Raw genomic sequence first — 126,477 nt, forward strand, 5'->3', positions numbered from 1 at the left:
GCCTCTATATGTGTCACACACACAGTGTAAGAGAATAGTGATGCTTGTTTGATGTAAAATTATGAAAAGCTTTAGAGCATGTTATGAATGAAGTTATATAATAATATGCATGTTTATAAATTTTAAGGTACTAAACACCAGAGTTTTTTTATTGTGAAAAATAAACTTCCAGTTGCTATGGGGATCAGCTTTACTAGTATTGCTGTCTTCACACTGCTCACGTAGGGCTCAACGTAGCCATAGGTCAGCGCTCAGCTCACTATGTTATGAATAATTCAGATGAAACGTAGGTACTACGTTCACAAAGGATTTTTTTTCGTGTCAGCTACAGTATGTGATGTAAATGCTATCATGAATATGTAAATACGCCCGGATTTGAGGCCTCCCATTGGCGAAAACCTTAAGAAGCGCGTAAACGTGTCAATTTTGGTCACGCTATCACGACAAAATTTTACGTGTTAACACGCAAATTTTAATAACGTGTTAACGTGCATTTGTTCACACGTTTAGAGCCCAAAGGCGTTCTATAGATTTAAGTTTCGTGTCAGCTACAGTGTGTGACGTAAAAAAAAAGTCTTTGAAATCTTTGAAAATAGAGACTGACTCTTTAATGACTATTATGTTATGTTTTGTTTATTTTTCTTTATAAAATGAATAAAACTGCAACCACACCACAGCTGTGTATAACCCAGTAAAATTACTGTTATCTTAACAGCAGACATGACCCTTTAGATTCTGATCTGTTGAGTTTTTCCTGGGCGTGGAGGTAGATGTGTTGCTTCTTAACCCCTGTATTGCCTTCTCTGTCTTTGCTGCATTCTAGAACCTTGCTGATGGAGAGCCCTCCAACATCCACATGTTCAACAAATCCAGTCCTGTGATGCAGTCATCTTGGATAGGCGTCAACTAGGGTTGGTTTGCAGCGTGCACGTGCAGTCACTATATCCATTTTTTATGGTCATACTCCCTCTAGTGGCTGATTTAAACTGGATGCTAGTCGAACCCCACCATTTTGGTGTGCCCGTTTAACCTTCCTCCTGTGTTAGCTTTCTGTTACCATCTGTCATGTTAATGGTCGGTTTTGACCCGTGTCTTAAATCAGCCATAAGACCCCTTAAAAACAATTATCTACCAATTTGTTTCTTCCCTCTTGTTGACCCTGTTAGGCTTCTTTATCCATGAAAGGATTGGTTTAAATTTGTCATTGTTGTATACTGTAAACTGGAGATACTGTACACTCTACAGAACACAACACACTCTACAACTCTAAACTGTCTGTCTGGACATTTCTGTCGTTCCTTGTTTTGTGAAACAGACAAAGGTAGAAACCCCTAACTGAAGCTTGAGTGGTTATAGGAGGAGCCAGCTGTAGACTGTTGGTGTACAGTGTGTTTATGAGTCCAGATTTAGCACTTGTTTGTGTTTTTTGATTTAAAATTATAGCTGGGTTGAAACTGACCCTAACAACAGAATTTCTATTTGTTGAAATAGAAGTTCCTGAAAAAGTCAAAAAGTCTTGATGCAATAAACTAATTTATGGAGAACTTGTCTGCATTTAAAACCTAAAAACAAGTCGGTCAAGACCCTAACACAAGAAGAAGGTTAAATGACAGGGGTAACACTTTACAATAAGGGTCCTTAAGAACCTAATCACTGTACAAGGGCAACTCATTCATTCATTCATTATCTGTAAGCGCTTATCCAGTTCAGGGTCGCGGTCGGTCCAGAGCAGTGGCGATTGCTCTAAGACTTCAAGGGAAGCTCAGCTTCCTCTAAAATGTAAAAAAATAAGTGATCAAATATATACTGTTGTGTGTACATGTCATTGAATAAATATGCACTACAACGCGCTCAACTTTTGTTCAGAATCAGCTTCTTATCACTGGTAAAGACGCGGCTTTCCTCTCAATCATTCCCGCAGCTTCACAGTGCTTTAAACAGTGAGGATGCTGAGCGTCCACAGAGTTCAATAGCGAAGCAACGAAGTGCAGCGAAACGAGACGAGTCATTGGATAAATGCTGGGCTTTGTCCTGCCCATCGGACGCTCAGCGTCTCTGGGGGTCTATGGGGCAGTGGGCTGGCCTCGGCTGGCCCGGACGCTCAGCTTCTGCATGATGATTGGATGATCTGTCTGAGGCTGAATCCCTTTTTGATTGACAGCGAAATGAGCGAATCAGCGATCCTTTGGTGTAAAGATCCATGGGAGCATTACATTTTCATTCTGTTCTGAGTTGAACCAGACTTTCTAAGTTCTCTTAGCGGCATTTTCTTTGTTAAAAACGACTAGCGACAAATCAAGCTTCTATTTCTGGTGGGTTTTTTGTAGCTGCTTGTGTTTGGAGACTGACTTCTATCACTCTTTCTGACTTCTATCGCAGTTTCTGTCCAGCGGGTGCTGCTGAGCCCCTCCACCGTCACAAAGCACTCACAGGCGGACACACTTCACATGGGCCAAGGCCGTTTAAGCAGCCTAGCTCTGCTGGCCATTGAGAGGACACTAGTCAAGTCCCTGGAAAAGACGCCTTGTTGGTACGACAGGGTCACAGACCATTTTCTTAAAAAGGAACGGAGGGTAGAATTTACGTATAAATAAACCGACACATTTTATGATGTAGGCCGAAATTGACCTTCCCCTCCTTGAAAGACCGCCACTGGTCCAGAGCCTACCTGGAATCATTGGGCCCAAGGCGGGAATACACCCTGGAGGGGGCACCAGTCCTTCACAGGGTGACACACACACATTCACACTTGTGAGTCGCCAATCCACCTACCAACGTGTGTTTTTGGACTGTGGGAGGAAACCGGAGCAGACACAGGGAGAACACACCACACTCTTCACAGACAGTCACCCGGAGGAAACCCACGCAGACACAGGGAGAACACACCACACTCCTCACAGACAGTCACCCGGAGGAAACCCACGCAGACACAGGGAGAACACACCAACTCCTCACCGACAGTCACCCGGAGGATACCCACGCAGACACAGGGAAAACACACCACGCTCCTCACAGACAGTCACCCGGAGGATACCCACGCAGACACAGGGAAAACACACCACGCTCCTCACAGACAGTCACCCGGAGGATACACACGCAGACACAGGGAAAACACACCACGCTCCTCACAGACAGTCACCTGGAGCGGGAATCGAACCCACAACCTCCAGGTCCCTGGAGCTGTGTGACTGTGACACCTACCACCTACCATGCCGCCCTCACAAGGGCAACTCATGAACAAATATAGTCACCACAGGTAACAGATCGGTTGTTGTGTCTATGATATTTTGATATTTCTCCCAATCTAAGTTAGTAGCTTTGTTTCATTTTACTTACAACCATTGTCAAAATTAGGGCCATATAAGATATCAATGGTGCTTTTACACTGCATGGTACTTATAGGCTCTGCTCACTTCAGAACGGATTTATTTGTTATTTCAACAGGCAAATTTGATACCTGGTCCCTGGTACCAGTACTTTTTTCAGTCCCAGCTCGCGTGCAGTTCCTGTTCCCAGAGCTGAGTAGGGACTAAATGTGATTTGTAAACCTTGCAGACCTTTTAAATCAACCTTGCAGACCTCCAGCAAAATAGCCATCTGTAATTTCTCCAGTTCACAGCAGGGGTCACATTTGTTTAATCTTTTTTGATTAGGTTCAAATGCTCTTTGGATTAGGGGTCAACAGAAAAACTCCAGTGGCAGACGGACATGCAACAAGGAAAAAAAAACCCTGTGAGAGCTGGGGCACAGGGCTGTGGTGAGTCCTCTTGTAAACAGTGCTTAATGACACTGCCACCGTCGTTGTGGTTCCCAAAGCTTGTGGTTCCTGTTCCAGACTCCAGACAGGGTTTTGTGACATCACCAGCTACATTTTGCAGGGGAGCTATTGTAATTGAAAATTTAACTTTTCATTTCCATGCACTTCTCTTAATTTTATTTAATTTTGTTTACCAGGTTAATAAACAATAACATTTCTGAACAAATGGGATGGTCTGACCTGATTTCCTTTCTTTATTTGCTACAGTTTAGTTTAAAGAGCACCTGTTTGCCTATTAACCCTGCTTCCCACAACACCATCCAACAAGGTGAGGTGTCACCTGTTCGTCAAGAAACCAAATGAAACACATGTACATACTACAGTACCATCAAAACTACAATAACCATGACCACCCTCAAAAGGGGTTGGGTGCAGCGCACCAGCCAGATATACACCGTCAAAATTAAACCCATGGTTTGAATGCCCTGAGTTTCCTAACAATACGTCACAGCCCAAAGTATCAAAGTATCACACTGCCTCAACCAACTGGCTCATCCCATAGTGTAGTGATTCCCATATCTTTTCTGCAGCGCCCCCTTTTGCAGATAAGAATATTTTAAAGTCCTGACTCCAACGCAGGGCCGCACGGTGGTGCAAGCAGGTAGGTGTCGCAGTCACACAGCTCCAGGGGCCTGGAGGTTGTGGGTTTGATTCCCGCTCCGGGTGACTGTCTGTGAGGAGTGTGGTGTGTTCTCCCTGTGTCTGCGTGGGTTTCCTCCGGGTGACTGTCTGTGAGGAGTGTGGTGTGTTCTCACTGTGTCTGTGTGGGTTTCCTCCCACAGTCCAAAAACACACGTTGGTAGGTGGATTGGTGACTCAAAAGTGTCCGAAGGTGTGAATGTGTGAGTGTGTGTTGCCCTGTGAAGGACTGGCGCCCCCTCCAGGGTGTGTTCCCGCCTTGCGCCCAATGATTCCAGGTAGACTCTGGACCCACCGCGACCCTGAACTGGATAAGGGTTACAGATAATGGATGGATGGACTCCAACGCACAGTTAATGTATCTCTTTTGCTCCCAAACTCCAATGATTCTTTTTTAGACGTTGTAATTCATATAAACAAAATAAAATGACAAATCACATTTACAGTGGAATAATTACACGGGATAGGCTTTATTTATTTTTTAATTTGCCATGCTGTGTCCCACCATCACACCCACCCGCCTGCATCCTTCTCTTTTCCATGTAACTCACACACACACACACACACACACACACACACACACACAGCAATCCAGAGAGAGAGACAGAGAGCGAGAGCGCGAGAGAGAGACAGAGAGAGAGTTCTGATTGGTGCTTCTGCTCACGCCCATCGATTTAAGCCACGTGGTCTAGTCCCGCCTCCTATACGTCACTAAGTTTCTCCTCTCCGTTTTTGACAGAAGGCAGAATCAGGAGCGCCATGTCTGTGCGGACCCTAGTCGCTCGGCTCGGTGTTCCTCTAAAAATAACGGCGCAGTCCCGCGCGGTTGTTTCTAGCCGGTCGCACAGCGGTTTGGCGGAAGCGCGGAACGTGCTGCAGCACGAGCTCGACAGCATCCGCGCCGCGGGGACCTGGAAATCCGAGCGGGTGATCACCTCCAAACAAGGCGCGCTGATCAGCGTGGAGGGCAGCTCCGGAGGTGAGAGCCGCTCAGCGGCGGCGGAGACAACCGTCCTGGGATCCCGCAGACCCCTTAAACACAGGCTAAACGGAACTAATGATACGTCTCTCGCGTTTGACGGAAGTGTTATGGGAAGGCGCTTTTCCGTATAGGATTGTGTGCAAAAGTTTGGGCACATGCCACGTTTTAAGACAAGAACACAATACTAACGCTGTGCTTTAAAACATACAGAGTTGTGTTGTCTGTACGCGCATGCGTCGTTATGTTACTTAGGTCTGTACCTTTACCAAGGGTCTGCAAACTGTTGCATGCCCCATGTTCAGTGTGTTTAAAGCTTAACTCAAGGGAATGGGGGACGCCACCTACCCACACTTTTTGAATTCTGTTCGCACCTGCTTCCAAATTTAATGTGTTTTTTTTTTATATATATTAGTTACATTGTGACATTACATTACAGTTTATTGCCAAGAGCAGGGGTGTGTAAGAGTAGCACAAATTACTATAATGACTCGAGCACATGTATCTTACCTAAAATAACTAAATTAGCTGCTAAAAACACACTTCAGAGTGGATTAAATATGAGGCTTGCAGTTGAACTTACTGATCCCAGTAAACATTTAGCCGTTGATTCAACGTTGAAATAACGTAATGACTGCCGTCTAATCAACGTTCTTGAAAATGAAAGTTGAAAAGACGTCCAAACACAGACATTGAAAAGACGACTATTAGACGTATTTTGGACGTCCACTGACGTTATCGATTGGTCACCATTTAACTAACTCATTAAGATGGATTTTGGACGTCCATTGACGTTCCTTGTTTACTGGGATAGTAGTATATCACTAATCTTTCACCAGTGGAAATCGCGTTTGTACGTCTGTTTATTTCTTTTTGTTTTATTTATTAACTTCAGCATTTATAAAATGCTAAGTCTCTAGACACAAAGGAGCACTTTAAAAAGCAATGAGCAAAGAAACCTGTAAATAAAAGTCCTGCTCTCATATCGTGTAAATGAGAGGTAAATAGAATATTAAAATACTAATAAAATGTTACAAATGTACTCAAATTATTAAAGTGAATGTACCTGAGGAACTGTTACTAGTCACTGTCCACTTTTGAGGTTTTGTTACATTGTTTAATATGGAAATAATATTAAAAAAAAAAAGTATCTGTGAATGCTTTCAACATTTTGCCCATTAGCTCCATGCTCTTTGTTAGCGTGTCTTGTTGTTTTTTCCCCTTCCTGCTCTTATGTCAACAATGTCACAATGGCACAAGTGAAACTGTGGGGGTTTGCAGATTCGTTGCTACCAATTTCTAAAGGTCACTGATATTTTCCTGTGTGTTCAATTTGTTAAGGATTTGTATCAATGTTTTTTTGTGTGTTTTTATTATATATCTACAATTTAGGTATACTGAACTTCTGTGCCAACAACTACCTGGGTCTGTCCAGTCATCCAGAGGTTATTCAGGCTGGAATAGATGCCCTCCAGAAGTATGGAGCCGGGCTGAGTTCTGTCAGGTTCATTTGTGGAACGCAGGTAAAGGGAAAATCGCTATGTATTACAGTTCACAAAATTCCATGTAATGACAACTCAAGCTGTGAATCCAGTGGGCGATTAAATGACATACTTTCTTTCTTAATATATTTCTGTATTGTATTTTTAAGATTATATTTTTTTATATTTTCTCTCAGGACCTCCACAAGAACCTAGAGCAGAAGCTCGCTCAATTCCATGAAAGAGAGGACTGCATCCTGTACGCAAGTTGCTTTGATGCTAACGCTGGTCTCTTTGAGGTATTCAAACCATTTGAAGACACAATATGAAGTGAACTATGCTGCTTGGGTTATGATACATCACTTGTCTTCTCAGTAACCAGTTCCTTTTGTCATACCTCCAGTGTCAGTAAATGCTTTGTTGCAGATCTACATTTTATTTTCTTATATACAGGGGTTAGACAATGAAAGTGAAACACCTGTCATTGTAGTGTGGGAGGTTTCATGGCTAAATTGGAGCAGCCTGGTGGACAATCTTCATTAACTCCACATTGCACCAGTGAGACCATGTGCATCCAATGGTTCAAACTTTGTGTCCTGAAGGCGGTGCCGTGTATCAGGACGACAATGCACCAATACACACAGCGAGACTGGTGAAAGATTGGTTTGATGAACATGAAAGTGAAGTTGAACATCTCCCATGGCCTGCACAGTCACCAGATCTAAATATTATTGAGCCACTTTGGGGTGTTTTGGAGGAGCGAGTCAGGAAACGTTTTTCTCCACCAGCATCACGTAGAGACCTGGCCACTATCCTGCAAGAAGAATGGCTTCAAATCCCTCTGACCACTGTGCAGGACTTGTGTATGTCATTCCCAAGACGAACTGACGCTGTATCGGCCGCAAAAGGAGGCCCTACACCACACTAATAAACTATTGTGGTCTAAAACCAGGGGTTTCACTTTCGTTGTCCAACCCCTGTACATTACTATATATTTCACTGCGTCATTTGATGTGATTTGCTGTTATTGATATATGTTGTTGCTGTAGGTTCTGCTGGGCCCTGATGATGCTGTGTTATCTGATGAATTGAACCATGCCTCAATCATTGATGGAATAAGACTGTGTCGTGCCAAGAGGTTCCGTTACAAGCACATGGACCTGAATGATTTGGAGGAGAAGCTGAAAGATTCCCAGGTTGATATGTGATTGTGTCTGTACTTGTTAGTAATATACAAGTTTAGCTTAAGCCCTGCTGACTGTCTTAAGGTAAGAGGATTTTCTTGCTGTCAGACTTGTAAAGCTGTTGCAGAGAATATTCTGTCTTTTGTTACACTTATATAGCACCTTTCTAGACACCCAAGGACGCTTTACAATCCACACACTGATCAGAACACTCAGAACACTGGTGAGAAGTGGCAGTCAAACACACACAGCGTACTCTCGACCGACCACCTGGAGGACTGCAACGGGCACTAGGATTTCACCCAGGACAGAGTGCCAATCCATATCTGGGCACACACATACAGACATTCATTCACATACACACTCATTCACTCACACACCAGGACATTTATTAGAAAAGCCAATTCACATACCCTCCATGTTTTTGGATTGTGGGAGGAAACCAGAGCCCCGGAGGAAACCCACCCAGACACAGGGAGAACATGGAAACTCCACCCAGATGGGACTTGAACCCAAGATCCCAGCGCTGAGAAGCCACTATGCCGCCAAATGAGAATATTGGTCTAACACACACTGTGTTGCAAAAGTTGGAAACCTACTATGGCCAGCAGTGAAGGGTTTGATAAATGTTTTTGTGGCCATTGTTTTATGTCTGGGTGCCCATCAAACAGTGGCTGCTCCAAAAAAATATATATAGTATTCCTAAAAACTAATAAAGTCATTTTTCTCTGAGGTGCAATTGTAAGATTTTAGATTTTTTTATTATTATTATTGATCTATTGATATTTAGCTGGAACACAAACCTGCTTTCATCCTTTGAGGGGCACTCATTCAGAGGAACCTGTAGCTATTTCCGTGGTGTCTGGGATATCAGAACCTAACTCCTTTTTACCTCCAACTACAGTCATCTCGTCTGAGGCTGGTAGTGACTGATGGAGTGTTCTCTATGGATGGAGATGTGGCTCCTCTGGTGGGTATCTGTGACCTTGCTGAGCAGTACGGAGCCTTGGTCTTTATTGACGAATGCCACGCCACAGGCTTCCTGGGCCCTCGTGGACGGTGAGTAGACGTTGCTACATATGTTAAAAGACAAGTTCACATTTGTTTAATGATGTATGTCGTATAACATACAGAGAGTAAGAAATTATAATTTGTTTTACTCAGGGGTACTGATGAGCTTTTGGGGGTGATGGACAGAGTGCACATAGTTAACTCCACTCTGGGAAAAGCCCTTGGAGGAGCAGCAGGCAAGTCTCACTATATTTTTACGTGAATTAAAAGTGAAGATCTGAATTAATTGGTTTTCCGTGCTCTTCATTTTTGATGCATTAATATGCTTTCTTTTTAAATAATATTTGAAGTTTAAAAAATTTGCATATACATGTGTTTAAACTGCACAACCTGTTACAGAATTGATAACATTAATAATGATCTTGAATTTACTAATTCATTTTGTATTATTTATAAATATCCATGTTGCAGTATGAAGCTAAAATGGACTGACATAGGATATTTTACATTTTATCCTGTGAATAATACCAATTAGTGTTGCACGGTAAAACAATACTAGAAAAGTGTCTTGATACTTTGTCATTAAAAACGGTACAATAACACGTATAATGAGTACCGGTACTTTAAGGGAGGCAGAGTTCACCCATGGCGATCTCCCTCCCTTAATGATTTTGCTGATGGACTTTTCAGACCTTCTAGCAAGTTATTTAAAAAACAAAAACCCGACTATCACCAGCGACTTTCTGTACAAACAGTAGCTACTTTTAATAGAAGAGAAACGCCAGTAGCACGACTCGTTAGAACACTGGGATTGACTGTGAGCGGGAGAGACAGCTCTCTCCACGACTTCCCTCAAAGCAGCTCACACAGATCAGAATGAGCTGTAAATGTACAAAAAGTGCTGCCAAAGACATGTTGAATTTATATATTTTTCCAAACTGAGATCACACAATTGATTGAGGCATTCAGCTTTATGCAAACAGTAAACAAGTGTTATGAATGTATGACATGCGGTCGAAGGTGCGTTTGGACCCAGAAATGGTGAAACGTCACATGTGGCTTCACACTTTTATCAAGCAGATATCAGAGTCTTTGCCGACCGCCCTCAGCTTTAGAGAATGTACATTACTTCTGGTGTTTTAGGTTTTTGCCATGGTATCGTTTCAGTGCCGGTATCGAGATATTTAGGCAGTTATCGTATTGAATGTCATAATTTTGTTATCGTGACAACACTAATACCAATTGAAAACTTTACTTCTAAATCCTTACAAAATCCTTATTCTTTCAGGTGGTTACACCGTTGGACCAAAACCTTTGATTGACCTTCTCAGGCAACGCTCTCGTCCTTATCTCTTCTCCAACTCTCTACCCCCTCCGGTAGTAGGCTCTGCCACTCGCGCGGTGGAGCTGCTCCTGGCGTCCAATGAAATTGCACAGAGCATGGCTGCCAAAACCATGAGGTAGGAATAAGTTGAAAGGGTTAATTCACACTGCAGTGTGTTGGTTTTAGTTACACCCTTATACTGGCTACACTCACAGATAAGCATGTTGTGCTTGTATGTGACTGCGGCCGAGTTTATGTCACACTATCTATGAGTAAATGAACACTTATACTACGACTCTGGACTTATTTGTACAGTAGTTGTGATTTCACAAACTAAATCTGAATATTCAGCTTCATCACATTCAGTTTGGCTTTTTCAATCCTTGCCACTTTGTAACGTGACAATTTCATGACGCTGTCCACACAGCAATTTATCTTCTGTGTTACTGGCAACGTTATGTTCAGGGCCTTTCATTTTGCAGAACTAATGTATAGAAGTGATAAAATACTTGAAGTTCTTTGTCACACATAATATGGCATAATAACAGAGAAAATTTAATGCTTAAATATAAAATTCATTTAGTTCTACGGACACTTTTTTGAGTTGCCAATCCACCTATCAACGTGTGTTTTTTGGACTGTGGGGGGAAACCGGAGCACCCGGAGGAAACCCACGCAGACACAGGGAGAACACCCCACACTCCTCACAGACAGTCACCCGGAGGAAACCCACTCAGACACAGGAAGAACACACCACACTCCTCACAGACAGTGACCTGGAGGAAACCCACGCAGACACAGGGAGAACACCCCACACTCCTCACAGACAGTCACCCAGAGGAAACCCACGCAGACACAGGGAGAACACCCCACACTCCTCACAGACAGTCACCCAGAGGAAACCCACGCAGACACAGGGAGAACACCCCACACTCCTCACAGACAGTCACCCGGAGGAAACCCACGCAGACACTGGGAGAACACACCACACTCCTCGCAGACAGTCACCCGGAGGAAACCCACTTAGACACAGGGAGAACACACCACACTCCTCACAGACAGTCACCCGGAGGAAACCCACGCAGACACTGGGAGAACACACCACACTCCTCGCAGACAGTCACCCGGAGGAAACCCACGCAGACACAGGGAGAACACACCACACTCCTCACAGACAGTCACCTGGAGCGGGAATCGAACCCACAACCTCCAGGTCCCTGGAGCTGTGTGACTGTGACACCTACCTGCTGCGCCACTGTGCCGCCCCGGTTGCAGACCATGAATGAATATTAGCAATACAGTGGTATTATCAGAACTCTCATGCCTGTCAAAATTATTGTTTCTTATTTCATCCATAAGGTTTAGAAACAGCATGACCAAGGCAGGGTTCACAATTGGCGGTGCAGCTCATCCCATATGCCCTGTGATGCTGGGAGACGCTCGTTTGGCTTCCCTCATAGCTGACGACATGCTTAAACTGGGTGAGATTTCTTTTTGTTATATCAGAAATCCATAGTGAATTTACTGTAGTATATTTTTGTTCCCTGTGGAAAATACCTCACTAGTTTCTTATCTGTAGTGAGAGCTAATTGAAAGAAATAGCATTTTACCGTTAAAAAATTTAAATGGAGGTGGGGCAGGTGTATCATTGTATAAATTACATTTGTAACAGAGTTTTCCTTGTTTCTTCCTCAGGTATATATGTGATCGGGTTCTCCTACCCCGTGGTTCCCAAAGGAAAAGCCCGTATCCGGGTCCAGATCTCTGCAGCTCACACTGATTCAGATATCGACCATGCAGTGGATGCCTTTATAAAGACTGGCCGAAAGCATGGCGTCGTGTCATAAACTCCACACTCAAAGAAAATTAGTGCCTTTCAATGATAAAGACTATTGTCCTGGAAATGTACTGTTACAGTGAGGCTTACAGTAGAGTGACTAGAAAAAAATAACTGTTCAGAATAATGCTGAAATTAAGAACAAAATGCTCTTGTCCTAGCACTAATAAATGTTTATTTACAAGTTTTTTTTCCATCTTTTCTTTTTTTTCACCTTTGCATCTTATTATCTTCCAGAGAATGTTATTGGTATAGGTTTGTACAGTTTGATAAAATTAGATGCAGTTACAATTTAAAAACCATGTACTTAGATTCAAAACTATAGCAACTAGTAATTTGAGTGTATTAAGTTAACTTGGTTCAGTAAATCTCTGGGGGAATTAAGGAAGTGAGCTAATTAGGAGATTCCTTTGCTTTTAAGCATCATTTTAATTGGACCTTGGTTATCTACGGAGCCCCTAAATGGACTGGGTAAAAAAAAAACCTTTAGCGTTCCTTCGCAAATATTTGCGTTCCCTCACAAACATTTTGGCATTCCTTCACAAACAGTTCCCTCGCAAACACAGTTCCCTCGCAAATAGTTTTGCGTTCCCTCGCAAACACAGTTCCCTCGCAAATAGCTTTGCGTTCCCTCACAAACAGTTCCTTCGCAAATAGTTTTGCGTTCCCTCGCAAATACTTTGTGGGCTCCGTATGGTACAGTACTGTGCTTGCTGTCTGTCAGGTAAACTATGGAGCAGCTTGTTGAATTTCACTTTGATCTTGGACTGAAATATAAAGACATAGCCTCTCTTCTCAGCAGAAAACATGGATATGTTACTGGGGTGCGCCAACTGAAACGTTTGTTGCTGTGTTGTTATTTGCTCTGCAAAGAGGAAGAGAGAATTTAAAGTGCAAGCGCATGGACAAAGGTCACGTGAACAGTACAGAGACAGACAATGAACACAGTTTCCAAACAGTGGGAGAGAATGGAGAGTGAACACCTGAATAAATGTGTAGCTATTGGTAGTGTATTGGAGTAATGTGTGTAAAAGTCAGTTCTGACAGACAATGATATCCTGTTTTTACTGCAGTTTAAAAAAAAACAGAATTCCCGGATGAAACAAAATACATGGTGTAGCGACAGGCTCCCCCTACGTCTCATGCACCTGTTGCTATGGAGATACGTGGAACTACGGCGTCCTGACTAGCACTTTTAGGATGCTACCGAAGGCATATAAGCTTGTTGTTCACAACTTCCTCTGATGTTAGGCAGTGCTTTACAGATGTATGAACGATTCGCACTGGCAACGAAACTGTGTGTTAGTAGAGATAAATAAATACATATATCATATCTGTTTCAAGAAAAAACAGTGGCTGGATTTCCCTGGAAACTGCAGTGTCCTGATGTGTTGACTGAGCCACAAAGACAATTGTATCATAAAACATTTCCAAAGGAGCGCAATGTATTTGCGAGGGAAGGCATTATCTTTGCGAAGGAACGCTAAAGTCTTTTTTTTCCCCAGTCCCTTTAGGGGCTCCGTAGTTGTCTGACTGTATTACCAGCAAGATTACTCATGTTCTAGTCAAACTTGTAAGGGAGCAAAAATTGGAAAAGGCCAGTCTTTCCTCTGAAATTCTATGTTTTCTCAAACAAAGACTCTTATTTCAATGTTGAAAAAATAAATGATAAAGTGAATTTGATTTAAATGTAATGTGTTGTAAGGCTGGGGATTAGCAAAAACTCAATTTGATACAGTATTGATTTATATAAAATGTCAAAAATGTATAAATGTAAGAATACATTAAAGGACCTGCAGGATTTAACACAACGTGAGTAATGATCATGGAGAAGGTCTGTATGTGTGAGGCATTATAGTTTATCAGCCAGCAACGCGCCATTTTACCCACCGCTTTACCCCCCTTTGTTATTACAAACTTTTCCCGCCACGACTGCCTTTTAGCCCCTCCTTTTAATGACGTAAGTCCACGTAGAGCCAATGAGTGCTGGAGAATGAGTTTTGCCGCGAAACCGGGAGCGTGGTAGTCATTTTGTGCACACAGGAGACTAGTGTGTATCGCGGAAGAAAGAAGAACCTTCCATATATAAACATTTACAGCCAATACAGCTTAGGTACCTGTCTTTATTTGTAGTTTTACGGCTCTCTCGTTTGGAAGCGGTTAAAATGTCAGGTTTCGATGACCCTGGAGTTTATTATAGTGACAGTTTCGGAGGAGAAGGAGTCGCGGACGAAGGGACTGTGAAGCGCAGTCACATTAAAAAACGCTTTCGGGAGTTCCTGAGGCAGTTCAGGGTCGGCACCGACCGCACTGGGTTCACCTACAAATACAGGTACGTCGTAGAGTGGCGTGAGAATGTTACGTTAGAGGTTCATTGTCAACGGTTTCTTAGCGGCCGTGGCTGGCCCTTTTAACGTCCTGGTTTACCTCAGCTGTAGCTAACGTTCACAGAGTAAGCACTACTCTAAACAGAACCTACCACATAAGGACTGTTCGTATATAACGGATTATGCCTCGTTTCTAAACGGAAATCTCAATTCAACAGTGACTTTAACACCCTTTTAAAAATGTACTTTTCTTTTTGGGCGCTGCCATCTTCTGCAGAGATGAGCTGAAGAGGCACTACACCCTCGGAGAGTACTGGGTGGAGGTGGAGATTGAAGACCTGGCCAGTTTTGACGAAGATCTGTCGGACTGCCTTTATAAGCTGCCCACGGAGAACCTTCCTCTGGTGAGTACAGGCTCTCAGAGCTCATTACCTACTGATTCAGTGAACCGACTCCCTAGTGCACAAACAACTCACCCTGTGTTGTGCCTATGTTTCTGTGGTGTCAGCAGATCCACTGTCTGTATGTAATATTATACACACGTTTCAGCCCACTCAGATTCAATTTTTTGTTTACTGCTTATTGGACGAGGCTAATACAGGGTAACCAATTAGAGCTCATCTCATTTACATATTACCTTTTATGACCTGGCACAGCAGGTTTAATGTCTAAGGCTGCAGGAATGGTTAGGGAAAAATGTGTGTGTGTGTGTGTAAAACTTGCTAAACATAGAGCTGATGTACTAGGAATTAAGTTATCGTTTTTATGCATCCACTTGCCGTTACACATCTTCTCATCCGATTCATAACATTGCTGAGAGCTGCCGCAAGCACATGATGCATTAAAGGTGGTGTTGGGTCAGGATCAGCCTCATTGTGCACCAAAAATTCACCAGATATTACCTATAAACTATAGTTGGGCTAGAGTAAGTTGGTACGTCATATGAGGGTCCCCCAGAGCACAGACCCCTTTCAGATGTAGAGGAGAAGATACTGTATTTGTATAATTTGAGACGTTAAATGTAAAATTGCTTACGTCCTGAAAACAAGTTTCTGTATTTACATGTAGATATATCACAGTGGACATTACAAAATGTGGTGTATGGCATGCCAATGGCACTTATTTTGAAGTAATATTGCAGCATAACTATATACACTGCTCTATGTATGTTACAGTCCTGTCAGTTTAATTAAATTGTTGCTCTGTGATTGGTAGCTGGAAGAGGCAGCACAGGAAGTAGCCGATGAGGTTACACGCCCGCGGCCTGTGGGAGAAGAGACCGTGCAGGACATCCAGGTGATGCTGAAGAGCGATGCTCACCCGGCCTCTATTAGAAGTCTGAAGGTAAGCGTGCTGATTTACAGTGTGTACTTCGGTAAACGTTTTAAATGCCCCGGTCCTGTTGGATTTTAAAGAGAAGATCAGTTAATACTTGTTCTATACCTTACAAACTGCAAATCTTTGCACATTTTATTTTTGTCTGTTTACTTTTGACTTTAACTTGAAGGGAAGGGGTGAAATTAAACATTAAATGTAATAAATGTTATGTTTTGTTTGTGTTGATTTATAAAACAGATTATTTTCTAAATGGATTAATGTAGGTGAATATTACAATCAACATTATTAATAAATCACGTCTGATTGCCTTTTTCTTTTTCCCACACAGTCGGAACAGGTGTCTCGTCTGGTGAAGATTCCTGGCATTATCATCTCCTCCACCGCAGTTCGAGCCAAAGCTACCAGAGTGTGTCTGCAGTGTAGGGGCTGTAGAGCGGTCATCAGTAACATCCCACTGCCTCCTGGGCTACAGGGATATGCTCTGCCACGCAAGTGCAACACGTAAGTCTTGTGTGATCGTTGGAAAGTGTTTGTAAACAGAGACTCTAAGTGTATCGGTGAAGAAACAGGGCGTCCAAGGTTTCTGTGCTCTTTGTAATGACTACACAATGTATGAAAACAATGGCATCTACACCCACTATTTAGTGCAATGTGTAAGAGCTGTTTGTACTAGAGACTACCATTAGGCAGTTGTCATATAGATTACAAATGAAAGGTAAATCTGAGTGTTGTACACAACTAAAATTACTTGTAGAGCCAACAGTCCTCATTGTGTTTTCTGTTTACGTTGATGGTGTGTGATGTAAATATACAGGGTTTTGGGACACTGTTTATTGTAATCTTTAGAAATGAGAAAAAATATAATCAACAATTATTCAAAACCTGTAAAATGGCATTTTGGCCAGTCCTAGTTTTAAAAATTCTTATTTCTTCTTCTTCCTTCTTTCTTACTACTTTTTTCTTTCTTCTTTTTCTCCTTTCTAATTCTTCTTACTACTTTTTCTTCTTTCTTCTTCTCCTTTCTTCTTTTTCTTCTTCTTATGTTCTTTGTGATATGACTCGATACTGAATGTGTATTCTTCTCTCGGGGCCCCAGTGAGCAGGCAGGCCGTTTGAAGTGTCCTGTGGATCCTTATTTCATCATCCCGGACCGCTGCGTTTGTGTGGACTTCCAGACCCTGCGTCTTCAGGAGGCACCCGATGCAGTGCCTCATGGGGAAATGCCCCGCCACATGCAGCTCTACTGTGACAGGTCTGTACACACCTGACTGTGTTTGTGCAGATCAGGCGTCCCGCATTAATCTTGTGTTCAGAGTACGACGCTCTGCTGCATTCTTGCGGACACCGCTGGACATGGCAGGAAATTAAATTTCACCAAAATTATTGATGAATAAATGAGTAAATACATGATTGTGATTACATTTTGAAATGTAACCCATTTGTCGTTCTCTCCCCTCCCTTGATTCTCAGGTATCTGTGTGACCGTGTAGTCCCAGGGAACAGAGTGACCATTATGGGTATCTACTCCATAAAGAAGGTGGCCCAGACCAAGTCCAAAGGTCGTGACAAAGGAGCTGGCGTGGGCATCCGGTCTGCTTACCTTCGTGTAGTTGGTATTCAGGTGGACACAGAAGGAGCAGGTATGGGCTAGAAATATATTAGCAGGAAGTGTGTGTGTCTTCATACTACTGCTTCAATCCCGTTATTATTAGTTTCAGAGTGCGTAAAATCTAAATGCCATCTGAATGTTTTTGGCTTTCTAAAGACAATGTTGGATTTACACTTTATTTGACATACAGGGGTTGGACAATGAAAGTGAAACACCTGGTTTTAGACCACAATAATTTATTAGTTTGGTGTAGGGCCTCCTTTTGCGGACGATACAGCGTCAGTTCGTCTTGGGAATGACATACACAAGTCCTGCACAGTAGTCAGAGGGATTTGAAGCCATTCTTCTTGCAGGATAGTGGCCAGGTCTCTACGTGATGCTGGTGGAGGAAAACGTTTCCTGACTCGCTCCTCCAAAACACCCCAAAGTGGCTCAATAATATTTAGATCTGGTGACTGTGCAGGCCATGGGAGATGTTCAACTTCACTTTCATGTTCATCAAACCCATCTTTCACCAGTCTTGCTGTGTGTATTGGTGCATTGTCGTCCTGATACACGGCACCGCCTTCAGGACACAGTGTTTGAACCATTGGATGCACATGGTCTTACTGGTGCAATGTGGAGTTAATGAAGATTGTCCACCAGGCTGCTCCAGTTTAGCCATGAAACCTCCCACACTACAATGACAGGTGTTTCACTGTCCAACCCCTGTAGTCTGACATCACAAATGAACCTGTTTGAAAGCTGCTTTCTTTTCATTCTGTGTTTGATACCTTCTGTTTTTCCACTGTTGCTTCCTTTTAATTCAGGTCGGGGAGCGACCAGCTCAGTGTCTCCTCAGGAAGAGGAAGAGTTGAGGTCTCTGGCCGCTTCTCCCTCCATCTATGACTCAATCGCTCGCTCTCTGGCTCCCTCCATCTATGGCAGTGATGATCTGAAGAAGGCCATCGCTTGCCTCCTGTTTGGTGGCTCCAGGAAGAGGTGAGATGCTCAGTAGCTAGTGTTTTTCATTTGCCATTTGCAATCTTTTAATGGATAAGTGTATTAAACCAGTGTATGTGTTCATTAGGTTACCAGACGGCCTGACCCGCAGAGGTGATATTAATTTGCTGATGCTGGGAGATCCTGGAACAGCCAAGTCTCAGCTGTTGAAGTTTGTGGAGAGATGTTCTCCTATTGGGGTGAGAGCGTGGCACAACAATAACTTAACTCATTTTCGAGAGGCTAATAAACTGCGTGATATTATTGTTCCTCGTGTCAAATTATTAGCTCCATTGAACTCTACGCTGCTGGGTAAACTTCTCATTGCTTTTTATTCTTTTAGGTTTATACCTCAGGAAAGGGTAGCAGTGCTGCTGGACTCACAGCCTCAGTGCTCAGAGACCCCAACACACGTGGCTTCATTATGGAGGGAGGGGCCATGGTGCTGGCTGATGGTGGTGTTGTCTGCATTGACGAGTTTGACAAGGTAAAGGGCTAAAGACTAGAGGAGCAGCTGTTTTTAAACAATAGCCTCAGTATGCCGTCTCTCTCCAAACTCTTCTTCAAACGTCTACTAGGTGTTGTTTGCTGTGTGAAGCTGATTTAAAGCTGATTTCAGTCTCTCAAACCAGTAATGCATTTGACTACTGAGTGTAATTAACCAAATATGCAGTTAACTTTAGCGTATGGAGTTGTACAGTTGCCAACGTTTCTCCAACGTCTTTGCCTCTTTCTAGATGAGAGAGGACGACAGAGTAGCCATCCATGAAGCTATGGAGCAACAAACCATTTCTATTGCCAAGGTACAGACAGCCAGCGCTGTTTATTTGATTATTGTCTTTTATTTCTGCTATAAAGCTGTACTAGAAACAGCCGAGACTTGCGCTCTCACTCACCTACTGTTCTGCTTCGTTTGCAGGCGGGCATCACCACCACTCTGAACTCTCGCTGTTCCGTTCTGGCCGCCGCCAACTCCGTGTTTGGCCGCTGGGACGACACAAAGGGAGAGGACAACATTGACTTCATGCCCACCATCTTGTCCCGTTTTGACATGATCTTCATCATCAAGGACCAGCACGACCAGCAGAGAGACATGGTACGTGGAGATGACGTGCGGAGTGACCCACTTCAACAAGCTATAAACTTAATGACTTATGGATGCACCGTTATTTCATCAGCCAAAAGTTTGTTGCTAAAAATTTAGTTGTAAACAATTGAAAGACGAGAAAACAAGTTTTAAATTAAGCTTAAGTCACCCTTGTCCGATGGTCTGTGTCGGAACAGGCAGCAGCTGCAGGGTGATGTAGCGATATGAAACTTTTTAAATCACTGTTTTCTGATGATACGGTGCAATACCTCTTTTCATACCTCCTCATAATAAGGTCTAGCTCAATTCTACCTTAAAAAGCAGTGTCTTTGATACACAGATTTGTATATTTTTATTAGGGGTGGGACTTTGATTTAAAAAATTAATCGAATTAATTAGAAGATTTGTAATTAATCAATCGAAATAAATCACATTTTAATATTTCAATATTTAGCATGAGAAATATTGATTGAAGTTTGGTTGATGAATGAATCAATGAAAATAAGCTTAAACTCAAAATCTTGTTTATTTTCCCACCAGTGAATGATTTTTTTTTTTTTTTTTGGACATTTTTTTCTAAATGTGAACCCCGACATGTGGTCAAGTGTTGAGTGGCGACACTGTTTGCGTTAGTAATCCCTCGCTACTCCGCGGTTCATCTTTCGCGGATTCGCTACTTCGTGGGTTTTTTCAAGGGTTTTTTATTATTTACATGTATTAGACTAGGCCTGAAGATGACAAAATATATCATTTACAAGTATCTCTTACGTACAGTACATGTGTTGTTCGTGTCCACATCCAAGTGAAATTTACTGACGCTAAATCACAGCTTAGGAATGACTCTATTAAAGAAACTGGTGGGACATCACGTATCATGTAGTTCCAGCTGAAAAACATTAGAGAACGACTGTTTAATGCAAAGAGAGGGTTGTTAACAGTAACAGGGAGGGGTTTAAAAGTCCAAATACTCGTTAAATACATAAAATATATCTGTCCTCTACTTCTCGGAAGTTCGTTTTTCGTGGGTGGTCTTGGAACGCATCCCCCACGAAAAATGAGGGATCACTGTACTGTTAACGTTACTGACCCATGCACTAGCCCCAACATGTTTTGCGTAGAGGTGGTAACGAACGGTGGAAGTGCGCCTGCGATAATCAAACTCCTTCCTGCAGAAAGTGCAAATAACATATTTTTGTTTGTGCTTCCATCTGGAAGTTTCTTGTATTTAAATTTCCCATCCACCAGCGTAGTCTCTTCCGTCATCTCCATCATGTTCATCACACTGTGTGTTTCATTATTTTCCCCGTAATTAATTAATTGAAATTACCGCATTAAAGTCCCACCCCTAATTTTTGTGTGTCTGAATATTGTCTGAATTTTGGTCAAGAATGTTTTTGTTGCATCACTGTTTCAAAACAATGACACCCTATGTGCATTTGTCTGTGTGTAGACCCTGGCTCGCCATGTGATGAACGTGCACCTTAGCGCCCAGACACAGACCGAGGGAGTCGAGGGGGAGATTCCTCTGGCCATGCTGAAGAAATATATTGCCTATAGCAGAGCGTAAGTCTACATCCCTCACTGCTGAGACAGTCTCCTGGTTTCAGAATTTAAACAGACTTCCCTACCATGCCTGTGCTATGTTTGTTTGCAGAAGCAAGTACGTTTGTTAATGGTTAAGTATGTTCTCCTTACAGCAAATGTGGCCCACGTCTCTCTGCGGCTGCAGCAGAGAAGCTGAAGAACCGCTATGTGGTGATGAGGAGTGGGGCGAGGGAGCACGAGAGGGAGAGCGACCGCAGAGCTTCCATCCCCATCACAGTCAGGTAATGTTTTCATTCCTTAGGTCAGCGTTTCTTGAACTGGAAGATCGATCTCTTCTTACTGGACTGAAATATGTGTGGTGTTAGAATAAAAGTAATAACCAAGAGGTTAAGGTGTACAAATGAGACATTTACTCTCCCAATGTGGGGCCCGTCTGTGTTTTGGATGAAGCTCATTCACACCAATGAAGCACGGATTCAAGATCCAGTTTCAATCTGTGTGCTCTGTCTCCCCCTGCAGGCAGTTGGAGGCTGTTGTGCGAATCTCTGAATCCCTGGCCAAGATGAAGCTCCAGGCTATCGCTGGAGAGGAGGAGGTCGATGAGGCACTTAGACTCTTCCAGGTGTCGACGCTGGATGCTGCATTGTCTGGTAGCCTCTCAGGTGTGTGTTAGTATTTGTATGATTGATGTTTGAGTGGTATTCTCCTTTTTGAAAATATCCTGGAAATGACAAAGCCTTTGTGACACGTTTAACATTAATATTAAATGTAATATGCACTGTTTTTAGGTGTGGAGGGTTTTACCACTCAGGAGGACCAGGAGATGCTCTCCCGCATTGAGAAGCAGCTGAAGAGGCGCTTTGCTATTGGATCTCAAGTGTCCGAACACAGCATCATTCAAGATTTCACCAAACAGGTAAAAAACACTTTTGTTAGCTTTATTAAAGAATGTCCTATCTTCTCTTGTACACTGCCTGGTGAAAATGTGAGCCCCTCGTATTCAATAATTGTCCATGTTATCTCTTCACAAGCTCTTTGTACATCTACACTTATAGGCTCTAGTCCACCTGTTGCTCTGCATACTTAGTTAGGTGTTTTTAAATCACCGAAAACAAAGTTTTTAAAAAATACTCTTCAAGATGGAGTTTAACTGTTGTCAGTGGTGTCGTGTTTACATTACATTACGTTACATTAGCGCTTTTTAAAATCCCTGGTGAATATACGAACACGCCACACTCCTCACGGACAGTCACCAGGAGGAAACCCACGCAGACACAGGGAGAACGCACCACACTCCTCACAGACAGTTACCAGGAAGAAACCCATGCAGACACAGGGAGAACGCACCACACTCCTCAGACAGTCACCCGGAGGAAACCCACGCAGACACAGGGAGAACGCACCACACTCCTCACAGACAGTCACCAGGAGGAAACCCACGCAGACACAGGGAGAACGCACTACACTCCTCACAGACAGTCACCCGGAGGAAACCCACGCAGACACAGGGAGAAGGCACCACACTCCTCAGACAGTTACCAGGAAGAAACCCATGCAGACACAGGGAGAACGCACCACACTCCTCACAGACAGTTACCAGGAGGAAACCCACGCAGACACAGGGAGAACACACCACACTCCTCACAGACAGTCACCCGGAGGAAACCCACGCAGACACAGGGAGAACGCACCACACTCCTCACAGACAGTCACCCGGAGGAAACCCACGCGAACACAGAGAACACACCACACTTCTCACAGACAGTCACCAGGAGGAAACCCACGCAGACGCAGGGAGAACGCACCACGCTCCTCACAGACAGTCACCCGGAGCGGGAATCAAACCCAAACCCTCCCGGTCCCTGGAGCGATGTGACTGCGACACCTACCTGCTGTGCCACCATGCCGCCCTGTTTCTATATAACGACGCCATGCATCTTAATTAACTTAGTTGCACGTCATCAATTTTATTTTTATTTTTTATTGCAAATAGCACAACACTAACTGCAAATATGTAAATGTTTTTGTTCTCTCTCTGAACAGAAATACCCTGAGCACGCTATCCACAAGGTCCTGTATCTGATGATGAGGAGAGGAGAGCTGCAGCACCGCATGCAGAGGAAGGTACTCTACAGAGTCAAGTAGAGTGGGAGTCATCAGTTAATGGACTGCTCAAAAAAACTGCTTAAGGATAAATGGAGTGCGTATTGTTTTTTTTTTTTTTTGTTTTTTTTTATCAACAACAAAAAAGACTAATTCTCAAAATATGTTGTAAATATCAGTCCCGTGCACTTTCTTTTTAGTAATAAATATATGTGCAGAACAGTATGAAATCTGACTCAGATTAATTTTACTTATAGTTTGAGTACAGAATGTTTTCTAGTCTAAGGATTTGGCCTTCTTTGAATTAAGATTAAAATAATGGCATCTTCCATGGTTGCTCTACTTAAATTGTTCAAGTTATTCGTCATTTGTATTGTCCTGGGTTGTTTGTGTACGAAACATGAAAGATAATAAAGCATTGTGGAAATGTAATGTTGTGCAGCTTTTTATGTACAGGGAGCGCCATTTATATGGATACACCTTGATAAAATGGGAATCGTTGTGATATTAACTTCCTGTTTGTGGCACATTAGTATAGTGTGGCACTTTTCAAGATGGGTGGTGACCATGGTGGCCATTTTGGATCCAACTTTTGTTTTTTCAGTGGGAAGAGGGTCATGTGACACATCAAACTTATTGGGAATTTCACAAGAAAAACAATGGTGTGCTTGGTTTTAATGTAACTTTATTCTCTCATGAGTTATTTACAAGTTTCTGACCACTTATAAAATGTGTTCAAAGTGCTGCCCGTTGTGTTGGATTGTCAATGCAACCCTCTTCTCCCACTCTTCACACACTGATAGCAACACCGCAGGAGAAATGCTAGCACAGGCTTCCAGTGTCCTTAGTTTCAGGTGCTGCACATCTTGATGGTATGGTGTGGTATATGGGGTACAAAGATAGTGGGGGCATTCTTCATCAGTGGAAACCAGAAGGCCACTGGATATGTGAAATTGCTACATGATGATGTGTTTCCCTCTTTATTCACTGAAGCTGGCACGTTCCCTGAGTTTTTCCAGCAAGATGGTTCACCACCGCATTATGGGTGTCAGGTCTGAGCATTCCTAGATGAACAGTTTCCTGGAAAGTGGATTGGTCGTCATGGGCCAGTTGAATGGCCCCCAATGTCTCCCGATCTGACCCCCTTAGACTTTTATCTTTGGGGTCGTCTGAAGGCAATTGTCTATGCTGTGAAGATACGAGACGTGCAGCACCTGAAACTACGGATACTGGAAGCCTGTGCTAGCATTTCTCCTGCGGTGTTGCTATCAGTGTGTGAAGAGTGGGAGAAGAGGGTTGCATTGACAATCCAACACAACGGGCAGCACATTGAACACATTTTATAAGTGGTCAGAAACTTGTAAATAACTCATGAAAGAATAAAGGTACGTTAAAACCAAGCACACCATTGTTTTTCTTGTGAAATTCCCAATAAGTTTGATGTGTCACATGACCCTCTTCCCATTGAGGAAAAAAAACAAAAGTTGGATCCAAAATGGCCGCCATGGTCACCACCCATCTTGAAAAGTTTCCCCCCTCCCATATACTAATGTGCCACAAACAGGAAGTTAATATCACCAACCATTCCCATTTTATTAAGGTGTATCCATATAAATGGCCCACTCTACAATGGTGTGTTTTCCCCTAAAGTCATGAGACATGAAGGTGTTTTAAGATTTTATTAAATATATTTACAATTCATTGCAATTCACAAACCGGAGTGCAGGAATAATTAAGAGTATCAACCAAATTACAGATTAAGAGTTACAGTACAAGATATTCCATTCATTACTTGGAAAATAATCATTGCGCAGAGAAGTGTAGATTGTTTCATATTTGTGATTACAGTGCTTTAAATGGTCCTTGTTTGGATGTTTTACCATCATCAGTATCCTAAATATTCTGGATCTAAAAGCTGTTCCATGATGCATCTTAAAGTGCATACGCTCCCATTCCAACCGTCACCAGTGCAGCACACACTCCTAAAGTAAACTGAGCTACTGCAGATCTAGAGAAGGCTGTTAATGATGTGGTAGACGTTCCTTTTCCAGTGCCACCTGAATGAACAAAAGCAAGATGGTTAGATTGATTTTGCATGAAAACACGCCTACCTACAACACGCATTTAAACTTCTGGTGAAGGACGGGAGAAGACACTCACCAGACTCTTCTTCTGCGATGCTCAACATGTTCTGGAGGTCTTCAAACACCTGTTAAAGAGAAAATGATATTCTCATCACAAAAGATAGCCTTTTAAAGTGTGCCCTCAGGTCATTCATAAGCTACATTATGTTCCTGGACCAGGAGATGAGGTCAAGCTCTATGTCGGTTTGTAGAGTAGATGGAAGAAACTCTTGTTGAGTGCTGTTTTACATCCGTAATTGTAGCAAATCATCATGAACAGACTATTCTCTCATGCAGATGGTCACATAATATTTTCTACTAAGTACAATGCTGTAATATAATCACTGAATCTAATACTTACTTTAATATTGAACTCAAAAGCCCTGACGGCTTCGTCCAGAACCTTCCGGCGCTGCTCCTCGCTCAGCTCAATGCTGTTCATCCTGCTCCTGTACATCTGCTTAAAACGATGAGGACTGTTCACTTCAGGGAAGGAGAAGAAGGACACGCCCTCATCGCTGCTGAGCCCCAGAGTCTTCTGGGTGATTTTCCCCAGAACCTGACCTCCTGACAGGTCACCGAGGTAGCGGGTGTAAGCGTGAGCCACCAGGAGGCTGGGGCTGCTCTGGCCAATCTGAGTAAAACACACAAGAATGGAGTAGAGAGGCCTTATTGTACAGGAAATCACTGCATGGCATCACATCCTCTTTTACTGTAATTGGGGGGACTACAATCCAAAAGAACCACGTTACCACACAGCAATCATGAAACAGATATAAGTGCACAAAGCCATTGCCCATTTTACATTAGCAAAACCTGCTCGCCATAAACTGTAGTATACATTTGATATTTAAAAATATACCATGTGTTGTTGTTTACTGCTGTAACATAATGCAGAATGTCAAAATGTGATCATATTTTAATGATTTGAGTACAGTATTGTTTTAGTTTATTAAAGTGTATGAGGGTTTATCTTTTTCATTTATGAATGTGTAGCGTAACTCAGTATTCTATGCTAGTACTTCAGAATCGCTAATAAAATACATTTTTTATAAATAAACAAGGGCGGCACGGTGGCGCAGCAGGTAGTGTCGCAGTCACACTGGAGGACCTGGAGGTTGTGTGTTCGATTCCCGCTCCGGGTGACTGTCTGTCAGGAGTGTGCTGTGTTCTCCCTGTGTCTGCGTGGGTTTCCTCCGGGTGACTGTCTGTGAGGAGTGTGGTGTGTTCTCTCTGTGTCTGCGTGGGTTTCCTCCGGGTGACTGTCTGTGAGGAGTGTGGTGTGTTCTCTCTGTGTCTGCGTGGGTTTCCTCCGGGTGACTGTCTGTGAGAAGTGTGGTGTGTTCTCTCTGTGTTCGCGTGGGTTAACTCCCACGGTCCAAAAACACATGCTGGTAGGTGGATTGGCGGCTCAGAAATGTCCGTAGGTGTGAGTGTGTGAGTGATATATATATATATATATATATATATATAGTTTATATAAAAAAATGGTGTAATGCTCATTTTTCAGCAAACATTGCTTGGCCTAGATATCTTCACTAGAACTATTGTTTGCCTTGTAACTGTTTGCTTGTTCAGACACCTTCTGCATGTAAAACTCAATACACATATTACTCAAAATAATCTCACACTCGATTGCTTGTGACAATGTTTCATCTCTGATATAAACCTGTAAAGTCTTTGGTGCAAAGTGGTGGAGGGACTATGCGAATGAGAGTGAGTTTAAAAAAAAAACATCTAAAATGAGGTGAAAGTACATTGCTCAGCTAAAAACAAAGATATACCTCTCTGATCCTCTCTGTGTATCTGAGTGTTGCTGCAGGTACTGTAACTCTCTTTCTCCACTGAGGACCAAAGAAATACTCCAGATCTCTCTCCAGGTGCTCTAGTCGGGCCAGCTCCTGCGGGAAATAAATGGGTTCCACTGCTGGGTGACCCGAGTTCTTGTCCAGTTCACCTTCCAGAGCCCGGTAAATCTCATACAGAGAACAGAGTAAAAGCTGCAAATGGAAAAAAGTAAGAAACACTGAATATGCAGAATTACAGAACTGTGTTTATTCCCCAGAAGGGAACAGAAAGACGCAGGGTTAATCAAGGTTGTCCTAAAGGCATGAATCACTTTTCCTGAAGGCAGTGCCTTTAGGAGTTGAAATCAGTTCAGCTTCGAATTCTAATGCTGCAATGGTATGTACAACATTTAAAGACTTGTCTGTAGTTTAAAAAGCTGACGTGAGAGAATTGAGTATTAGTACCTTGTACTGTGACGGAGTGATCTGGCCCTTCTGGTAGTTGAGCATTAACTGGGTGTTTTCAGCACGTACATGGGTGTCTTTTGTTGCCTCTTTTATCTGTTCTGACAGATCTCTGTGGAGGAAATCACATGATTAAAACTCTCATAACCCGTGTTCTATTACAGATGGAGAGTTATTAATCAACAGTTTTCACTGTCACTCATGATGATTTAAATATGCAAATACCTCAGAGCATTATAACACTATCTATCTATCTATCTATCTATCTATCTATCTATCTATCTGTCTGTCTGTCTGTCTGTCTGTCTGTCTGTCTGTCTATCTATCTATCTATCTAACTGTTTAGAACTGTATATTGTATTAAATCCTTGTAAAGGTACAGTAATATATATAACTATAACATATGTAAGGTAATGCAAAATACTAATTTGTTTAGTGTATTCTAAAATACCAGTTAAAAACTACAATAAAAGCTAAATTAAAGTAGCTGAAGTAATTGTTTGTATTTACTGTAAAAGTCTTATTATAATCATTAACACGTTAAAAATCCTGTACAATTTGCAGTGAAGCATTGTCACTAGGACTAGTGTATAACTGTAGTGTATAACTGTAGTGTATAACTGTAGTGTATAACACTTTTCATAGTTTCATAGTTAATATGTAACCATGCAAGACTAAGCAGGGACCAATGAATAGTGCTGCATTGACACTTAATTCACTAAAATATGTTACTAATGAGTACTGATTAATTACTAGGTGTGGTGTAACTAGGTATTACATATTTCCTGAAGAACTACTTACAAATTACTAGAGCTAATATCTCCTTCATAAGAACTGCTCATTAATTACTATATTTTTTCAATCGTTCATTCATTCATTATCTGTAACCCTTATCCAGTTCAGGGTCGCAGTGGGTCCAGAGCCTACCTGGAATCATTGGGCGCAAGGCGGGAATGCACCCTGGAGGGGGCGCTAGTCCTTCACAGGGCAACACACACTCACACATTCACTCACACCTACGGACACTTTTGAGTCGCCAATCCACCTACCAAGGTGTGTTTTTGGACTGTGGGAGGAAACCGGAGCACCCGGAGGAAACCCACGCGGACACAGGGAGAACACACCACACTCCTCACAGACAGTCACCCGGAGGAAACCCACACAGACACAGAGAGAACACACCACACTCCTCACAGACAGTCACCCGGAGGAAACCCACGCAGACACAGGGAGAACACACCACACTCCTCACAGACAGTCACCCGGAGGAAACCCACGCAGACACAGGGAGAACACACCACACTCCTCACAGACAGTCACCCGGAGGAAACCCACGCAGACACAGGGAGAACACACCACACTCCTCACAGACAGTCACCCGGAGGAAACCCACGCCGACACAGGGAGAACACATAAACACACAATAAACATTTCACCAACCAGAGAACCCGGAGTAAACCTGTTGTGCCACTAAGACGCCCCCTGCCCCCCCATATATTTCTGTGGGCAATCTCTTTGGAAGCATGTTTGGATAAATATTTAAGCACTGATACAAGAGATTTCAGCCGAGCAGCTGATATTGATGTGACCATTAAGTAATGAGCAGTTATTACGAAAAAGACATAATTAGTAAGTAGTTCTCCAGGAAATATCTATAACTCAGTGTTTTTTGTTTAATAAATTATGAACTACCACAACCATGGGTTCACTAACACACACTGAGTAATTAACCAGTAGTGATTTACGTGTTAATACCACACTTTTCATTAATTCCCACTTATTCCCTGCATGATTATCAATTTAATATGAAACAATATTGTAAATTGTTACCTGTTTTACTCAAATTATATAGCATTAAAACATAGTAAAAATTGTTAATTCAATATTTGTCAGTGTCTGTCCCTGTATCTAGCTCTTGGACTTGAGTTATTGCTAAAAGGGATCCAGTGTGTAATAAATTAGCTCCTGGTCATATTTACATACATACATATGCCAGTCAAGTTGAAGATGAATAGGATCTTACCTTCCTCCACTGGGTGTCGTGTTCCCCTTGGTGCTGTCCATCTCTGAAACAGTTGAACTTTGATGGATGTAACCTCTACAGAAAGTTTCAATGGTTTCTAAAGGATTCCGCTGTGCTGTGGAAAGTCCTCAGACTGAGCTGAATGCTGCTCTGGTTGCTCCTGTGGTTCCCTGCTTCATTTATACCCACCTCTTTCTGTTCTTGTTTGCAGTAAAGTCAGATAGGAAGTGAGAATGTTGAGTAAGGCCTCACATGCTGAGGCTAACCATGACTGGGCTTTTTTTTCACAGCTGAGTAAGAAAAGAACTGGCGCTGAAGTCATGAGTCTTCAAAACAAAGTCAGAGGAGCACAGTATCACTGACATATTCAAATATTCAATACATATTTATTACATTGTTTATTGTCTTCCTTTTCTCTACATTTTTCATGTCCTTTCATCCTCATAACTTGGTCATTTATTCTTATTTATTTCTTAAATATGGGAATCCACACACACCACACACACTGTATATATAGAACATTAATGAGGCCATGTACTGATGGCTACAATATCCAAGAGAACACAAGCAGAACCTGTACAGCTTTAAACCCACGTAGCTGTAACTTGACATTGAACATGACGGCTGTAAGGTCATGTGCAGCTGCTCCAGACGGTCCCATTTCTTTTCTTTCACTTCACTCTTTTCTACATCAGCTCAATTCACAATTTATAAAATGTATTCCATGTGTTAGACACACAGTAGACATATACATTTATACATATGAACACGTATCATTCTTGTGCTAGAACTTATTTAAATTGTGTCCAAAAATAAACATGAGTACCATCCATCAATGCCTGGACACAGGTGTAATGTGTGTATTGTGTGAAGCGTGGGAAGCAGAGCAGTTCAGTCAAGAACACCCAGCTTTTGCTTGGTCATGATTTTAGCACTTGGTCAACACCCATTGTTCTCTATCATGACTCAGCTAACTCTGCTCCAGGACCCAGAACCATGACACAGAGAAAAAGATCAGATTTCAATGAGCAATGAGCCTGATGATGGCTACTTATTAACTACTTATTTATTTTTATAAAGAGGTCCAGCTGAAATTAAACAGCAGGTACATTACATTCACAATAAACATGTGTTTGTAACCACATAAAGATATTAAATAATAAACTAATCAAAACACATAGAAAATTATATTCATTTTTTAATTCATTCATTTCTGTAGAAGCTCCTCAAGTCCAGGATTGCAGTGGGTCTGAAGCCTACCCTGAATGAGGCACCAGTCAGGGCGGCACACACTCAAACATTCACTCACACGCTAACACTGTTGAACATTGATTAGCCAATCCCTCATACTACCATGTTTTTGGACTATGGAGGGTGGAGGTGAGGTTTTAAATGTTAAAATATTACATTAAAACATAAAAACAGGTCAAACACTCTCTTACAATCCTGAATTACACTTCAGTTTTTAACTGTGGCCCTCTGATGTTAGGTTCTGAAAACAGAGACCGCATTTAATTCCAGGATTTCTGATTCCTCAGGTCAATTATTCTCTTAAGTCTGACATTATCGTGTGGAAAATAGTTCTATCACACTACCAACATCCTGAATTATGAGCCAATTTAATTTATAGAACAGTTAATTCTGGCTCTCTGAACTTGTTTCATGAGAAAACAGAAGTGTTATTATTCCTTATTTCCAGGATTCCTGTTTGTTTGTCACCAAATAGTCTCTTAAATTTAACAGTAACATATGAAATTCAATGTAAAAGACTTAAAATGGATGTGCATGTTTCTGACATAGTGTGTGAGTGAATGTGAGTGTGTGTGTGTCGCCCTGTGAAGGACTGGCGCCCCCTCCAGGGTGTATTCCCACCTTGTGCCCAATGATTCCAGGAAGGCTCTGGACCCACCGTGACCCTGAACTGGATAAGGGTTACAGATAATGAATGGATGTTTCAGCCATTGTCTCTGTTATATATATCATTTCTGTCCAAAGAGAAACATATGTCTCCATTTTTTGTTGATCTTTGTTTACTACATAATATAAAACCAGCAGAGGTCCTTCACACTGTGTAAAATATTAATGATGAATGCACAAGAAATCCTCCAATGACTAGGAATTAAATCATTTTGCAATGAATTCCAAAGAAAATAAAGAATGTTCTTTCTTTCACCTGTAAAGGCACTATTTTGGAGATGCATGTTTTTCTTTGGATAGCGACATTATCTGTTAGTGTGAGTGACAGGTAATCTTTTTTTACAAATCATTAAATATATATATTTATAAATATATTCCTATTTTACTCCTTCACAAAACATGTATAAAAACCAACACAATTGTTGTCACCATAATCACCAGTACAGGCAATAGTTCATTCTACAGTATAGTTCCATTTCTATCACAACGTAAATAGGCCACGCCCTCCCCTCCTCTCATTGGCGGCGGGTCGTGACGCGGTCAGTGACGTGTCCTGAGTGGCTATACCTCTTGTGCTGATATGAAGATGTTATGGGAAAGAAGGAGATGGAGGCTGGGGGACTACTTCTGATTAGACTCTTAAACTCTCCTGCGCCGACCCCCGAGCGATGGAAGGATTCGCTTCGTTGAGAAGTGTGGACTTTTAATCAGAAGAAAGGGATATTCACTTTCCGTTTCCCCGCTCCGTGTATCGCAGAGATAGGGGCTGTATTAGTCCGGGACTTGAGCTCTTGGAAGCGGATAGCGGTGAGATAGAAGCGCGGGGATGAACCGCCAGGCCTCGTGTTTATATGTTGTTGCTCTGTTTAATGCATATTTTAACACAGTCTTTATGTTTTTAGATTGCTGAATGTTTCACAGTGTACAGTTAAACAGGATTAGCATCTTTTTGACTTCTGAATAACATGTTCAATTCAGGGGCATCTTAAAGTCGCAATACGTTATTTATATAACTAATTAGTAGGACAAAATGTTTATTAAGTTAATTCTTTATTATATTTACGTGTTTTCTATTAAATTACAAAGCACAGGTGATGAAGTATCAGACTTTTTATGCCCAGAATGAACTATTTTATACTCCATAGAATGGGTCTCCCGGACCATCATGTTTATAATACATTAATACATAACTGTCTGCTGTGAGGAATGTGTTGTGTTCTTCCTGTGTCTGCGTGGGTTTCCTCCGGGTGACTGTCTGTGAGGAGTGTGGTGTGTTCTCCCTGTGTCTGTGTGGGTTTCCTCCGGGTGCTCCGGTTTCCTCCCACAGTCCAAAAACACACGTTGGTAGGTGGATTGGCGACTCAAATGTGTCCATAGGTGTATGTGTGTGTCACCCTGTGAAGGACTGGTGCCCCCTCCAGGGTGTATTCCCGCCTTGCGCCCAATGATTCCAGGTAGGCTCTGGACCCACCTGAACCACCTATCCCTGAACGGGATAAGTGGTTATAGATAAAGAATGAATGAATAACTGTCTGAATAATGGCTGTTTCTTGGGTGCAGTCTGGGTTCAAGGCTTAGTTCCAGAGTTAGTTTAAGGGAGAGACCAAACCCAAAAACCAGAATCACTTAACAATATACCTACATTCTTATATTCATTATAGTTAGCCTCTGTTGTGAGATTTCTCTAAACACTTTCGCAAATAAATACAATTCCTAATTCTCTCTGTTGTAAACAATTATGCAGCTACTATTTGTGAGCTAACATTATATCTGTGTATATTTTCTATGGACAGATAAAGAGCTATGTCATATTTCTGTAATGTTTTATTGCTCACACACACATATATATGAGAAATAATGCTTAATTAATCATTATATTTGTTCTATCCTTTTTTCATCCAGTGCACATGGAGTCTGTCCTGGCCGTCCTTTGTCTCCTGTTTTTTGTTCCACTTGTCCTCAGTATCCCTGATGGTTACCACAGTGGTAACAGCACCCATCACCATGACTACTGTGTGCTTGGGGCTGGACCCTCAGGTCTGCAGATGGGTTACTTCCTCTCTCGGAGTCAAAGAGACTACATAATACTAGAGCGAAACTCGGGACCTGGAAGCTTCTTCCAAAAGTGAGTAAATACAATGAGTATTCTATTTACCACACCCTGGCCTTATGGGAAATACAGAAATGTGCAACATATGCTGGATATTTATTTGAAGTAGTATATGTAGTATTTCTACCTTAAAATTACAGCTTCTAAAGGATTGGGATGTTCCATGGAGCTGTAATAGGGACAATAGAGCCTCTGAGGCTGCTACAGTGGGTCCTCTGCTGGTTTACTGCACTAGGCAACTTCTGAATCATGGGCTCATCAAGCTTCATTGAGGACAGTGTTATAATCCGGTTTTGAGAGTTACAGATAAATCAGGGCGAGTGCTAGCACCCGCTAACTTTAGCCGGATTAGCAACATTTTTAGTGTGGGATGTAGATTCTGTTAATAAGTGTTTTTTTTTCTTTTGCCTTATGGTTGTAATAAAATGGCCCGGTGTATATTATGAGTGATATACAGGGGTCCTCGACTTACAACGTTGATCCGTTCCTACGTCGCGTCATAAACCGATTTTCGGTGTAAGTCGGAATATACGTACATACTGAACGTAAATAACATACTGTAAGCACTTATCCTCCTCCTAACACAGTAGTTATCAAAAAACACATACAATTCATAGGAGCAGATCCTGTCACATGTTCAAGGATGTGATCTTTATCCTTGATAATCGTAGCGAGGGAGGGGGGGGAGAGGGGGGAGGGAGGGAGAAGGGGGGAGGGAGGGAGGGAGTGAGTGAGAGGGAGGGAGTGAGAGAGAGAGAGTGAGAGTGGTAAAGGGGAGTGTGTGTGTGTGTGTGTGTGTGTGTGTTAGTAGAAGCCCAGAGAGCCGGTTGTGTTTAAGTGAGTGAGAGAGAGGGAGAGAGAGATGTGTGTGAGACTTGATTTCAGACAGTACTCTAAATATGAATTACACTCAGAAGCAGGTAGGGGGTGCTCAGGAGACAAAAAAAAAGCCAATTCTTACATTGTATTCAGTTAAAGAGCCTTGGAAGCTGGGTAGGTTATCATCCTTATTGTTTTAATTTTCAGTTATGGCAGATAATGAAGACCAATGGTTTTGTGGTGTCTGTTAGGAAAGCATACTGTACATATTAATGGGCAATTAAATTGCCTGTGAAGTCACATGGTTTTATTGGCTGTCTTCTCCTTAGGTATCCTCGGCATAGAAAACTCATCAGCATCAACAAAATCTACACAGGTAGACGGAACAGAGAATTCAACCTGCGCCATGATTGGAATTCTCTGCTGAGTGACAGATCAGACCTTCTTTTTCAACGAATCAGTCAGGACCTGTACCCAGAAGCTGACACCTACCCTCTGTACCTCTCTATGTTTGAGAAAGAGCTGGGTCTGCAGGTTAAATATGGGACTGATATAGGAAGGATTCAAGCTTCAGATTTGACTGGAAACAAAGGCTACATACTGACTGACCAGCACGGGGCAGATTATAAATGCAGGTACTGTGGCACCAGTTTTGTTCCATATAATTTAATGTATTTATAATATCTTCTAACTCAGGGTTGCATATTTTGGTGAGAAAAATTAGTAGGAACGAGCGGCACAGTGGTGCAGCAGGTAGGTGTCGCAGTCACACAGCTGCAGGGACCTATAGGTTGTGGGTTCGCTCTGGGTGACTATCTGTGATGTGTTCTCCCTGTGTCTGCGTGGGTTTCCTCCGGGTGACTGTCTGTGAGGAGTGTGGTGTGTTCTCCCTGTGTCTGCGTGGGTTTCCTCCGGGTGACTGTCTGTGAGGAGTGTGGTGTGTTCTCCCTGTGTCTGCATGGGTTTCCTCCGGGTGACTGTCTGTGAGGAGTGTGGTGTGTTCTCCCTGTGTCTGCGTGGGTTTCCTCCGGGTGACTGTCTGTGAGGAGTGTGGTGTGTTCTCCCTGTGTCTGTGTGGGTTTCCTCCGGGTGACTCTCTGTGAGGAGTTGGTGTGTTCTCCCCGTTTCTGCATGGGTTTCTTCTGGGTGACTGTCTGTGAGGAGCGTGGTGTGTTCTCCCTGTGTCCGCGTGGGTTTCCTCTGGGTGCTCTGTTTTCCTCCCACAGGAAAACAACACACGTTTGTAGGTGGATTGGCGACTCAAAAAGTGACCGTAGGTGTGAATGAGTGTGTGTCTTGCCCTGTGAAGGACTGGCGCCCCCTCCAGGGTGTATTCCCGCCTTGCGCCCAATGATTCCAGGTAGGCTCTGGACCCACCGCGACCCTGAACTGGATAAGCGGTTACAGATAATGGATGGATGGATGGATGGAATTAGTAGGAATCTCACATCACCATCATTAAATTCACTAATGATTCATTAGGACATTTTTCAGGGATATTTGAAAAGTAATTTCTCTATAATTCAATTCAAAGATGTTGGTGTGATTTAGATTTTTTTTTTTTAGGTTTTCCTGAATGCCTACAATTAACTGGAGGAAGAATTTATATATTGCAGTGGTGGACTATGGAAACAAGTTTTACCATTTTCATTTTTAGAAATAGTTTTTGAAGTTTTATTTATATGGACTTTTGTTAATATTTTCTGCCACTCTTTTTCCTAACACAGTATTTTTCTTGTTCTGTCTAGAGTTTTGCTAGTGTCTACAGGCCTGTGGGTTCCTCAGCAGGTAGATTTTGTGGGCTCTGATTTGGTGGAAGGCTATGAGTCCATCCCTGTTGATCCCGAGGAGTATAAAGATCAGGCTGTGTTGATCCTGGGCAAAGGGAACTCAGCATTTGAGACAGCACAAAGCATTTTGGGAAGAGCCAGTCGGATTCATTTGTATAGCCCAAGCCCTGTACGCCTAGCCTGGCAAACGCACTATGTTGGAGACCTCAGGTAAATCCTTTTAAAGTATCGGTTACAGCTCACGTTTACCAGTTAGAAACTTCCTGGAACTTAATGGAAATTAAAACTTGTTTAGTTGACTGTACATCATCATGCTGGATGTTCTTACCTTACAGGGCGGTAAATAATGAGCTCTTAGACACATATCAGCTGAAGTCTCTGGATGGTTTAGTGGAGGGAGGACTGGAGGACATTGCAATCGTCCGTGGGAGAAGAGATGGAGGAAGGAGGAGGGCTGGAAAACAGAGAACTAGAAAGACTTCAGAGAGTAAAGAACTCTACTACCTTACTCTCTCTGAACTTTTGGGCAGCCACAATGGCAACAAGAGCACTAACATCACTGCTGAAAATCTGCCTGGGTACCATGACGACAACTTCTCACTACGACAGCCGTACGACCGAGTGATACGCTGCCTTGGATTCCACTTCAACTTCTCCATTTTTGATGGGTATGAACATCTCACATCAATCTGCTTGACTTAACTTTATAGTTTTCCCATTAATTAATATAACGATCTGTCCATTTTCCTACCTTTTCAAAAACAAATATTTAATATAATTACAAAGTTCATATCAACAATATCCGGGCGGCACGGTGGCGCAGAAGGTAGTGTCGCAGTCACACAGCTCCAGGGGCCTGGAGGTTGTGGGTTCGATTCCTGCTCCGGGTGACTGTCTGTGAGGAGTGTGGTGTGTTCTCCCTGTGTCCACGTGGGTTCCCTCGGGGTGACTGTCTGTGAGGAGTGTGGTGTGTTCTCCCTGTGTCTGCGTGGGTTTCCTCTACGTGCTCCGGTTTCCTCCCACAGTCCAAAAACACACGTTGGTAGGTGGATTGGCGACTCAAAAGTGTCCGTAGGTGTGAGTGAATGTGTGAGTGTGTGTTGCCCTGTGAAGGACTGGCGCCCCCTTCAGGGTGTATTCCCGCCTTGCGCCCAATGATTCCAGGTAGGCTCTGGACCCCACCGTGACCCTGAACTGGATAAGGGTTACAGATAATGAATGAATGAATATCAACAATATCTTCTCAATTGGTTTGTAATGAACTAAAGCTAAACAGAAAAATGGTACAATTTCAATGTTTGTAGATATGTCAATATGCTTTTGGCAGTACTACCTTGACAATAATGTTGTTATTATTATGTTATTATCACTGTGATTTGTCAAAATTGATCAGTCAAAACCTCCATGTATTTAATGTGCCTATCAAGATGTGCGTTTTAAGGTATTTTGGATAATAAAACTGTACGTTTACTATGTAATCAAAACATAAATTTAAACTAAGGAAAACACTTTATTGGACATTAAGCTGCACCATTTGGCCTAAAGTCCAGCTCTTAATTTCTGTGTATTCAACTGATATAGGATGTGGCTCTGTCACGTCAGAGAATGCATTTCCACTACTCCACAGACCAAACCTGGCATGCTTTATTCCTAGCTGACACTTTAGGCATGGTAATATAGCTGCTCCAGAGCACCTGCTTTCATTTCAGGACCTGTGGATAATACACAGGATGTCAGTGCACAACTGAACATCTGTGTTAAAAATGTCTACACGTGTATGTTTTAAAAAAATCATTTGAAAATACTTTTACTTAACTGACAAATCTCTTAACCCTCTAGCTCAGCCCGTCTGCCACACAGCACTTGTGCCCGTGGCCGTCTTCCAGCGGTAACAGCGTGGTATGAGGGCAGAACAACACCCAACCTTTTCATTTTGGGAACAGCAGCCCATTCCAGAGACTACCGTACGTCAGCTGGAGGTTTCATTCATGGATTCCGCTACACAGGTGAGCTTTGCATGTTGTGACTGTTGCTTGCAGCTTTTCTAAAGTAAATGACACCAAAATGAAAAATTAAAAAAATTAAAGAAGCCAGTCACATCAATCCACTCCCAATTTTATATTTTATTTTACCACAGAGTACTCTGTTGAGGCTTTTTTTGTGTTTGATATTGTAGTGCGCGCTGTGCATAAGATCTTGGAGCAGCGATACCATAACAAAGCTTGGCAAGCTACCAGACTGGCCTCCAGTCAACTACTGTCTTGGATTTTGAAGCGAGTGAATGAAGCCTCTGGACCATACCAAATGTTTGGAGTTTTGGGAGACATTGTTCTACTACAAGGGTAAGCGCTAATTGTTTAATTGTGATCGAATGAACAATGACACACTGTGTCATAAACCCAAAATAGCTTATTATAATCCAAGGAGATGTTTAACATTTAAAATTGTTCTCTCTCTCTCTCTCTCTCTCTCTCTCTCTCTCTCTCTCTCTCTCTCTCTCTCTCTCTCTCAGCTCTCTCAGCTCTCACTGTGAGTATCTGGAGGAGTTTCCTGTGCAGGCTCTGCCGGAGTTCTCTTCTCTGTCTGGTCGGAATGTCTCTGAGCATGGTCTCCTGGTAGTGATTATGCAGTACGGACTAAACCGCACAGACACACTGGGACCAGGTCGCGCAGAGTCAGAGTGGACCAAAGCTTGGAAGTCCAACTTCCTCCACCCTGTCATCTACTACTACCGTACACTGCCAACAGGTGAGAGAGCATAAAGTAAACAGAAATCATGCCAAAAGGAGATCCACAATTGCAGTTACATTAAAATGACCTAGATATGGAGCAGCACAGATGCAAAGAACTGTTGTAATTCACACAATACAGTATTGGCATCATTTGTACTACCGTAGAGTGGCAGACAACATCTGTGAGCTGTTCTTAGGTAATTCTTGATTTTTGGTGCTCTGCTTTTGATTAGTGAGTAGTTCTCTAAAACCCTTTGTAAAACCCTTAATCCATCTTTCCACAGAGAGAGATATGAGGCTGCGTCCTGTAGACTGGCCCCTGCCGCGCCCTGATGCAGTGCATCACGTGGTTGAAGACTTCTTAACTGAGTGGGACCAGCCAATCTCTCACAGCCAGCCCCTTAGACGCTTCCTTGAGAAATGTCTTCAAACTGATCTCAGAGCTTTCTATGCTGGTATGTACATCATAGGTTGACTTTATAAGTGATGGCTAAATGCAAATCGATTTCATTTAGTAGACCCTACCTAGCTAAATTGATAATATTTTGAGTTATTTTGTGGTCTGGATATTGTTAAAGGTTTGAAAGAAGGAGGATATAAATAATGGTATGGTCCTTTACTCAATTATAGTCATTCTACTATTACAAATACTATGACTCTTTATTGTTTTTATTACTAGTACTAATATGTTTTATTTATAATATTTTCAATTAATTGCACAAAATGTGAGATAAAATTCTAATGTGTTGTTTCATTGTTGATTACTGTAGCGTATGTACCCCTAGTTCCGGCCACTTGTAATTACAATATTAAAAATCTTAGCTAACTGCAAATAAATAGAAGTACTTTACTCACTCAAATCAACATTTTTCAGGAGTCATATGTGTGTAGATTAATGTCCAAGACTTGTTTGACTTTGAAAGAAAATATGTTTTTAGATAAAAACGCTTTTGTTTAAGTAGGTGCCAATACTGCTAAGATTATTAGCGCTCCCTAACTTCGGCCACCTCCCCTGCTTGTGACAGTCAAACGAGACCGTTGCTACCACATTCAGTGGTTTTGAGAGGTTCACAATGAGATTACGTTTGTCCTGTGTTGGTATCCGTACTCTACATGTAAGGATTACAGTGGCGGTAGATTTTCCCCTCAGAGAAAAGGAAGCTAACCGCTAAGCTAACTTTTACACTGAGGGAAATATCTGTTGTGAAATGGAAATGTTTTGGGTTCCACATGCAGTTTTGCACACAGAGAATTACAACACTGTTAGAGATACTTAAGTATTGTTTAGATTTGTGATTTCTTGCAAGACTGATGTTTAAATGCCCTACTAAGGCATGAACTTACATTATATTGTTTTACCCACTGCGATTGGCGAAGAGAGAGAGCGGAATTGCACCATAAACGGCAGTGGCCGGAGTTAGGGGAAAGGCTGATGCATTATAAACTTGTTCTGTGTTTCTCTTTCATCTGTAATTATTATTATTTTTTTTCCCCCCAGAATCATGTTTCCGTCTTTCCCTCACCAATCGTAACCTGCCCCTCTTCTGTCGTCAAGGCTACTTGAACAAACAGGGCTTTGTTGGTAATAGCCATCTGTGGAAGCATGCCCGGGAGGCTGGACTCATGCCAACACACCAGAGTTCTACTACTTCTGCTGATGACAGGACATTTTCTGAATACCTGACACATGCTGGTGCTGCAGTAACTTCAACAATCAACTTTGACCTCTAAATGGACTTAAACACATCAAAGTTCAAATCCTATGTGATCATGAAACCCTAGTTCATCCATTTATACCTCTTTGTGGTACCCACTACATGCCTCATTTTTACATTAGTTTTACAGACGGCTGCTCTAAATATTGTGTATATTTTATGTTGGATTCTCCAAAGGGATAATTTTATGTATTTATTTTATTTTTTTTATAAATGCTGGTATTGTTACAAGTTTACAAATATTTATGATTCAAATACACAAGCCAATGTTAAATATGATTTATTATAGAGATGCTCTACCAGTATCTATTTCAAGTGAGTCACAGCACTCCAGGTTATAAGACAGTGGGTTTATTTAAAGCAAATGTATTCTGATTTTGTCTGTTATGTTATTTTGTCTATTCTACATAGTTCCATAGAAAAAGAATTTTGTCATGTCCAGACTCGATTTAAAAATTAATAAATGTTTAACAATTTAGTATATTTTTATTCAATTACTGTGTGACATATTTCAAAAGATGTTAGTACAGATTTTTAAGAAATATGCTCAGTCATATTCATTCATTGTCTATAACTGCCCATCCAGTTCAGGGTTGTGGTGGGTCCAGAGCCTACCTGGAATCATTGGGCACAAGTCCTTCACAAGGCAAGACAGACACACACATTAACTCACACCTACGGACACTTTTGAGTCGCCAATCCACCTACCAACGTGTGTTTTTGGACTGTTTGAGGAAACTGGAGCACCCGGAGGAAACCCACACAGATACAGGGAGAACACACCACACTCCTCACAGACAGTCGCCCGGAGGAAACCCACGCAGACACAGAGAGAACACACCACACTCCTCACAGACAGTCACCCGGAGGAAACCCACGCAGACACAGAGAGAACACACCACACTCCTCACAGACAGTCACCCGGAGCGGGAATCGAACCCACAACCTCCAGGTCCCTGGAGCTGTGTGACTGTGACACCTACCTGCTGCTCCACCGTGCCGCCCTGCTCAATCATATAGTAAACTTTAATGTTGCATGCATCATTGCCATGTCCCAAATTGTAAACTTGGGGTCTGAATGTCACTAAAATGTGCGTGAATATGGGCCATAGAGCTCTATGGTGTCATATGCCATTTTTCTGATCAAAAGGTGTTTCCACAAGACCTTTCTATGCGCCCTTACTGCAGCCTTCAGAGAGATCTGCAAAGACCCTGATCAGCAGAGACCCATTGCCCAAAATTCCTTTAGATACAAGAGAGGGACATTTATGTTGTTGTTTCTGATCAACATTAACATGTGAAAGTGACTGTATTTGTTTATTAATTTAACTTATAGCTGCAAATCGTCCTAAACTCTTACGTTTGAAACAAGCACCCTTGTGGTCTTTTGGCTACGTATTGTAGACGTCAACAAAGTTGAAACTTTTTGATTGGCTGAAAAATCACTAAGGCTTCATCTGATTGGTTGCGTGAAATCGACATGGGCGCAATGACTGTTTGTTATTGGACCGGAGCACTAACATGAAAGGGGCGACATTTTGGCTCTGAGGCACTTTTCTAATCGGCGGAGCGATAGACCAATATTGAGCCACAGTGGAAAAGATGGCGCTATTCATGTCAGCTGGCGAGTAACGACTTGATAATGTTGCTAGCTCACTGAAGGCGGGATTTCGATAGAATCCACAGGTACCTAAGCGCTTGTGTAACATATTTCAAGCTGTGTATAGAGGGTACTCTGAGTAATGGACTGTACTGTAACGTTAATATAACGCGGGGGATTGTTTGATAAATGAGTCTGTGAGGATGGATGGCTGGTGCCCCGCAGTCGTAGCGGCCGCCTCTGAGGACGAGCACTCCAGGTTCGAGGGCGAATACACGCTAAGGAGCTCCTCGCTGACGGGAGCCGAGCAGCGAGAGGCCGGGGCGCGGCGGGCCGCGGGAGACTCGCCCGGAGTCGGCTTCTCTGGCGTGGACACGCTGAGCGCCTTAAAGCTGCACAGGAGCGGCCCTTCCGCGGAGAACACCCTCCGCTATCTGCATTCGCTATGGTCTCCGGAGGCGCTGCTGCAGACGGCCGGAGCGGCGAGCAAGGCGGGGAAGATGCCCGCCATCCGCCCAAAGAAACCCCGGAGATTCCGACCCATAGGGAAGGACCTTTATGGTAAGACGTTTATCAGAAATGGCCCCAAATTTACTTCACTCATTTAGAGTGAATACCACCACAGTCTACTTTAGTGAACAGACACACAATATATCCATGCTTATCCCCATTTAGACCTATTTTTGTGATCATCCTCATGTTCATATTTGGTACTAGAGTTCTAAGACCAGTTCTCAATTAAGGAAAATATAAAATGTTTTATAAACACAGTAATAAGCTGCAAATCAAGACTTTTGATATATGGACCTAGCCAACATCTATTTTCTCTCCATTTTTGGTCACCGACAGGTTAATTCATGTTTTGTTGGTGTTATATGTGAATAGAGAAGTAAAAAAACTAATTTGTCCTGTGGAATAGGTATCTCATGGTATATGCAAATCATCTTTCCGTGAGCAGTGATGTGTGTCTGTACCATAGCAGCATTGTTCCTATTTTAACTTTTAACTCATACTCTTCTGTTTCCAGCTGTAAGAAGGCTGAGGGAAGCTGCTAACGGGAATGATATTGACACAGGTAAACGGTGCACGCAAAGACACGTACGTTTTCCCCAAGTTAAGTGATGTAAATTTTAATACAGTTCTCCTTGTACTAGTTCGGAGATTACTGCAAGGCGGTACTGACCCCTGTGCTGCAGATGACAAAGGAAGAACAGCTTTACACTTCTCCTCCTGTAATGGCAATGACAGCATTGGTAAGCTCTTACAATGTGAGAGAGTCTCCGTGTGAATTACTTTAATCCACGCCGTGTTGCCTTTACCACAGAACTTGGTAGACAGGATGTTTGATTGTTTTTATTACCGCTTTAATGTCATCAAAGTTATTTTCCTGTTCAATAATGCCATAAAAGTACATGCAGTCACTGTTTACAGTCAGAATTTTAGACCACAACACTAAACTTTGCCATTTTTGCACTGCGTCTCACTGGCTTGCAATTTGTAAACAATTATACATCAAGGTGGGTTATGTTTAAGGCTTGCTGTAAAATACAAAAACACTGCATTTATTCAGGATTGTGTAGTTTATGCCACTGGTTTTCCTCAGTTTGTAGTCCTGCTGTAGTTGTAGGCTAGTGATAATTGTTTGCAAATTAGGTTGTAGTCTGTCTCTCCTTCCTTAAACATTGCTGTTAACTATTAACATATGTACAGAACTTGCTCTAATGGTGTTTCTGTGTTCTAACCTTGTAGTTCAGCTCTTGCTAAGTCATCACGCTGACCCAAATCAGAGAGACAGTCTCGGGAACACACCACTGCATCTGGGTAAGAGAACCCCAGCTCATGTCATGTTTTTTTGACTGATATCTGTTGGTTTGACTCAGGATTTACTTTTAAATTCTAATTTTGTATGTGTTCAGAACTTGTCCTTGTTGAAGGAATAGTTTTGGATTTTTTCCCCCTGAGCTCCCCCTATCTGCTGCTGAGTGTAATTCACATTTGCGGTACTGTGGTGAAATCAAGCCTCACGGATATCTATCTCTCACTCACTCTCACATCATTAACATGACCGGTTCTTGGAGTTTCTGCTAACACATACACTCTCTCTCTGTCTCTCTCTCTCTCTCTCTTGCTCTCTCTATCTCTCTCAAATATGTATGTATGTGTGTCCATACTAGGTATACAAAATTATTCTTGTAGCTAGGTAACCACTCATCAGATTTGAATTTGTGCTGTAAAGCATCACCCATTTCTCATGAGAGCCCTTCTCCCCTTGATTAAGATTTTGATTAGTCCAGTAAACCAGCAGAGGACCCGGCATTGCAGCCTCAGAGGCTCTATTCTCCCTGTTACAGCTCCGTGGAACATTACAATCATTTAGAAGCTGTAATTTTAAGGTAGAAATACTGCGTAGTGTTCCTTTAAAAGGTTTATTAATCTTTATCTACTGCAAATACTTATCAGTTATTTTTTATTTATATATATATATATATATATATATATATATATATATATATTAGTGGAATCTCTACTTACGAACTTGATCCGTTCCGTGACCCGGTTCGTAAGTTAAAAAGATAGTTTCTCGAGTAAATTTTCCCCATTTAAAATAATGGAAATGCAATTAATGTGTTCCAGCCCCCACCCCGAAAGTCACCCTTTTTGCACTGATATATGTTTACAACACTCTCAAATTAGTAAAAAAAATACATGTAGCGTTACTAAAAATAAAAGAGAAATACAGTGGAAACAGTAATAAAAAAGAAATAATAAAGTTGTAAGTGGTTACACATCGCTACCTTGAAGACGTGACGACTGGCTGGAGGAGTAACACAGGCACTGGCTGTATGACGGGAGGTGGGGGGTGGGTGGAATAACGGAGAGTAGGTGGTGAATGTGGGGAGACAAAGCGCAGATATGGCTTAACTTAGCACGAATTTCGATGTCTGCTATTTACACTAATGCTAAATTGCTAAAGCTACAATGTGCTAATCTTAAAAGCTCACTCAAGTCTGGGGGCGCTGGGAGACTCGCCTATTGGGGTCAGTGGCCATTTCCAGCCGCCGGCTCGGTGGAGGGTCGGGTTCGTTTCTAGAGTCATGGTTCGTTGGTGGAGGCAAAAAATATTCAAATGCCCGGTTCATATCTTCGTCATAAGTTCGTTAGTAGAGGTTCCACTGTATATATATTGATTGTGACAATTTAATATGTCCAAAGAAAACATTTCACATCCTAAAACTGAGGAAAAATGTTCAAAATTTCACAATGGCCATATACATCAAGAAAAGTTTTGCATTTGAATATTGTTTTGTAGTGTTTCCAATTAAACATATATCATTTACATATAATTTCATTCTGTTTTAATTTAATTTGCAAACCTGTCCCATTTTTCTGGAAGTAGGGTTTGCATAATTTACCCTAAGCTTCATACAATACAGGCAGAGATTAAGTTTAAATGTGCTGGAACATTTTTTTTTTTTTTTTTTTAAATGAATGTGCAGTTTATAATTTTGTTTTGATTGTGACTTTACCTCCACAGCTGCCTGTACCAACCATGTGCCTGTCATCACTACTTTACTGAGAGGCGGTAAGATATAAATGGCATTAAAGTTACTTAAGGTTTAGATTTGGATAAATATACACAGTGAGAAATAAATCATATCCAGATGTTCAGTCCGCAAATCTTTGCAGAAAAGTTATAACATCACTGGCCTGTTTCAGGTGCCCGTGTTGATGCACTGGACCGTGCAGGAAGGACACCGTTGCACCTCGCTCGCTCAAAGCTCAACATCTTACAGGAGGGAGAGTCACGTAGCTTGGAAACTTTGCGTGGAGAAGTCACTCAGGTTATAATCACAAACTAAAAGTATTTCAAAAATTGCTTTGATAACAATTTTTTGCAGCTGCCTTCAGTCCTTCGTTTCATATACGTCACCATCAGCTCTTATTTTTTTTCATGCATTTCAAGGTGGTAGCATTGTGGAACACTTTTCAAACAGCAGTTTTGAACTGCTGATAATTAGTAGTCTAGGATTGCAATGACCATTACTTACATGATTCAGCTGTCACTGGTATCAGAAAGAGCATTGTTTAATCTGACGTTAATTATGTCTTATTTGTAGCTAGTTAAGATAGCACCACATTTACAATTCTGTGGAGAAAATGTGTAAAAATTACTTGCCAACAGAAAATGAACTTAGAGAAATTTAAATGTAAAATTTATTTAATGTATTGTAATGGGAAGGTGCATTGGCGACTCAAAAAGTTTCCGTAGGTGAGTGAATGTGTGTGCGTGTGTCACCCTGTGAAGGACTGGCGCCCCCTCCAGGGTGTATTGCTGCCTTGCGCCCAATGATTCCAGGTAGGCTCTGGACCCACCGCGACCCTGAACTGGATAAGGGTTACAGATAATGAATGAATGATAAGAAGATAGGACAAAAATAATTAATTTTTACCCAATTGTGAACACTTTACCCAATTCAGGGTTGCAGTGAGTCCGGAGCCAAACTGAAATCACTGGGCTCAAGGGAGAAATGTGATGTGGCCCCAGTCCAACACTTTGCATTAACACTTGGCACATTCAAACAAACACTCACATTTATGGACACATTTGCATAAACATTTCACCAACCAACAAGATTCAATGAATATATTGCAATATATGAGCTAATATTCTGGTGAGGTACCCAAGTATTTCTTTGTTGGTATAGTTTTCAGATGAAATTTGAGGTTTTTGGATATGGCTGCAGGATGTAAATCCAACTCTCACAGGCTTAAATAGGACATGGTAGGAATGGTCAACTTTCATGCTTGAGCAACTGTGAAATTGCTCCCTGAAAGGCAGTCTACTGGTTTTTAATAAAGGGCATGTATGGTTCAGTAAGTGGGGCAGTCCTTTAAAACATTTATTTGCAATACATACTGTCAGCCAGTATAATATTATTTTAGAATAATATTATAATGCTAAAATAGCAGTAGGAAGTTCCATCATAGACGTAGTGTCCATGTCTCAGATAGGAATGTTAAGAAGTAGAAAATAATAGGAAATGGCATGTTTAAAGATTACAATTACAGAATGTTGACTTTAATGTTTTAATACACACACACTCATACACGCATACAGTTATCTTTTTGATAAATGTCCAGGTGAATTAACGTCCAAGGGTTTTAAAATTATAGTAAATCTGTATTCTAAACAGCCTAAAGGTGTGTGGTAGCAGTACAGTACTTTACTGAGCTAAATGTTTTCATATTCTGTTTGAATCTGTATAAAATACTAAACATTCATTGTTTAGAATAAGGCACTATTCGGAATGAGTCTAAAATGCTTCTTAACTGAAGGAATCTTACTCTATGGTACAGTAGCCTGTATAATATCTAGTCCACATCCATTTTGTTTACCGTCTCATTTTACAGAACGTATCTGTGTATAGATAGATTAAATGAACACACTTTGCTGATATGCTGATGTATGCCTACAGATCATTCAGATGTTGCGGGAGTACCTAAATGTGATGGGCCAAAATGAGGAACGAGAGAAACTGGAACATATTTCTACTCAACTACAACACACCCGCACTAAAGAACAGGTAATTAACATTCAGTATAAAATTGGCCACACAAAGACCTTACATGAAGACTTGAAGGTTATAATCAGTAGATAATGAGGAAGAAAAATGTAAATTTGGGCAGAATATAAAAATACATTTTAAGCTTTGGAAGTCATTGCTGAATGTGGGCACATAAAATACGCAGTTCGTTCTGTGTGTTACTGTGACAGTCATGAAACGCTGTGTTGTCCATAACAAGCCAATTTCAGTGTCACAAAATGCTGTTAGTTTCTAATATGTTATAGAGCATTTATTTATTTTTTTTTTACTTTTGTGCCCGTTTATATGCAAGTATTTTCTTCATATTATTATTATTATTATTATATTATAAAAGGTAATCCAAATTATCTATCAAGTTTCTAAGCAAATGTGTAGTAAATGAAAATACATCAACTTTTTTTTTTTTTTTTTTTTTTTTTTTTCTGGCAATATATATACAGGGGGTTCTCGACTTATGGCATTGATCCGTTCCTACGTTGTGTCGTAAAACGATTTTCGGTGTAAGTCGGAACATGCGTACATAATGTACATAAATAACATACTGTAAGCACTTATCCTATCCTAACACCTACCCTTCTCGGTCCCGAGCCGCTTAACTGTGTATTCTTCCGCCGCGCACACCAAACACGAAGTTCACGCTACAACGTTTACGGCGCAAACCCACTTAAGTCGAAACAAGGCTATACAGTAAATGGGAGATGTGTCGTAACCACGAAACTTCGTAACTCGGGATTGACGTAACCCAAGGACCGCGTGTGTGTGTAAATATATATATATATATATGATTTTTTTTTTGCATAATATTTGTGAAATATTTGGATGGAAACCTGACTGTTACAGTCGATGATTTCAACACTTCTGTTTTATAGCTCATTTTGTGAGGTTTAATTTCAAGCTTTTATGTGTCTGCTTGTGTGCAATCAACAGGTGGACGAGGTGACGGACTTACTGGCCAGTTTCACATCTCTGAGTTTACAGATGCAGAATATGGGAGACAGGTAGAGAAAGTTGGATATAGAAGCATAGCAGAATACTTTTGGAGAAATTTGGACGATGGTTGGATGACAAAAACCTGAGATATTTATTTATGTATGACCATATGCTGTATTTTCTTTTATATTTTTGACAGTCTGTGTGCAAAGGGTATGCCTTTTATGAATTGCCTTTACATGTTGTCCTTTTAAGTTAAAAAGAATATTGGGTTTGAATTGGGTTTTGTGAGTGTGCAATGATCTGTGATGGACTGGTATCCTGTACAAGGTGTATTCCTGCTGTGTGCCCAGTGATTGAACAGGATGAAGCAATTATTGAAAATGATTGAATGAGTTGTATGCCAGTCATAACTGAGTGATTCCAGAGTCTTGGTGCCATTTTACCTGCTAATACATACAAATATGTTTATAAAAATGGGAAACATCTTTTAACAATAGTAGTTTCTTTGACAACAATAATTGGCATGTCGCAGATCCATAATAAAACATTAATCTAAATGATCAGAGGTTCATTGTGTCATGGTTAGCACCAATGTAAGTTTTCTCTCTTTAAAAAAAAAATATATATATATATATATTTTCATTTATTGTGGTGACTGATTGTGAAAGTTAAGATGTTACATTAATGGAAAGTGATTTAATAATAATAAGATCATTATTATGTCCTTAATGTCATTCTTTATGTTAGCGTTTGATGGTTTCTTGTATATTTCTATGTACCAACTGTGTGCTCTGTTCCACCTCTGTATTTTGTCATTGTTTATTTATTTTTTTTTTTTTATTCCACATTTAGAAATGAAAACTCAAAGGCAGCCCAGTCATGGAATCACTATACTGTTCAATGTAAGCCATTTTTGTAAACACGGCATACCGCTTTGACCTAAAATGACACCAGTGATTAGTCCCAACTCAGATTTCACTAGTAAAAACATAACCTATGTAATGTAGTTTTACTAGTAAAGACTCTAATATATCACCTATGAATTTTTTACTAGTGTAAATTATTACTACCTTAATTTAGACAGTGCCACTGTGGGTGGCAGCCCAACAGTTTCTATCGTTTCCTTCTGGACCAATAAATTATTTATCTAAAAATATTTTGTAATTTATCTAAAATGAAAACTACATTAGAGGTATTAGAGTTTTCACAAGTAAAAGCTGAGTTAGTGTTGCTAGTGTCATTTTATGGAAAAACTTGTCTTATGTCTGTTGAATCTGTACCAGACAATGACTATTAAAATGTTTTAAAATTAACAGACTCATACTCTTGAATATTGTTAATCTTTTATGAAGTAATTTTATCCTGAATTCTTGCCGAAACTTAAAAACATCTGAGTTATAATGGTTGTACATTATTGTAAGGGCAGTTTTAATGAGGATCTGTGTTGTCTGGGCTCCGTTGGACCCTCCTCTCAGCTTCGCGCTTTGTTGTTTGACTGAAATCAAAGATGGCGTCTGGCATCGCTTAAACCGAAGGCATTGAGAAGGTAATTTTATTATTAATTTCAACAATAATCATGCTACTGAATATCGTAAAAGGTCTCATGCAGCCTGTAAGGCCGGGATCGTTGTACCAAAGAGGCGAAATGCAAAAGAGTGCGCTTGTTTATTAAATGGCAGCCGCCTTGCGGCCTGTACTTCCAAAAGCCACGGGCTCTCGTTGCTGTGTTGGCCGAAGGATGGGAGACCATCTTCGGCCGCTCCACTCATCGGACTCCAAAACACGGGAAAGACCTGGAGCCTGGTGGAGTGAAGGGGGTGTGTTTGTGTGTCTTTTCGAAAGTAGGCGGGAAATGTCCACTCAATTAACTGCGAGGCTTCCACTCGCTCCCTAATTCCGTCAGGAACAGTTTGGGTGTGTTTGACAGTTGTTTTAACGGCGCTGTTACACTAACGCTAAACCACGGCGTCTCTCAGTCCCTCAGCTTTTCTCCATCAGTGTCCTTTCAGCGTTCACCTGACAGAAGGCGAAATGTGACAGCATCCCCTAGCTTCCTCATCTTAATAACCAGCGAAGATCGAATGGGTCACTCTTTCACACCACAACGTCCGTGGACGTGAAAAAAAAACTTTGACAGTGAACTAACTTGTCAAAGTAAGTGTCTAACTTCTCACTGCCCACTGTGACCGTTACTCATGAAGTTTGAGTTAAAGATCTCAATTAGATGCACTGTTATGGACGATATTTCCCTATATTTTTGTGTTTCCTCTAGCTTCTCATCCAATACAAAATACCAGATTGATTATCAAAGTCCCCGCCCCACACACACTTTAATATTTACTTGATATATAATTATTATTGTTTATCACGTAAAAAATAGATGTGCTTCATGACAGGACTTTGTGCTTTAACAATGACATTCTCACCATCCGGATGGACACCTGTACTGTATGTGTGTGTGTGACAAGTTCAACAGACTCCGTGTAAGGTTAAGAAACTTAACATCAAAATTATGAAATGTGCGTACGTTTTGTGTAAGATACAAACCATCCAAAGAGATTTGTATATTCCTTACATGACTGAAATGTTATAGAACCCCTTTTAGTTTAGAACGGTGTATTTTAAGTCTATTAAAACCTAATTTTTTTTTCGACAAATAACGGTAGCTCTACAGTCAGACCGTCCAATCAGAATATTTTTGGCTACTTCTCCACGCCCCCTTCTCACTCAAGCGAACCAATCGGAGTAGGGGAGGGCGGGACTAGTTTGTGAACGAAACTTCTAGAAGTTCTATGTAAGCTTTAGAAAAACAAAATCCCGGACGTTTGTGAAATTCTGCCAGGACATTTTTTTAAGTCTAAAAAAGAGGACATGTCCGGGTAAAAGAGGACGTCTGGTCACCCCAGTATATTCCTATGATTTTTCAGTCCGTTTATATTTGTGCTGTTACTTTATTTTGGATATTCCACCTGAACCACTTTAATTAAAAAACTTTCTAGCATTGTTAGTGCTGCTCACAGTTTTTTTTTTGTTAAACAGGGTTTGTAACAGCTTTATGCACAAAAATAGACAAATGCATCATTCATTTATACTTCTATTTCACTGTGGTTAGATAAATGTATCTTAATTTCAATTATTTGATTGTTTTATTTGAGGTGTACTGTTTTCGTTCCCTTGTATCCTATAGATTTAACAGTCAGACTGATTGGTGAAGTCCAGTCAGTGAGCAAAGGGTGACCATGGCCTTCGAGGAGATAAAGAAGAAGGGAGTCATGGGTGAGTATTGATAAACAATTTCATGAGTGGCTTTACAGTAGGGAAGAGGAACTCCAGTCGTAGAAGAGTTATTTTTCATGCTGAAGCTGACCATAGAAAATCATCAGTTTATAGCCATGAATACTGGAAGGGTTGAAGTAGAGAAGTCATCAGACGATGTTGCCCCCAGTTACATACACTTGTGTCACAGTGATCTTTCTTCTTTTTAGACATGTCAGGAATGGAGGGAGAGATGGGCTTGGTGGCTGGCCGCAGTCAGAGGGAGAAGCGACGTTCGTATAAAGATTTGTTGCGAGAGGAAGAAGAAATTGCTGCGGAGGTGCGCAAAACCTCCAAGAATCAACTGAAGGTAACAGCAGGAGGTAGATATGGTAACATCATACATCAAGTTGCCTGGCATCTATGCAGGTACTCTGTGGTATAAATGTCCTGATTCCTGCTAATGAAACAGAGATGAATTCATTTATGTCTGAAAAAAAAAAAAAATATATATATATATAGAATTTTATTACTTATTTACCAAAATTATTTGTACAGTGTTTTTGAAAAGTCAAAGTGAAATGATAATAATAAAAGAAAGCCATGGAATTGTGGAGAAATGCCTGCAAATTTATATTTGCCAAAAATAAACGGAAGCTGAAGAATGGATTCACTAAATATTGAAAACACATGTTTTATATTTTCTTCACGGAGTCTTTCTGTGACTAAAAGTGCAGTCACCATTATTTAAGACTATATCTGTTGGTAACGATTTTTGTTTAGATTCAATTCAAATGAACAAAATAGAAAAACACAATCCCGGACGTTTGTGAAATTCCGGGTAAAAGAAGACGTCTGATCACCCTATGAATGGTTAAACAAAAACATTGATCTCAGTAAAATAAACCAATCAGTTATTCAATCTTTAGTGGTTTACCAGCTTTTATAAAAGCAAATGGAACTGAAATAGCCTTGCAGAGATACCTACCTTAACACCACATGAGAAAAACATAAAAAGAACAAAGTAAACTAAAATCATGCCTGAGGGTTACATGGAGAATAAAAAGCATAGATAATAGCAAACAAATGAAATGAAGACATGACAAATAATTAAATAAGGCAAAACAAGAATGATATATATAAAGTAAAAGTTTGATCTTGGGCGGCACGGTGGCGCAGCAGGTAGTGTCGTAGTTCCTCTGGGTGACTGACTGTGAGGAGTGTGGTGTGTTCTCCTGGTGTGTGCGTGGGTTTCATCCGAGTGACTGTCTGTGAGGAGTGTGGTGTGTTCTCTCTGTGTCTGTGTGTGTTTCCTCCGACTGTCTGTGAGGAGTGTGGTGTGTTCTCTCTGTGTCTGTGTGTGTTTCCTCCGAGTGACTGTCTGTGAGGAGTGTGGTGTGTTCTCCCTGTGTCTGCGTGGGTTTCCTCCGACTGACTGTCTGTGAGGAGTGTGGTGTGTTCTCCCTGTGCCTGTGTGGGTTTCCTCCGGGTGACTGTCTGTGAGGAGTGTGGTGTGTTCTCCCTGTGTCTGCGTGGGTTTCCTCCGACTGACTGTCTGTGAGGAGTGTGGTGTGTTCTCCCTGTGTCTGCGTGGGTTTCCTCCGGGTGACTGTCTGTGAGGAGTGTGGTGTGTTCTCCCTGTGTCTGCGTGGGTTTCCTCCGGGTGACTGTCTGTGAGTGTGGTGTGTTCTCTCTGTGTCTGCGTGGGTTTCCTCCGGGTGACTGTCTGTGAGGAGTGTGGTGTGTTCTCCCTGTGTCTGCGTGGGTTTCCTCCTGGTGCTCCGGTTTCCTCCCACAGTCACGTTGGTAGGTGGATTGATGACTCAAAAGTGTCCGTAGGTGTGAGTGTGGAGTGAAGGACTGGCGCCCCCTCCAGGGTGTATTCTTGCCTTGCACCCAGTGATTCCAGGTAGGCTCTGGACCCTCCGCGATCCTGAACTGGATAAGCGCTTACAGATAATGAATGAATGAATGAATGAATGAAAGTTTTTTCTTAAAAATCATGTGTAATCTTAAGTCTTAATGATGTCAATAGTATAATATACACTGCCCTCAAGTCTGCTTCAGAACCCTGCTTCAGATGCAAGGCTCATTTATACTAAAATCTGCTTGGTCAAATATATATATATATATAATATTCAAATACTTATTGTATTAATCAAATTTGTATTATAACATTTAGTATTTTAACTAAAGTTTATACTAACTTTGATAAATAGCTATTAATATTATCAAAGGTGTTAATGTTGTCTGACTTTTGCACAGCACTGTTTGCTTCTTTAAAACTACATTAATATGGTGTAGCCATAAATTAATTTTTGGTATTTGATCATTACATTGACATATCTGCAACTTGATGTGATGTTACCTTGTTAGACATGACATTTGGAATAAAGGGTTCTTGAAGATATATTGCCCCCCACCCCCCCTTTACTCCATTTGTCATCTACTGTCAGAGTGTAGGTGTAGTTTTAGTCAATTATTGAGTACAAACGTATTTGTTCACTTTGAGATTTGATTTCTATGTTGTCCTTTATGGTCTTTTTCTCTGCCAATGAACAGGAATCTGACTTGTTTTCAATGGGAGGAGATGCACACAAGAAAAAGAAAAAACACTCTGATGACCATTACAGAGGTCAGTGTGTTACAAATAAATTATGTTTAATGTGTAAATGTTGTAAGATGCATGAATGAAAAATGAGTTTAGAGTTTAGGAGTTTAAAAATATGAATGCACTTCAACTTTCTACAGATCACCACAGTTCAGGACCTCCTCCTCATAAAAAGAAGCGCAAGTCTTCAGACCGCTCACCCTCACTCTCCTCCTCATCTTCCTCCCAGCCTCCCAACTGCGCAGACACTGCTATGGGGCTCCTGCAGGCCATCACCTCCCCGATGGCCACAGGCTCCGACCCGAACCCTCACTTGCACAAAAAGCCCGCCTATCCCCCACACGCCTCTCACACCTCCTCTAAAGACCGCAAGCGTGAAGGGGGTTCCAAGAGCAGCCACTCTTCTTTTTCCCACTCCCAACCCCCTGGCTTGTCTTCTTCATCATCCAAGAAGCACTCTTCAGCTTCGTCTTCGTCATCTTCCAAGTCATCTCTTTTCCATGGCGGCACAGGCAGAGGTGAGCCACTCACGCTGCGAGAGGCAGAGGGGCTGAAGATGAAGCTCATCCTTTCACCCAAAGAACGGGAGGGAGGAGGGCTGAATAAGGGGATCCCTTTTCCTCCACAATCCTCGTCCTCCACTGAGACGTCAGGACATCACTTGTCCTCTGGAGTGAAAAAAGCAGGGACAAAGAAGGAGAAAGAGAGGGACCGGATGACATCAACTAAGCTGCCAAAAAAGAAGCAGCACAGTCGGGAGCCGCTGCCTGTCATAGGGAAGGAAGTGGAAGTAGAAGGTGAGACTCTTAAAATCTTTATATAGTTCTGTTATTACAGGTTTAAAGGTTAGTAAGAGTGGGGCTGAGTTGAGAGATAATACTGAGTTGTTGGGTTCATTTGGTTATTTTGTAGTGGGTGAAAAATACATTTGATTTTCTTGTCTCTTAGGACATTATGGTGGTTCTATAGTAGGCCTGGGAGGTGATAGTTCATCTTCAGGTGGAGAGCTAGAAGCAGGCGAACTGGTCATTGATGACTCCTACACACATCTCTCCAAAAAGAAGAAAAAGAGCAAAAAGAGCAAAAAGAAAAAGGATAAGGAGAAACACAGAGACAAGGATAAAAGCTCAAAGGAGAAGAAGCACAGCAAAGGAGGAAGTGGAGGAAAGAAAGGATTTCCAGGTGAGGGTGTCTTAAAAACCTTTATTTGTCTTTCTTCTGGTGGATGTTGGGATTCAATGTCATTAAACGTAATTTCTTTAAATCCTTCTGCTTTTTGGCAGGGGACCCATCCAGAGGCCACACCCATTCGCACAGTTCATCCAATCACAGCACTTCAGGGATGTATGCTATGGCACCTCCAATCCACTCTCATCATCATCAGACAACTGACCATGTGACAGAGAAGAAGAAAAAGAAAGAGGAGAAGGACAAGGACAAGAATGATAAAGAGAAGGTGACAGAGATTCTGTTGTATTTGACTTTTTCAAGTTCAAGGGGCTTTATTGTGATTTCAGCTACAGACAAATACCAAATGAAACAGAAAAACACCTCTCCAGGACACAGAATATTACTGAAACAGAATATTACTGAATTCTTCAGTCTATACCTCAGATACAAACGGTGCAAAGAATGCAAAGGACTTACAATAACACAAAGAAGCAGTAGTTGTTCAATAAGGAACAGACCATGCATACAACTGGACTTATGACATTAATGTATTGTGCCTTTAGAAGAAGTATTACATTTGTCTTATAGCGCTTTTGAAAGGAGAATTTATATAAATTGCTTTTTAACCTTTTTAAATTGTACATATTGCCTGTGCTTTAAGATAAACCCTGCCTTGGTGCAGGGTTAATGTACAGAGAGCAGACAACAAAGAACAGGTCTCTTTCTTTCAGCCAAAGAAGAAGAGCATGACAGCATACCAAGTGTTCTCTAAGGAGTACAGGCTCAATATAAATTCAGAACAGCCTGGGCTGGGTGAGTGTAACAAAATCCATCATCATTTTGTAATGTAATCATCATTTTTTATTAAAGGGCACTGATGCTTTTTGAAGTATTTTTTTTATATGGTTTGGGGTCACTTCCCAGTCGATGTCGGAGACTGGTAGATGGTTACCTATTAGGGCATAGGGTGTCCTAACGTTTTTTCCTTACAATGTTCATTAAATTTTACTTGTGTTTATAAGAAATTTCTTCAGTTTTATTTGTTTAGTTATAAACTCTAAGTCTCTCAGTACTGTTCAAATGAAGCTCATATGTCCACATGCTTACAAATGTTAAAAAAGACAAAGGTTTTCATGGGGTGTGACTGTAAAGTCGATTTTCAGCTGCGGTATATGATAGATTGATTTGCTATGTCCTTTTGTGCTGTAGTGTTTGGGGAACTTAGTAAGAGACTTGCAGAGGTCTGGAAGCAACTTCCTGAAAAGGAAAAGCAGGTCAGTTACACTGATTGTTTGATGATGCAGTTACGGGATTTTAATCATGTTGTTCTTCCTCTCTTATTGTTACGCCAAAAATCTGAATTGAATAAATAGTTTCAGTAGAGCCAAAATGGTTGCTTGCCTCTATGTGCAGGTGTGGAAGCAGAAAGCTCAGTATCTTCAGCATAAGCAGAACAAAGCTGAGGCCACTACAATCAAGCAGAAGACCTCCCTGTTGGACAGCAAAAGCAAAAGTAACTACAATTTCTCCTCTTTTTTTATTTAATTTTTTTTTCCCCCTTATCATGTTTCATCTGGGCGGCACGGTGGCACAGCAGGTAGTGACGCAGTCACACAGCTCCAGGGACCTTGAGGTTGTGGGTTCAATTCCCGCTCCGGGTGACTGTCTGTGAGGAGTGTGGTGTGTTCTCCCTGTGTCTGCGTGGGTTTCCTCTGGATGACTGTCTGTGAAGAGTGTGGTGTGTTCTCCCTGTGTCTGCTTGGGTTTCCTCCGGATGACTGTCTGTGAAGAGTGTGGTGTGTTCTCCCTGTGTCTGCGTGGGTTTCCTCCGGATGACTGTCTGTGAAGAGTGTGGTGTGTTCTCTCTGTGTCTGCGTGGGTTTCTTCCGGGTGACTGTCTGTGAGGAGTGTGGTGTGTTCTCCCTTGTCTGCGTGGGTTTCCTCCGGGTGACTGTCTGTGAGGAGTAGGGGTGTTCTCTCTGTGTCCGCGTGGGTTTCCTCCGGTTTCCTCCCACAGTCCAAAAACACACGTTGGTAGGTGGATTGGCGACTCAAAAGTGTCCGTAGGTGTGAGTGTGAGTGAATGTGTGTGTGTGTGTGTGTGTGTGTCTGTGTTGCCCTGTGAAGGACTGGCACCCTCTCCAGGGTGTATTCCCGCCTTGCACCCAATGATTCCAGGTAGGCTCTGGGCCCACCGTAACCCTGATCTGGATAATAATAATAAAATAGCGGGTGTTTCATAAAGTACGCAGTTTTTTAATTTTGCTGGATTTTTTTGTTTATTAACACTGTTCCTACCGTTTTCGTTATCTATTATCACTCCGATTAGAAGATCATTTGTTATTTTTCCATGGAGAGGTTCAATATCGAGCAACACTTTCTTATTGTGAAAACTCATTACAAAAATGGGGAGTGCTACGCAGAGACTGTCTGTAAACATTGTGTGATCTTTGGACGTGGCAGTGCCTCTACCGCAACAACAGTTTCGATTTTGGTACAGAAATTCGAAGAATCTGGGTCAATTGCAACCAGAAAATCGCCCGGTCGAAACCGTAATGTTCCAACGCAGCTGGGTATGTCAACATCTTCTGTGCATCGAATACTGAAAAAAGATCTTCATATGCACCCCTACAAAATTCAGTTGACACAAGAGCTATCGTTAATTTTTAACTATTAGTGGTCATATGCTCGATATAATTTTTCATTATTAAATTAAAGAATACGTTGAATGAAATTAAATAAAAATTTACATTTTGCTTAGATTTTGGCTGATTTATTGCATTTTTAAAAACTGCGTACTTTATGAAACACCCTTTATTTCCCCATAACCAAGTCGGGCAATAAATTTTTGTTGTCGGATGTGTTTTTTTAATTAATTTATTTTTTTAAATTTAACAAACGTATCGTTTTATTTACAGCATTATAACTACAGTCATGTTTAGTTGTTTAATAATCTCTAGTAGATTTTGACACTGACGTACTGTATGAAAAATAGACAAGAATACAGACAGAATTTAAACTTTAATATAACTGCTTCTAAATGGTTGAGCTTTGCAAAACATGTTTGTTAATTTGTTAGGGGTAAAAATAACAAACATATCTTGGCTGATTGAATACAAACACCATTTACAAAATATCTTTTCTTTATGTGGAGATCTTTCTTTTGTCAAATAAATAAAGCTTTTATTGCCGTTTACAAAATATCCTCACGTCTCTGGAAATGGGGTTGGGGAAATTTACAAAGAATTTTATCTGTCTTTCTGTTAGTCTCCAATAAGTCTGTGGGGTTAGGGTCAAGTCTGACCTCTGCAGGTCGCTCTTCTCTGGGCATGGCTCTGTCTCCGGTCCGGGTACCAGAGGTGGACCCCATCGATGCTGCTGCCCACCTGCAACTGCTGGGAGAGTCTCTCTCACTCATCGGACACCGACTACAAGAAACAGAGGTCAGTGCTTTGAAAAAAACATTTATAGCTAAATTACATTAATTATTTTTAAACATTAAAGCCAGTTAACATGATAATTAACCAGGGCATTATTTTTTATAAGAAAACAATATTATATATGTTTGGGTCAATAATTAAAAAAAATAAATCTAAAATATATATACAATCTAATAGCACATATTTTCATGTAAATTCATATTTTTCCTGGTAGTCCTCATGGTTCATATGAAGAAAACGCACAGAAATTATTATATTTTTCATGAAAGATCAAGTTATGTTTTAGCCATATTAACAAATATTTACTGTGACATATCGTCTAGCTTTACTTAGAATAATCTCACATACTTTGATTATAATAAGCTGTGCCCAGGTAACAACCAAGAAAACACAGGCATTCAAAAACTGTTATGGGTCGTGTCAAACTGAATATGAATTCTGCTTTGTTTTACATCAATGGTGATGGAACCCGAATGGTTTCAGAGTCCAACCCACATTTAGGATTGCAATAATATACAAAACTGAAGTATTTGCACAGGGCTTGTGTATACACTGTGTCCCAAACCAGGAAAATGTATTCTGTAACTAAGCAAATCTAAAAGACCAATTTGTCAATTGTTTTTTGAAATGAAGCTCAGTTTTTTAAGTCTTAATTTAATTGAGATTTGATGTATAATAATTCCAGGATGTCAGAAGTACATTTGCTGTAAACAAACAAACAACAGGAAGGAGTAGGGTTCTGTCGTGTTAACTATTTATATACACATACATAAACAACTACAGGGGTTGGACAATGAAAGTGAAACACCTGGTTTTAGAACACAGTAAATTATTAGTGTGGTGTAGGGCCTCCTTTTGCGGCCGATACAGCGTCAGTTCGTCTTGGGAATGACATACACAAGTCCTGCACAGTGGTCAGAGGGATTTGAAGCCATTCTTCTTGCAGGATAGTGGCCAGGTCTCTACGTGATGCTGGTGGAGGAAAACGTTTCCTGACTCGCTCCTCCAAAACACCCCAAAGTGGCTCAATAATATTTAGATCTGGTGACTGTGCAGGCCATGGGAGATGTTCAACTTCACTTTCATGTTCATCAAACCACTCTTTCACCAGTCTCGCTGTGTGTATTGGTGCATTGTCGTCCTGATACACGGCACCGCCTTCAGGACACAGTGTTTGAACCATTGGATGCACATGGTCTTACTGGTGCAGTGTGAGGTTAATGAAGATTGTCCACCAGGCTGCTCCAATTTAGCCATGAAACCTCCCACACTACAATGACAGGTGTTTCAGTTTCATTGTGTAACCCCTGTACGTGTACGTGCATACCTTGAAGCTCTTTTTTTTTCAGTAAAATTCAGTAGAGTACATAGCAGAAAGCGGAAGGAAATCCACTAGCGTCTGTAGCAGCTGTCCTTCCTATCAGTATGTCATAACACTAAACAGTGAATATGGAGTATTTGTGCTGTGGGTATTCTGTCTTACTGTCAGCCAATAAGAAACAGTTGATCTTGGACAGTTTTTTAAGTTGTCGCACAGTAATTTTCACATTCTGTGTTCTCTGCCAAATGCCTGCAGCTTTTTGTAATGTATATGATACTACCATCAAACAACATACTATATATTATATATAATACTATACTATATTCATTATATTACTAAATTCAGTCATATTCTGTAAGCACTTTATCCTGTTAAGGGATGTGGTGCATCTGAGTATAACGTATAAAATGAGTATGAGTAACGTATAAAAGCTACATTCATATTCACCCAAACGACTAAAACTGCATAGTATTTAAACATGTTATATCATGTGGTATTCTCTCGGCAGGGAATGGTGGCAGTGTCTGGAAGTCTTTCTGTTCTTCTAGACTCCATATTGTGTGCTCTTGGTCCATTAACCTGCCTCACTGCCCAGGTGCCCCAACTCAACGGCTGTCCCCGCAGCGTCCTGGTGAGACAACTCTCATCGCTGTTCTAATCTGATTATCTAGGACGTGACTGGTTAGACTCATTTGGCTCAAGAATAAACAGGGTCCAGGACCTGTACACTCACAGCTTCGTAGACTAAATTTAGTATTCGCTATTTTCAATTTTTACGTTGTGTTTCATTCATTATTCGTTATTATTTGGTGGATTTTTGAGAATTGATGTGTTTGTCAAATATTCATAAAGATATTTCATTGACAGACCACACATTTTCTTATAATCAAATCACTTAATAAATGAACTCATTTTAAAATTATTGATAGGCAGTATTTTAATTTGTAACCGTAATATTATTAGTGAGTTTACAATGTGGTTGTGTTTACTGTAAATGTCTGCAGAAATGAATCGTGAAGTTGGTTTTAGAAGTTGTCTGAAATGTGTCTTTTTCTTATATTTTTCAGTCAAACACGTTGGATAACATAGCTTACATAATGCCTGGACTGTGAGTCCTTTACACCAGAGGTCAGATCGCTCTACTCCAACAGAACTTCATGAGAACTTCAAACTGGACTCGTCATGCAGCGGACTTTTTTTAGGGGCACTAAACTAAATTAAATTTTTTACTCCATGTCCCATTAAAAAAAAAATCCTAAAACTATGGACATTTCTAGTTGTAGACATTTTTAAATGCAATTTTGAAATTAGATATTTTTTAATTGTTCATTTTATAAAAGAAGAAAACAAGAATCCTATTTTAGAGGAAACATCTCGGTAGGGATTTATTGTAACCGTGTGTTGTAGTGTGTGCCTGTGTATGTTTGTGTGAATGTGTATTGTATGAGAATTTTGTTAGTGTCCTTATTTGACTTGCAGACATTTTAAAAGCAATTTATTTTTATGCAGAAATGTACAGTTTCATGTCAGGGGCCTTTTTTTAAAAATCATTAAGTTAATATAAAAAAAACAAAAATTGCAGTTTGACTGCGATAGTCATTTTGTGGCCTCACTTACGATTTGTAAGTATAAAAAATGAAATAATGTGATTTAAATGTTAAATTGTTTTATAGTAAATGCATGTATGGAATCTTTTTCAGTGTCTTGCACTACCTTGATTTAGAAGCACAAACCTTTGCAGTTCATTTTTTCAATACCTGTATTTCTTTGAACATTTTGTTTAAAAAAAAAACAAAAAAAAACTTATATGATCTTCCAAGTTCATTGTTGTTTGATACAAACATTCCTGTAGTAGAAAATAGACATTTTCACTTTATGTTTAGAAGTATACCTCAGCCATGTACCTGTATAATATACAGTATCTTACCTGCAATGTTTCATTACAACAAATTATTTCAGCCACACCAACCCGTTGCAGAAGGTATTTGGTATAAAAGTTGAAGTGTAGTCATACGGAGTTGTGAAGTAACATCTAACAGCCCAAAAAGTAATTACCCTTTTTATTCTGTACCTGAAAATAAATGATCAGCTTAGAGATACATAACAAATAATAAGGTGTTTGCTGGCAGAATTACATTCGAAACACTAATTTTCTGTGGTTCACAACCTAAACTTTAATTTTGTAAAGTTACACCAATTATCACTGTTAATATATTGCTAATTTCCTCTAGTCTCCGTTGTATTTTCAGTATTAAGTTGTATTATGCAGTATTACAGCATATTTAGAATTGTTTAATATTAACTTCACAATGTTATTGTCATTTTGACATTGTTGAATATGGCATGAAAAACAGAATGCTCTTTTATATAACAGACAATCGAATAGCCTGTACAGTGAGTAAAACAAAGCCCCACCCAGCGCTTCAGCACATGCTGCAGGGTGGACTAATACTCAGACGTGTGGCTGGATTACGACTAAAACCACTGTCCCCATTTCAAAACTCCGCCACTTTGCTTGACTTGGGCCCTTGACTCCCCACAGATCCATAGCAGACGCAACTAAGTTTACTTTGTGGTGTGAATTTCTCTGGTCATCAATTAAACATCTACAATTTTGTCTCCTAATGCAGTAAAAATAACTGCAATCCACCCAGACCACAGAAATATAGAAATCTATGAATGTGGTATTCCAGCCTCTGTCTCCAGCCACCTCTTTGCCTCGTATGTAAAGACTCCACCCTGTCGACTGACAAGATTGGTTCCTTAAATTTATGACATCAGACACCCTGGATGTGTGAATTTGCGTTTTAATGAAGACGACAATTGTGAAATGTAAAACCTCAACCATTAAGCTGACTTATGAATTATTACACTCTCAGTATGTTTGCAGAATATTTTAGGTATTATCTGCTCGAAATGAGGGTAGGTACATGAGCTTTGTCTGACGTAAACCAGGACTACTGACGTGCAGACTGACCAATTAAATGTTTACACAAAAGGTTATCGACCAATAACGGTAGCTCTACAGTCAGACCGTCCAATCAGAAGATTTTAGGCTACTTCACCACGCCCCCTTCTCACTCAAGCGAACCAATCGGAGTAGGGGAGGGCGGGACTAGTTTGTGAACGAAACTTCTCGAAGTTCTATGTAAGCTCTAGAAAAACAAAATGCCGGACGTTTGTGAAATTCCGCCCAGACTTTCTAAAAAAAGAGGACATGTCCGGGTAAAAGAGGACGTCTGTCACCCTAGATTTAGGAAATATTAATTATGTTAAAAATAATAAAAAAAAAATCGAGTTTCACTGGAGAATACCTAGCTCTTATCACCACTGTGAAAAACTACGACTCACTAAGCTTCTTCAGAGAGCATTTTACATTAAACAACACATTAACTCCGCTTACGTCTTAAATATTTAATTATGACGATGTTTTAAAGAACGGGTGAAATTCTCCTTTAAGGGGGCACTTGAACTACACAATACAGCGAATGTAAACAGCGCGGTTTAACTCTTGACTTCCTCGGAGTCTGCAGCTTCAGAACACAAGGCCAAAGCACTTCCTGTGGGATGTGTGTGAATAAAACGAGCTGGGGATGAAGAGAGAGGCTCTGTGACCGAACACGGTCATGTGTCAGAGGAGAGAAAGCGCCTTTGTGGTGTTTCTTTGGCACAACAGCGTCTGCTTACGGCCCCAGAGAACGAGGAAGTGCTGAGGAGAACCAACATCTGAGTACAGCTCGAGCGCAATCGAATCCTGCCTCAGAGGTAAGTTTTAAAGACATTAAAGTTCGGTTTTGGTTTACGTATGTCAGTGTTAAACATGTATGTGCTGCTAAACTTGTTCTAAAATATGTTGTGCTGCAAAAAAATGTCCAGAATATGACATCCTTTGGTTCCTGGCATCGAAAACATGAAGGAAACATGGGAAAGGTCTTGTTAAACGTACAGTATAGATTATTGTGCATTTGTGGATACATTCTCTTGTGCTGAGTCATTTGAACAGCCTATCCTCCATTTCTCTGCCCCACTCCCTTTTCTCCCAGAACACACCCTCTATCTCTCTCAGCAAAACGGTTTTTACACTCAGTAACACATACCTTTTTTATTATTATCATTAGTTCCCTGAAGACAATGGAAGAAACCCCAACACAAAAGCACGAGACAGAGGGAGAAGCAGAGAAAGACGAGAGAGAAGATCCTGTGGAGCAAGGTTAGAGTTGGCTATATTTTGTTGCTATTTCATTTTGAAGGCCACAGTTTGGCTGTCATGTCTCAGGACACGTCATATGAGAATGACTGTCATGTAAAAGTGTTTGTCAGAACTTGGGTTCCGTAGGAAAGATCACAACAGTAGAAGAGTTGTCCCCACGGCTGATTTGATACGTTAGGATCATATCAGGATTGTCGGTGCTACAGCAAACACATTTAAACTTAACAGATTGTGTCTGTTTATAGCAACGCAGCAAAGAATAGGAATACACACTCGTGAGACATACAACGGGTCTATTTATTAACTGGTAACAGTTATGCTACTTTACATGATTTAATATGTTCTTTAAAGGACCGTATAGACCAGATTTACCATGAAAGAGAGGAAAAACACTCATGCAAATAACCATTTATGTATTCAAATGATTAAATGCATCGCCACAGTTCTTTGGACTTTTACCAGACATGGGGCTAGTAGCTAAAACTTAGACACAAGTAAAAAATTGTTACTAAAACAATGAGTTGTAACGCAAAAGACAGCTTAATAAGAAAAAATGTAGCAGCTCAAAAAAGTACTTAAAAGCAACATCCAAAAGTTTGAGGAAATGCAGTTCTTGGTGGTTTGTTTACATCCAGAAGCTCTGTGTATTTTAAGGGGGAGAGGTATGTTTGGAGAGGAAAAAATGACTGTTGTATGTGCGTGGCTGAAGTTTAACTTGTCTGTACGTTTTTGTTCACTGTTTGATTTACCACAGAAACTTATTTGTAACTCTAGTTAAGTTTTGTAGCACTTTTTCTCTGTGTTTACTTTCATGTCGTTACCAGTCTCCCAAATTTTGTGTGTTCCTACCTAAATGATCTGAAAGAGCAAAAGTAAGTCAATATTACCCCCAGATGGGGCAGAAATAAAGCAATATCATCATCCCTTTTTTCATGATTATCAGTGTTTTGAGGTTTCTGTGCCCTGAGCAAAGAGAGAGGAAGCCTAGCATGTCTGAACGAGCCACTTTGTTTGTTTTTTCTTATTTACTGAGACTCTGGTTTTTAAACACATTAGGCCAGTCCAGTTCTATTTCTATCTAAATTCTAAAGCTCCAAATCACAAATCAGTACAAATACTGTCACTGGTGTAACATATAGGCTTAATTATTTACTGTATATGAAAGGCTAACATATAACTGAATAAAAAATATAACATTATGCACTAATAGCCTAGGGTGGCATGGTGGCGCAGCAGGTGGTGTCACAGTCACACAGCTCCAGGGACCTGGAGGTTGTGGGTTTGAGGCCTGCTCTGGGTGACTGTCTGTGAGGAGTGTGGTGTGTTCTCCCCGTGTCCACCTGCCACCCCCTCCAGGGTGTAATCCTGCCTTGGATTACAAAATCCCACCGCACGGTTACAGATAATGAATGAACTAATAGCCTGAATGAACAATAAAATTATTAGTTGACTACACACAAAGTACAAATCCTAGATACCGTAATTTAATTGGAACTACAGGGTGGGCCATTTATATGGAATTTATATATAATTACATTTATATGGGAATGGTTGGTGATATGAACTTCCTCTTTGTGGCACATTAGTATATGTAAGGGGGGGAACTTTTCAAGATGGGTGGTGACCATGGCGGACATTTTGAAGTCAGCCATTTTGGATCCAACTTTTGCCCCCCCCAATGGGAAGAGGGTCATGTGACACATCAAACTTATTGGGAATTTCACAAGAAAAACAAGGGTGTGCTAGGTTTTAACGTACCTTTATTCTCTCATGAGTTATTTACAAGTTTCTCTTTGTTTACAGCCATTGACTTGTCGCAGAGGTTAACACGTGAGGAGCGGATAGAAATTGTGTTGATGTCTGCTGAACGCAGTAACCGGGTCATTGCAGCAGATTTCAATGCAAGACACCCTACGAGACCACCCATCTGCCATGCTACAGTTAGCAAACTGCTTGCCAAGTTTCGTGAAACTGGTTCAGTGTCGGATTTGCCAAAATGTGCACGCATGAAAACGGTCACTAATGAAGAAACATCAGTGGCTGTCTAGCTTCATTCAGCAAGAGCCCACACCGTAGCACTCGCTGCATGTCACTGGAGAGTGGCATCAGTCGAACATTCCTTCGGCGGATATTAGCTACTCACAAATGGCACCCTAACAAACTCCAACTGCTGCAGCATCTCAATGAGGATGACCCAGATCGGCGCACTGAATTTGCAGAATGGGCAAAACAAAAATTGGAACAGGACCCTCAGTTTACACAGAAGATTTTGTTCAGTGATGAGGCAAAATTTTATGTGAATGGTGAAGTTAACAACAAAACCACCGCTATTGGTCTGACACTAGCCCACATTGGATAGACCCCTCCAAGACTGTTGGAAGAAAAAAATTGATGGTATGGTGTGGTATATGGGGTACAAAGATAGTGGGGCCATTCTTCATCAATGGAAACCTCAAGGCCACTGGATATGTGAAATTGCTACATGATGATGTGTTTCCCTCTTTATTCACTGAAGCTGGCACGTTCCCTGAGTTTTTCCAGTAAAGACAGTGCACCACCACATTATGGGTGTCAGGTCCGAGCATTCCTAGATGAACAGTTTCCTGTAAAGTGGATTGGTCGTCATGGGCCAGTTGATTGGCCTCCAAGGTCTCCCGATCTGACCCCCTTAGACTTTTATCTTTGGGGTCATCTGAAGGCAATTGTCTGTGCTGTGAAGATACGAGACGCGCAGCACCTGAAACTACGGATACTGGAAGCCTGTGCTAGCATTTCTCCTGCGGTGTTGCTATCAGTGTGTGAAGAGTGGGAGAAGAGGGTTGCATTGACAATCCAACAATGGGCAGCACTTTGAACACATTTTATAAGTGGTCAGAAACTTGTAAATAACTCATGAAAGAATAAAGTTACATTAAAACCGTTGTTTTTCTTGTGAAATTCCCAATAAGTTTGATGTGTCACATGACCCTCTTCCCATTGGGGGGAAAAAAAACAAAAGTTGGATCCAAAATGGCCGACTTCAAAATGGCCGCCATGGTCACCACCCATCTTGAAAAGTTTTCCCCCCTCCCATATACTAATGTGCCACAAACAGGAAGTTAATATCACCAACCGTTCCCATGTTATTAAGGTGTATCCACATAAATGGCCCACCCTGTACTTATAATTATTGTTAGAACAATTATTTATTTTACAGAAGAACCTTAGAAGAAACATGCTTTTCAGAACTGTAGACACTGAAGCAGTATCAGTGCTGGTCTAAGTGCTATTCTCTACACTAAGGCGTTCCTAAATAAGGGAGGAATCATATTTGTGTCAGATCTAATCTCATCTGCACCATTAATGGCTTTGAGGTGTGGAATGGCAGAACAGTCAGAAAAGCACACCCATGGAAGTTTGAAACATAATCATACTGAGGTGAGGTGCTCATACTCTGCCTTAGCCTGAGGCTAAACCTGTCATAGTGCAATAAGACACCGACGAGAACAGGCTAAACTAGCCCAGGCCTGTAATTCTCCAAAGACGCTCCTGTGAACAGCCTTGTTATAAGGTTATATGGTGTATTTAAGGCAGCAGTGGATAAAGGTATTTGGACGACTACATCTCACGTAGAGCTTTTATATTTCAACAATGTGCTGCATGTCGGCTGCCAGTAGATGGAGATGTTGCTTAATCATTCTCTGAGCCTGAGCTTTACAACTATCAGCTCTAGAGAAAAGCTTAAAATGTACAGTCCTGCCCCAGCTGCCCATAATGGATTCAAAACATAAGAAAATATTTGAAATTGCATGATGGCCTTTTCCAACTGCGTCTGCATGTGGGTGGTCTTTTTGTAGCTAAAACCCAACAAAGAAAATAATCAAACAATTTTGACATGTTTTCAAGCATATGGCGTTTGAGGTAGACCAGCTTGAACCTTTACTGGTTTATAAACAGGCGAAGATCACCGACTGACTTCTTTTTGAATTTACTGATGTATAGACAATATAAATACGCTTTAAAATGAGTTCAAACATAACGTAATCTTATCCAAGATCTTATCATCTAAAACAAAGATTGTCTAATGTAGTTTTGATTGTTTTCTTTTTCAATCACCTTTTTTAAAAGCCATTTGTTCAGGAGCGTAAAGATTAATCATCGAAGATTAGTCAGAAGAAGTGCAGTCGTACACAAGGGTCTGGAAACCAGCAAAAAATAGTAGCCAAATTATTTGGCTTCACTTGACTGGATTTTGTTAGAGCTGATATGAAACAACTACCATGGAACGTATTACCTGATACTGGATCAGCGTGTAAACTTAGGAAATGTAATAAAGAAAATCGTTCTGGAGAGTGCAAAGCTTAAAAAAAAAAAAGCAAATAGTTTCCAAAACCAAGACATTCATTACGTCACAAGAGGGAAATGTCTTGCATTTGAAACACATGCTTCACTCTATGCAAACTGTTAAAGCTTTTTGAAATATTTTTACACGATAAAAAAGTTAAATTTTTTAATGGTTTCAGGGCTCCACTAGCTTTTAGAAAGTTATTAAGTTTTAATATTTTATAAATTCTCAAACTGCACAATGGAGTTTCCAAGTTAAACTGCTGGGAATATGTTTTAAACAAAAATAATAACAAATGCTGACAGCAACCTTAAATATATTTTAATTTAAAATATTCACCAGAACACTTACATTATGTTGAATTTTTTAAATATTTATTTTTATCATAATTTTTTATGACTTGCCACACATTCCTGTTTGTAAGTTTAGTAGCTTAGGTGATCATGTGGATTTTGTACTTACACATTTTAACTGCTTTAAAACAACCTCATAAAAGGTGAAAAAGACGTCAAACGCTACCCACTTGTACATCCCACTGCGTTTCTCTCCTGTGTGTGTAGAGAGGGAGCTGAGGCTGGTGCTGCTGGGCTGGGCAGGCTCAGGGAAAAGCAGTGTGGGGAACACCATCCTCCGCTTTAAAGCCTTCAAAACCCGCCAGAGTGCAGACTCCAAGAAGCCGGTTTCTGTGGCGTGTGAGAAGAAATGTGCGAGTGTGGCGGGAAGACAGGTCAGAAACATTCTACAATTTCAATCACATTTACAATGTTGTCCTTTGGAGAATTTGAAACAAGACACGTCTTGTAATTTAGCTTTTCATATTTTGGTATGGAGCATGTCAGTGTTGGAACAAAAATGTATGTTTATTTTTGTCAATATCTTGTTTTGATAAGATTTAAATATTCCAGAAGATCTTTACATACTGTTATAATTAATGATAATATATAATAATAATATAATAACTGTCAAAATTGACATAGAATATATATATATATTTTAAACTCTATATTATTTTACCCATATTAATATGCTATATGCTCACAAACCAACAAATGTGACTATATGTTAATATGCCATATTAATATATATTATATTTAATGACATCTCAGTGTCTCCAGGCGTCTCATAAATGTGATATATTCCATCAGCTTCTGTTTGATTTATTTATTAAAGAATTATTTAGCCAAAGCATATAATAGATAACCACTGCACTAAATACTGTGTGGTCGTGAAGAGACAAAGGATATATTACAGTCATAAATACATCAGTACTGATGAGTGTTGGCGTTGGATAGAAATAATGTGTAGGGCAATACAAGGGGGTAAAAATCATTTATTAAAACCAATTCTAGAACAAGCAATGAAGCCTCCCACACGTACTGTGTGATTAGAAATTGTTCATTAGGTGTGTACTTCATCCTCTGGTGTAGTACAGTGACATAAGTAGAGTAAATCGGGTTTGTTGTGGCTCATTGAAGAACTTTAATTAAAAAACATATCAATTTAAACATATCAAATATAGAACAATATAAGGTTTTGTATCATTTTGGTCTGATACACAAGCTTTTATAGAGAAGTGGTCTTCGTATTATGTTATAAATACTATATTTGTATTTATACTCAGTATTATAATTTACATATAAACACAATTAAAGCAGATTATATTGTGTCTTAATATCTCTTTGTGCAGGTGGTTGTGGTAGACACCTCAGACTGGTTCTACTCAGAGCGCCCCCCGGAGGAAGTACATCGCCAGCTCTTTCTGTGTGAATCTCTATCAGCCCCAGGACCCCACGGTTTCTTGCTGTGTTTCCCTGACCGTCAGACAAACGAGCAGGACCTCCAAGCTCTGGATGCTTTAGAGGTGGTGTTTGGGCCGGAGTCTGTAAGCAAGCACACCATCGTTATATTCACTCATGCGGCAGAGCTTTCAAAGGATCCGACACTTGATGATCGCCTTAGTAGCGAACACAAAGAACAGCTGGAGCTGTTGAAGAAGTGCGGAGGCCGCTATCATACCCTTAAAGTCCAAGGAGAAGGAGAGGAGGTGGATGAGGAGGAAAGAAAGAGTGTGGAGGAGCTGCTGGAGAAGGTGGAGAAGATGGTGAAGGAGAGCGAGGAGGAGTTTTACACCTTCCCTCCGCTGCCGAAGATGGATTTAGGAGTGAGCGAGAGGGATGAACCTGACGGGAAGGACCTTGAGGAAGATGTTTCAGCTAAAACTGTGAGGAGGAGAGGAGGGGGAGAGGAGGAAGATGGATGTGAGGAGAATGGAGATGGTCAAGAGGTGTTGGAGGATGAAGAGAGCACGTTGTCTCCTCCCTCACCTCCTCCTTCTTTCCTGCGCTGGCTGTGGGACAGTGTGATTGGGCTGGTGATGATGCTGCCCACTCTTGTGAGGGGCAGCACGTTACTCGGCTCTCTCGTGGGGTTGTTTTTTGGAGGAGCCATGGGGGCTACAGTGGGCTCTGTGGCCACTGAGGTGGGCAGAAGAAAGAAAAACAACAAAGTAAAGTCACAGTGACGGTATTAGAAACACAAAGTCAGACAGAAATGACTTCTGTTTTTGTCCCTAAGGCTGTTACAGGAAGTCCTGGAGTGTACACACTTCACATTTTAGTTCATCTTTATGCGCTCTAACACACTTTAACTGATTCCAACTACTTTTCGAAGGGTCTGTGTAATTAATCCATTGGGATGTAACCAAAGTCTCCCAAAGTGGTGTGAGTTTAAAGGGGTGATTTTAAAGAAACAGATCAAATAATATCTCATGCCATTTTCAATTTTTGATATACTCCAAAATCACTTGGAAAATCACCATGGATACCTTTTTAAAGTTAAGATTTCGTTCAACCCAAAACCACAAGTGATTTATATGCAGCATTAATAAACGAAAATAGCCAAAATAATAGGCAGCACATTCATGATCGCACAACCTTTTTAGGTTCATCATCTCAAGGTTTTAAAACTTTTTGTATCCATGGTTACCACAGCAAACCACTCTGACTTTTGTTTCTTAAAGGTTTAGTTAAGCGTGGGATAGTCCCAGAGCACTACCGCTGAAAGACATTGACCAAGACTCAGAACCATGAGAAAGTCAGGTTTCTCAGGACTAATTTAATGCTTACGTTGTGATCTAGATTTAAGCTGAACGTTATAAAGACACTCAGAATAGATTTACGAGCACCTTAAAGCTACACACTGCAGCTTTCCAGTTCTTTTGCTGTTTTTTTGTTGGATGTAACAGAGAAGGTTTCAGACGTTGGCCGCACATGTATTATTGCCTCTTTATTGTGGTAAATTACTCCCAGACCAAGTCATCAAAATAAGTGTTGTAAACCCTTGACGGCTGTGATAGGACACCGAAACGTATTGCTATAATAGCGGTGTGTGTTAGCTTTATTATATCCCTCCATCAGGCGAAAGGGAAGAGGGAAAATGGCAAAGTAGAAACACTTATATCACCAAAGATACTACGTCAGATTACTACTAAATATTGTTTACAGTGCAGGTTTGGTTATAGACCATATTTCTTTTATTTAATCTGCAGATAAACACACACACACACACACACACACACCCCATATCAAACATTAGCAGTGTTTTACTGCATCTATAGATTTTCTGTTCTTTTTTCTCTGTTGTCTCTTGTCACTGAGAGCTGTGGTGCTCTAGTAATCAACATCTAAATATAAATATTTTCTTAAGCTATAGTTTTTGGGTTTTCTTCCTCAGTTATAAATCCCATAATATTCCCTACAAAGTATAAACCAAATATTTATTTATTTATTCGTGGTCTGTACGAGCTTCATCTTGGTCCGAGTACTGAGCAGACCTCGAATAATTGGGCGGAGTCAAGAACCTGTGCAGAACAAAGCTAAACTCATCATTTATGAATAACTAGTGTCATTTTATTAAAATAAATGAAGTGTGAGTTTTAAATCACAGGACAGTACAGGGTTTAGAAGTCTTCAATTCTTTCCAAATGCAGGTAAAAATATTGGAAAATGTTTGAAAAATATCTCAATGAATCTTTGGTGACAAATGACAACAGGTAATATTTTAAATTATGATTCAAATACTAAAAATACCAAGCCATTTTTTTGGAATGTACAGCGTTCATTAAATCCCAACCAACAGTTAAATCTCTGTTTATGTTCTTCCCGTGTCTCACCAGTCGAGGCCTGTGCTTTTACAGGGCAAACGCAAACGAATTAAAAGAAGCGATTCTCAACGCATCTACTGTAGGTTTATATGGGGTTCCACTGTAATTGAAAATAACTTCCTGTGGAGTCTGTTACCGATTGCAGTAACAGTATTCTTCACCGTACGGCAGACGTTAGACGTTAGGTCCTGTGTTAAACATATACCACACACTGTTTAAACAGCTCTCTGATCCACGGAGGAAATCAGATGCATTCCACTGGACGTCTCTGTATTTCTCAGCGTCATATGGCTCTCGTTTCTAACAGAGGGATGGATGTGTTACGCACAATTTTTTTTCTCTGTTGCTGCATGAAAAATGAAAATAAAGCAAATTGATCTGAATCACTGATCGAAGTCATGATCATTTTTTTTCTGCTGTTCGGTCACTGGAGGACCTGGTTTATATATTTGACGCAAGAAATTCTCACAAATGAGTGACGGAGAAATTCTGGTTTTCTTCTAAATGTAAGGCACTGGAAAGAAAATCAAACATAAAATGTGTCATAACTTGTGCACGCGATTCTATAAACAGCAGCGTTTCTTTATAAAGTGCAGGAGTATGTTCTCTACATGAAGGCTGTGTGCTTTTGGTCAATGCCCAAATGACTGCATTCAACTGGAAGCTGGTTGCGAATGAATTATGAGCAGATAAAGAGAATAGTTTGGAAGACGATAGTAGTTTTCTAAAGTTCCCTGCTACCGGTGGCTGTATCTTGGGGTGAGCGAGATCAGTAGATAAGTGTGTGTGTGTGTGTGTGTGTGTGTGTGGGGGGTGGTGTTATGCCATGTGGAGGAAGACAGCAGGCAGATAGAGATGTAGAATTATAGCAGTCTTTTCTCCTCTTTCCACCGCCCGCCCGCACGCTGTCTCTCTCTCTTTCTGTGTCTCTTACTCTTTCTTTTACTCTCTCTCTCATGCACACACACACACACACACATTCTCTCTTTCTTTTTGTCAGGGCAGGTTTATGGTTTTGACATTGATGTAAGTGATAGTCTGCTAAACCCATCAGTCAAAAAAAAAAAACCCATCCCTGTATTTGGGCCTTCTCTACAGCAAGGCGTTTCCGTACGTGGGTGGTCCACCCGGGCCGAGGGAGAGAGAAGAAAGTAGACTCACTCTCATGTTTCTGAGAGAGAGAGAGAGAAGTAGGGAGGGAGGGAGGGAGGCAACTTGCTCTTGGATACACATCTGTCTTCCAGATGTGGCCTCTGCAGTTGTTTGAAACAGGCAACAAAATAAAGGGGGGAAAAAAAGAAAGATTAAAAAATAAGGGAAAATTGGTGCTAAACAGGTTTTTATTGTGTGGGATTAGGGCTGCAGTTCAGCGCGGATTAGGGTGGAGCGGGCGGTGCGTGGACGTCCTCTCGGATGCTACGCTCCGAGCGGTGATGGAGTGTGGTCCCCTGCGTGCGCACGTTTGAGGATAGCGTGTTTAAAAAGAAACACCTGTCCAAATATTATTCTGTCCTATTGGACATGCGTCTGGGAGAAGACAGGCCGAGAGGGAGAGAGGGAAGGAGATGACAGAATGAATGAGCGACATTGGATAGGAGCAAGAGAAGCAACGGAAAGAATGAAAAGGAGGAGATGGTGAATTTGAATGGAGAAGGGCAAGAGATAAAACAAACACAAAGGCAGCGCTGTCCCACATCGGAGCTGGACGCACACAGATGTCCAAACACAGGGTGGACACAGTAGAGTGTCAACAAATATTTTAAACATATGCTATTCTTTTTTCAGAATCACGAAAATAGCCAAAGAAAATTATTTAGTGTGTCCTCCTTTTATTTTTACTGCGTCAATTTCAGGAACTTTACTTCAGCTACTTTCAGATCGTCTCTGATGTTTTGTACAGCACCGAATAAAAAGTATGATGTCATAATGTAACAGATCAGTGTTTGAATAAATTATGGGATGGGTCTTGTATGGGAACAATATCTTAAATGCAAGCCCTTTGCACGATAAAGCCATACTTTTAATCAATTATCAACCAAAGCTTCCAGTAGTTTAGTGTGCTACGAACAACTGCTTCTTAACAGGTCCCATGTTCCCAGAGAACCTAGAATACCTCAGCTCACTGCCACAGTGACATATGTAGAAGCGGTAGGGGTCAGCTCCCTGCAGGCACGTGCACATTGACCCTTGAACACCGACACTAAACTGATTTGTATGTGTGTACGACATGGGCCTACGTCCCCTGCGAGCCATGATTAAGGCAGTAGAGCCAGTAAAGTCTCCTCTCACCACAGAGGAGCAGCCGCCTGCGGAGGCCGCAATATTTCTCTGTTATCATCACGCCCCGTGGGCTGGAAACAGACAAAAAACCCAAAAGGAAATAAACAGGATGACACACTCTTTCCCCGAAGCACACGCAGCCTTCGCGTTTAGCTGCCAGCACACACTCTACACACCGCGAAAGCTCTTAACACTAATATATGGAGATGAATCACAGTAGAATTGTATTCTTTTAAGAGAAAGTAAACCTAGAAAGTATATCTCTTCTGCTCCTACAGTAAGGCGGTGGTGTTATAGTCAGAGGTTTGTTGCAGCAGCACAACTGGAAACGTGACTAAAAGCTATGAAAGTGATGATAGCTAGATCTGTGCGCGGATGGCCTGTAAACTGTGATCTACGCTCAGCAGAGACGCAAGCCCCCACGTGGAAAATTATTTTATAATGTCACATTTGTTGGTCTGTGAGTTATATATTAAAACGCAACATGTCAAAGTTTTTTCCACGCACCATAAATCAGTGACTTAGCTGTTAGCAGGCCGCGCAGCTAACCTACGCCAGAGCCAAAACACACAGGTCTGCTGATTCGCTGAAAAATGTGTTGTTGTTCTTCTTCTAAACCATGCTGGGGTCCAGTGGCCAGTTCAGGGATGGGAGAGCAGCGCTCCGCCTGCCCACAGTCCTCTCATCTTTTTCCTATTAGTGCTGTTTTGCTGTTCCTCCCTGTAGCGTGTGCATATGTCTGGCCTGCAGTGGTTCACAGTGAAGGCCTGAGTCTGCTCAGTATCCCCCGTCCACCAATGTAGTGTTGCGAATGTGATAAAGAAACCGTGTTAAAGAGTATTGTTGCTTCAGTGAACAGTCCCACACACCTTGACCAACGGTGAAGCAGTCCAGTCACCAACAAAGAAAATATAAACAATGAATGATAAGCTAGAACTGAAAATGTGAATCGAGGCTGAAAAAAGTAGATGCCTTGCCTTACAAATGCATGTTCTAGTTTTATTTGTTTGATGAAATTGTTTATTTAAGTGCACTAACACGACAAGCCCTGGTTGCAGCTCACACTGTGGGCATTACAAGTTTTAATCAAACTGAGGTAGCTCATGAATTGGGCCGAAATAGATTTAATTTCACTGATTTGAACATACTGCCTAAAGATTCACATGTCTTTCCCATTACATTTTTTTTTCCGTGTTGCCCTTGGGTTCCAATTTTTTACGCTATTGTTTTTAAAAACAGTGTGGTCAATGAACTGTTGTAAATAATTAACTGTAATAACATTTCGAATTAGATGTCAGGAAACAGCTGTACAGAAACTCGGATGCCTCCTATCACTAATGTTTGCTTCATGATTCTTTTGAGATATTTTGATTGAAATCGAATCTATCAAATCAGTTTAAAATAGAGCTTAAGTGACTTTTTTCCAATTCATTTTAGCAATGTTCAAATGTGTTCAGTTTAAATCGTTTCAAAAAAATACGTGAATACGAGTTCCACATATTTTCATCATAAAACTGAATGTATGAATTACTTTTCCGTTTTCTGATTAATGGCTTCTTGACATTTACCAGATGCAGCTCCAGAACATTTGTTTTTTTCCACTTGCCGGCGGCTGTTGTCCAGCCAATAAAACGTAGATAAAAGTTAATCAAACTTACTGATAAATAAGAAAGCACAGTCCCCAAAATAGACGGCCCTTTTAAGGGCATATGCAGCACTTACTTTTGTATGTACACACACAATCAGACCTGTTAACATTTACGAGAAGCTGGCAAAACTTCCATGTGTAAAATGGTGGTGTTTATTTATGGCTTTTCTCCTGCCAAACAAACGCTCTTGATTTTAAGAGATTTGCCGTAGAAGCCAAGAGTTTAGCCAGACTCGGTAATCGGTGGCAATCAAGTTTTTGTTTGGGCAGGTAGTAAAATAAACAGATAAGAATCATGGCCGTCTTAGAGAGTGCAAAAGACATACAAGTCAAAGCAGAGAGCTTGTTTTACATCAGAAACGGGCAGACTGTGCGCAACCTCACCTGGAACAACAAACACAGGTTTATGACTACTGTGGGACACAAAGCAAGAGCTTCAAAAGTGTATGGACTTCATAACAAAGTCAAACAAGGGCTGCCATTACAAGGTCTGGGCCAAAAACAATAGGTGAGGATGTACAATTCTCCAGAAGAAAACCACAACAGTCGGCAACAAATTATGGGCAAACTCACATTCCGTGGAGCCCTGCAATATACAGGAGCTATTGATTCATAGTCTAACACACACCAGTGGTCACCAGCCTTGCTTCCTGGACATCTGTGACTCTGCTCCTAATCCAAAACCTCAGATCTTACTTACCATTAATGATTTTTGTTTTTATGCACACAATAGGCCAATAAAGCCCTTAAGTATTGTAAGGAACTGGACTGAACCTAGACATACACAAGTGCTGTATAAAGTCTAGCCGTTCTAAAAGTCTGTTTTGGTCACAGCCGCATCGTCTGACTTTACTTTATGTGAAACACAGGAATTCACTTTTTCAGCATTAATACCTCTTTAAAATGTAATATTCATTTAATATTTTCACAAAACTGCATTTTTTATGCTACTATAGCTGATTTTATTTTCTACAACCCTGTCATCAGGGCGTAGTGACGCAGTCACACAGCTCCAGGGACTGGAGGTTGTGGGTTTGATTCCTGCACCGGGTGACTGTCTGTGAGGAGTGTGGTGTGTTCTCTCTGTGTCTACGTGGGTTTCCTCCGGGTGACTGTCTGTGAGGCGTGTGGTGTGTTCTCTCTGTGTTCGCGTGGGTTTCCTCCGGGTGACTGTCTGTGAGGCGTGTGGTGTGTTCTCTCTCTGTTCGCGTGGGTTTCCTCCGGGTGACTGTCTGTGAGGCGTGTGGTGTGTTCTCTCTGTGTCTGCGTGGGTTTCCTCCGGGTGACTGTCTGTGAGGCGTGTGGTGTGTTCTCTCTGTGTCTGCGTGGGTTTCCTCCGGGTGACTGTCTGTGAGGCGTGTGGTGTGTTCTCTCTGTGTCTGCGTGGGTTTCCTCCGGGTGACTGTCTGTGAGGCGTGTGGTGTGTTCTCTCTGTGTCTGCGTGGGTTTCCTCCGGGTGACTGTCTGTGAGGCGTGTGGTGTGTTCTCTCTGTGTCTGCGTGGGTTTCCTCCGGGTGACTGTCTGTGAGGCGTGTGGTGTGTTCTCTCTGTGTCTGCGTGGGTTTCCTCCGGGTGACTGTCTGTGAGGCGTGTGGTGTGTTCTCTCTGTGTCTGCGTGGGTTTCCTCCGGGTGACTGTCTGTGAGGCGTGTGGTGTGTTCTCTCTGTGTCTGCGTGGGTTTCCTCCGGGTGACTGTCTGTGAGGCGTGTGGTGTGTTCTCTCTGTGTCTGCGTGGGTTTCCTCCGGGTGACTGTCTGTGAGGCGTGTGGTGTGTTCTCTCTGTGTCTGCGTGGGTTTCCTCCGGGTGACTGTCTGTGAGGCGTGTGGTGTGTTCTCTCTGTGTCTGCGTGGGTTTTCTCCGGGTGACTGTCTGTGAGGCGTGTGGTGTGTTCTCTCTGTGTCTGCGTGGGTTTCCTCCGGGTGACTGTCTGTGAGGCGTGTGGTGTGTTCTCTCTGTGTCTGCGTGGGTTTCCTCCGGGTGACTGTCTGTGAGGCGTGTGGTGTGTTCTCTCTGTGTCTGCGTGGGTTTCCTCCGGGTGACTGTCTGTGAGGCGTGTGGTGTGTTCTCTCTGTGTCTGCGTGGGTTTCCTCCGGGTGACTGTCTGTGAGGCGTGTGATGTGTTCTCTCTGTGTCTGCGTGGGTTTCCTCCGGGTGACTGTCTGTGAGGAGTGTGGTGTGTTCTCCATGTCTACGTGGGTTTCCTCCGGGTGACTGTCTGTGAGGAGTGTGGTGTGTTCTCTCTGTATCTACGTGGGTTTCCTCCGGGTGACTGTCTGTGAGGAGTGTGGTGTGTTCTCTCTGTGTCTACGTGGGTTTCCTCCGGGTGACTGTCTGTGAGGAGTGTGGTGTGTTCTCTCTCTGTCTACGTGGGTTTCCTCCAGGTGACTGTCTGTGAGGAGTGTGGTGTGTTCTCCCTGTGTCTGTGTGGGCTTCCTCCAGGTGCTCCGGTTTCCCCCACGGTCCAAAAACACACATTGGTAAGTGGATTGGGGACTCAAAAGTGTGAGTGTGTGAGTGAATGTGTGTGTGTGTGTGTGTTGCCCTGTGAAGGACTGGCGCCCCCTCCAGGGTGTATTCCTGCCTTGCACCCAATGATTCCAGGTAGGCTCTGGACCCACCACAACCCTGAACTGGATAAGGGTTACAGGTAATGAATGAATGAATGAACCCTGTCATCACTGACACAGAGAAATCAGGAAAATGTTGCAATCTCAAATAATCCAACCGATAGAGAACTGTACCACATGCTTAAATGAGCGGCAAAGGTGGCTACCCGCTGCCTCAGGTGTGTGTGTTCACCGCCATGGATGGGTGTAATGCCAAGGTCAAATTTCATTGCACCGTACAATGATCTTAAAGCACGAATTCACTTTCTTTTAACACTTTAATTGTCACAAAGCTTACACTATCCAAAGGTTTGGTGACACCCTTTATAACTACTAAATTCTTCTAAACTGAGTTCACTTTAGATGCCAAGTCCTGACTTGAGGGTATAAAGCCTCTCAGCATTGACTTATATAAAGGTCTCTGTAGTGATGGAGCTATTAGAATTATGTAAGAAAAAGCCTGTAAATACTCAGACAACTATACATTTCATGAAGGTTCCCACTGGACAAAGATGGCATGAACCAAACAAGGAGAGGATGTCTGAAAATACAGGAAGCCTGAAAAGCAAGGGATACTGTTACTGGCTGAAGTATGTGAAAGCTGGCCTGGTTTTACAGTAGACGAAAAGACTGCTGATGGACAAGCTGCAATTACATAGAAAGAAACGCTCTCAGACAACACAGCAAAGAAGATCAAACTATCCAGTGCATGTGAAAGTGAGTGAGAGAGTGTCAGTGAAAACTTGCAGGTCTGCAGAGCAGCAAAGCTTTGAAAGTCACAGAAGACAAGGACGAGGGAAAAAGCATGTCTGTGTGTGTGCTCGGGTTTTAAAGAGTGTTGCGGTTTCACCACACACACCTCCCATGAATATGGCCTTGAGAGATCTCAAAGAGAGACTAATGTGAGGACTAACAAGCCTTTCCCCTAAATCAGAAGAGGACGGGGGGCTTAGCCAGGATCTGAGCGGAGCTTTGCCTGATTAATCGTGAGGGTCTCGCCAGCTGACAAGTGCCGCTGGCAGCACACGGGCGCGGTGAGACTCCTGTTTGAAGTCGGAGGGGAGACGAAGGGGGGCATGGGTCGTGTTTGAACACCCGGTGGAGAGACCCGCGGTCTTTGTAATGGACCCCGTCCTGCGGTTGGAGAGCGGCTAAGGGTCAGGCCAAAGTAAGCATGATGTTCCTCCCACACTGGGAGAGGGTTTCTGGCAGGGATGAAGCCTACGTCAGTGTTTCTCAGTCCAATCTTTTGGACTCACCAGACGAGTGATATCTTTGCTCTTTGTCAGCCTCCAACACACCTGACTCCAGCCATAAATAACACTGGATGCTAACTGAGGTGGTGGGAGCAAAGCTAGGGAAAAAAATTTGAACCATCTGTTGGATCCCATAAAGTGGATGAGAAACTCCGGTCTTATGTGATATTCAGGTAATTGTCCGTATCACAACCAGTCAATATGGATTTGCATTTAGTTGCTATCCAAAGAGGCGGTACAGTGGTGCAGCAGGAAGGTGTCGCAGTCCCTCAGCTCCAGGGACCTCTGTGAGGAGCTTGGTGTGTTCTCCCTGTGTCTGCGTGGGTTTCCTCCGGGTGACTGTCCGTGAAGAGTGTGGTGTGTTCTCCCTGTGTCTGCATGGGTTTCCTCTGGTTGCTCCGGTTTCCTCCCACAGTCCAAAAACACACGTTGGTAGGTGGATTGATGACTCAAAAGTGTCCGTAGGTGTGAGTGTGTGTGAGTGAATGTGTGTGTGTGTGTGTGTTGCCCTGTGAAGGACTGGCGCCCCCTCCAGGGTGTATTCCTGCCTTGCGCCCAATGATTCCAGGTAGGCTCTGGACCCACCGCGACCCTGAACTGGATAAGCGCTTACAGATAAAAACTTAAAGCGTTTAAAGAATAAAAACATTTTATATTGACTCCAGTTGAAAGTCAAGAAAGTTTGTTCCTTCTGTAAACTTGCTATTTTGGAGATACATGCTTTTCTTTAAAAAATATATATAAAATATATAATAAATCTAGTGTAAATAGGAATTAATATTAAAACAGATGCTGAAGACCAATCAGAAGACAACATAGTTCTTATAAATTCATACAAATGTTTGCTACATCTACCTTACCATTGCTTGCAATACGATCAATACCTGTCTACTGGCAGGTTCTAGCTTACCATTTTGCTAGCCTTGAAAAGCATAAATATATTCATAAATGAAACAAAATCTGAAAGTAAATTACACCTATAACACATATTTATGTAGCTAGCTGAATGTTAATTGGCTTGAAATGCTTGCTAGCTTAGCCTTGCTAACTGTGATTAGATCAGCTAGTTACAGCATTCCCATTACTTAAATCTGGATTTACAGTCCTCCCCTTTGGATCCTGCTGTGAGAAATGAGACAAGGCCAAGACAAGCCTAGATCTGGCAGAGGAGAACATCTTGCCCAGCATGGAGGCCAGGGGCTTAATCTTCTCACAATCACCACATGAATGGGAGGAAAAGGACACAGATAACTTCAGCTTCAACTTCCCACTTCATGATGACTTGATGACTTCATGTCAGCTCAGTCAGGGAGCAGTTGCTCAGTTCATGGCCTGTATCATTCGAGTCATACTCAGTCAGAGGATCATGAAAAGCCTGAAAGGGAAAAAGACAATGGAGCGACCACATCAGACAGGGCTGTTTTGAATTGAGATGGAGGGAGCAGCATTAGGACTAAATGGGCCAGGCTGCAAGACATCTTGTCCCGAGCCCAGCGCTCAACTACGAATTAGTCCTCAAAGTGAGTGACTAAGCCCTAACCAAAGTGAAGCTGAGCTGAAAATCAGCAAACGTGCAGAAAGACACCCCAGGCTCGGATTGATATCCTATCATCTGTGTCCCGTGGGTATTACCCCGCCGCGCCACTTCAAAAAGACAGCAAATGCAAAACACACATCCAGGGCCTTGAGCTATAACAAGGGCCTCAGGGCCAAGGGCCATCAGAGAGCGCACCAGGACACGCAGCAACAGTTCCCACTTCATTCCGATACGGTCCAGCTCCAGCACAGTAGAAACAGGTCCCAAGCAACAGTCTAGCCCAGAAAATGAGAGACAGAGAGAGTGAGAAACAGAGTGAGAGACAGAGACCTTCAATCTGAAGTCTGAAATAAAACAGCAGAATTCTGTCCCAAATGCCAGACCTCTTATTTGCCGTGCGGTCCCTTTGAACGCAAGCATTCGGTGTGAGACATGAAAGAGTGAGAGTGAAATAAAATCATGAAGAAATAATGATGACTACTGCACTAAAAAAAACAAAGCTTTGGCTGCATTATGTTTAAAGCTGGAGAATATATGATATAAAAGATCTGAAATGATTATGGATATTCGTCTTGACATTAGAATTATAAATGCCATTTTGAATTACTATATTTATGTTACATTCCATATTTATCTTGTAGATGTATATTTTAATCATTGTACATTTTATTTACACTCTACAAAGAGGGGCTGAGGTCTGCACTCTTTCTTCTTTAGCCAGTTCTAAAGTTAATTTAATACTAGTTACAGCAAATACAAAAACTCAGCACCACATGTCATTAATTTAACGCACACCGCAGCATCACCCGAGCAGGCCGGTAGTTTTGTGTGACATGATGTCCAAGGTTTCTAAAACAGAGCACTCAGAAAAAAAAATCAAATGACATCTGTCTCTATCCTAAAATGCAAGACCATATTCAAAACACATTAAGACATCATAGCATCACACACAGAGTGAGAGAAAGGGAGAGTGAGCGAGACAAACACTAAAGTCTTAATTTCAAGAATCAGAAATACACTCAGAAATACATTGAATACAAGTAAATTAATGGTTGAAGGTTTATAAATCTCCTAAACTAGTGCTTCATCCAGTGTCCTGACCAACCCCTCATGCTCTAGATCTATTATACAAACAAACACGAAGTATATACACTGTATTAATATATATCCACTGTATATTTTCTATACGATATTTTTAACTAGATACTTTCTGCAGAAATATTGCAAAAATTTTAAAGGCTAACACCTCTTAATGGACCTCCATGAATATTTCACATTATTGTAGTTACTGACAGATATAAGTATGAATTAAAATGAAAATAGCAGCTTAATTTGCTTTAAAACTGACAATTTTATTAAATTGACGGAAAAACCCGAGCTCGCTACGGAAATTCTTGAACGTCACTGGTGGACAACAGCCGAACAACGCCGCGGTAAAACACCGTTATGACTGACTGTTATGACAGTATCTAGCTAAATAACCAACATTATTCATGACAATAGCCTAGCAATAAGCTAAACTCAAATGTAGAGGTACCGTTATTCTTGTAAATGTGATCGAAGTCGAACTCGAATTCATCCGACACTATAAACCTCCGTAATGCAGCTACGTAGCCGAGTATAATCTGAGATACCGAGTTTAGCGAGTCAAGCTAACGTTAACTAACACCAACTAAAACAGGCGAAGTGAGTGTCCTCACCCTGTTTACCTCCATGTTACAGAGGCTCTTGAACACCTTTCGTTGGTGTCCTTACATGCCCATATTGTTGGAAAAGCGCCAGTGAAATGAGCTACAGATAACGGAGTGAGCGGAGGGTCCTTCACAACACACCTTTTCGTCATTTTGCATTAAATTAAGTGCAGCTTCTAGAGTTGTTGTCCACCATCTACGTCACAGGAAAGACGCCTATTAGCTTCCGTTGGGGGGGGGGGAGGGGGGACCAACGGTCTTTTAAACCTTATTCCTTGAATTAGTAAGAAATAACGTGTTTTCTGACTATCAATAAACACAAGTTAGGAACTCAAACTCCACTGTATTTATTAGTTTGACACTTTCATAGAGCTGCTGCTTAGCCTTTAAGTCCAGTTGAGAATCAGTTGTGGCCAGTTAGTGTTGTTGCTCTGAGGGTTAAAGACTAAAAGAATCACTACAAACGGTTAACATTAAATTTAAATAAAGTTGCAAAATTATGTAAATAAATTAAAAAATAAACGAGTTGATATTTTTTTAGAAAATTAATCTCTGAAAATAACTCTCTAAACATAATGCAGTGTTTAAAAAAAAAAAAAAAAAAACATTAACAAATACTGTTTTTTTCCGCTGCCTGACGTGCAGATACCCATCTGTAATTGGAGGCTAAAGATGATAATATGCATTCTTGAGCGCAATATGAAAGGATCATTATCTACTTAATCATTTTAAATATGCATTACTGCAGATGTGCTCGCTTTTGTGTTGTGGTCTATAGGCCATCAGGGTGGGACTGGAATAAATGTGTGTGTGTGTGTGTGTGTGTGTGTGTGTGTGAGAGAGAGAGAGAGCATGAGAGCATACACATACGAGACAAATGGAGGGAGAAACAGACGCACTGTGGCCACTTTGAAGTGTTTTGATTCTAGAGCTTAGAATAGACACAAGGCCAAAAAAAAGCATGAATCGAAAAGGGTGAACGTCTGCTCAGAGACCACTGGAGAGCTGCGGGTGTCGCTCCAGTGATCCCCCCCAGACTCAAACCCATTCATGTGTGCAGACCATCAAGCTGTCCGTCAAGGCCTCTGATGCAATTGGAAAAGATATCTACTTAGGAACAGAAAAGAAAAAAAAAAACTTCCCCAAACTTCCTGAGTGATGCAGCCCTCTTTAGAGGAAACAAAACACCCCCCACCACATCTGAATCTTTGTAGTAATTCTTCCTATTCCAGAAAGGGGGGGAAAAAGTAAGACAAAATAGAGAGAAAGTAGCGTTTGTGTGATCGAAGAACTGTGAGCAATATGCTCCCCATATGTCTGACTTCTGCCGCTGTCTTTCAACCCAGCTTATGTTTTTGTTTTTCATGGAATTTGGCTTTTCTCCACTCATCTATTTATCTATCCTCGTTTTTTCCCCTTGCTCTTGGGTTTTCGACATGTATCATCAGTATTAACAGAGGCCCAGACTGATGGTGACAGCCCATCACTTAGCAGTGATTTCGATTCATCAATAGCCGACAAGGAGGAAGGAATAAAAAAAAAGTTTAGATGGAAGTGGAAGGCTGTGAGGCTCATGAAGAGAGAATACGCTGCCGCCAGGATGTAGCATGAGACTCGTCAGCACCAATGTGTGAGCAATGGCTAAGTCTGTTAGCTGAGTCCAAACGCCAGACCTCTGCAGGCCACAGTTAACAGAAGAAACCGAGTCAAAAATCAAACTGCATAGTGTCAACAGCACTGTGTAAAACGCTGAGACATTTGTTAAATTTACATCAGTCTGCAAAATATGTGATAGTTCTGAGGAAATAAGTTAGAAGATACTTGCATAAGGAAGGGGAAAGTCAAAGAAAATATGTCAAAAATAAAAACCGGAGCTTTAAGATTAGTGCAAAAACGTATTGAAAAGTAAACATTAATTCATTCATTCATTCATTATCTGTAACCCTTATCCAGTTCAGGGTTGTGGTGGGTCCAGAGCCTACCTGGAATCATTGGGCGCAAGGCAGAAATACACCCTGGAGGGGGCGCCAGTCCTTCACTGGGCAACACAGACATACACACACCCTCTGTCTGTGAGGAGTTTGGTGTGTTCTCCCTGTGTCTGCGTGGGTTTCCTCCGGGTGACTGTCCGTGAGGAGTGTGGTGTGTTCTCTCTGTGTCTGCGTGGGTTTCCTCCGGGTGACTGTCCGTGAGGAGTGTGGTGTGTTCTCTCTGTGTCTGCGTGGGTTTCCTCCGGGTGACTGTCCGTGAGGAGTGTGGTGTGTTCTCTCTGTGTCTGCATGGGTTTCCTCCGGGTGACTGTCCGTGAGGAGTTTGGTGTGTTCTCCCTGTGTCTGCGTGGGTTTCCTCCGGGTGACTGTCCGTGAGGAGTGTGGTGTGTTCTCTCTGTGTCTGCGTGGGTTTCCTCCGGGTGACTGTCCGTGAGGAGTGTGGTGTGTTCTCTCTGTGTCTGCGTGGGTTTCCTCCGGGTGCTCCGGTTTCCTCCCACGGTCCAAAAACACACATTGGTAGGTGGATTGGCGACTCAAAAGTGTGAGTGAATGTGTGTGTGTTGCCCTGTGAAGGACTGGCGCCCCCTCCAGGATGTATTCCCGCCTTGCGCCCAAAGATTCCAGGTAGGCTCTGGACCCACCTTGACCCTGAAATGCATAAGTGCTTACAGACAGTGGATGGATGGATGGATGGATATTTTTGTTAAACCCCCTGAATTTAAATCTTCTCCATTTTAATTCCACTGTTACAACGGCCTATTTCTGAAAATGGCGTCGCTATCCAAATACCTCTTGGACCAAGCTGTATTTGTTAGATGTGTGTAATATGGCTCCTCATGAATAATGCCTATTACACGAGCCCCTTAAAATGTCAGGCATACAACATACTAATGCTTATAATTTAGAAACTACATTTGAACTGGCAAGGAGTTCTTCTTATGTCATAGAAGTGTGTAATAAAATGTGGGATCCCCTGGAGGGTCCTGGCCATTTAAGAAACATAATATTGCCAAGAGTAGTTGAAGTTAAACAAAAGACAGCAATTGTTGTAATGGATTTCATTCACGAGGAACCAATAAAGACATTTAATTCATTTAAATTCAAAGCACTATTGTTTTTTCTTCTCAGTGTAGGTTGGTACCCACTTGTGGGTAGTTGCCATTTGGACCTCAGCTGCAGAACTCTTATGGTTATGATTATTAGGCTCAGAATGCCTTAAAGTGCAACATAACTGCCTTAAGATCTTGAATGTCTGAGTTACAGTGAGAGTTAGCAGCATGTCCATCTGTCCCTCTGTAGACTTGAACACAGCACTGATGACATACTTTAATACTTTTCACTCTGATGAGAGGGCTGTGTGTGTGTGTGTGTGACAAACAGGGTGGTCTGGCTCTGAACGACTGTCACGACCAAACAGTCCCTGACACTTGGACCACCCTGTTCTATGTGCGGCGTTAGAGGCGATAACAAAGACAGCATTGACAGTGACCCTCACACGGCTCCCTAAAGCTTCTGACCTCTACACACGTGCTCTCTGAAAGAACACACACACACACGTGTGCACATGCACATACACACACACACACACAAAAACAACAAAACACAGGAACAAAAAAAAAACTTGTTACTAGTGCACTGTCCTACACACAAACACACACACACTGGGCCAGATGTGTTTATGTGCACAGACACATGTATTTGGATATGACTGCAGTATCACGTTTTTTAGACAAAATCTGTGTATAAATGTGTTATAAATAGTCCAGGTTTTAAAAAACTGACACAAAACTGGTGGCCACAACTTCCATAAACTAACTCTTTTCTGTAGAACACACTGGTAAAATGCGTCTGGTGCTAAAGTCTGAGTCAACAGGCTTTGTCTAGTTCTAACACACCCCCACACACTGACACCGGTCTCTCCATATTTCCGTACACTACCAATGCCCCTAGAATCCTCACGGTCAGTTTGTACTACACATATCAAAGGCATTCATCTCCTTTTTAGTGTTCCTATCTTTGTGGGGTAGCAAGATAAATACACGTACACACAGCCTCCTCGTTCTCAACCTCCCACATTTAAGCTCAGTGGAATGCATCTCAGGTGCAAGGGGTGTGCTGGTTCAAATTAGTGGAGTATAAATTAGCGTGGCTTTCCCCTGCTTCTATCTAAACATTCGCTGTCTCCCATTCCACACTGCTTAACCCCCACTCCCTCCTTTCCCCACCAGCGATCCCTCCACACCTCTCTCTGTAGCTGACCCCCCGTTCTATACTTTCTCCCTCCTCTCCTCACCACATAAATTTCTGCTCTTTACAGCCCTGTTTCTGCACCCCCCCCTTTACCACATGCTCCTTGGATCTCCTACTGCACACTAACTCTGCTTCTGTGGCAACAAACTCAGCGACCACTATTCAGACCCGCCTGGTCCTTTCTGTTTAATCCCACTGCATGGTGACACTCATTTATTTTTATACGATGTGTGAAATGGTGTAGAGATAGAGGCACTGCAGTCCATTTGCTGCCTAGCGCTATTGGTGTTGGTCGTCCTCTACCTTTTATCAATGGTCAGTTTCTTCTCTTGGCTGAGATTTTCTTTTCGTATCTGCTCTCTTACTTAGCTTAACGTACTCATACCAACACCACACTGCATCACTGCAGGGGAAACAGATTCATATAATACCTGGCTGCATGGTGCTGTACCCCTATAAGGTAAAGTAATCAGTGAGTGAAGGTACATGGTGGGTGTTTGTAATGAAGGGGGTTGGGCTTGTATTGTCACAATCAGGTTTTTCATTTGAACTATTTTTGCAGCAATATATTTACTTATTATGTGTTATAATTATTTTCTCCCATTTGCTTGTTTTTCTTGTTCAGACGTACATCATGATCAGTTTAACTAAAGCTAGTCCAGAGGTCATCCTGGTAATCGGAGTTCACATCTGTCCAAATAAATAGTTTGTAGTGGCATCACCATTTTGACATTTTGATCCTTCATCATCTTCATCTTCTTGCTCTTTTTCCACATTCCTTGGCTCGGCACCTGTCATCCTCGTGTGCGTGTATCTCCCTGTGCGTTTTTTATGAGCTCAGGCAGGAGCCTCATGCGCACAGCGTGCTGTAGGGGGATTAAATTTACGGAGCATGTCCTCCCGCAACGGCACACGTACACCAGGATCAAATGCTCCCAAGGTGTTCATGCAAGCACAAGTCTATATTTTCTTTTCATGGCAACGCTCTCATTTTTACAGCACACCAAGACCTTGGTTTGCCCTCAGAGTAGTCCCTTTATGAGCAGCAGATCGTCCGGGGGCAAGCCAAGAAAACACGGCCTAGGCCGTTTTATGGAACTCTTGGGACCGAGTCATGGGAAGAGACCCCCCTTAAATAAAGAGAGAAGTATGGTTCAGGTGCAGGCTCTACCTCCCCAAGTGTCACAGAGAGAACGTGAGAGAGACAGAGTGGACAAGAAGAAACAGCAGTGGTGATGGGGAGTGGGGGGGTGCTTGATGTAGTCCAAAGTAAATACAGTGGAAGGAATTTGAAAAGCCAGTCCTAAGATGGCGATAAACCATAAATATTACATCAGAGCACGGTAAACTATATTGGGTTTTTGTATTTATTAATATAGTATTTTTGAGGGTCACAGTGCGGTAAAAGTGCAACCTAAAGAGACGTAACACACACTGTGAATTCAAACATTTTTAAATGCATTTCAGACAGATGCAACACCACTGAACCAGAGACAGGACCACGACATTGAAACATGACCACCACAGAATGAGTGTAAACCCATCCTCACCTGTCTAAAGTCAGAACTCCTGGGCCCTTCACAAATGTGAGATTTACACTGAAAGTAAATGTCAAAATCCATTCCAGGATTTCAGTCCAGCTGCTCGACTTCACTAATCACCTCAAACCAGCCTCAGAGGAGTCAAGACAGTTGGAACAAAATTCTGGGAAAGATTTTTATTTTCATGACCTACATTTTGGACTGAGAGCATTGTATTGGTTCTACACTATAATAATCAACAGGAATACAAATGTCTAATAATTAATCCAGTCAGGATCCAAGACTGATATGAGGACTGCCACACCAAGGGCACACAGTTTACTGGAGCTGACTACAACTGTTCTGAAACCTGTGGTCAGGAACCAGTCCAAATCCAACCAGGAGCACCCCAACTCACAACACACAGGGACCAATAATGGAGATGATCTGGGGTCCCAGAGAACCAGACTAGAAATACTGACGTACGTGAACTTCACCTGGTTTGAAATTGCACATATTTGGCTTTGCCCGAGTGCCGACTCCACCAGGTGACCTTTGGTCCTCTTAGATGTCCCTGATGATCAGATAAGAAGTGATATTTCACCTCCGTATGGCTGCGTCCAGCTGGATGGGGCTGCTGGGCTTGTTTCATGGTTGACAAGCAGAGTCCTCCGCTCCCTCACTTTCATGAGAACTTGTGGAATGCTCGTCCCCATCCATCTCAATCAAGGAAGAACAACACTGGCTTGATTTGCCATGCGATAGCGCCTAGCCCACGCAACACCTGCAATGTCCTCCAGGGGTCCCATCAATCACTAAGACTTAGGAGTAAGCCAAGAACTGCCCCCCACTTAGCACAACACTACTGTGTCTATGGAAAGACCTAACTAAAGTGGTGTCATTGTTTGTTTTGTGGGTTTATCTGAGGGCCACTTTGGCCCAGGGGTCTGAATCTGATAGCACTTTAGCTTTACCGAGTTGTTCTCTAGCAGCAGATGTTTGAAGACTTGTATGTGCACCAAAACGTTCCTCTTATCAGTTTGGCAGTTTAGTGCTTAGCAAAAGTCTGGAAAATGTATTCTTGTGCTTCAGGGAATGTGCAATTAATAATTTGGCTATAGTTCTAATCTCCTAATTTATAGCTTGCTTATTTTATGTGCAAATTACTAGGTTTCCCATTCCTCGTAATCTCCACATGCCTGGAGACCACCAGTGGAAGTGGGCACAGAGAACATCAAGGCCTATGATGGTGTTCCCATTTCAAATGGCAACTGTATTGTGTCATTCAACAAAATGGGTTATTAAGACTCGAACGCTCTGCTACTTTTGGCACTAGATGCAGCGCACCCCACTATCATTAGTTACTGGCACACAACAACTGCTTGAATGTCTCCGAGCCTCTGAGCAGACACCCTCCCAGCTTAGTGGTGCTAATTTCAACACAGTGGCTTTCCCCGTTGTTCACATCCTCTAAAGCTGTTCCAGACATCTGACAAGCCCTCGTTTTATTTATTGACTTCATTTCGCTCTGAGGGCAGCTTTTACATTGCCCTTGGGTGATGCGGAGTTAATGTATAACTGTGAGCTTCCCCCTGCTCCTTAAACCTTGCTTAAGTGTTTAAACACCCGAGGTACTGACGTAGCACTGTGGAAGTGAAAAACCATGCTGGAGTTAGAGACACCAAAACACTTTAGCAGCCTCCTGAGGAGGAAGAAGAGAGAGGGTAATTAAAGTGAGAGGTATGGAGAAAGAAAGAAATGGGATTAGATAAGGAGCAGAAATAAAACTTGAAAGGCTAATGTTTATTTCAAAATTTATGACAAAGATTTGGATAGGGGTTGAATTTAGCAACACTTCTTAAATGGTTCAAGCTGAAGACACTAATTGATCCAATTTTGAAGGTACATTTTTTGCCCTTCTTCCACTTATAAAACTGCACAGCCATTCCCATAAAGGGTTGTATTTTGTGCTTCGAAATGCACCACATGTTTTCACTGAAGGATACGTCTAACCTGAAAGCAGGCCAGTTAGCACCTGTACTAACAAGTGCCATAGTAATATGCACAGAATGTAGCTTGCTAGAGTTTACAAAGAAATGAGCATGAACTGTCCTTGAAAAAGACTTTATGTTTCCGTTTTACTGCTACCTTTACACTTGTGGAAGTTGCCGTGGGCCCCAATACATCCCCATACCATGGGTCTCGAACGTTATGCTATAGCGGGCTAATCTTTTGTCTACTTTGGCCAAAAAGATGCCAATCATTATTTACATTAACAATCTAAAGGTTTACACTGTGCAGCAGCCCATTTCAGAAGCGCTTCAGCTCAGAGAATTTCCGCTGCGTTTCTAGCTGTTGTTGACATTTGCCTACTTACATTTGTGTATACTGCATCGGTAGGTGTATATGGACAACAGATTCTCCCAGTATTAACAGAGGTACTCTATTGGTAACAAACAAAATAATAGAAAACAGATTTAAAAGATGACAGAGGAAAATGTTTCTAAATCTAGAGGCTCTTTGACGACTGATTCTGGTTCTACAACGAACAAAGGAACAGGGGTTTAGAAAGCAGAGATATCTCAAATCACAGAGAGCCACAGTAAGCTTTTGGCTATTCACTCTTTACTGTATCTACAACAACGGCAAAACTAGAATTAGTTTAACCAGCAGTTTGGAGAACAAGGCTGGCCAATTTATTCCAACAGCAGAACCTTGTAAACGTGAAAGCAAGCTAACAGTGTTATACCTGTGATTATCCATGTTCTTTAACTGTAATGGATGCCACTAAAAGATAATAGTAAAAACCACAGAAGCCTATGATTCTTGAAGAGGCGTGTGTAGTTTGCAAATGTAAAGTGAAAATACAAGGCTTTCTATTTTACTGAGATGAGCAAAGGGTTATTACTTCCTGTCACATGCAAGTGCTTCCTCTCTTTAATTGTGTTTCTTCCTTCCTCTAGAAAATCTAAAGTGATTGAATTTTGTCTCTCTCTTGCTGTTGAAGCTCACACTGAACAGCCATAAAAAACAACTTCCCCACAGCAGCTTTTTCAAATTTGGGGCTTGCGACGCTCTGCCAAAAGCCGCAAATTACCCCCCTCTAGCAACAGCGAATTAGGAACAATTTTCTGTTTGCTATAAAAAAGGAAAAGAAATGGGGAAGGAGAAAGGCAAGGGAAAAATATAGCTTACACCAGGGACCACCAAGGCAGGCAACAGTGAGATGAAGAGCATGTTCGCCTGCCGCCAGTTTGGGTGGCAGGGCGGTGCTACAAACACTCACTGATCCACACAGTAATCAATGCAGTTAAAGACAGTGGAAGGCTTCAGCTCGGCACGGCTCAGCCGTTCGATGGCTAAGCACAGGCGCTGTAATGTTTATGCTCTCGTGAATGGGTCTTTAAACCTCCCCACCCCGGTGATAGGCCCACCACATCGACAGAGGGAGAGAGCAAGCAAGGCTGGCGTATTAATATTGCAGCTGAATGGGTGGCAAAAGTTTTTAATGGGAAGGCTTGGGGTTGTGATTGAAAACGGGTAGAATGGGTATTACATGAGGAGATGTGCGCCAGCACTCTTTGAGGTTGGTCTATTGGATTAAGCATCAGACAGGAATAAATGAGGCTTTTTTTTTTTCGATCCTGATGCAAAGCGTGAGGGTTGGCAAGTCGCCGTCATCTGCGCCAAGCTGGTCCAGCTCATGATTTTCCCCAAGCTCCACTCTTTCCAATGCCCTTTAAAAAGCCAGGTCCAAGTTCCTGTTCACCGCTGCAGACGTTACGGAGGAAAGAGGAAAAACCAAACCAGAACGTGGGGTTATTAGAGGCAGGGAAAAACGGACCAATCACTGCTCTGGGATGTAGCTTCTGTTGTCCTTTCCAAACCCTGTTCCGTTACCATGACAATGTCCGGTGGATGAATGCACATGCTCTGTCTTGTGGTGAGATCTGTTAGAAGTAGCCGGCCGAGTCTGACCATAGGCAGGTCAAGGCAACAGGGCCATTAAGAAACACTAGAGCCCTAATCAAAGCCTAGGACACAACGACCCCAGCTATGACACCCTCCTGCCCTTACGCTAATTATACTTCCTGTTTGTGTTCTGATCAAGTGACAGCCGTTTTTTACTTATGACATAGCTGGATTAATGGAACTAATTTGGGGGCGATACGGACCAGGCCTGGGGTGAAGCTGCCTCGGGTAGCTATTTCTATCGCTTTGATCGTGTGGTCTGATCTTCGCAAAAAACATTGTTGCACTTTTGGACTAAGTAGCGCAGCACTGCGGTGAAAGTTTGTCAGCTCTGGTTCACAGGGGGCAGGAGGCTGAACAGGCCCGGCGGTTTGACGTGGCAGTGGCAACTAATCTTTTCTCGATTAGTAAAGCAAGGGAAACAAAGAGAGAGAGAGAGAGAGAGAGAGAGAGAGAGCAAGAAAGAGAGAGAGAGAGAGAGAGAAAGAGAGAGAGAGCAAGAGAGAGAGATAGAGAGAGCAAGAGTGAGAGTACAAGAGAGAGAGAGAGAAAGAGAGAGAGAGAAAGAGAGAGAGAGAAGAGAGAGAGAGAGAGAGAGAGAGAAAGAGAGAGAGAGAGAAAGAGAAAGAGAGAGAGAGAGACAGACAGAGAGACAGAGAGAGAGAGGCAGAGACACAAACAGAGAGAGAGAGAGAGAGAGTGACAAACAGAGAGCGAGAGAGAGAGAGAGAGAGGGGCAGAGAGACAGACAGAGAGAGAGGCAGAGAGACAGACAGAGAGAGAGGCAGAGAGACAGAGAGAGAGAGAGAGAGAGAGAGAGAGAGAGAGAGAGAGAGAGAGAGAGAGAGAGACAGAGACAGAGAGAGGTATTATTCTAAGCTTGAGGCGTACTAGATTTGGGCATCAGGGCACCATCTGCAGGAAAGCAGCAGGGTGCTGTAAAGGTTAACAGGGATGCTTTGTTGGGAACAAGAGCACGGGGCGGGAGTGGGAGCGAGGGGTGCAGGATGGTGGGTCAGAACCACACACCACCCATTAGAATACATCATATCCGGAAATGCTGTAAAAGTACGCCTTGCCTTTTAGGACTCGCAGATGTTAAAATGAGGCTGATTGGATTGGAATTGAACCCAAATGGAGCACAGGAGGAATATTTTGATGTTTGCTAGGCCCCCTCTCCTCTGGGAGGCTGGAAACAGGTGGTGACAATTGGGGGCTTTCTGCGCAGAGTAGAGCCCTGTCGATAAACGACTGAAGCGAGAAGAAAAATGGGAATTTCTTGAAATGGAGGAAAAAAAGAGACTAAAATCTCTGTGTGTTTCCTACCATTTTTATCTCTCACCTCTCTGAACTAGTGATCGCTGCGACTGCTCTGCTTGCCCTGCTTGGCACTAGCTGTCAGCGGGGGAACCAAACTGAGGTGTGAGCTCATACTCCTTCTGGGTGGCTTTCCTGCAGTATGTCACTGTCATCTGCTGGCACAGAGGGGTTTGGCATGGAGTGAGGGGCTAGAGAGAGTTAATGAGGGGTGTGGGTGATCCCTTTTCCCAAAACACACGCTCAAACACTCACTCTACACCAACGTGCCACGCATAAACTCTAAGGCATTTCACAGACAGAGCCGGTGCAGGGAGGCTACTTGTTTTCAGTGGAAGGAATCGCAGAGAAAGATAAAATTAGAAAAAATCTATAATTGAACACTAATTAAAAATAAATACGTAGACATTTCCACAAAAAGCAAAGGCCCCTGGGGACGTGAGCTCTTTATTTAATTGTGTAAGATGTGCACATACTTCAAGACTCGTCGGGGATAGGAATACGGCGTGTCTTCGTGCTTGTTTGTCTAGATTCACCATTAAAGAGGAGTGAAAACTCTGCTTCTGATCTGTTTGACCGCTGCAGAGCAGACTCCATACATCTTAGCATCCTCTCTCTCTCATTAGAGCTCTCTCCTACTGCTCATCACTCTCTCATTTCCTCTGCTTACACTCCGTCTCACTCAATCATCTTTAGTTTACTGCATCATTTGAACTTAGCAGTTGTCCTTCACACTGTTCGAAAAATTCATGATGAATGGACCACACAGACACGCTCCGACTTATCACACTGACGTTCACATGATCAAACACTCTCCAGGATTTTACACTGAAAATATGAGCAAGGCTTTACATTTGTTGTAGCTGAATTATTCAGAAATCATAGGAAGCTTATATTTGACGTAAATAATATCATTTACAGTTTTTGTAAATTTTACTGTGAAAAACTGTCAAACCACGACAGTCACAGTCAAAGTTGAATACAGTTTCTGTAACAATACGGTGAAAAGCCAAAACACTCGTTTTTAAATCTCTTTACTGTAAAAAATATTATTCCAAAGTTAAAAACACGTGCACTGTGCTTATAATTAAAATATTCCGTAATATTCATATAACAGACAACACTGTCATTTTTACTTTTTTTTTGGTAAGTATGGCTATACCTCAGTCTTCATTTCCTCGTTTATCACACTAATTACACAGTAAATACATGGCGAAACGATGTTTATTTCTCTTTTTTATGTAAATACTATGAGTTTTTTCAGTGTATATCTCTCTTTTTAAATAAAATATTGTAAAAGAAACAGTGTTTGAATGTAAATTTTACAATTGCCAAAAATAATACTGTAATGTCGTGTATATTTCGACCGTAAATTTTTACGACAAAATTCTGACAACCACAGCTGCTTTTTACTGTAAATTTAATGTTGTTTTACGGTTAAAATTACCATCTATTAAATAAAAGCAGTTTCAAACTAAAGCTTGGAATTTCATTATGAAATCTGAATGAAACGACTGTGACCACTTCACAAATGGAAAAAAAAACCTAACAAACAAACCACCATTTCCCAAACTGTTCTGACTCTGGGCTGAATATATATATATATTTAAATTCCTCTGTAATATTTTTGTATTCCACACTTCAAATCAAACAGATCCACCTCAAAAGCACAAGATCTTCACGCTCGTATGCCCTTTCAGCAAGTAACCAGCACATCCTGTGGAGCACCTCTCTCAGTCTGCTGGCTTATTTGCCTTGGTCGCTGAGGGGAGAGGCCTTCACAAACCGGTGCCGCATGTGAGGGGTGGCTCTTACCTTCCCTGTTTGGCTTGGCTGGAGGTCGGAGAAGGAAAAAGCGATTGTGTCTCAACCCAGTCATGAATGGAACTTGAAACATGAACCTGGACGTATTCACTTTGCCTAAGGCTGCCTGCATCAGAGGGAAGATATGAGTTATAATACGTCATTGCTGATAAACCACAGGGAAATCTGCAGCATTTTCACTGGCAACCCCTGCTGGAGGGGTGTCACATAAATAGCCATTCATCAAATTCGTAACATTATTAACGCGCCTAATGTGAGGGTGATTGAGCGTGCAGTGGAGTTTTAGGGGTGACGTATTTAATTTGAGGCCACAGATATTGAGCTTGTTATGATAACTGTCTTTTTTCGAGAAATGACTGATTCTGTTGGAGTTATGGCTCTACCTGGACATTCTTTTACAAATCATTTAAGAGCAAAAACAAAAAGTTCATTTTTGTATGATCTTGAGAGTTCTGGCTGAAGAGGGAAAGTGTAGCTTAGACGTGGCAGGACGGAGAGGAGAAGTTGTAAAGCCAGATATGAGGCATAGGGCAGGGATGGTGACAGTAAACAAGGTTATTTCTATTATTCTGTTAGGACCAGGCTAAATTCAGAGAGTTATTCAGAGCAAATGACACAGGAAGCTTTCCATTTAGTGCATGCTGTCTAAAGCTGTGCATGATCCAAGGACGGACGGACGGAAGTGAGTAAGTGAGTGAGTGAGTGAGTGAGTGAATAAGTAAGTAAGTGAGTCAGTCAGTCAGTCTCTCTCTCTCTCTCTCATTCACACACACACACACACAACCTCTGAATGTTCTTTTTATTTTGTCAGGTGCAAAGTGTTGGTCCCTCCATCCTCTTCACTCAGCTCAAGTCCCTGTCTGTCAGAATAACTGCTGTACTTAGCTCTTCTTTGTTTGTATTTCATTAAGCTTTAATTCAAACTCCTCTCTCTCTCTCTCTCTCTCTCTCTCTCTCTCTCTCTCTCTCTCTCTCTCCTCCTTTATTACTGTTTATCTCTAAACCTGTTTCAATTCCCTTGGTTAACTGGTGTGACTCAGGTGAAGAGGTTGAGGGCAGTTCGCTCAAAGCTTGACATGTCTTACATTCCCGGACCTGTCCATTTCAAAATCTGTCTCCAATCCATGATGACGTTTAGGTCAATTTCTTTAAGCACCATTTTTTGCTATATAAATGGGCTGCTATAGAATTACTTCAATCGACTGTCGTTTTCCAGGGCGCTTATTGTTTAGACAACCAAAACCACTTTACAATATTTTTGAAATACAAATTAATCAATTTCCTGGCATGAATTTAGAAAAACAGAAAATGGTTAGCTCGGTTCTACCATTATGCAACTGAATATTCCGACATCCGGTACCAATCTCTGTATTTATTTGACTAAGAACGACCGGTGCCCAGCCTGGGCCAGAAGAAACGAAGCTCTCGGTGTAATACCCATCAGAGCTGTCAGAGACGTTTGGCAATATCATCAATCACAGAGAAAGGGCTAAGTGATGCCACTGGAATATTTCACAGCAAATCATCTGCTTCTTTTAACTGGAATTGTTCTGTTTGTTGTGTGTTAATGCAGCCGTTAAATGATTTTACGTGATTTTTTTTTTTTTTTGCAGCGTGTATTTTATTACTAAAGTTCATAATTAAAATATGCGAAACAGTTTTAGGCACTAAACACGAAATTCGTTTTTAAGCTGTTGTGATAATGAAACCGTAAATGGAAAAAAATCGTCTTTTGCCACGAGAAAGGGCTTTTTTAAAGACATACATTTAACATCATTGTTGCGTAAAGAATGCCCATTAACGATACACATAAGTTGCCTGTTTGTAAAAACGACGATAATGTATTTTGATGTGCGCGTGTACTTTTGCTTTGTAAGTTGTGCGGAAATGTATTAGCCTCGGTGTAGTTTAAGTTGTTTTCGACGTAAAGGAAGGCGGCGTGTGGCCCTAAAAGCGACCTAATGTAATCATTTCACACTCGCGCGTTTGTTGAAGTTGGTCCGCTGCCGAGGCCGTTATGCGCGTCTTGAACTGATTATTCATGATTGTGGGCTCTGAGGAGAATACAGCCCGGTTTCTATTGTATATTTCGAAAATGGATTCATAGCAGGGACGTTTTATTATTCCACTGATCGCTCTCAGATAGAAACACACAAACACAGCCTGCAGTATCATGGCGTTCAATAAGCACATTTCAACAGTTACTTCTTCACGTCTGAGGGATGAAATGTATTTCAGCTGAACGATTTGAGACTGATTCATTGTGACAGCGCTATCACTGGTCTGCATTTAATGTAGTTTCACTGCTCAAAAGAATTTGGAATTACTTTAATACAGAATATGGAAGTAGATTTATAGACCCTGGGATCCTACATTTTCAAGAACGTTTATTAATTTTATACACACTTTGCGGACATAAGAAACGACAAAAAAATTCACAACAGACACTGTGTACCAAAAATGATGGCAAAACCAGTACAGGAATAAACCCTAATTCATATTTTTCTAAGCGTGATATTGGCAAAAAAAAACGTTTTCTTTTCGTTCTGATCTCTTTCTGTTTTATTTGTGGGAATTTGAAATCATTTTCTCAAAATAACTACATGAATCACCACATTTATAGGACGTTTACCCAGATAATTTACTTCAAATATACAACCAAACGTGGAATACGCTGACTTCGTGAAATATGCCTCCAACAAGACAAAGAAAAACAAACAAAGAAAAAAAACATTCATTAATTGTATTTGTTCCCACCAGATTCTGTTAGAAGAAAAAAATAAGGATCCATTAAATTCTAAGAAATAATTATGCAATAAAAACATAATAACGCAATAAATAAATAAATAAAATAACATCACTGTATGTTTTTTGTTGATCCTTTTTGGCCTTAAGTTTTGAAAATTAATATTCAACAGCTGGCTGGAACTTTGTGGCAGACGTGTGTTGGAAAGTGATTTCATATTAACTCTATATTTTATTCTGATTCTTTTATAATTTGTTTAAAGTCACTGTGAACTCTTTCAGAGTGGTTTGTCTCCTCTCTGCCCGTGTATCATTGGTTTATGACCTTGATGCTTTGGGGGAAAGGTTGTTTATGGAACAGCTGAAGGGTGATAACATTAACTACATGTGTATGCTCCGGTGGGAGAGAGTCACCAAGTCACGACCAAGAAACATCTCTGTAAAGTTTTCCATCTCCACTTTCAAATAAAACATCCTGACTCTCTTTACTCGTGACTCTGTCTCATTTATTCTCAACAACCTCAACCAACATCTCAATCCAACGACTGACCATGAGCCAGGAGCCTTCACATCAAAAATCAGGATTCATCATCTTCATCTTCTGAGAAAGTCCAAAGTCAAGTTTGAGCCGCAGTCTGGTGACCCCTCTCCAGGATGGAGTCTTGTTCTGGACCAGTTTTTAAACTTCTACCATTCATTTTAAAAATGGAGATCCAGACTGTTTGATGTCTTTGAACTGATTTTTTTTCTATGGCATCTTGAAAATGACTCCATCCTCACAAATATATTCTATAACAAAGGAAATACAAATGTATCCAAAATATCAGTGTTGACACGCAACAGAGGGAAAATCTTCATATGTTTCATTAAAACATCTCGAGAATTTTCAGCAACATCTCACTGACCAATAAAGCTTCAGGATTCATCACTGAATCTCACACTAACCACTTCACGCACACTCCATTATTGCTTTTTTTAGACCAATATTTGTGCCACGTTTTCTTTTGTTTAGATGTTTGTGCTAGTTTTCTAATTAAGGGACAGAGTGAATGTAATCCAATATTCAAACAATGTCTTACACTACTCCCACACACACTGACTCCCATTTCCATTTATATTTTTTTTATTTGCTTTGTTGTGTATTTTGCATTACATAGCGCTTCGTGTTTCAACTCCAGAAGCTTTGATGTTTTCCTTTGTCCACCCATAGGTTTTCTTTTTATAACATTCCCGTTTCATTTCGCATCATATTTTAGACACTGCTGACTGCGAGCAACCACCATCCTGTGCCACACTCCGTGATGGTTTTTCTTCAAGACAGACTTTAAAATCATTTCCATTGTTTCAAATGACAACTGCTTGTTGGGGCCATATTTTCTCCACGTTAGCAAACTTCAGCAAATTGCTGAGGCCAGGGAGCTCTCACTTTTAACTGTAAACAAACGGATATAGATTTTTAAAAATTTCTTTTAGATATTAAAATGACAAAGTGATTCCCTATTGATTCCTCAACATTGAGTGATTCCATATTTCCTCTAATTGACCTACACACAGATTTATACAGCCATTGATACATAACAGTTAGTTTGTGTGGAGATTTTTTTCTTGAAGCCAGAAATATGAGCTGTTAAAAAAGTTTGTTTTTTCTGTCTGTAGTTTATTTGTTTTCTTTGAAGAAAATAAAGCTGGGTTCACTTCCTCTGATTTTGCTGATTATTTTTAACTGTCCCTTAACTGCTGAAGTACTCTGTCTTTACTTTCGAATTGTCGTTTATTTAAACATTTAGATCCAATGTATTTATTAACACCATTTTAACAAATTCGTATTTATTTCCTTTAAAATATTAAAGGGAAAATTCGTCACTTAAATAGTATATATACATATCTTTTAAACCACTCAAGGCACTTCAGTTATACAATATGAAATGCAGCCCAAAAAAAACAAAAAAACAAAAAAACACGTGATGCATAAATAAGTCCAAAAACCTGTTCAAATGGTGGATTAAGACAAACGAAGTAAACTAAAATAAATGTGTTCGTCGAAGTGCCTCTTATTACCAGAGAGCACTTGCATAAAACATCTTCAAGTGAGGTTTGACCTCAGTGCTTCTCTTGACCTTAAGTGTGGTGTAAAATCTCTGCAGTGAAACCTTTAACGTTGGACACAAATACATTGAAAATGATAAAAACGGGTTTAACACGCGGTTTACATGTGAGCTGTTCAGTTATATTTACAGTTTTAAATGTATCCACTGATGTTTCTAACTTAAGATGTGTCCGATGTTTTATGCAAGTGTCCACATTCGTCCATTCCCGACGTCCACTACAAATCCGTGTTTTGAGGGAAAAGAAACTTTAAAAATGAAGCTGAGTGTCCACTATAACTGTGTCCGGATCCCTGCACTCTGAAGATGCTCCAATTTCCTGAGAACAAAACCACAACTTCACAACCATCTTCAGACCTGAAAGTCTTAAGTGACAGCCTCGCTGTCACTTGTCGCGCGATTTCAGCTGTCCGTACTGAAGAAGGCCGATGAATGGCGGGAAGGCGATGGGATGGAAGAGCGCGGGTGACGCCGGGAATGGGGAGCCGAGACCAAGCGGAGCGCGCGAGCCAGGGCAGGGGCTACTGTTGCGCGCGAAAATGGATGAGAGCGCGGCGGGCACGGCGGGGGCGGCGGGGAGGCGAGGGAAGGTGAACGGACACGGACACGCGTCCAGTCCCGGCAATGGCATGGCACCACCACCGCCACACGGGCCACCGCACGCGCCGCAACCGACACCGAGGAAGGCGGCCGCGCGCTCGTCGAATGCGGCAACTCGGCGGCAGTGCTGGCGTTTGAAGCGCTTGCGGCGCCGTAGGAAGCTGCCGTTGTCGAACATATCGGCGGAGTTCGGGTCCAGCGTCCAGTAGTTGCCTTTACCGGGGTTCCCGGGCTCGCGCGGCATCTTCACGAAGCAGTCGTTGAGCGACAGGTTGTGTCGAATGGAGTTCTGCCACGCGGGAAACTTTTCACGGTAATACGGGAAGCGGCGGCTGATGAAGTCGCAGATCTCGCTGAGCGTGAGCCGTTTCTTGGGGCTCTGCAGGATGGCCATGGTGATGAGAGCAATGTACGAGTACGGCGGCTTCACCGAGCCACTCTTAGTGCCCGGGGCCGTGGGGCGCGCCCCCTCCCCCGCTTCCACTGACAGAGACCCCGAGCCCGAGGACGGCAGCAGTAACGCGTCCGAGCTCAGTAACACCGAGCCGGGCTCGTCCCCGGAGTCCCCGCTACTGCTGCCACCGCCCTCGCCCACCACGTCGATAACGAGCTCGTCCGTTAAATCCGTGTCCAGAGTCATCGCGCCGAGAGGGGAAACCCTGAACTGTCCGGTTTAACCTCAGCCTGGAGATAAACTCTCACCTGTGGTCCTCTTCAGGAACAAATTAATGTCAATGAGACCAAAAAAAATCTCGAGAGAAGCTTTTACTTTAATTTCAGTTCTAGTTCATTTACTCTCCTCAATCTCGCGAGAGACCCGCGACGAGGAGCAACTCCTAACGGTCAGTTTACCTCAGGAGACACACGACGATAAACTCGATACTCCACCTCTCCGGATCACCAGCAAAGAGAGAGAGAAGGCGGTCGGAGAATCAGAAACGGCCCAACGGCACCCCGGAGTCGAACTTCAGTTCAGTTCACTGACTTTAAACTCTTAATTTCTCCGCATTGTTGATCCTCAGGTTAACGGACCCTCTTCCACCGCCGCGTCTCCACAGCAACTGCAGCTGCACTCGAGCTGTACCCTCAGCGCGCGAGGCGTGCACGTGACCTTACGTCACAACGAAGCTCACACGGGCGAAGACGCAGCTTCACAGAGCAAATTAACTTCAGGTCTGCACTCAGTCCAGCGCCGCACAGCCGCAGTACGATTATTTATCTTCATTATTATATTTGTTTTATTGTATGCTTTGGGTGATGTACTCTGCGTGTTGCCCGTTTATTTACTCGAGTGAAAATAAGGAATTCTAAACGAATCAGAAAGAAATAAATTAAGAACGATTAAGAACTGTCGTCTCTCTGGGGACAACAAACTTTTCTCTCTGTCAGTCGTGTGGTGGGACCGGGCGAGCGTGTTTATTTATTTAAATGAAGTAGCCTAAGTAAATAAACAATGCATTTAAGGCCACACGTGCGGCACACATTTTAACATTTACACAGTCTACGAATGAACCGACTGTCAAAATACTTTAATAAATAGTGTCTTAAAAACTGCCTGACCGCCCTGGATGAGGGTATTTCATTGGGTTTTTAAACCTCTGGATTTTATGTTTTGAATAAAGTAATTAAAAATAATAATTATAATGAACATATTATTATTATTATTATTGTTGTTGATGTTGTTGTTGTTGTTGATGATGTACTGGCTCATTTAACTGAAACCTTTGCGAGTAATTAAATGCTTGTTACCATTTTTGTAGATCTGCCTGCTCTCTCTCTCTCTCTCTCTCTGTGTGTGTGTGTGTGTGTGAGAGAGAGCTGTAATTACCCCGATTCTCAAATTTCTCCCGCATGAGTTCAGATTAGAAGCAGACCGATATCTTCCTAATAATAAAAAGCGCCGTTGTTAATCTTCAAGACAGATCTGATTTTCTAAAGTACATTTAATAAAAATTCACGAGGGATGAGGTAAGATCATTGAATAAATAAAACTAGTGTCTTGTGGTTATTTAATGCGGGATTAATAATAATAATGGCCTTCAAATGACTCCTGAGCTTTAGACTTCTGCTGCATTCTGTTTACGCAAAAATTACGGTAAAATTACGGTACAATTACCCGAAATTACTTTAGTGCCCAGAGAACAGTCAATTAACCGTCAGCTGAAATATAATTACAAAATGAACTCTCTCTCTCTCTCTCTCTCTCTCTCTCTCTCTCTCTCTCTCTCTCTCTCTCTCCCACACTCGTTTTATAAGATACCGTCAATTTTCATTCTCCTCTGTGAGGTCTCCTGTGTGTTCAGTTTCATAATTTCACTCATTTCTGGTCACTCTGTGCATTGTTGTGCTACATTTTTAAACTGAACTAAAAACGGATTAATATCGCACTAATAACCTGAATTAATTTTTAAAACAAGTTTGAGGTTTTTTTTTACGGCGGACTCGTTTTTAACAAATCAACAAATGGGAAAAATCAGGAATATTTAATACTGTTCGATCCAAGGTACATTTCACTGTTTAAATCAATCCATTTCAGATTTCTGCGGCATTAGTTATAGCTTGTTAAGAAGCATCGTGATTACGCACATATTTCGATTTTTATAATCTCTCCAAATTCGTTATTATTCTTTATTACACAAGTCTTAAAGTAATCCTCTATAAATGCTGTAAATCAGTAATGACAACCTCAAGAAACACAGGAAAACATATGGGCCTTTGAACGCAATGTTTGATCACTTGGCAGTGTATCACACTCACTAAATATTTGTACTATATGTAGTATTTTATTTGTACTGTATAAAAAAGAGAATACGTGATTCAATTATATTCTGTTGTAATATTGTAATAATGTTCAAAAATGATTATGAACAACAGAAAGGTTTATTTGGCATAATACTGAAATAAGACGTGCATTGTAATGGGCGTCTGTATACATTAACGCTTTGTTTGTTTATTTATTTATTTATTTTCGCTTTAAATGTGGCTTAGCCAATCAAATGATAGGACCAGAACTGTTTTATAAAAGCCAAAACTGGGGATTCGTTCTAATAATACGTGTTTATAATCGATGGCAAAATGTACATTATATCACTTCATTTGAAATAAATTTCTCTTCACATGAAATTAAATAAATAATAAGTTTGACTAAAGAATCGTTTACCAATTATTCCTTTGGTAGGGTGTACGCAAAAATAGCGCGACTGTTTGAGAGAATTTATTTTAAAATAATATCTGCTTCCAGTATTAAACAATAGACATTCCATCATTTCACAAAGCACTGGTATTCCTGTTGTTTACTTTTAATTGTTTAAACGTCCTTTTTCCACACGAGTTTTTAAATTATTTGAGCAAATGCAGCTGAGCACACATTAACACACCAACCGTCTTTACCACTTCCGGTTGCAGTAAAGATGAGATACGCTAGAGGGGGCGCCTCACACACTTGTTGAAGAGCAAGGGTTCCCTAACCCAGTTCAGATGACCATTTTCTCTTCATTTTTTTGTGAGCCAGCACATTAGGAACTTGTTAAAAGGTTAATAAAGCACAGTTTATAATTTAATAATCCAAAGCACAGAAATATGCACGTATCTGGGCTACCAAGACTGACACTGGGACAACGTTGCTGTGAAAACCTTCAGTAAATCATAGTTTCAGTCACACCTTTGATCACGTGTTTACAAACGATTACATTTTAATTGAGTTTATACCATGTCCAGACTTCCGTGCAAAGAATCTGAAAGCTGGATAAAGCTCATCACCAGGAACACTATTGCTACTCGACACTGCTTCAGCCAGTTACGACACCAGGGGACGCAGTCGTACAACAAAATGCCCGTGTTAATGATGCAGTAGTTTCTAGTGAATGTTTTTCTTACGGTACATAAATGATTTCCCACACTGTCTGACGGTCTGAAATTGGTCAGCCGGTCCTTTGAGTGTGTCGCTGGTGGCTGGAATTATATGTTAAAAGAACCCCTTCGGAGATACATTATAACTAGAGGTGTGAGGATAATTGCTTATTCATCACTTCTTCTGAAATGAAGGGTATTAATGGGCAGTTTGTCCTTTACGCCTCAGATACTCCGTCGACTTTTCTGGGAATGCTCCACAGCCCAGTTCCTGGGGTCTTTGTAGCCAACACTTGTCATTGGCCATGGTGACCGTACACAGGTGCAGCTGCTCCTGAGTGTCCCATTAAATGTCATGCTTTTCAATGGGGGTTATACCAACTATGCTAGCACAGTTGCATGTTCACAAAGTGCAACTTAAAATAGCAAATTTACTAATTATAATTGGAATCTACAAATGTATAGACAATATATATATATATATATATATATATATATATATATATATATATATATATATATATATATATATATATATATATATATATACACACACACACACATACACAGTACTGTGCAAATGCTATTTGAGTAATTGTGTATTTGCAAAAAACAAACAAACAAAAAAATTGCCCAACATTAGAATAAAAACAAATACCATTATTCCAGTGAGTGTGATCCTCTGTGTGTGAATGTGTTGGTTTTATTTTTTCCAAATCTTTCCCCATGGAGTCCGTATTATTTGAGGTTATCATCCAGTACCTAGTTTTAGTGGTGAATAAATAATGATTTTAAATAATGTGTGCTGTTAACTTAACAAATTCATGCAAATCAAGGAGAATCTGAACAAAACATTGTTCTTCAAACTCACTCTCACCACCTACTACTTTATAGAAATAAATTATCTTATATTTCTTATTTGTAAATATATATATATATTGTATTTACTGTCATTATATATAACTTTATACAAGCACCACTCTCACTGAGAAGGCATTAGTTTAAATATATATCATTATCTTAGGTGTCTAAGACTTCTGCACCGTACTCTATATGTGTTAGGGTCTTTTTTTCTCTGCGTGGCAACATGCTAGATGCCACTTTTTTTTCTTTTTTTTTTTTTAAACCATACAGGAGCTCTGGGTATGCTCTACTCGACTAGAATGTACAAAGTTCTCATGGCTTCTACTAAGAGAACGGCAAAACACAGTGTTCTTCTATAGTAGGGGCCTACCTTGTTTTTCAAAAATTCTATAATATTCATTCATTCATTATCTGTAAGCGCTTATCCAATTCAGGGTCACGGTGGGTCCAGAGCCTACCTGGAATCATTGGGCGCAAGGTGGGAATACACCCTGGAAGGGGCGCCAGTCCTTCACCGGGCAACACACACTCACCCATTCACACCTATGGACACTTTTGAGTCCACACTCTTCACAGACAGTCACCCGGAGGAAACCCATGTGGACACAGGGAGAACACACCACACTCCTCACAGACAGTCACCCGGAGGAAACCCATGCAGACACAGGGAGAACACTCCACACTCCTCACAGACAGTCACCCGGAGGAAACCCACGCAGACACAGAGAGAACACTCCACACTCTTCACAGACAGTCACCCGGAGGAAACCCACACGCAACAACAGACAAAGAAACACTGAAAACTAGGGCTATATAAATTGGAACACAGACAAGGAACACCTGGGAAGATCAACGAGAGAGCAGGATAACAATGGAGGCACAGGTGGGAACACTAATTATAAGGCGGGGCTAAAGGAGCACATAGTAGACAACTGAACTCAAAACAGAAATGGAGCAGGAAGTGTGACACAGAGCTCTTTTTTAAGCAAACATTTGTAGCTAGTTTTGCAAAATGTTCAAAAAGGATAATACATTAATAAATAAATACATATATTACAAGCAAAACGTAGGATGTCAGAATGCTAACAGACCAAAAAAAAGAGTAATATTCCAGATTTTTGGGATGATAGTTTACCTGTAACCTGTAGCTCATCTGTGTGAACTGTGACTGTGACAGTAACTGCAGGCGTGTTTCTGAGTGTTCTGCTAGAAAACATGTTAGATTGTCAGTTGTCCTGCATAATAAAGTAATTACGTTCTTTTAAAGGTGTAACAGCCAGGTGTGGTTATCTACCACGCAAATTTTGCTCTCTGTCCTGAGAGAAACTGTATTAAGTCGTCAAGGGTGGGCAGTGACTAGAGACATTAACATAAGTACATGTAATTACCTACATTTATAGAGTATTTTTTTCATATCACATTTCATAGTGAGTAAAGGATGTGTTTTATTCTCAGTTGTATCCTACAGTTCACATTTAGCCACTAATTCCTGTTTAATTCAGTTTTGTTTGTGAGCGGTCACACCACTGGACGTCAGTTTTTAGGATTTTATTTGATCACAAAAAGTGATACAAAAATAGAAGAAAAAAGGCGTCTATGGATGGATGCTGGATGTAGAAATAAAGTTCTAGAAGTTACTCTACACTAGAGCTGCTACTTTCTTTCGTTTGTTTTGTTTGTAGGATGTGAGGCACCTCACGGAAACGACTTGAAACTCATTCTGTAACTCCTGTGATCATTTAGATATGTTTAACAGAATGCTCCACAGGTGGTGGTAATAGGTGCTTCACCTAAACGATGATGAGGTCAAGGTACTTTTACTTGAGACGGATGCATTTTCACTACAAAACATTTTCTGCATGGTTTAAGCCTTGGGCAGCTCCTGTGTAATGGATGCAGGAGGCATGGCCTGAATTCTCTTTATAACAGCGGGCTGTCGGGACATGATTGTGGTAAAAATTATTCAGACATTTGCATTCACACATGGTACTTTCCAGAAATGTTATGAGTGACCACGAATATCTGAAAGGGCCTTTACTATGTTTTAAACAGACAGCTGATGTCTCTGAACTGTGTCAGACATTGAGTAACTCTGACCACAATTCCTCATGACATGCACCAGCAGGAGCTGACCTATGGGGTATCACATGGTTTAGAAGATCTAAGGTCCTACAGCTGAATTAGAAATTCTCTATACATCTGTACTGTTCTGGAATAATAAGAGCTCAAGGCTAATCTGAACTGACTGGTAGCTTCTTTGTGTGACATAATCGCTTGCATCCTTATAGCCCTTTCTGACAGTACGGCTACCCCTTCTTTTGGGATGGGTGATGATGAATTAAAGCAGCACAGCCTTTCAGACGTATGATGTAAGTCAGCGGTACAAAGACCAGCTCCCCGTGGAGCAGCACTGGGCTGTGGTTTGCGTGAGGGAATGATTTGGTCTGGGCACGCCAATGTCACAACGCCACATTATCAAGACAGTGCCAAAAAAACATGGTTCCTCCACTTTGGAGTTTCTGCAAAATGGGATTGCAACACATATTCACGTATTGTAATATCATGTGACGTTGTTCCGCCGTTTGTAAACAGTTTCCATAAAAGCAAACAGAATGGAGCAATCCTGGCCTACCTGTGCCAGCATATCCGTGCGCTAATGTGATTATTTAATAATGTGTTTATGAACTAAAAACACACATTAGAGCAGGATAGGGGTCAGGACCATGACAGCAAACACTGTAAATATGTCGTACCAGTCCAAAGAGCAACAATTCTAAATAGCTCTTGGCTTGGACAAATGGTTGTAGGAAAAATGTACAGGGGTTGGACAATGAAAGTGAAACACCTGGTTTTAGACCACAATCATTTATTAGTGTGGTGTAGGGCCTCCTTTTGCGGCCGATACAGCATCAGTTCGTCTTGGGAATGACATACACAAGTCCTGCACAGTGGTCAGAGGGATTTGAAGCCATTCTTCTTGCAGGATAGTGGCCAGGTCTCTACGTGATGCTGGTGGAGGAAAACGTTTCCTGACTCGCTCCTCCAAAACACCCCAAAGTGTCTCAATAATATTTAGATCTGGTGACTGTGCAGGCCATGGGAGATGTTCAACTTCACTTTCATGTTCATCAAACCAGTCTTTCACCAGTCTTGCTGTGTGTATTGGTGCATTGTCGTCCTGATACACGGCACCGCCTTCAGGACACAGTGTTTGAACCATTGGATGCACAGGGTCTTACTGGTGCAATGTGGAGTTAATGAAGATTGTCCACCAGGCTGCTCCAATTTAGCCATGAAACCTCCCACACTACAATGACAGGTGTTTCAGTTTCATTGTCCAACCCCTATACATATATTTGGAGATTTAAACACAAATGTTTCATCTAAAACTTAATAACCATTTAATTTAAGGAACTAGAAATAGTTCTTCTGTGTTACTGCCTCAAATAAACCTTATTTCTCAACTTTTAGCTTTGTTTTCTTGATGCCTGCCATGTTACTGCGACAATGATGAAACACCTACTTACAGGAACTGATATATATATTATTATTATTATTATTTCCAAACTTCTACTAATACGTATCAGAAGCACTTATTCATGTTCCTAACTTTCTCCTGTGTGTATCCTGCATGCGCGTGTGATCCACCCATGCAAAAAGTAGCACCTGCTCCGTGATCAGCCCAAAGGTCATGACCTTTGGAGCACTGCGGGTGTGTGGATGTCAGCCCCAGCTGCTGGAGTCTCATTAAGGTTTTCCTCCACTCAGCTTAAATCCTCTGCCCTGGGGCTAGACAACTGCTCCTGTGGCCTTCTCTGTTGTGTCACAGAGCTATTCCCACCGGACAAGTGCATCTCAGAGAGGACAGAGAATTCCACTCAGCGACATACCACAGGCCCACCTGGATATCAGGCCATGCTTCCTGTGGGTCCTGTGCGTCCACTTGTGTTTCAGTTCTGCTGAGGAGGTTAACGCCATTTGGGAACTGAACAGTTGGTTGTCGTTGCTCTTGGTGGGCCCTGGTAGACTAATATGGCATATAAAATATAAGTCTTTTCATAGCGTTTACAGTCTAAAGTCTGCTTAGAAAGCTTTAAAATGCATAAAAAACACGTTCAATTCAAACCATGTCGAGTTGGGTAGTCAAATAATATATATTATGATTCTGACACTATTTAGCATACTGTATATATATATATATATATATATATATATATATATATATACCCATAGTAAGCCAGTCTACCAAGCCTCAGCTTACCTAATATACCGAGACCACTGGGAACATATGATTAAAAATGTACTGCAGAACGGCATATAGAATATCATTGCTACATCACAACAGCTCAAGAAAAGTTTAGCTTGAAAAGCATTGTGTGTTTCTCCTCTCAATTCTCTCACTTAAGTTACAGGATTTCAAAACCCTGTCTCGTGTTGAAATGGAGTTTTAACTGATTCATTTGTGTAGATTCACAGCTTATGACTTTAGATCGTGGGTCCGTGTGGTTATGGAAAGGAGAATTCTTCAGTAGGAACTCGAAATACCTCAAACTAAAGACACCACACATACCTTGGCTGAGCCACATTATTTTTTGTGGATTACTATTGAACTTTATATGTATTTTCTTTACAGTGGAACATCAGATTACCAGCATGAGAGCAAAGAATTTACCATAAAGCTTTCAGTATGAATCAGCAGTGGAGTAAGCAATTTACAATTTCTGTGTGGAGCAGACAGGAGCGTGGCTCGGTTAAATGCTCCATGTGCCACGGAAGAAGCACTGACTCACTGAAAATCCCCTTTATCACTCTGTGGTTGTTCATTACAGTGCTATGTGTTTATTTAACGTCAGTTAGCAAAGTGTGATACCAGCTACAACTTCATGGTACAATATATTTCACATGATACAGGCACCAACTTAGTACTCGATGTGACCTGACCTTGAATAGATCCTGCTGTATTGGAGTAGTTCTTAAGAAATTAGTGCGTAGCAAGCTCTAGCAGGGGTTGGTATGTGTCAGGTCATTTTTTTCAGAGATTCTTCTCACAGCTGGGGGCCTGGATGTGTCAGATCCTGTGCTAAACCTACTTATTTATTTATTTATTTAAACATGGTTGCTCCCATGTAGTGGACCCTGTGTATTCTAACAATTAACAAAATTACAGATGGTGCCATCATATAAGATACATTCTACATTTATTATGTAGAAGTTATTTCTTCTTTTATACTCATTTTAAACAGCCTTGGGTAAAAATTGTACAATAGGGAAATGACCTTCCATGGTACTGCCTTACTGGTTTACTGGGTGATTAAGTATTAATTATGTTTGAATTAAAATTAATTGCTTCTAGCTACATGATGCAATGTTTTTGTTCCATCATTCCATCAGAGAAAGAGAGAGAGATTTAACACTGTGTTAAATACTCCTCAATATACAGTGAGTGACTGGATTTTAAATGGTGTTAAAAGCTAGATCACAGGAGGCTATTATCTAAAGTGGATACTAATACACTGACCAAATCTGGAGATAACAGGATATCCTTTGATTTTTCTGAGCATAATTTTTTTTAATCGGTGGAGAAATACATACAAGGCAATATAGGTCCCAAACATTCATTTATTCATTCATTATCTGTAACCCTTATCCAGTTCAGGGTCGCAACCTACCTGGAATCATTGGGCGCAAGGCGGAAATACACCTTGGAGGGGGCGCCAGTCCTTCACAGGGCAACACAGACACACACACATTCACTCACACCTACGGACACTTTTGAGTCGCCAATCCACCTACCAACGTGCGTTTTTGGACTGTAGGAGGAAACCGGAGCACCCGGAGGAAACCCACGCAGACACAGAGAGAACACACCACACTCCTCACAGACAGTCACCCAGAGGAAACCCACGCAGACACAGGGAGAACACACCACACTCCTCACAGACAGTCACCCGGAGGAAACCCACGCAGACACAGGGAGAACACACCACACTCCTCACAGACAGTCACCCGGAGGAAACCCACGCAGACACAGGGAGAACACACAACACTCCTCACAGACAGTCACCCAAAGGAAACCCACGCAGACACAGGGAGAACACACCACACTCCTCACACTGTGGGAATCAAACCCACAACCTCCAGGCCCCTGGAGCTGTGTGACTGCGACAGTACCTGCTGCACCACCGTGCCGCCCTAGGTCCCAAACAACACTTACATATAATTTTTTATGTAAATAATTCACTATCATCAACATTTCTCAAAAAAAGTAAAAATTCATTAAACACTGGAGACATACTGTTTTTTTTAAATGATAAATAAAAAGCCTATACTGGCATTGTATGGTAGGTTTGAGTCTTTAGTTTTCTCTATAACGCACAATTTCAGATCAAAACACTGAATAGAATTGTGCAGAAATTTTGTAAAACCTGTTTCAAATTGTTCCTTCAAGTGGAAATAACAGGGAATATGAAAAACATAATTAATACATCAATGTAACGGCAATATGTGCTGATATTTTTAAAAACACAACATATTTATTTCAAAGCTACAGCCAATTTTTTGTCATTTGAAGTTAGAATACCTACATATTTTTTTATCAGTAAAAAAATATCTGAATATTAGAATATTTAAATGTTTCTAACCCTTTTGAGTGTATTGTTTTCAAAATGTGATTTGCATAAGCAATGGGAATATTGGCCACACGTAAACACACTCTCTCTTGCTGCTCTGACCCTGGAGTCGTTAGAAAGAATATGACACTAGAGTCATATCACTGGCAACATGTCACAACCTGAAAAAAGCATAGTGTTCATACTTGAGCGTGCTGTGTCCACACTTCTCCCAGAGTCCCTTTGTGTCATGCATGGGATTCCTCACGCAGGCCTCATACATTTATCTACCGTCAACAAAAGCAGAGATAAGAGACAAGCTAAAGGGGACAGGCTACAACATTCAGACACAGTTCCAGTGCTTTGTTTACTAACTCACCTTTCAAACGCTCTCACAACATTCACACAACTCCTCTGAGAGCTCGCTAACGATGCAGACCGCCCCAAACCACGGCCTGAGAGGGCTGATTAAAAACAGCTTCTGAAGCCACAGCTGTTCTAAACACATGCAGGAAACTGCTACATGCTGCTGATTTATCCCTTTTATAAAAGCATGTCTTCACAGTTCTCTTTCAGTTTTACTATGTCCATTCGGCCTGTGAGATAAAGAGAATGAATAGTTTGTTCACACACACACACACACACACACACACATATATATATATATATATATATATATATATATATATATATATATATATATATATATATATATATATATATAAATGTGTGTGTGAACAAATTATTCATTCTCTTTATCTCACTGGCCGAATGGACATAGTAACACTGAACATGTATGTGTGTGTGTATATATATATATATATACAGGGGTTGGACAATGAAACTGAAACACCTGTCATTTTAGTGTGGGAGGTTTCATGGCTAAATTGCAGCAGACCGGTGGCCAATTTTCATTAATAGCACATTGCACCAGTAAGAGCAGAGTGTGAAGGGTTAATTAGCAGAGGGTAAGAGCAGAGTTTTGCTCAAAATATTGCAATGCACACAACACTAAAGTTCAAAAGAGGACAGATTGTTGGTGCACGTCTTGCTGGCGCATCTGTGACCAATACAGGGAGTCTTTGTGATGTATCAAGAGCCACGGTATCCAGGGTAACGTCAGCGTACCACCAAGAAGGACGAAACACATCCAACAGGATTAACTGTGGACGCGAGAGGAAGCTGTCTGAAAGGGATGTTTGGGTGCTGACCCGGATTGTAGCCAAAAAACATAAAACCATGGCTGCCCAAATCACGACAGAATTAAATGTGCACCTCAACTCTCCTGTTTCCACCAGAACTGTCCGTCGGGAGCTCCACAGGGTCAATACACACAGCTGGGCTGCTATAGCCACACCTTTGGTCACTCATGCCAACGGCAAACGTCGGTTTCAATGGTGCAAGGAGCGCAAATCTTGGGCTGTGGACAATGTGAAACATGTATTGTTCTCTGATGAGTCCACCTTTACTGTTTTCCCCACATCCGGGAGAGTTACGGTGTGGAGAAGCCCCAAAGAAGCGTACCACCAGACTGTTGCATGCCCACAGTGAAGCATGGGGGTGGATCAGTGATGGTTTGGGTTGCCGTATCATGGCATTCCCTTGGCCCAATACTTGTGCTAGATGGGCGCTAGTTTGGCGTCACTGCCAAGGACTACCAAACCATTCTAGAGGACCATGTGCATCCAGTGGTTCAAACATTGTGTCCTGAAGGCGGTGCTGTGTATCAGGACGACAATGCACCAATACACACAGCGAGATTGGTGAGAGATTGGTTTGATGAACATGAAAGTGAAGTTGAACATCTCCCATGGCCTGCACAGTCACCAGATCTAAATATTATTGAGCCACTTTGGGGTGTTTTGGAGGAGTGAGTCAGGAAACGTTTTCCTCCACCAGCATCACGTAGAGACCTGGCCACTATCCTGCAAGAAAAATGGCTTCAAATCCCTCTGACCACTGTGCAGGACTTGTGTATGTCATTCCCAAGACGAACTGACGCTGTATTGGCCGCAAAAGGAGGCCCTACACCACACTAATAAACTATTGTGGTCTAAAACCAGGTGTTTCACTTTCATTGTCAAACCCCTGTACATATATAAGCATGCGTATACACTCTCAAAATTTCCCTTAAAGGCATAGTTCACGATTATAATCTAAACATTTTATAAAATAGGATATTGCGCTATTCCTGCTCCATAGGTGGATAATACAGACCAATGTTGTTGCAGATCATTTAAGGTGGAAATATCTCCAGATTCAGGAGACGGCTGTTTTACCGAAAGAACTACAAAACTAAACGTCTCAAGTTACGTTATGGGTTTCTGTGATAATTCAAACAGCGAATAAAACTTACAGACAATTTAAACTTAATCCACGTACAAAGAAGTCATTTTTCCCTCCAATTCACTGTTACAAGTTAAAAGACTCATAGCTTCGGAATGTGAACAAACAGAGAGAATAGTGATTGCCCACAATTTCGATGTTCCCTTTAAAATTTTAAATGCTGCATTATTACATATGTACAACATGAGAAGAACTGTACAAATAATGCAAATACACCTTCACCATGTTAGGGAATTTTTCACAAATCATGGCAAAACATATTAACAAAAACAAGATGGACCAAAATACACAGGGGGTCCTCGACTTACGACGTTGATCCGTTCCTATGTCGCGTCGTAAACCGATTTTCGGTGTAAGTCGGAACATACGTACATACTGTGCGTAAATAACATACTGTAAGCACTTATCCTCCTCCTAACACCTACCCTCCTCGGTCCTCCATCCGCCGCGCACACCAAACATGAAGTTCACGTTACGACGTTTACGAGGCAAAACCACTTAAGTCGAAACAAGGCTTTATACAGTAAATGGGAGATGTGTCGTAACCACGAAACATCGTAACTCGGGACTGACGTAACCCGAGGACCTCCTGTACATATTTGAAATATATATACATGATCAGTAATCAAAATTATATAAACAAATGCACTTCATTTGCCCCGGTACTGTACTATTACTAAATAAATGTGAATACAAATGTTTAAAAAATAAATGAATAAAAAGTGTTTTTATGAAATTTTTCACAAATTAGATCATTCCTAAATTATGTGAAATATGCAGGTATTATGTTCCCGTAAATGAAGTCAACCCTCCACCTAGTCATCTTAGTGCCAAGGTTTTATTATTTAAATAAATAATAAACCAATAGGTCAAGCAATATTTGCCTTGTTGTTTGCCTTAAATGCTGAATTACTGCTTTAAAACACATAAAGAATCATTAAATACACCAAACTCCGTATACCCCCAGAATATATTTTCTGAGCTGCAAATTAATATGAAAACGAAAGAGTTAAGAATGAGTTACTTATTAGAGTTAAACGTTCTCTGGACTTCACCGGGGAAAGCATTATCAGAAGAATGAAAACAAAAAAACGATGAGAAAAGGAGCGGTTCTAATGGTTGCTGCCAGTCTACAGCATTGTGAAAACATGACAGTGCCATATAATTCAGAAACTAGACACTCACTTGTCATCTAGTTCTTCCATCCAGATGTGAGAGTTTCATCAGAGGAGGCATAACTGTTTTATTACAGACACCCCCCTTAAAAACTAACCCAGTCCAAATGAGGCCTTAGTTTCACTTTCCTTGGTCGTGGTCTACAGGCCATGGACGTACAAAATAAGAACTGTGAATTTTTTCTTATTAGATTGAACCTGCTTTAGAAAATAAAACACTAATGAATCATTTTGGACTTTGGCATTGACAACTGTTCATCTGAATTCATGAATCAGGAACAACATAATGCTAAATCACCGGTGTTACTGCACTGAAGAGTTAAAGTCTATGGAATCCGAATCACTACAACTGCAACAACACTGCTGCGGTCTTAACGTTCCCCTCGGACTGCAGCCGAGCTGGGCTTGACATTACAGTGTTTTACTGGAGTCTCAAACAAAAATGTGTTGAAAGTTGTTAAGATAATTTATCATAATTACTTCTTCATGTGTGGAATAGTCTCTGTGACCCAGGAGCTTTTCATTTTCTTTTCTCTGTTTTACAAAACTGAAAGTCATCCAGTCTGTCCATAACACACACCGTTTTATCAGTCAGACGTTTATATAAAAATTTAAGTACTTATCTATCGATCTATCTATGGTTACACTTATTTAGCGCCTGTCTAGACACCCAAGGATGCTTTAAAATCCACACACTGCTCAGAATCCACACACACACTGGCGAGAAGTGGCAGCCAAACGCACACAGATGACATTTTTGGCAAAAATGCCTGGTTTCCAGCTGCGCCCAGTCCCTTCGTCAAGTAAATAGTGCAGGTTTTACATTGTAAATATGTTTTTGCTATTAGTAAACATTAGTTATGTAAAAACATTTGTTAAAACGTAATCTTGTCTGAGTCTGTCATGATCGTGAGTTTTCTGTTGTGAGTCTTGAATATCATTTTAACAGTGATTCAGTTTTGTAGTTTGGTAAGAACCGAAAATAACAGGCTTTTCATGATCATAAACTGTCAAGAACTGACAAGATTAAGTAATCGTTATTATGCACCGCAACCTTGAAATGGAAAGAAAAGGAAGATGCTAAAGATTTAATGTTAAAAGTAAAATGGAAAGGAATAAGATTATCTGGCCATTTGGTAATTTTCTGGTTGAAGTATATGTGTGTGTATAGGGTTAATAATATAGTTGCATGGTTATGTATGTATGTATCTTTACACTTATATAGCGCCTTTCTAGACACCCAAGGACGCTTTACAATCCACACACTGCTTAGAACACTCCATCCACACACACTGGTGAGAAGCGGCAGCCAAACGCGCACAGCGTACTCTCGACCAGGAACGACCGTCCACCTGGAGGACTGCATCGGGCACTAGGGTTTAACCCAGGACAGAGCGCCAATCCATATCTGAGCTCACCCACATTCACTCACACAAACAGACATTCATTCACACACCAGGACAGTTATTAGAGAAGCCAATTCACCTACCCTCCATGTTTTTGGACTGTGGGAGGAAACCGGAGCCCCCGGAGGAAACCCACGCAGACACAGGGAGAACATGGAAACTCCACCCAGATGGGACTTGAACCCAAGATCCCAGCGCTGGGAGGCGAACGTGCTAACCACTAAGCCTTTTTTTGTATCGATTCTTAGTTTACTACATCATTTGAACACAGCAGCTGTCCTCACATTGTGTGATGAATGGACCAATAGAAATGCTCCACAATAAATTGCTTGGAACCAAATCTTTTAACACTGACTTCCACTGAAATTCCTTCTCCTATGAAGTTACTATTTTGAAGATACTTGTTTTTCTTTGGATAGCAACAACAAGATAGAAACGAAAGAAGAGTTATTTTATCTTTTGCTTATGTTTTGCTTTTCTTTCTGTGTCTCTGCGTCTGTATCTTCTCCAGCTTTTTGATATATCTTCTCTCTCTCGCTCTTATTTCAGCTGTGGAAGTATCTGGCAGCTTCTGCTCAGCATTTTCAACATCCAGCCCGAGAGCTGAATAATGGTTTACTGAAACAAACAAAATGAGAGTTTCCCCTGTCATAAATCAAACTTTCTCCACCTTGAACCAGAACAGGAAAAGCACCCTCCTGCGCGTTTACTTATGTGTTTAGTCGTGCAGAATCTCACAGAGATGACTAACAGAGGAGGAGACAGGGGGATTGTGACACATTTTATTTTCAATACCCGGTAAACAAGAGTGGGAAATTAACTCCAGAACACCATTTCTAACTCCATATGAGACATCAGATACCCTGCCTCATGATCCCTTTCTGGAACACATCCGGACCACAAGAGCACAAATTGGGATGGGGTTTTACTCTGAAGTAAGCTTTTTCTGTCATGTCTAATAACAGGGTCAAATTTCCTCATCAGAGTCAACAGACAGAAAGCACAGCAGAGACACACAGAATGAAGCGTATATTTCTTGAAGCACAGATAAATAGTGGTAAATAAATGTTACATTTTACATGTTTTCCATGTCCAGATCTGGGTTTGTATAAATTTGGGCCAGATTCTGTTTACATTTTTCACTACAATGCATCCTCAGTTTGATTTAAAGAGATTTTTTCCCCTCAATCCAGTTACCAGGGACTTACACAGTGTCAAACACGAGAAGAAAATGTTTAAAACAAGTTACAAATGATCTGTTTTGTTGTGTAGTGACCAGTGTGATTTGGCCAGTGGCCAGTTTTACCACAGTCCAATGAAGTCAGGACTGGTGCGAAGCACCAAACAGTCTGTTTTTGTGTCTGGCTTCACAAAAACAGAATACCCGAGATTCTTTTGAATAGAATGCCAGAAATTACCAGTACAAAAAATTTGTGAAAAAAAAATAACACAAAGAAACATTGCTACCAGCGCATGCTACACCATGTTTCTTCTTGTTCTAAGCTCTAAGCAAAGCAGCTATTGACCATATTTTTCTGGGAGTGGTGCTGGGCACTGAAAGCACTCCAAAGTCATTGTATGCAGCTCTCTGAAGAAGTGTTTACACCTGGATTTTCATCTGGTCAAATGTAATCTGAAAATGGTCTAATCACTGAAAAGAGAAAGGGTGCAGAAGGGGTTAAATCACATTTGAGTCCTACCTCCCCCATAACACATATGGTCAGTGTGATCGGCTGTGCCTTTCCCTGCTGTCACATGAGACTCTGCATCTATGTTTGAGTGTTAGAAGTCGAAACGTTCCAGTAATATGCGAGATTTACTGTGCAAGTCTCAGGTGCAAAAGCGAGTGTGGAAGGCAGCAAAAAAGAAGAAGGTGGACATAAGTAGCTAAAAAAAACCCACGCAGAAATGGGGAGAACACACCACACTCCTCACAGACAGTCACCCGGAGGAAACCCACGCAGACACAGAGAGAACACACCACACTCCTCACAGACAGTCACCCGGAGGAAACCCACACAGGCACAGAGAGAACACACCACACTCCTCACAGACAGTCACCCGGAGGAAACCCACACAGGCACAGAGAGAACACACCACACTCCTCACAGACAGTCATCCGGAGAAAACCCACGCAGACACAGAGAGAACACACCACACTCCTCACAGACAGTCACCAGAAGGAAACCCACGCAGACACAGGGAGAACACACCACACTCCTCACAGAGAGTCACCTGGAGGAAACCCACGCAGACACAGAAAGAACACACCACACTCCTCACAGACAGTCACCCGGAGGAAACCCACGCAGACACAGGGAGAACACACCACACACCTCACAGACAGTCACCCGGAGGAAACCCACGCAGACACAGGGAGAACACACCACACTCCTCACAGACAGTCACCTGGAGGAAACCCACGCAGACACAGAAAGAACACACCACACTCCTCACAGACAGTCACCCGGAGGAAACCCACGCAGACACAGGGAGAACACACCACACTTCTCACAGACAGTCACCCGGAGGAAACCCACGCAGACACAGGGAGAACACACCACACTCCTCACAGACAGTCACCTGGAGGAAACCCACACAGACACAGGGAGAACACACCACACTCCTCATAGACAGTCACCCGGAGGAAACCCACGCAGACACAGGGAGAAAACACCACATTCCTCACAGACAGTCACCGGGAGGAAACCCACGCAGACACAGGGAGGACACACCACACTCCTCACAAACAGTCACCCGGAGGAACCCACGCAGACACAAGGAGAACACACCACACTCCTCACAGACAGTCACCTGGAGGAAACCCACACAGACACAGGGAGAACACACCACACTCCTCACAGACAGTCACCCAGAGGAAACACACGCAGACACAGGGAGAACACACCACACTCCTCACAGACAGTCACCCGGAGGAAACCCACGCAAACACAGGGAAGAACTCACCACACTCCTCACAGACAGTCACCCGGAGGAAACCCACGCAGACACAGGGAGAAAACACCACATTCCTCACAGACAGTCACCGGGAGGAAACCCACGCAGACACAGGGAGAACACACCACACTCCTCACAAACAGTCACCCGGAGGAACCCACGCAGACACAAGGAGAACACACCACACTCCTCACAGACAGTCACTCGGAGGAAACCCACGCAGACACAGGGAGAACACACCACACTCCTCACAGACAGTCATCCGGAGGAAACCTACGCAGACACAGGGAGAACACACCACACTCCTCACAAACAGTCACCCGGAGGAAACCCACGCAGACACAGGGAGAACACACCACACTCCTCACAGACAGTCACCCGTAGGAAACCCACACAGACACAGGGAGAACACACCACACTCCTCACAGACAGTCACCCGGAGGAAACACACGCAGACACAGGGAGAACACACCACACTCCTCACAGACAGTCACCCGGAGGAAACACACGCAGACACAGGGGGAACACACCACACTCCTCACAGACAGTCACCCGGAGGTATATAATAAATAAATAAATAAATCTATGCCCTTGGTCTAATCATGCTAAGGCAGAGAGAGAGAGAGAGAGAGAGAGAGAGAGAGAGAGAGAGAGAGAGAAAGAAAGAAATGGGAATGACAGATAAAAAGGGAGAAGTGTGAAGTTGTGAAAACGATGGTGTAGAGCTGCTGTTGGTGTTGAGTGAGTATAGATTTATTGGTGGGATGTGGGGAGCACTTAGTGTCTTGATAGTAGAGGAACTCGCTGAGTGATTCTGTGTATCTGAGGTTAGTGCAGCAATTCACCACTGCTCCCACAGGAGTTAGTGACCAAATTAAAGTCAGAGTAATCACACACACACACACACACACAAGTACAACCAATATCAAATCTGAAGATGAGCTGGAACATACTGAAATATGTGGACACGTAATTTAATGTCCATTAATCAAGTCTTTTACATTTTCCTGAAAAATGTTCCAAAATTATTTGGAATAAAATGTTTTTACATTGACTTCCGCTGAAAGATAAGAAGTCTTTTTTCTTTCTCATATAAAATGACTATTCTGAAGATACATGTTATTCTTTGGAAAGAATAACCAAATGTAAATCAAATGAAGGACTTCACAGGCCAGATAAACATAAATATAGATGCAGCCCAAAATGTATTATGCATTTACTGCTCACAGATGAGGAGGCCCATTTTAAAAAGCACAGTAAAATAATGGAGGCACCAACAAGTTCATGACAAAAGAGAAAAAGGCCACAGTTCAGTGATGAAAAGTCAGCTTTTTTAGTAAATGAAGGGTTTTTTTTTCCACCGAAACATTCTAGTGTGTTATTTTACTCCAGTAAAGAAAACAGAACACACACGAGGCCACATTCTGCACCATGTCGTCTCACACACACATAACTGGTCCTTCATGTTTAAACATAGTTGTCCTGATGGTGAATAAAATGTCAGTGTTTTCACATATTTAAAAATAAATACTAGCACCACAGAACCAAGGAGACCTAGAACATTTCGTTAAAAATTACAGCTACTTTTTTATTCAATGTATCTGGTCAGGGCATGGTTAGTGTGTGAAGTTGATGGAGGCTGTGCGCAGATATATGGAATTTTATAAACACACAAATGCCACAAAATGTCTCCCCACCACTTTCCTTTACAATATTTCAATCAAAGACACACACTCAGACAAAATAAGACTAATTCAGCAGTCCTGTTTTCTCTGTGAAATATAATACATGTGTAAATGTTGCATAGTTTGAACCATCCTGCTGAGCTTGTGAACATGATTAACGCAAAGCCAAACACATCCCCAGAAACACACACACAGTTCGCGCTGATGTAACTAGCACTACTGTTCTTTGTTTTGTTTTTTTCTGGTTCGCAAACAAGTTTATGTTGGTGGATACATGCCGAATGGTTCCAAAGTATTTTAACAAACTGGAACCATTCCGTTTCCTTGTTGGTGGAAAAGTGGCTAAACGAATAACAGACAGTGTAGTAGCGCCACCTTGTGAAATATAGCTGAACTAACAGCAAGTAACGTTCCTACTCGCGCATGCGTATTTCATTATTAGAAGTCAGTAATTGAAAATGCCTCTTCTTCAAACATCTCCGAAAATTTTTACATCTCCGAAAAACTTTACAGGAGAAGGAAAAAACATTCTTAAGTTTCAATGGATTCTGGAGCATTTCTATTGATTATCATGACATTTTCACAGTATGTGAAGAACAGCTGCTGTGTTCAAATGATGTAGTAAATTAAAAATCTACAAAAATGGAGATACATGTTTTTACTTGGACAGTGATGCCATGTAACGTCCTTCACTTTCACTCGCTCCTTCCCCCTCTCTCTCACTAACTCACACCACTTCCTGAAGGCTGAAAGTGAAGCTCACCATCCACTAAGAGTCCTCCTGTAAAGATTATGTGTCCGGACATGTGTCAGTAAACAGGCCACAAGCCTCCTCCAGTCTAGAGCACTCTAAAATACTTTCTTCTACACTATAATACTGGATTGGTCACATGAGAAGGCCAGACACCAGCAGTTTGACCTCAGCTAAGTGTTCCTTGTCAGCCATAACAAAAGTCCAATCAGGGTTTGTCAGAAAAAAAAGTGGAAATCCGTTTTATTTCATTTACTATGACCACACTTTGCTCAGACAAATCCATGCTTTTGGAACACTCTGACTAGGCCTGGCAGGTAAACACTGGTCACACGGCATTCAAATCCCTCACACACAGCTCAGAATCATGGGAGCTCTGGCCTTTCTGTAGTCTCTCTGAGACAGTTAAGTCAGATAGGAGATCACTGGCCAAACATTACACACCACAAATGTTTCTCTTGTGGAGAAGACAATGTGCCTGTTATCTCAAAGGAAGAATGATAACACAAGACAGTGACTGATCAAATATACGCCGTTTGGAGCTTATGCTGAATCATATTATGTAACAACCCAAACATACATCTGCTCCATATTTGTCTTGCATTACACATGTCCACTGTATCACAGCAGTTAACCAAACACTGCTTTTAAGTGATGCCATAGGACAGTGGTTATGAACTCCAGTCTGGGAGACCCTTGCCCTACACAGTTTATGCTGCTCTCTGCTCCAGCTCATGAGGGCGTAACATTGATTTGATCTGAGCTGCAGCAGATGTGTTGGGAGTTAAGAAGCACTCCCTTGGAAGAACCACTTTTGCGTCTCTATAGAACATGAATCATGATGCTTTTTAAAAAAAACTCTCACAAAACAATTCTCTGAATTATGTCCGAACAACCCCCTTATGGGTTCCATTTATGAACCATGTGTGAAAGAGAAATGAAGGACTGTGGTAAAAAGAACGTTTGCCTAATGTAAGGGTTCTTCCAAGAACCTTTACACTATCTCAAGGTACTTTCAAAATGTTCTTCCAAATCCAGATGGAGGGTGTAATTAGAAGGTTCACACATATGGTCAGTGTGATCGGCTGTGCCTTTCCCTGTTGTCACATGAGACTCTGTATCTATGTTTGACTGTTAGAAGTCAAAACGTTCCAGTGTTATGTGAGATTTACTCTGCAAGACTCAGGTGCAAAAGCGAGTGAGGACGGCAGCAAAAAAGAAGAAGGTGGACATAAGTAGCTATTTTTCAAAGAAACTTGTAAGTCACTTAAAATCAAGTTCGCTAATGAAATGAGTCCATCGTAATAACGTTAACAGCAATGCTAGGCTTTGCCGCACAGCAGAGTAGGCTAAAATCGTCTGTAGCTATGAATAACATGGTTTGGAAATCAACTACACAACAAACTGCCAACTTCTTTGTCAGTCATTAATAATTAATAATAAATTAATACCAGGAGTCACTGGGCGCAAGGTAGGAACACAAACTGGAGGGGGCGCCAATCCTTCACAGGCGACACACACTCACACATTCACACTCACACCCATGGGCAATTGAGTCTCAACTAGAAGGTCCTTCAGAATCATTCTTCTAAAGCCATGATCAGACAAAATGCAAGAAAATTGTGCCTGGTGACCGAGAAAAAAAAATCACCTGAATAGAAATGGACATGGGAACACAAACAAGCCACATTTTCATATGTTTTCATATGTTGATATGTAAAATATGTAGATTTCAGAACAGTGGACCAATGGAAACCGAGTGAGGAGATTATCTAAACTACTTCTCAATCAAGATAATGCTGCTCCCAAAGAAAACAGAGGCAAAAGGCCAGTGTGACCATGGGTTGCTGCCTTTTGCGAAGCTGTCCAGTGTGGCCATACAACAGTTTGTATGTTATATGTGTGCATCTAATTTAAGAACATTTAAGAACCTCCAAATGCACTCAAGAAAATAAAAGCCCCAAAATGTCCATTTAAAATGATGCCATAGAAAATTTAAGATGAATGGTTTCAATTTAAAAAATCCTTCAATGTTTTCTTTGGAAACCAAGTGTTCTTCTATGGAACCTCCCAAGAATGTCCAGAGAACCCTTTCTGCCAAGAGTGTAATATAGACA

At 41.5% G+C, this 126,477-nt stretch overlaps 8 protein-coding genes and 1 long non-coding RNA gene across 14 annotated transcripts; 6 read left to right on the top strand and 3 right to left on the bottom strand.

The window, feature by feature from the left end:
- The first annotated feature begins 5,153 nt into the window (after positions 1 to 5,153).
- On the top strand, positions 5,154 to 12,431 carry gcat (glycine C-acetyltransferase). The gene is made up of 9 exons (XM_066642382.1): positions 5,154 to 5,435; positions 6,828 to 6,958; positions 7,114 to 7,215; positions 7,966 to 8,112; positions 9,005 to 9,159; positions 9,265 to 9,347; positions 10,400 to 10,571; positions 11,795 to 11,916; positions 12,131 to 12,431. Exons 1-9 carry the CDS (start codon positions 5,216 to 5,218, stop codon positions 12,280 to 12,282), a joined length of 1,284 nt encoding a protein of 427 aa, XP_066498479.1. The 5' UTR covers positions 5,154 to 5,215; the 3' UTR covers positions 12,283 to 12,431.
- A 1,844-nt stretch (positions 12,432 to 14,275) lies between these two features.
- Positions 14,276 to 23,680, top strand: mcm5 (minichromosome maintenance complex component 5). Its single transcript, XM_066642278.1, has 16 exons — positions 14,276 to 14,604; positions 14,877 to 15,003; positions 15,815 to 15,943; positions 16,266 to 16,438; positions 17,034 to 17,189; positions 17,408 to 17,577; positions 18,356 to 18,527; positions 18,616 to 18,727; positions 18,871 to 19,014; positions 19,265 to 19,330; positions 19,447 to 19,623; positions 21,065 to 21,177; positions 21,312 to 21,440; positions 21,679 to 21,821; positions 21,948 to 22,075; positions 23,203 to 23,680. Exons 1-16 carry the CDS (start codon positions 14,438 to 14,440, stop codon positions 23,302 to 23,304), a joined length of 2,208 nt encoding a protein of 735 aa, XP_066498375.1. The 5' UTR covers positions 14,276 to 14,437; the 3' UTR covers positions 23,305 to 23,680.
- A 1,253-nt stretch (positions 23,681 to 24,933) lies between these two features.
- On the bottom strand, positions 24,934 to 29,797 carry hmox1a (heme oxygenase 1a). The gene is made up of 6 exons (XM_066642508.1): positions 29,661 to 29,797; positions 27,638 to 27,749; positions 27,170 to 27,385; positions 25,747 to 26,019; positions 25,423 to 25,471; positions 24,934 to 25,319 (listed from the first exon to the last, which is right to left on the bottom strand). The coding sequence occupies exons 1-6, from the start codon at positions 29,699 to 29,701 to the stop codon at positions 25,195 to 25,197; spliced, it is 816 nt and encodes a 271-aa protein (XP_066498605.1). The 5' UTR covers positions 29,702 to 29,797; the 3' UTR covers positions 24,934 to 25,194.
- Positions 29,798 to 32,158: 2,361 nt separating this feature from the next.
- foxred2 (FAD-dependent oxidoreductase domain containing 2) lies at positions 32,159 to 41,336 on the top strand. 2 transcript variants are annotated; one of them, XM_066642410.1, is made up of 10 exons: positions 32,159 to 32,384; positions 33,480 to 33,702; positions 34,836 to 35,141; positions 36,255 to 36,506; positions 36,632 to 36,964; positions 38,136 to 38,302; positions 38,473 to 38,638; positions 38,809 to 39,044; positions 39,313 to 39,483; positions 40,527 to 41,336. In XM_066642410.1, the coding sequence occupies exons 2-10, from the start codon at positions 33,485 to 33,487 to the stop codon at positions 40,757 to 40,759; spliced, it is 2,082 nt and encodes a 693-aa protein (XP_066498507.1). In that variant the 5' UTR covers positions 32,159 to 32,384; positions 33,480 to 33,484; the 3' UTR covers positions 40,760 to 41,336. The 2 variants fall into 2 exon arrangements, with proteins under 2 accessions (XP_066498507.1, XP_066498509.1); XM_066642412.1 differs by having other exon boundaries at positions 38,818 to 39,044; positions 40,527 to 41,335.
- A 926-nt stretch (positions 41,337 to 42,262) lies between these two features.
- On the top strand, positions 42,263 to 50,167 carry ankrd54 (ankyrin repeat domain 54). Of its 2 annotated transcripts, XM_066641483.1 has the most exons (9): positions 42,263 to 42,904; positions 43,371 to 43,418; positions 43,498 to 43,596; positions 44,093 to 44,164; positions 45,879 to 45,926; positions 46,061 to 46,185; positions 47,821 to 47,928; positions 48,877 to 48,947; positions 49,735 to 50,167. In XM_066641483.1, exons 1-9 carry the CDS (start codon positions 42,547 to 42,549, stop codon positions 49,799 to 49,801), a joined length of 996 nt encoding a protein of 331 aa, XP_066497580.1. In that variant the 5' UTR covers positions 42,263 to 42,546; the 3' UTR covers positions 49,802 to 50,167. The 2 variants fall into 2 exon arrangements, with proteins under 2 accessions (XP_066497580.1, XP_066497581.1); XM_066641484.1 differs by having other exon boundaries at positions 48,877 to 50,167.
- A 212-nt stretch (positions 50,168 to 50,379) lies between these two features.
- Positions 50,380 to 62,455, top strand: hmgxb4a (HMG box domain containing 4a). Of its 3 annotated transcripts, none has more exons than XM_066641485.1 (13): positions 50,380 to 50,428; positions 52,070 to 52,158; positions 52,368 to 52,507; positions 54,700 to 54,772; positions 54,889 to 55,545; positions 55,697 to 55,930; positions 56,032 to 56,204; positions 56,650 to 56,731; positions 57,128 to 57,192; positions 57,332 to 57,431; positions 59,186 to 59,361; positions 61,188 to 61,310; positions 61,747 to 62,455. In XM_066641485.1, exons 2-13 carry the CDS (start codon positions 52,122 to 52,124, stop codon positions 61,789 to 61,791), a joined length of 1,905 nt encoding a protein of 634 aa, XP_066497582.1. In that variant the 5' UTR covers positions 50,380 to 50,428; positions 52,070 to 52,121; the 3' UTR covers positions 61,792 to 62,455. The 3 variants fall into 3 exon arrangements, with proteins under 3 accessions (XP_066497582.1, XP_066497584.1, XP_066497583.1); XM_066641487.1 differs by having other exon boundaries at positions 52,368 to 52,477; XM_066641486.1 differs by lacking the exon at positions 50,380 to 50,428 and adding an exon at positions 51,737 to 51,922.
- Positions 59,240 to 103,762, bottom strand: LOC136664350 (uncharacterized). Of its 2 annotated transcripts, none has more exons than XR_010795123.1 (3): positions 103,571 to 103,762; positions 97,260 to 97,374; positions 59,240 to 59,346 (listed from the first exon to the last, which is right to left on the bottom strand). It is a non-coding gene; the product is annotated as an uncharacterized lncRNA (long non-coding RNA). The 2 variants fall into 2 exon arrangements; XR_010795122.1 differs by lacking the exon at positions 59,240 to 59,346 and adding an exon at positions 71,560 to 71,687.
- On the top strand, positions 63,920 to 73,753 carry si:dkeyp-69e1.8 (uncharacterized protein LOC100001340 homolog). Its single transcript, XM_066641489.1, has 4 exons — positions 63,920 to 64,444; positions 64,798 to 64,889; positions 69,774 to 69,940; positions 70,901 to 73,753. The coding sequence occupies exons 2-4, from the start codon at positions 64,811 to 64,813 to the stop codon at positions 71,732 to 71,734; spliced, it is 1,080 nt and encodes a 359-aa protein (XP_066497586.1). The 5' UTR covers positions 63,920 to 64,444; positions 64,798 to 64,810; the 3' UTR covers positions 71,735 to 73,753.
- Positions 101,965 to 103,563, bottom strand: foxd7 (forkhead box D7). Its single transcript, XM_066641490.1, has one exon. The coding sequence runs from the start codon at positions 103,356 to 103,358 to the stop codon at positions 102,504 to 102,506; it is 855 nt and encodes a 284-aa protein (XP_066497587.1). The 5' UTR covers positions 103,359 to 103,563; the 3' UTR covers positions 101,965 to 102,503.
- Positions 103,763 to 126,477: the final 22,715 nt, after the last annotated feature.

The sequence above is a fragment of the Hoplias malabaricus genome, chromosome 13 (assembly GCF_029633855.1).
Source record: "Hoplias malabaricus isolate fHopMal1 chromosome 13, fHopMal1.hap1, whole genome shotgun sequence".
NCBI lineage: Eukaryota > Metazoa > Chordata > Actinopteri > Characiformes > Erythrinidae > Hoplias > Hoplias malabaricus.

Excerpts from the sequence above, each read along its gene's own strand:
- gcat (XM_066642382.1), top strand. The coding sequence starts at position 5,216 with ATGTCTGTGCGGACCCTAGTCGCTCGGCTCGGTGTTCCTCTAAAAATA. Across the intron at positions 5,436-6,827 it reads CGTGGAGGGCAGCTCCGGAG|GTATACTGAACTTCTGTGCC; the intron begins GTGAGAGCCGCT and ends TCTACAATTTAG. Across the intron at positions 11,917-12,130 it reads TGACGACATGCTTAAACTGG|GTATATATGTGATCGGGTTC; the intron begins GTGAGATTTCTT and ends TTTCTTCCTCAG.
- mcm5 (XM_066642278.1), top strand. The coding sequence starts at position 14,438 with ATGTCAGGTTTCGATGACCCTGGAGTTTATTATAGTGACAGTTTCGGA. Across the intron at positions 15,944-16,265 it reads CCTCTATTAGAAGTCTGAAG|TCGGAACAGGTGTCTCGTCT; the intron begins GTAAGCGTGCTG and ends TTTCCCACACAG. Across the intron at positions 21,441-21,678 it reads TCCATCCCCATCACAGTCAG|GCAGTTGGAGGCTGTTGTGC; the intron begins GTAATGTTTTCA and ends CTCCCCCTGCAG.
- hmox1a (XM_066642508.1), bottom strand. The coding sequence starts at position 29,701 with ATGGACAGCACCAAGGGGAACACGACACCCAGTGGAGGAAG. Across the intron at positions 25,472-25,746 it reads CTTTTGAGTTCAATATTAAA|GTGTTTGAAGACCTCCAGAA; the intron begins GTAAGTATTAGA and ends TCTCTTTAACAG. Across the intron at positions 25,320-25,422 it reads CATCGCAGAAGAAGAGTCTG|GTGGCACTGGAAAAGGAACG; the intron begins GTGAGTGTCTTC and ends TTGTTCATTCAG.
- foxred2 (XM_066642410.1), top strand. The coding sequence starts at position 33,485 with ATGGAGTCTGTCCTGGCCGTCCTTTGTCTCCTGTTTTTTGTTCCACTT. Across the intron at positions 36,507-36,631 it reads CACTATGTTGGAGACCTCAG|GGCGGTAAATAATGAGCTCT; the intron begins GTAAATCCTTTT and ends CTTACCTTACAG. Across the intron at positions 38,639-38,808 it reads GACATTGTTCTACTACAAGG|CTCTCTCAGCTCTCACTGTG; the intron begins GTAAGCGCTAAT and ends TCTCTCTCTCAG.
- ankrd54 (XM_066641483.1), top strand. The coding sequence starts at position 42,547 with ATGGATGGCTGGTGCCCCGCAGTCGTAGCGGCCGCCTCTGAGGACGAG. Across the intron at positions 42,905-43,370 it reads CATAGGGAAGGACCTTTATG|CTGTAAGAAGGCTGAGGGAA; the intron begins GTAAGACGTTTA and ends TTCTGTTTCCAG. Across the intron at positions 46,186-47,820 it reads TGCGTGGAGAAGTCACTCAG|ATCATTCAGATGTTGCGGGA; the intron begins GTTATAATCACA and ends GTATGCCTACAG.
- hmgxb4a (XM_066641485.1), top strand. The coding sequence starts at position 52,122 with ATGGCCTTCGAGGAGATAAAGAAGAAGGGAGTCATGG. Across the intron at positions 54,773-54,888 it reads CTCTGATGACCATTACAGAG|ATCACCACAGTTCAGGACCT; the intron begins GTCAGTGTGTTA and ends AACTTTCTACAG. Across the intron at positions 59,362-61,187 it reads ACCGACTACAAGAAACAGAG|GGAATGGTGGCAGTGTCTGG; the intron begins GTCAGTGCTTTG and ends TTCTCTCGGCAG.
- si:dkeyp-69e1.8 (XM_066641489.1), top strand. The coding sequence starts at position 64,811 with ATGGAAGAAACCCCAACACAAAAGCACGAGACAGAGGGAGAAGCAGAG. Across the intron at positions 64,890-69,773 it reads AGAAGATCCTGTGGAGCAAG|AGAGGGAGCTGAGGCTGGTG; the intron begins GTTAGAGTTGGC and ends CTGTGTGTGTAG. Across the intron at positions 69,941-70,900 it reads CGAGTGTGGCGGGAAGACAG|GTGGTTGTGGTAGACACCTC; the intron begins GTCAGAAACATT and ends CTCTTTGTGCAG.
- foxd7 (XM_066641490.1), bottom strand. The coding sequence starts at position 103,358 with ATGACTCTGGACACGGATTTAACGGACGAGCTCGTTATCGACGTGGTG.